Source organism: Podarcis muralis, chromosome Z, assembly GCF_964188315.1.
Source record: "Podarcis muralis chromosome Z, rPodMur119.hap1.1, whole genome shotgun sequence".
Lineage (NCBI taxonomy): Eukaryota > Metazoa > Chordata > Lepidosauria > Squamata > Lacertidae > Podarcis > Podarcis muralis.
Window position 1 is genome coordinate 20,915,953 of NC_135673.1, and position 144,179 is coordinate 21,060,131.

At 43.9% G+C, this 144,179-nt stretch overlaps 2 protein-coding genes and 1 long non-coding RNA gene across 9 annotated transcripts; 2 read left to right on the forward strand and 1 right to left on the reverse strand.

Annotated features, from left to right (window-relative positions):
* The first annotated feature begins 633 nt into the window (after positions 1-633).
* LOC114589158 (adrenodoxin-like) lies at positions 634-10,560 on the forward strand. Its single transcript, XM_028715300.2, has 4 exons — positions 634-860; positions 2,256-2,380; positions 4,956-5,085; positions 7,322-10,560. Exons 1-4 carry the CDS (start codon positions 685-687, stop codon positions 7,440-7,442), a joined length of 552 nt encoding a protein of 183 aa, XP_028571133.2. The 5' UTR covers positions 634-684; the 3' UTR covers positions 7,443-10,560.
* A 2,146-nt stretch (positions 10,561-12,706) lies between these two features.
* LOC114588919 (rho GTPase-activating protein 20-like) lies at positions 12,707-93,724 on the reverse strand. Of its 4 annotated transcripts, none has more exons than XM_077922721.1 (15): positions 93,468-93,724; positions 47,337-47,419; positions 41,640-41,810; positions 39,254-39,403; positions 36,060-36,101; positions 34,605-34,689; positions 34,365-34,442; positions 32,426-32,492; positions 26,174-26,362; positions 24,804-24,979; positions 23,234-23,395; positions 21,837-21,946; positions 20,472-20,661; positions 18,262-18,379; positions 12,707-17,314 (listed from the first exon to the last, which is right to left on the reverse strand). In XM_077922721.1, the coding sequence occupies exons 1-15, from the start codon at positions 93,555-93,557 to the stop codon at positions 15,699-15,701; spliced, it is 3,327 nt and encodes a 1,108-aa protein (XP_077778847.1). In that variant the 5' UTR covers positions 93,558-93,724; the 3' UTR covers positions 12,707-15,698. The 4 variants fall into 4 exon arrangements, with proteins under 4 accessions (XP_077778847.1, XP_077778846.1, XP_077778849.1 ...); XM_077922720.1 differs by having other exon boundaries at positions 41,640-41,813; XM_077922723.1 differs by lacking the exon at positions 93,468-93,724 and adding an exon at positions 90,298-90,520 and having other exon boundaries at positions 41,640-41,813.
* LOC144326231 (uncharacterized) lies at positions 76,936-93,497 on the forward strand. Of its 4 annotated transcripts, none has more exons than XR_013391440.1 (5): positions 76,936-77,222; positions 77,670-77,779; positions 84,657-85,387; positions 86,944-88,983; positions 92,338-93,497. It is a non-coding gene; the product is annotated as an uncharacterized LOC144326231 (long non-coding RNA). The 4 variants fall into 4 exon arrangements; XR_013391439.1 differs by having other exon boundaries at positions 84,657-84,695; positions 85,239-88,983; XR_013391437.1 differs by having other exon boundaries at positions 84,657-88,983.
* Positions 93,725-144,179: the final 50,455 nt, after the last annotated feature.

Consider the following 144,179-nt stretch of genomic DNA (forward strand, 5'->3'; position numbering starts at 1 on the left):
AGTCCAGGAGAAGGGCTGGCTCCCCCCCCCCCTTATTTCTAAGGCAGCAGCAAGGGAGAGATTGATACCCTGCATGCACATGTGCCCAAATTTCATTCACAGCTACAACCAGTGATCTAAAATGGGATCAGGGATTTCCCTGGCCTCAAGGCAGACATCCCTCACAGTAACCCCACGTCCCTGAGATTGTAGCAAATAAACAGGTCACCATTTGTCTTGGGGACGCAGCAGTTAGGTGAAGGTTTGCAGTGGTGCCCCAAGGAGACCAGGACAGCAGGCAGCTCCTGCCCCTCCTTACATCCTCTGCTTACCCCAAAATGCCGTGGCCATTGCATATGATGGATCAGCCTTACTATGTAAGAGGGGGAGGGGAACCCCTGGCTCAAAATTAAGCAAAGTGAGCTTTCCCCGACAGGCAGCGTTCGTGCTGATGCAGTTTCCAATAAGTCAGAACAAATGAGGGATGCAAGTCTCATCACGGCTGACACAAGCCTACGCATGTGACCACATTTGCAACCCATGTCTTGTGCAACCACAGTTCCCCACTCCCCCCGTGGGATGGGCTGGAACAACGGTGCCCCCTCTCTCCCTCCCTCCCAGGGAGGCTGTCCCAACCCCTTCCCATCTGCACTTATATCAGCACTGCAGTCCTTGAAAGACTAGGAGACATCAAGATTTGTCAGCATGATGTCTCGGAGCATCTCTGGGTTCCTCCGCCTTGGGCTGTCTCAAGCACACAGGGCCAGAGCCCAGGTTATCTTTGTGACAACTGTTTGCAGTCCGGCACTGGCTGGCCTTCACCTGGGGAGATGCTTCAGTACCAGCCACAGGCTTCAATATGTCCCCGCGGGGGGCACAGGGTAAGTCAGGATCTTAACTAAATTCTTTGCTTCCGTAGATCCCATTGGAGGAAGGGGGTGTGGATGCTAATCTCACTGAATTCAACAGGACTTACTTCTGAGCAGACACATATAGGACTGCACCGTTAAGCCACCTTTCTAGGTCTTTATGATGGAGTGCCTTTGCTCCAGCTGTGAGGAGGTTGTAGCAAGATGCATAAATGACAATTTATTTGAATACAGCTATGTATGGAGCCTGGGAAAGAACAGATCCTTCCATTGGAACAACCTCACCTCTCTACTGCTCATCTTATCTTTTCTTTTCTTTTCTTTTCTTTTCTTTTCTTTTCTAAAAAACAAATCAACAAAACTCTCCCGCCTTTCTCCCATATTGGATTCATGGTACCCATACATTCAAACTGAAAAACAGTATTAGATAGATGATTGATTGATAGATAGATAGATAGATAGATGATAGATAGATGATAGATTCCATACGTTCCACTAAAGAATTATTGACTGTTCTATCACTCTAAGAATCATACCTCGGGAACGGGAATAAGGGTCTCCTAACAACTCTCAGCATTCTTAACAAACTGCAACCCCTAGAAGCCTTTGGGGGAGTCATGACTGCTTAAAATGGCATGTTGAATGCCTCTAATCTTTCTGCACAGATTGCCAGTCTTTAACCCTTCACACTTCTCTACCGTTACCTCAGGCCTGCACACTTGTGATGCAACAGGCCACGTGCAGCCTGTGTGACAGCCCACCCATGGTTTGAGAAATCTCCCTGCTTGGGACATCCTGAACTGAGAGGGGGAGATGGTCAAGGACCCAGCAGGACAAAACACCTGGCAGCTGCATTTGGCCTGGCAGGTTAAAACTCGCCTGGGCCTGAATCCTCTCTTGCTGCCCCTTAGGCCACAGTCATACCACATTTAAAGCATGACGATACCACTTTAAACACCCATGGCTTCCCTCAAAGAATCCTAGTTTGTTAAGGGTGCTGAGAGTTGTGAGGAGGTCCCCTATTCCTCGCCCAGAGCTACAATTCTCAGAGCTCCCTTGGAAGAGGTCTCCAACAAGCCATTTATAGGTGGGGATATTATTATTATTATTATTATTATTATTATTATTATTATTATTATTATCATTATCATTATCATCATCATCATCATTATTGGCTGCATCAGTATTGGATGTGAAATTGTTTTCATCTAGGTAATTGCTTTGCATGTGCTTTTATTGTACTGTGAAATCCCTTTGAGATGCTTCATAGGAAGCAAATGAAAACAAGACTTAATTACCGCCACCACCGTCACCGTTGGAAGCATTTACTGCAACAATGATAATATTGATCTTCTCATGTCTGGAAGCATCCTAACTTTATTGAATGTGTGCTTCCCCCTCCCACAGATCTACTGAGAAAGTGAAGTTAAATTTTATTAACCGGGATGGAGATAAATTCTCAGTCACCGCTAAAGAAGGAGAAAGCTTGCTGGAGGTGGTGATGAATCAAAACATCGACATCGATGGCTTTGGTAAGTGATGTGACCCGTTCTCTTTCTTTAGCCTTAAGTCGTTTTCCGCACCTCATGTGCACTCCCATCACCGATTTGCTAAGTGGTAACACATGGCGCTAGTAATGAGCCAGATCCATCCTGTCATTTCTTATGAAATGCTATATTCTGACGCATTTCTCCCAAAACCACCTTAGATCCAAATTGAGAAAAAGAACAGCCTAACTGTGTTTTAAGGCAGTAACATGTATACAGCTCCAGTTACTGTTTTTATTAATTTATTTCATAAAATGTGTAAAAACAACAACACAGCACCTTCAAGTCATTTAGAAAAAGGAGAAAGCCATAAAACATAAGTAAAACAGGTAAAGGCAACAATTTAAATCATTAAAAAAAACAACATCAGCAATAAACAAAAATCAGATTAGAATACACATCAATGCTCTAGATATATAAGTAGTCTTGTCCAAACAAAAATGTCACACCAAAAAGAGCACAGCAAACGTGCTTGCCTGATATCAAGTTGCAGGGAGTTCCAAAGTGTATTTGGCAGGAGCTAGATACTAGTCAGGAGAAGCAATCTAGTTGTTGTTGTTATCATCATCAATTTTATTTATTTATACCCTGCCTTTCCCCCTGAACCAGGATTAAAAGCAGCTCACAAAGATTAAAGCAAAGTAATTAACCTATAATATAATCATAAATGATGCAAAAACAAATATATTACAGTGTAGATAGGTAACAACAGCACAGCACGATTTAAAGGCCATTTCCTTAAAAGCAGTCAGTTGCTAACAGCATGCTGGAATCAAACACTATTTACTCTTCACAGCAGTCTTCTATAAATAAACTCAGTCCCCACTTTTCAGGCAAGCAGTCCATGCGTCAGGCTTTCAAAATGAGCCCCACAAATGGACGCCTCTCTTCTTACACTTTTCTCTCTTACCTTCCTGCTCTACCCCCACATGGTTTGGGTGAGTGGGAGACTCTTGTATTGTATGGCTCTAGCCAGATGGAACTCTGTTCTGGCCCCTCTCAAGTGTGTACCATTGCCATTCTAAGAGAACAAGGGAGGCGTTCGTGGTGAACGCAGGCACCTCTCTTTCTGGAAGGAAACAGCACTGGTTCAGAGGGTCCAAGTGCCATGCAACGACCGACTTTCTTTTACTTCCTTTTGATTCAGACCTGAAACCCCTAATTGGACACCTCTGTGGCCATCACACATGCATACACCACACACACACACACACACACACACACACACACCCCGATACCCACACACCATACCAGTGTGTCCAACTTATTTATTCAGATAAATGAATAAAAATAATTGCACGAGCAAAACCCACAAAGCTACCCCACTAGGTCAAAGATTCCCACTTTCTCTCAAACACTATATGTGCCAATGCAAGTCTGTGTTATGTGGTCTTCCTTAGAGGCAGCAGGAGCCAGTGGTGGCACAGGGCTCAGGGTGTTGGACCAGGGCCTAGGAAAGGCCAAAGTTCAAGTCCCCACTCAGGCACAAAGCTCACTTGGATAGCTCAGTTGGTTAGAACGTGGTACTGATAATGCCAAGGTTGCAGGTTTGATCCATGCATGGAACAAGTGGGGGTTGGACTGGATGATTCCAGCTCTACAATTCTTTGATTTTATGACTTTGGGCCAGTCACTGCCTCTCTGCCTGACCTACCACACAGGGTTGTTGTGCGGATTAAGTGAGGAAGGGAAAGAACCATGTATGCCACTTTGAGCTCCTGGAGAGAAGGGTGATATATAAATGCAATAACAAATAAATGAAATACAAATCTGTTGCTTTCTCTGCCGGGGTGTAAGGAAGAAGAAAATGATGTGTTGTAATAAGGCAGATCCAGCAGGTGGCAGCAAAAGCAGGTGCAAGTGATGTACAGCCTACAAACTCTTCTTTTTCAGCAACCTCAGGGAGGGAGGGAGGGAGGGGGGCTATCCATTGATGATTTTAGCCAACAAACCTTATGGGATGCAGTAGCAACCCTCAGCAATTGCACTTCAACTACAGTAATTTAGGGTTGGGGACACTGTTTGTGCACATTGTAATCTCCGACTGGTGACAGATTTCAGGGGTTCCAGCATTTACTCAGGGTTCTGTTTCTTTGGAATCAGGGTCAGCAGAGATAGTGGTTTCTTTAGAATATCAGACCCACCAAGTGTCCCTATTTTCCAGGGACCTCCCTGATTTACAGAAAGGCATCTCGGTTTATGATTTGATCCCAGAATGTCCCGCTTTTCCTTAGGACGTCCCTATTTTCACTGGAGAAATGTTGGAGGATATGGAGTTATGTGACCCCCGAGCCATCTGAAGGCAGTCTTGTATAGGGAAGTTTTTTAAATGTTTTATTATGCTTTTATATATGTTGGAAGATGCCCAGAGTGGCTGGGGCAACCCATAAAGATGTGTGGGGTATAAATAGTAAAATTATTGTTATGGAATGGGATGTCCCTATTTTCATCGGAGAAATGTTGGAGAGTATGTGATATATGTGTGCAACACTGTAGATTCTTGCAGCAGATGACTAAGACAAGTATGTAGCATTGATGCTGATTCCTTTCCCCCCCGAAGGGGCATGTGAGGGGGCCTTGGCTTGCTCCACTTGCCACCTCATCTTTGAGGGCAGCACATTTCAACAACTGGACCCCATCAGTGACGAAGAGATAGATATGCTGGACCTGGCATACGGACTTACTGAGACGTAAGTATCCATACCCTGTTTCTAGACACTGCATATTTGCATGCTGAATTGAACTGTGCAGGATCAAAACTCAAGATGGGGGCAGAATTCTGCATCCTCAGAATCTTAGTTCTAGCCTTTTAAAAAGCAACATGGAAATTCCTGTTGCCCCTTTGATTTCCTTTTAGTGCCAGGTGAAATTTTAGAAGTGGTTCCTCTCCGGGGAATATGGCAGTAAGAATACCTTTATAGCTTGTGGAACCACTGGAAGCAAAATTGCTTATGAAAAATGAGGAAGGAGAGGCAGAGAAACAGGGGGGATGACCTTGGTGTTTCTTCCAACTCTACAGTTCTGTGATTCTATGAAGGTGGTAGTGAGGTTTACTGCCATGTAGGTGCACCAGTGGCATCATTATGGCGCTCCTGCCAGTGTGTTTGCACAGTGCTGCCCCCTCCCCCATCTCAATCCTCCTACTTAGAAACAGTGATCCAGCTCCCAGGATGCCATTCTGGCAGCTCTGTTCCATCTGGTGACCTGGTTCTGGCACAAGCAACAATCACAGAATTGCTGGAAGGTATCCTGAGGATAATCTAATCTAGGGTTGCCATACATCTAGAATTTCCCGGACATAGCTGAGATTTGGCCCTTGCAGTCAGCATCTGGGATTTCAAATAGTTGAAATGTCCGGAAAAATCCAGACATATGGCAACCTATGTCAGAAGTGAAGATTTCTGGCAAAGTTACTTTAAAATAGCTCAAAACATCTTCTATGGCAGAAAAAAAGATGAAAGAAAGAAAGAAAGAAAGAAAGAAAGAAAGAAAGAAAGAAAGAAAGAAAGAAGCAGCTCAACAACTTTGCCCACCCCCCAAAAGCGCAACAATTTTTTAGTCCGGATTTTCACTTTTTGAAATATGGCAACCCTAATCTAATCCAGCCCCTTGCATTGCAGGAATATGCAGCTGTCCCACACAGGGATTGAACCTGCAACTTTGGCATTATCAGTTCCATGCTCTAACCAAGTGAGCTAGAGATTAAGTGGTGAGATTAATGATCAGTTGAAGCTTGAGTAAATAAGCAGGTTTTCACCTGGCCCTGAAATGAAACCAAGGTTGGCACTAGGTGCATCTCAGAAGAGAGGGCATTGCACCTGCAGGGTGCCACTGTGATGAAGGCTGTGTCTCTGGTCACCAGCCTCCTTATCTCGCATGGCAGGGAACCTACAGCAAAGCTTCCAAAGATGACCTCAGTGAAGAGTGGCAGCTTGCTGCAGTAGTATGGGTTCATGTCATTTGATTCTAGTGTGTGTGTGTGTGTGTGTGTGTGTGTGTGTGTGTGTGTGTGTGAGAGAGAGAGAGAGAGAGAGAGAGAGAGAGAGAGAGACATACATAGATACATACCTAGCACATGTGACCCTACCCAGTGTCTTTGACTGGAAAAGCTGAAGAGGTTTTTTCTTACCGGTACTTGTTTCCAAATAGAGGAAAAAGCATAGGACTATCAATAACTGTAACTGTAATTTGGTTACATTGTTCAACAACAATTGAGACAAATTTCATAGCTAAAAGGTAAAGGTAAAGGGACCCCTGACCATTAGGTCCAGTTGCAGACTCTGGGGCTGCGGCGCTCATCTCTCTTTATTGGCTGAGGGAGCCGGCGTACAGCTTCTGGGTCATGTGGCCAGCATGACCAAGCACTTCTGGCGAACCAGAGCAGCGCACGGAAATGCCATTTACCTTCCTGCCGGAGTGGTACCTATTTATCTACTTGCACTTTGATGTGCTTTCAAACTGCTAGGTTGGCAGGAGCTGGGACCGAGCAACAGGAGCTCACCCCGTCGCGAGGATTTGAACCGCCGACCTTCTGATCGGCAAGTCCTAGGCTCTGTGGTTTAATCCACAGTGCCACCTGCGTCCCATTTCCACAGCTACACATACACAAAAGCTTGCTTTCATTTGCCAAGTGTATTTTTTGTCATTTTCATACTGCAAACTACCCCATGATCCTCGGATGAAGGGCAGCATATAAATTCAATAAATAAAGAATAAATAAAAGCAGCACAGCGTTGTTAAAAGCCCTTTCCTTTAAAATAAGTCTGTTCCCTAAGGCCTTTTGGAATAAAGCAGCCTTCAGCTGTCAGGCAGAAGCACAGTGGGGAGGAGCTGCTTCCTTAGGAAGTGAGTTCCGAAGCCAGGGAGCCAAGAAAGCACACACAACAAAACCAAGAGATGTCTGGGTCTGTTTTTGTCCTTTATAAGGTCTCGTCTAGGCTGCCAGGTGCGCGTGAAGAATTGGATGGATGGCCTCACGGTCCAGGTCCCCACAGATGTGTCAGACATCAGGAGAGAACTGGAAGTGGAGAAGCAAACCAAGCAATAATAGCTGACACAGTGTTCTCCTGAATGCTCTTCCTACAATGCAATCATTTCAGGCTTCATGTTTCTTGATCATTTTGCTGTTGCTTGCTTTTCCTTGTGACTTCTTGAGATGCCTTCTGTATTTAAAACCTGCCATGTGTACTGAAGTTCGATATTTGGCATGACATATGTGAAAACTGCATAGCATGCCCTTGATACTTAAAAGATAGTTCTGGGGTCCTTATGCCTCTGAACCTCATTTTGCTGGTCTGTAATACATATGACGGTTAAATGGAAGCAACTTTTTGTTAAAAATGCTGGTGATTCTTACTGTGAGCAATGCGGGGAACTGCCAAACTTTATCAGCTAAGGTGTACTATAATACGCCAGTTCACAGCAGCCTTCACTCTTTGACTAATCACAGAAACCCTGCATCTGTTGCAGGAGGGACCAATAGATTGTTTCACTCAAAACCAACGTATATAAATATAATTTTAAAAGCTGGTGAGCTTTAGAAACCTTTCTGCTTCTTGTATCTATGATTAGTCCTCCTCTTTAATAACTGTTTGTTTCTTCATTGTGTGATTTTCATAGTATAGTTAATATGTTTTAGTTTGTTGTTCGATGCATTTTCTGTTTATGGTTGGCCACCTTGCGCAATTTTCTTTTGGGAAGGTGGGATATAAATATTCTTAATAAGTAAACATCAAAATGCGGGTTTGACTGTGAAAATTATTATTTCACTACAAAGACCAACAGCTTTTTATTATTTGCTTGTTTGATTAGATATTCATATTTTATTGATATGCTTTTCTGATAGGATTCCGTATCAACAAAATATAAACAAAAATGTTACAATAAAGAAAAATCTTTGAAATACAAAAAAATTATTTTTTTTAGATTTTAGATATCAAAGAATAAACCAAACAACAACATAAAACAATTCTATCCTCTCCTTCCGAGGTTCCTTTATCCTCTCTTTCCCCTGCATTTTCTAAGTTTAGCTTATCTATCACAACAACTTTTATATACTTTATTTATTTCTTACTCTGCTGGAAGTCTTGCCATCCTGCTCGGTAAATTGTTTGCTTATAATACATTTCCATATATTCTGTAAAAAAGATCCAGTCCTCTTTATATATTTAGTCATTTTGGTTTCTTATTCTAGTAGTCATCCCTGCTAGCTCTGCATATTCTAACACTTTAATGTGTCATTCTTCTATCATTGGTACTTTATCTGTTTTCCATTTTTGCATTAATAGTACACGGGCAGCCGTTGTTGCACATAGAAACAGATTTCCCTCTTTTTTGGAGACTTCTGTTGTTATTAACCCTAAGAGCAATGCTTCTGGATTTTTGGGAAAGGATTTTTAAAATGGTTTTTTTCATTCAGTATAAATCATTTTCCAATAATTTTTAGTTATGCTGCACAATCACTACCTAGCAGTGATAATTGCATTCTACTCCGAATTTGCAGAGCTTTTTGTATTTCCTTCCAAACCCATACATAGTTATCACTAAATGATATTATGATTATTCACCATTAACCATATTTCCCAGGTATTTTACTTTCTTTTCACTCTTTATATAATTTCGTTGGCTCACTCTTATACCCCTTATTTTTTTTATTCCTTATATTTTGTGTCAATACCTCCAAAATCAAAATAAACAATAATAGGGACAATGGACACCCTTGTCTAGTTCCTTTCATGACTCTACCTCTCAGAAATAATGTTATTTACAATAATATTTGCTCGTTGTTCAGTACATATTGCTTCTATAGACTTTAAAAATGTTTTCCCCAAATCCATTTCCCTCAGAACTCTCTTCATAAATAGCCAAGATACGTTGTCAAATGCTTTCTCCACGTCCAAAAATATCAATGCTGCTTGTTTTTCATTATGCACTTCTAGGTATTCTATTATGCTTATTATATTTTTAACATTAACTTTTATCTGTCTGCTGGGGAGAAAGCCTGCTTGGTCCTTATGTATTATATCACTCATACATAGTTCTTTTAAGTCTATTTGCTGACACTGATAATTTATAATCGCAGTTTAGTAGTGAGATCGGACGAAATCTTTTGGGATTTGTCATGTCGTCATCTTGTTTTGGTAGAAAGGTGATATAAGCCTCATTCCAAGTCTCTGGAGCTTGTCCTGTTTCTAGCACTTTGGACAGCTATGGACAGCTAACTTGTTCTGGAATTTTTTGTAGTAGTCCACCATCTGGCCCTGGGGCTTTACCCAATTTTCCCTGACTTATCACCTGATGTAATTCCAATTTCAAATAATTGAAACTGGCCTATTTAGTTGCTCTATACTTTCTCTTGAAGTGTTGCCCAGCTTACTTCCCTCTATATACCGTAGTTCTCTATTTGTTTGAGATCTTATTTTTCTTTCTTACACAAATCTGTGTAAAACCTTACAAATGCCCGTCTTATTTCTTTTGGGTCATTGATTACTCTTGGTCTACTCTCTTTGTTAAATTGCCAAGCCAGCAACTTTCCCGGTTTATTTGCAAATTCAAAGTTATTTTGTTTTATAATCTTAAGACCACCAGCCTTTTATTATTTGTTTGCTTGCTTAATCATATATTTTACTACATTTACATTTTATCTGTCCTAAATCTTCCCACATTCAGCTTTATTGGCTGTTCCGAAGTTCTGGTGTTATGAGAGATGGAGAAGAACAACTCTCTCTCTCCACTTTCTCCAAGCCATGCACTGTTTTATAAACATAATGCCATCTGTCATAGATGCTTTAGTTGAGATTCCTGCATTGCAGGGGGTTGGACTAGATGACCCTTGGAGGTCCCTTTCAACTCTTTGATTCTGTCATGTCGCCTCTCACTCACCTTTTCTCTAAACTAAAAACCTTTATTCACGTTTTGTCTAAACTAAACTAAAACGTCCCAAAATTGATTTGTGTAATGGCGTTATGATATTGGTAGCTTTATTTTCAATTCCTTTCCGAATGGAATTTGCCTTTTTCACGAACACCATGCACTGCATCGACATCTTCATCAAGCTCTCTGCAATGACCCCAAATTATTACTCCGTCATCTTCAGTTTAGTCCCATGAACATGTATATGAAATTAAGATTTTTCTTCTTTGCATTGAATTCTATTTGCTATTTTACTGCGTATTCATTCAGTTCCTTTTTTAACCAGGGCTTTGGATTTCGACTGTGGCCTTTCGGCATGGGTGGGATATTTTAATGCAGTTTATGCACGTTTGCATCTGTATGTGCTTGTTTTCTGTTTATTGTGACTCATCTCAAGTTGCTGTGGCAAAAAAGAAACCAATACATTTAATAAGTAATAATGCTATCGATTTGGGAGGACCTCCCCAAACCCTAGAAATTATTGAATGGTAGGATTTTAATTGGGATATGGATAAAAGTACAAGCTGCAGAGCTGCGCCAGACATGGAATACCTGGGCTGGTTTATGTAAACCAGTCTGGCTGGCCCAGTGAAGAACAAATCTGTTAACATGACAAAAGGTGTTGATGGGCCATTTGAGAGTAATCCTTTGGCCTGGGGAGACAGATGTTGCCAAGGTGTGTGTTTGAAGGGACAGGAAAAGAAAGTTTTTGAGGAAGAAAACACTTCGGGAAGAAGAAGGAAGAGAAAAGACCGGGATCCATCTTGGGCAGGTTGGCTGAAGGCTGGCTGAGAGAGATGCCTTTGGACTCCAGGGCTGCAATGCTGTGGAAGACAAGGGAACAAGCCCCTCTTGAGATGACAATGCAGTAAGATCTGGACTCCCTCCATGCAGCCTGAAGGTGTAAATACGTAACTAAACCATATTTTTTAAAGCTATGACAGTCTCCATCGTGTCTCAAGTCTCCAAAGAACCACAGACCCTGGCTGAGTGCCCAGAACCCCATGGGCTCTTTCTACCGCTCAGCAGAGAAAGGGGGTGGCACCCAACTTTTGTAATCTTGATTTTTAAACCCTTTTTTTTTGGTGGGGGAGGGCACAGGGCACCACTGACCTCAGGATCTAAAGAATTGGGGAATGGAACAATGCGACAAGCACAGGATTCTTGCAAAGCCCCATGAGGACTTTGAAAACCCCGAATATGAGTGGTGTATTAAGCATCTGGAGCAAATCTAGTTTTCGCCTCCTGGACATGATCCCTCCACCACTTTTAGTAAACATGTGAGAATACGGCTCCCTAAATTATTTGTTGTTCTTTAATAATATGACAACAGTTTGATGGTTCATGTGCAGCTGGGAGGGGCAGGGGACATTCGGACCCTGCCAAAACTCCTTCTTTGGGCTGAAGTCAGGATGACTTTTGAGCCAGTTTGATATCTTTCTAGATTCTTGGAATACATATTTAAAAATTTCCTTCCAAAGAAAACTTAACTTTTCATTCTGTTTACTCCTATCTTGAAAACGGGGATTTGGAACATTTAGATAAGGAGATTCTTTCCCACTGTCGAGAATCTTCACTGCCCTCTTCAATACTGTGAATTGCTTCTGAAACATTTTAATGGCTCAAGAGCCTGTTAAATATTAAGAACAACCCAGGAAAAATATATATGATATCCCACATGTAATCAGGAAACCAAAGGTGGTGGTGGTGGGGATGCACTTGTTTGAACAGTGCAAAACACCCTAGGAACAGCTATATGTGGAATAATATAATTGTAGAGGTGGAAGGGACCCCAAAGGGCCAAGTTTGTAGATGTATGTTAGCAGTCAAGCATACAAAAGAGGTTTCGCATGGAGAGGTATTGCAGTGGTGATTGGTGAACTATAAAAGGGAGTCAGGCAGTGCTCCAGCCAAAGAGAGCCACTCTGAAGTCTTGATTTCAATGGGGAAGAGTTAAGTGTGTTCTGATCTGTCCATGAAATCAGCAAGTGTTAATATGGTCTGGATTGTTGGGTTGCCTGCACCCAGACCACCCTGCCCACACACTTGAGATCTGCATCGAAGGCCCTCTTGGTGTGCCCACCCCCTAGGACAGTGCGGTGAGTGGCCTTTTCCCTATAGCTTTGGAATGCCATCCCTGTAGACCAGTGGTTCCAAAGTGGAGGGTGCCACCCCGTGCAGGGCGGTGGGAATCGCTATGGGGGACACTAAGAGGCAAGGGGGTAGCATAGGTCGTTGTTACCCCTGCACCTCTTTAGACCTCCAGCCTTCCTAACTGCAAAAACATGAAGTGAGTAGGATTCTTTCTACCGCAACAATTCCTCTGTGGTCTCTAACAAATAAAATGTGTGTTAAAAGCCAGCAACCTTTAGTAAGCAGTGGACAAAAACGAGTAGGCAGTTTCGACAAATAAAGCTGTGCTTCTTTTATTAAATATTTTACAACCATAGCTTAGAAATCTAGAAGGAAACAATCTCTTTATCAGCTTTTATGTGCAAGAGAAATTGACAACAAAGAGCTTAAACTTGTACTCACAGAACAAACAAGCACAACGGGACACGACACGAACAACAGCAACATTATTTTTTTTAAATGATCACGTATCAGCAGGAAAAATCTATTTCTTCCAGTTTAAAGATAAGGACAGTGATTTCCACTGACTAAGGGAAGAGAGATCTTCTACTTACTTTTAGGTTCAATGAAAAATGCTCAAGAGCAGACCACAGACACAATTAAAGCTTCTTAAACCGGTAGTTAAAGCGAATAAACACTTTGTTTAAAAAAGTGGCCCAGCTTTCTTTTCTACATGTCCCACTCGGAAAACCTTCTATAACGTTTGAACAAAACCTTGCTTCAAAAAATCTCTATCACATACTCTTTCTGTCCCCTAAGCAAGGATGGCTCTGTTCTTTCGCAGAAAGATGTGGTTCAGCTAGCAGTTGATGTATTCCTTGGTGGCCAGATCTGCTGTCCCTGTGGATGAGCCAGCACTGGCAGCCGGCCAGACAGCATTTTCCAATGTGCACACAGGATCACATGATTTCACTTTGGGGTAGCCATCCATGCACTTCCCTTGGCAATGCTTGGGCTCAGACTATTCTTTTGTTTTCCCCTCCTGAAATCAGTGCAGGCTGCTCTTTGCACCAGGGTCAGCGCTGCCCACAGCACAGTATGCCTAGTTTTTAAAAAACGCCCTAAGATATTGCCAGACCTATTTGCCACCTGTTAAAATTTCATTTCAGATTGCCCTTCCTCTGTTCCTTCTGCCCATTTTACTCTACATGCAAACTTCCTTCTATGCTGGACTATGTGTAAATACAACCAAATCAGTTTTGATCTATATAGCTTTCCTTGGCTCAGAAGGAGCCCAATACTTTAAAGAACACCTTCCTCTCACACATGCCTGCCAAGATCCTGAGGTCAGCATAAGAGCCCCTTCTCTGTGTACCCCACCAGCAGCTGTCCAGAGAGCAGCTGTCCAGAAAACAGGCCTTTTCAGTAGGCCTATCTATGGAAATCTCTCCCTAGGGAGACACACCTGGCACTGACATCAGGGGTGTAGCAAAGGGGGTGCGGTAGGTGCGGTCTGCTCTGGGTGTCCCCACTGAGGGGGGTGACAAAATGGTGGGCGGCACTCACTGCAGGGCCTGCAGAGTGCCCAGGCCACGCGTCTCTCCTGGGAGTGACGCCATGGCCTGAGCACCTGCAGCCTCCGTGCTGCCCCAAACAGTCTGCCTGCTACCTCCTCCTCAGCTGTAGGGTGGCTGAGTGGGAGGAGATACTCCTTGGAGGCCCCACGGTGTCCCTGTGGCCAGCTGGCTCCGCCCCTGTGGATGACTGGCTCCGCCCCTGGGCGCAGTGCACACATGTCGCCCTAGGAGCCTGATCGGCTTGCTCCACCACTGACTGACATTGATATTTTTTGCCTCCAGGCAAAGATGTTCCTTTCCCCCCAGTTATCTGGGAGGCACCCCCTTCTTTGGTGGCTTTTTTCTTGTGGTCAGACCTATGTTGGAGGGAAAGGGATTGTTTTCATGGTCTGATTACCTTGTATTGTGTATCTGTTTTAAACTATTAGTACTGCATATTATTTTTGTTGCTGTTAGTTGTAAGACATTTTAAGACCTTTGTGCAAAATGACTAGTAAGTTCAAATAAATAATAATAACAACAACGACCAGTAACTTTGATGCATCAAAACACAGCTGGGGAGGGAGGGACCTTGAGACAGGACCTCATGAAGTAGCCAGAGTTGTAGAAAGTTGTAAATGACCCCAGCGTCCCTTATAAAGAAATCCACCGAAGAAATTTTCAAGTTGGCGGTGCTGACAAGGGGAGATTTGGAGGTTACCATATTTTTCTGTGTATATGATTAGGTTTTCTTCCTTTAAAATAATGTCACAAATTAGGGAGCATCTTATACATGGATACATCTCCCCCCATTTTCTTAAATCTGAGTCCTCCAAAATAGTCCTCTTATACATGGGGGTGTCTTACAGACGGAAAAATACGGTAAGTGAAAACCCTGTGGATGAAAGGAGGGCTATTCGGAGACATTTCTCCATTCTTTCAAAAGAACATTGCAAGAAAGAAAGAATGTTCACATGAAGCACATGAGTCAAGGCAAGATGAAATGGGGATGGCATAAGTATGATCAACAAGCCACACAAAGCCTGCCAAGCCTGGGATACCTTGAGAGCTTCAGTAGGTCTTCCCTAAGAAGAAAGCAGCCAGCTGACCAAACCAAACTTAGCAGACCAGTAGCTTTCTTGCTTTGTCCCATACTTGGCCACATCACATAACTATTTCCACACGGCCTTGGGCGTCATGCCCAAGTTAAACACACAAACAATGAGAATTCAGAAATGAAGGGGGGGGGGGGATGAAATGAAATGTTTTTCTTTCGAGTTTCACCTAACAAAGTGATGAAAAGCAAAACAAAAAACAGCCAGGATTTCTTTTTGTTGTACTTTTTTTTCAATGTAATTGAAAGGGTCTCCTCAGCGTCCTTGTAGGCTTGCCATGACGTTTGCATGGAGCTGAAACAACAACAACAAAAATCCTTTTGAGTGACTCTGCTCCTGTCTGCTCACCCCTCTGTGCAAACTGGCATCTTCAGCAGAAAGCAGCAGGATGAAGCTTTGCATGTGTGGAGTACGGCTTCATGTTAGCAGCCATCTGTTCCCGTCTTTTCTTCTGGGCAGGGAAAACACACACACACACAGAGGCCAAGGGAAAAGCTACAAATGACCACACTGACAGCCACTTGACACCAGCCCATGAAAACGAATAGCTTCACATCTCAGCTAAGCATTTTAGAGGCACTTTCACAGGACTATCCTCCCTATGCGGAAAGAAAGCACAAAAATGCGCAAGGTGCAGGTGCTCTGCTCCTAGACAATGGTTTCTTCTGGAAACATTCGACCGCTGTGCTTCTTGGGCGGGGCGCTGGGGCGGGGCTGGCTTCTAAGCCACTCTGCCCTGTTCCGCAGAAGCTCACTCTCCACCGATTCTGCTCTCATCATGCAGTATTCCTTAGAGCTTTCCTGGTTGAAGTACTCCCGGACGGTGTTGCGGATGGAGGTCGGGAGAAAGACGCGGAGGTTTTGGCCGAATGTGTTCCGCTGGACCCTGGTGTGCCACCCTTCCTGCTCAGCTGGGTCCCCTGGGACTTCCACGAGGGGAACACTTTCAGGGATCTCCACCTGGGGTGACTGGCTCACTGACTCATGGTGGTATCTCCTTGAGGCAGACTGGAGGACCAAAGGAGTGTTTTGCCCGTAGAACACTGTCTGCGGAATATGAATTTTCATGCTCTGCAGATTCTTGGCTGTCTCCTCCTTGTTTTGCCCTACAGGAGATGCTGTTGGATAGCTCGTTTTAGGTGCCATGAATACGGTTATCTTGGTGCGCTTCAGGCTTTCTTGGCCGTGATGCAAAGTTTTGGGACGACTAATCTCAATGTGCTTCACAGATTTCTCCCTTTGCACTTGCGGTGCTGGCAGAGAAGCGCTCTTGGTATTAGGGAAATGACCTCTGAAGTCTGACTTCACAGGAGTGCGTCCGAACATCTCAGCAGCTCCTGCCTCTTTCCTCTCTTCATCCCAGTTGTCCTCGCGAAACGGGCTACCTACGGGTATGTAGACCCTCGATGACACTCTGCTGCTGCAGCTTGGCTCTTGGTCATCCACCTGTCTCCCGCAGCAAGCGCCCACATTGCAAGGGCCCAGTGGCAATGGGGAGGTCAAGGGCTTGTGCCACTCCTTCAAGGATCTCTCTGCCATCTTAGGGGACAAGCTGTGGTGCTTGGTAGACGTCTCAAATGTGAATGACGGGGTGGAGGCTTCAGTGGGGCTGAAGGTAGATGACTCGGAGCAGTACGAGAAAGCGCTCTCCAAGGAGCTCAGCGAGGAGGCAGATGTGGTGGTTGATGAAAGGCTGGAGAAGCTAGACGTGTTAGACAGGCACGACTTCAGAGGGTCAAGCTTCTTGGGCATGCTGGTGCTTGGGTAGGCCCCCCAGAAACTCTGCTTTCCTTTGCTCGGACCAGGGTTCAGCCCTTCATCTATGATCTTCTGGCTCTCCATCTGCAGTTGCTGGAGCCTGCGGACGTAATCACTGTGGCTGTGCATGATGGTGGCATCACAACTGGATTGCCGGGCCACTGGCTCGTGGTCCTCAACAGAAAGTTGAGAGCTCAGGCAAACGCTGGGCTCCGAAGAGCACCGATTCCTTGAGGGCCCCAGTGAGCAGACTGGGCAGTGTGAGCAAAAGGATCCCTGCTCTCTCAGGAAGTCGCAGCTGTTGGAACAGGCGTGCCCAGCTTTGCTCTGATAGCAGGCAGTGATCTCGCTAAACAAATCCCAGTCCTCTTGATCCTCATTGAGCATCAGCCCATCAAATGGGCTGAAGAGGCCCTCACCGCCTGCTTCCCGCACATAATGCTGATTTGCCCTTCCTTGGTAGGAGGGAACACTTTCCATCTCATCTGAGGAATCATTGAGCTGGCCTGTGGGGATAAGAGGAAGCCACATCAAGATAAATGTGCATCTGCTGTGCTCCTCAGAAATGCAAAGTGTGTGTGTGTGTGTGTGTGTGGTTTTTATTTCCAGCGCCAAAACACAAGTGTCAAAATGCCAGCCCTATTTTAACCCCATTTATTTGGATTTCAACCCCATTTTAATTTGGATTTGAGGAAAATTCAGTAAAGTAAACCTGTTGCCAACAACCCATTTATAATATCTCAGCTGTTCACAGTATTAAGAGCCCATCTGGGAGCACCTAATAACACAAAAAACAGTCCTGTTGGATCAGGCCAAATGACCCATCCAGTCCAGCATCCTGTTCTTACAGCGGCCAGCAGATGGGAAACCCACAAGCAGAAAAGCCCTCTCCCCACACCTTGTGGTTTCCAGCAACTGGTATTCAGAAGCATTTACTGCCTCCGGCTGTGGCAGCAGAGCACAGCCATCATGGCAGGTTGCCATCGATAACCTTGTCCTCCATGAATCCCCCTTCCTTAGGTCCACTGAAATCAATGGGACAAGTTAGTTTTTTTGGGGAGGTGGGGATTAATGGGAAAATCAGCTCTGCCACAGCTTGGTGCCCTTCTCCTTCTCTCTCTTTTCTCCACCAATCTAGATGGCTTTTAAAAAGGATTTGACAAAGTCGTGGAGGAGAGAGCCATCAATGGCTACTAGCCACAATGGCTATATTCTGCCTCTACAGTGCCTCAGGTCCTGCTTGCTGGTTTCCCACAGGCACCTGGCTGGCCACTGTGAGAACAGGTTGCTGGAGTGACTGGAGGAATCCTGTGGGCATAGCCAGTCAGGTGATTCTTTCTACTTTGAAATCCCCGGCCCCTTTCTATTCCATTCTGGGATGTAATCCATCATTAGCATCCTGAGAAGGCGGGGATATTAAATGAACAGATATGTATCTCAGCCATGGTCTTACCTAGGAAGGCACCCGCACTCTTGGACTTCTCTTTCTCTGACTGTTGGAACAGTGTAGCAATGTCTCCTCCAAAAATTTCAGCTGAATTTTCAATCAGGAACTGTACCAGCCTGGCCACCTGTATGAAAGGGAGCAGTTGCCAAGGTAATATCTATTACTCTATGATTCTATTAAGTGGAGGACACCAGCTCTGGATGCTGTTCATGTGGCTAATTCCAACAACATGGTACTTGTCTGTTAGTTATTATGTATAATTATTCCAGTCTCTATTCCACTGTGCGATTAAGAGCTGAAGCACACAATCAGCAAACAAACCCATTTTGTCTCTGTGCAGGGGAAATTTGCATTAGATGTGAATAGAGGAGCAGCAGGGCTGGCCTGAGACATTTTGGTGTCTAAGGGCTTGTCCACATTTTCGCTTGTCCTGTGCCTGGAAAACACAGCCCCAAGTGGTTTTTCGTTTGTCCTGCCACTTCCCCTTGGAAAACCCACTGCTTACTGCCAAATCAGAACAATCATCAATCTGCAGAAATGCTTTTTGACGTTTGTTCTGATTCAGCGGTAAGGAGCAGGTTTTCCTGGGGGAAAGTGGCAGGACAAGTGGAAGTGTGGATGAGCCAGGAGACAAAGGACAAGACTGCTTTGCTTGGTGGAACTGGCACTGTTACAGGTGCCACGTAATACCCACTCTGCATTGGTAAGAACTCAAATCTTTTAGTGTGGCAGCACCCGCACTTTGGAACTCCCTGCCTATTGGCATCAGGCAGGTGCCTTCACTGTTCTGTTTTCAGCACCTGCTAAAATCTTTCTTGTTTAGACAAGCTTAGACATTTAGAAAGCGGATGTGAGTTTTAATCTGCTTTTGGTCTATTGTAATTTTAACTTCCTGAAAGTTTTAAATTGTTGATGCCACTTTTCTTATTGATAATTTTATTGATTTATCTTTTCTTTGTAACCTGTTCTGAGGTTTTCATTTTTTTAAATAATCAAGTGCTGTATAAATTATATGAATAAGATATACGAATGAGACCAGCAGTGAATCTTATACATTAACACTGGGACCGTGACATTGTGCCCGAGGGCATGAGGCTTGCTTAGGGCATGCAGCAGGACAAGATCTGTTCTATATCCAGCTCTGCCCTTTTACACTCACCCAAACCCACTTAGTTTTATTTATTTCATAAAATTTATATACTGCTTGATCGTCAAAAACCTCAAAGCGGTTTACTGAAAGAATAAACAGTAAGATTATTAGTAAAACAATCAACTAAAAACACATCAGCATTCTAAATATTTGGGTAAAGGTAAAGGTACCCCTGACCGTTAGGTCCAGTCACAGGTGACTCTGGGGTTGTGTGCTCATCTTGCTCTATAGGCCAAGGGAGCCAGCGTCTGTCCGCAGACAGCTTCCGGGTCATGGGGCCAGCATGACTAAGCCGCTTCTGGTGAACCAGAACAGCACACAGAAACGCTGTTTACCTTCCTGCTGGAACCTTACCTTCCGATTGGCAAGCCCTAGGCTCTGTGGTTTAGACCACAGAGCCACCCGCATCCCAAATATCTGGGTAGGCTTGCCTAAATGAAAATGTTTTTAGCAGGCACCAAAAAGAGTGCAGTGAAGGCGCCTGACTGATGTCAATAGGCAGAGAGTTCTGAAGTGCAGGTGCTACCACATTAAAAGATTGAGTTCTTACAAATGTGGAACAAGTATTATGTAGCACCTGTAACAGAGCCGGTTCCGCAGATTGAAGTGGTCAAAGTGGGCATGTATGGGGTGGTCTCACAGGTAAACTGATCCTAAGCACCTTTATATACAGTAACACCTTGAACCTGGCCCTGCAGCAAATCAACAATCAGTGTGCATCTCTGAGCAGAGATGTTATATGCTGACAAGATATCACTCCTGTCAGCAATTGTGCTACAGCATTCTGCAAAGGGAAGTCCCACATAGAGTGCATTGCAGTAATCCAGTTTTGAAGTAACCAGTGCATGAGCTACTGTGGTCAGTACTGTCATACCATATCACAAATATCCTCTGGACATGATGACCAAAGCAATTTGGGCCAGGGTTAGCATCATGCAACTGCTAGCTCTGTGTTCCAGCTCTGAGAAGAGGGACTACAAACTTAACAAGGATTTGGGAAGTCTAATCAGAGTTCAGAGTGTCTGAGCCAAAGGGAAAAGCCAACAAAAGCAGAGAAGGCTGTTACCTTCTTTGTGGATTTGCTTTCCTCCTCAGGACCTGTTGGGCTGGGAAGCCACAGCATGTTGGGGGCGATGCAGAGGGCCAAGTTGTAGGCATTCATTTGATTCTCTGTCGAATTTTGCGCAATGTGATGTAAAACTCCAAATAGGTGTCTGAGCAAAATGAGGTTTGCTTCTGGGAGCTGATTCACTAAGCTGCAAAAAAAGGAAGAGAAACGAGAATGAAGAACATCAGCTCAGACCACAAGCAAAAAGGGTGAATAGGCTCCCTGGAGGAGGGTCCACATCTGATGGGATTTTCGTGGCATAGTAACTACTACTCTGCACAGCCAAAACATACCCTAAATGTACTTGTGCCTCAAATTTGCACATCAACTGAGAAAGGAAAAGCAAGCATTCAACATTTGCAGGAAATTTTGCTACTTTAATTTTGAATGCAACATTAGAAATCTTAACAAGGATTATTATTTTTTTAATCCTTTGGACATGCTGCTTGGGTTTGATTTTGGCAACTGCACGTCGGACTAAAGTTTTATCATTTCCCCCGAGAAAGTGTAAGTATCCAGTCCAGGGCAGCTGGCAGCACAACTGAGAAGCAGGGTTCCTGCAAATGATACCTTATCTCAGCTGAATCCATAGCAGGACTTGAGCCTTGAATGCTTCTGCATTTCTAATTCTACCCCAAATTATGAGCCTGTTATTATGCTCATGTATAAAGCCCATGGAAAGCCATCAACTGCTGAATGAAGAGCAGCTGGCATAAATCGGAAGAGTGGCTTCCAACCTGTGTTCCAGGAAATATTGGAAGCTTGCTTGTTGATAGATCACATTTCCAAATCTGCCTTTCCTCGACTGCACTCAAGAGTGGTAGGCAAGGCTCTTCCCTTGCAATTCCATCCTCACAACCACTCTGTGAGTTTATGAACACAGGAAGGCGCCATGTGGCTCAGTATTGCCTACAGTGGCTGGCAGTGGCCCTCCAGGGATTCAGGCAGAGGTTTTTCCCATCGTTTCCTTCTCTCCCTCCCCGATCCTCTTAAGTGGAGAAACCATGGATTGAATCTTGGATCTTCTGCTGGCAAACCTTGTGGTCTCTTGCTGAGCCCTTCCCTTAAAGTCAGGCTAAGAGAAATTAGCCAGGGTCCACATATGTCCCGTCCCCCCCACTACATGGATCAAGTAATTTTCCATCCCCTTGCCATTTTGAGGAGGGGGCATGCTTGAAATTCTCCTTAAAATAAGAGCATCTTACTAGAATGGCACTATTTTTTCTAAAGGATCCCACATAGCAGTTGGAATGGGAGACTGAGTAGTAGTAGATATTCATTACCCAGGGTTATCAAAGCAAACAGACTGCCCCAGTAGCAAACCTTTTGAGTGCTTCAATCTTATGTGCTCGGCTTTCCTTATCCATGGCTTCCATCCACAGCCCGTGCATGTCTGAGGATAGAACACTGTCAGGTATATTGCGTAGGAAATCCTATATTAAATACAGACATGCAGAGTGATTTGGTTAGTCATGCAGAGAGCAATTGAGTCGATTTTGAGATTTATTCTACAATGAAGCACAAAAGCCCTGATTTTGTGAGTGTGTGTCAAAAACCACACAGTTTAAGGTAGGGGTGGGAAAAGTCTATTTATCCCTCACCATATGGCCCAAATCTGATAGGCTAGGGCTTCCCAAAGTTGGGTCTCCAGATGTTAACCACAACTCCCATCATTATTAGCTAGGACAGGCATGGCCAAACTTGGTCCTCCAGATGTTTTGAGACTACAATTCCCATCATCCCTGACCACTGGTCCTGTTAGCTAGGGATGACGGGAGTTGTAGTCCCAAAACAGCTGGAGGGCCAAGTCTGGCCATGCCAGAGCTAGGAGGACCAGTGGTCTGGGATGGTGGGAATTGTAGTCCAAAACAGTTGGAGACTCAAGTTTGGGAAACCCTGTGATAGGCAGATGTGGACACCCACCAGTCAACCACCTAGCACCACAATGACACCAGGTGACCGCTGGAATGTTTTGCAATGGGCTTCAAAGCCCTGACAAGTATTTGCTCATTCAATCCCCGCAGGTGCTGCCAACCAGCTGACCGGCAGTGTCTGGAATCCCCTTTCGGCATGAGCACAAAATGGACCCTGTGCACTTCAGTCTGATGGCATTGTGCACAGTGCTGTGCACAGTGCTGTGCATATTGCTCAATGCTGCTCTACCACACTTGGTTTCATTTTCCAGGGCTTCTCAGAATCCACCTGTAAGAAGCCCAGAACACCACAATACTAGAAACCTCACTGTTTGCAAGAAAACCTATTGGGCAAAATTAACATCATCAGTATCTCCATGAAGCACAGTTTGCACTATCATGGGAGCAAGGAGGGTCAATTTTTTTACTAATCACCATGAAGAATGACATGTTGAATGCCTCTAATCTTTCTGCACAGATTGCCAGTCCTTAACCCTTCACACCTCTACTGTTATCTAAATTAGTTGACATGCCTGGATGTTAGTATGGGATGACTCAAAACTGCTGTTGCCCATAGGCTGAGAGGGTTATATGACACCACTTGCCATCAATTCTGAATTAAAGGCCCTCCCTTTAGTTGAAATTCCTGAATTGCAGGGGGTTGGACTTGATGGCCATTGGGGTCCTTTACAACTCTTGATTCTATGATTCCCCCACAATACACCTTAAGCCACTGCAGCAGATCCTTGTTAGTCAGCACAGCAAAACTTAAGGTCTTTAAAGTACTACCAATATGGTCCAACTTACTGTAATAACTCCAGCTGCCACAAAGACAGATTCACCATCCACTTGGACATCATCTCCAGAGTTGAGTTTTTCTTTCAGTTCCTTGCAAGTCTTGGCATTAGCTGAGCGCCTGAAGATGCCCCTTGTGGTGGGGCCCTCATGGTACAGGAGTTGCAGGATATCCTGGGGTTGTGTGGAAGTGAACAATGTCAGTTATATGATCACTAAGGGCGATTATTATAATTTGCATTTTAGACAATCAGGTTAAGCTCTCATTCATGACAGAGGGAATATTCGTGTTGTTGCTGTTAATTACCCATCCTTCACCAGCAGGTCCCAGGGCAGGTTGCAATTTAAAATTCAGTACAGTGGAACCTCGGTTTTCGAATGTAATCCGTTCCGGAAGACTGTTCAGCCTCTGAAACGTTTGAAAACCGAGGTGCAAAAGGCAGTCTGCAATTTCAGCGGAGAAAACTGAAAAAACTTCAGCAGAAGCTGTTCGACTTCCAAGGTGTGTTTGAAAACAGAAGCAATTACTTCCTGGTTTTCAGTGTTCAAAAACCAAAACGTTCAGCTTCCGAGATGCTCAAAAAACCGACGTTCCACTGTACAGTGGTACCTCGATTTTTGAACGTAATCAGTTGCGGAAGACCGTTCGAATTCTGAAATGTTCAAAAACTGAAAACTCAGTAGCCATCAACTAGGCCGCAGGATCTTGCACTCAGCGGAAGCTGCATGGCATGTTCGACTTCCGAGGCGTGTTTGGAAACCGAAGCATTTACTTCCGGTTTACAGTATTTGAAAACCGAACTGTTTGTCAACAGAGATGTTCGAAAACTGAGGTACCACTGTATTATAAACAGTTATAGAGTCACAGATATGAAAGGGGTCCTAAGGGTCCTCTAGTCCAACTCCCTTTGTATTTGATTTTCTTCAGTAATGTTTATCCTGGGTTATTTTATTTGATGTTTTAATGTGTTGTAAACTGCTTTGAGATTTTTTTTCTTAGAAATATAAAGCAGTATAGAAATGAAATTGTTGTTGTTGTTGTTGTTGTTGTTACTAACAACCATAATAAACCACTCTGGGAATTGTCACTATGTGAGGGGAACATAGGTCTCTTAATAAGCACTGTTCTGTAGTATTAGACCAGGATCTGGTTCAAATCCCCACATGGCTATGAAACCTACTCACAGTGTGACCTTGAGCCAGTTGCTGCCTCTGTCAGCCTAACCATCCTCACAGTTGATGTGGGGATTAAATGAGGAAGGGGAGAGCCATGTATGCCACCTTGAGCTCTTTGCAGAAAAAGGTGGGGCATAAATGCAAACAACAACAACAAACTCTAAGCGCCAACCACCACCACCTCTAAGCGCCCTTAACAAACTACAGGTACGAGGATGCTTTGGGGGAAAGCCATGACTGTTTGAAATGGTATGATACTGCTTTAAATGTATAGTGCAGACAGGGCCCAAGCCACCTTCACTGCCTTCTTCCCATGCATCTAAATATGCACTGACACAGTGAACAAAAGAGTAAAGAAGCTATTCTGCAGAGGCACCCAAACAACATCCCTGGGTCCCCATCTTACCATAATTGGCTTGGGGAGGTTTCCATCAGGACACAATGATTCCAGGGACAGGCCAAAAAGCTTCCTCGAGGTGGTCGGAGACTGTGATACTGGGCTGCCAGTTGGGGTGCTGGTGCTTCGGCGGAGTGCCCAATCGATCAAAGATTTCTTCCTCTTGGTGTGCTTCTGTACCTTTTCTGAAAGCACAAATGCACCTCAGGTTTCAGGGTGTTCCCTTTCTAAGGCAAGGTTGATGAGGTACAAACTGGGTACCAGGCAGGCAATTCGGAGCAATTAAGAAGTGAGACTGCTGATCTTCCATGAACTTCCAAATGTCCTCTCCTTCCCCTGCTGTCCATCCTGGCTGAGAAAGCCTTTTCTCCTTGCCCATAATATCTGAGAGGTATTGCTTTCTAATAAAGCAGAATGATGGGCAGCTATTAGAAACGAGGCAGGGAGGTCTCTAAGATCCTTATGCAGAGAGATGGAACTGTTTTGTGAACTACTGGAATGCATTATATAGAAATGAGGGACTAGAAAGATATTCGCTTGCGGGAGGGGTGTTCAGTCCTCCCACCCCCAAAACAGCAGCAACACATTTCGCTGATTGAATCTTCTAGTTCCTGAAGCAGTTATTAGCCTCCACTAGGGAAGGAGGACAAACTGCCAACCTCTGCCTTCCCCCTTTATCCTTTTCCTGCTCCTCAACTGTCTCCATTAACAATATTTGGTGATTTGATAAACCAATATGGTGTTTAATAACATTTGACAATTTTATTGCCTTAATAAAATATAATAATAATAATAATAAAGTTTATTCATATCCCGCCCTCCCCAGCCGAAGCCGGGCTCTGGGCGGCTAATAACAATAAAACAGTACAAAAGTACAGCATAAACAACACTCTAAAATCATTCATTATAAAATTAATTAATTCAAGTCACTGGCAACCATTGGGCCAGAGCTCTGCGAAGATTGCTGAGGGAGGGAGTCAGGCTGTGCCCTGGCCAAAGGCCTGGTGGAACAGCTCTGTCTTGCAGGCCCTGCGGAAAGATGTCAAGTCCCGCAGGGCCCTGGTCTCTTGTGACAGAGTGTTCCACCAGATCGGAGCCACAGCCGAAAAAGCCTTGGCTCTAGTTGAGGCCAGCCTAACTTCTCTGTGGCCTGGGACCTTCAAGATGTTTTTATTTGAAGACCGTAAGTTTCTCTGTGGGGCATACCAGGAGATAAACAAACATTTGCCCAGAGTTCAAACAGTTGCATCTGAATTTACTGGATTCCTAATTAGTGAGAAAATTCATGTTGGTACTAAATTTGTACCCACAATTAAAACAGTAGGTCACAAGCTGAGATCCCTGAAGGTCTTGCCAGTAATTTGGGACTATTTTCTTACCTCTCTGCAGCTGCTCTGGAGCCTGGTGTCTGAGTTTCAGGATGAACTGGCATTGCCTATCCCTGGGGAGCTGGTCCAGGATGGAATTTCCATAATAATCAGTGAACGGCATTCTGTTGTCCGTATCTTGTGGCTGGTGCATGGAGTCTTCAAGGCAGCTGAGAATAATGCTGAAGGGTTGCTCATGGCCTGTTGCAACGACAAGAGGTGTTAGCTTCTGAAAACAGTCAAGGCGCTAGCCCTGACCATGCTTAAACCAGCTGGACTTACGAAATTAAATGCATTGAAAGAACTTGCCTGTCACAACAAGGGATGGAAAGACCTTTCTACAGTGGTACCTCGGGTTACATACGCTTCAGGTTACAGACTCTGCTAACCCAGAAATAGTACCTTGGGTTAAGAACTTTGCTTCAGGATGAGAATATCGTGCTCTAGCGGTGCGGCGGCAGCAGGAAGCCCCATTAGCTAAAGTGGTGCTTCAGGTTAAGAACAGTTTCAGGTTAAGAACGGACCTCCGGAACGAATTAAGTCCTTAACCCGAGGTACCACTGTATTTCAGAACTCTCAGTTTCTCGTTTTTATAATCTTAAACTTAATTCTCTGAATATCTGCAGCAATTTGCAATTAAAAAAAAGTCCTTACAAAAATTATTTAGCATTTTAATGCAGATTTCCCCTAATACATGCATTTTTGTATGCAGTTTTAGGTACACATTTCTTGCGAGCAACTTCTAGCATGTTGTATGATATTTTCACCATATATTCCATTTCTATGCATGCTCTCTCCTAATACAGTGGTTCCGGTTTTGTGAACATTTTTCAGAAGCTGAATGTCTGACGCAGCTTACGTGGCTTCTGACTGAGTGCAGGAAGCTCCTGCAGCCAATTGGAAGCCGCGCCTTGGTTTTCGAACAGTTCCGGGAGCCAAACGGACTCCCAGAATGGATTAAGTTCAACAACCAAGGTACCAATGTATATGCATTTTTGTAAACACAGTTTGGTTGGAAAACCGCACCTCAAAATTTGGACATGTACAGATTTCTAAGGAAGGTCCCATGCTTTCGTTCCCATATTGTTTAGGAAAGTGAGAATTTGACAATTTCCCTTCAAATGAGAACAAAGGGCTTATTATGTGTTATAAGAATTTTAAGGTCTTAGATATATAATAAATGTTCATAAATGTACCAAGCAAAGACATACATAAATATATAAACCACATGTCTGCAGCAGCACAGAAATACAGCCCTGAAATCATTTTGACTCCCAAACTGACCAAATGTTTCTCTGCAAGGAGGGTGAGGGTGAAGGAACCTTCCCATAGTCTTGGGAATTAAGTGATTACCATCTCAAAAAAATGGCCAGACTGCCACAGATAAGGCGTTATCAGATAACCTGGCAGACAGGAGATAAACAAAGCACTCAGAATTCTGTTGTAGACCGCCTTTTCTATGAAGTAGGTATGATGTATCTGGGGGGTGGTCTTGGTCTACACCCCTTCTGTGATGTATACATGATGTTTCTGGTTGTGGTCTTGAGCTCCAGGGCAGGGAATTTCATAATGTCTATATAAGCGGAGGCACACCTTTGTTCTTGGTCCTCCTCCACTCTCCTGTGTGTGAAGGGAGCACCCTGTTGCAACAGCATTAATAAAGATCAGGCTTACTAGCTGCTTTGCTTCTCAATATTCTCTGGTCGGCCTCTGTTATTTTCTCCTACCAATGGAGAACCTACAAAGGACTCTATAAGGGGTCTTGTGTACCCCATAAGGGAACAAGACCAGATTTTATTTACAACATATGCACACTTTTCTTTTATCCCCCTCTTTCCAGGTACAGGTCTGTGCTTAAAAGCTCCATGTCCAAACATTGGGGGCTTTTTGCCCTGGAGTTTCCCCCCCATCCCTCACTCTTTAGTGCTCATTCAGAGGAATCAGGTTTTCTGCAGATTGCCATTTGCTCCAATTCATATTTAAAGAGCAGATTTTCACTGGGAACACTCCAGGGCAAAAAGAAGGGCACTCAGACACAGAGCCTAGAAAGAGTAGATGAAAGATAAGTGTGGATAAGCCCTGAATCTAATTTATCCTCCAGTCCCTAGTCAAGACTCAGATCCACAGTGGGTCACTGACTGGCCTGGGGGTGTCAGTTGGAGAAGAATCCTGTGCCCACCAACCACATCTAGCCAAAGGAAGAAACTGTGGAAATATCCTTCACACCAGACATGGGATCATCCCTTACCTGTAAAGGAAGTAATACAGCATGGCAGGTCTATTCCTCACACTAGACTTTGATCTAATTTTCATTGGTGAAATTTTGTGGGGTGGGGGGATCCCCTGTGGGCTACAGAGTAGGATATAAACAAACAAACCTTAAGCCCATCACAGATGTGACATGGTTAGCCATCCAAAGGAAAGGGAATCTGAAGGAGGAGGAGGGTGGAAGGGGGCTCTGACCCCAAATCTGCTGAGCCTGCTTTAAAAGGCTTTGACATCTCCCACAGCCCAAGAGAAGCAACAGTGAAAGGGTTTTGGCTCCTCTGAAAGAAGTTAACTGAAAAGTCTCAAGGAAAAGGCTGCTCTTGTCAACATTCCCAAACAGCCTTCATCAAAAGTTCTGCTCTCATTTTAGTCCCATTTTGACCAGAAAGCCCAACCCTAAATACGATACTGTCATTATGTCACATGTAATAATAGAAATTGTTATGAAACACTATGGGAAAAAGTTGAAAAGACATGCCCTACACTCTCAGCCAAAGTAAATACTCTGTGTAATGTTATTTGTACATCTAAACTTGCATCATTTTCTGATATGTGCCAATGGCAAAAAAATCCAAAACACTTTTTGCCTTCATAGGGCATTTTTTTATTATTATTATTATTATTATTATTATTATTATTATTATTGAATAATTTAAAGGAAAATATTGTGTTGATCTTAATTTCCTGCTGCCTATTTCTGAAATCCCTCCCTGTTACCAGTCATTTAGCCTCAGTTCAAACCCAAGCATTTATTTAGGCTCCTTAAAGGCAGCACAAAGCTGTTTAGGAGCTAAATGGATTCATTTATTCTTTTACCAAGAAAAACAGCAACATCTGAATAGACAGTGCACTATGTATAGAATGTTCCATTGTATCTATTTCAGAAATCCATTGAACGAGGATACAATGTTTAACACAATGAAGCAGAAGCTGCCAGCCATGTGTGAAGTAGCCGTGACAAATTCTATGCTAGGGATCATTAGGAAACAAATTGAAAATAAAACTGCCTGCATCACAACACCGTTATACAAACTGATAGCGTGAGCACATTTGGATTACAGTGTCTTTAGTTCTGGTTGCCTCCCCTCAAAAGGGTATCACAGAGTTGGAAAAGGTTCAGAATAGGGCAACCAAAATGATTGAAGGGATGTAGCAACTATCCTATGAAAAAGGTTGCAGCATTCGGGACTTTAAATTAAAAAGTCAAGAAAAGGCAAGTAAGAAGCGACATGATAGAAGTTTATAAAATGAGGCATGGAATGGAGAAAATGGATAGAGAAAAGCCCTCCTTCTCTCATAACATTAGAACTTGTGGATGTCCATTGAAGCAGAAAGTTGGAAGATAAAGTTGACGGATAAAGAGGACATTTTCACGCAGCGCAGAGTTAAACTATGGAACTCACTCCCACTGGAGGCAGTGATGGCCAACAACTTAGATGGTTTTAAAAGAAGATCAGCCAAATTCATAGGAGGAGATGGCTATCAATGACTACTGGTCATCATGGCTATGCTCTCTCTGTGTGGTTGGAAGCAGCAAATGCTTTTGAGTACCACATACTGGAAACCGAAAGAGGGGAGGGAGCTGTTGTGCTTGGGTCCTGCCAATGTGAGATTAGGATGCTGGACAAGATGGGCCATTGGTCTGATCCAGCAGGCTCTTATGTCCTTACAAACTCCATCTGAATTAACTACCAGCCTATCGTACTTGAAATAATATCCTGAAATATCAGCTGGAATTCTTTAACAGGAGAAATAAACAAGCTGAAGATTCCACGCTCATAATGGGAAGATGGATGTTTGCTTATTTAAACAGGAGTAGTTGATTAAGGGAAACAACATTTTTCCTCCCACAGCATCTCTGAAGGCATTGTTTTCCTTGCAAGTTTGAATTTCATAGCTCTTGTCTAAGTTGGTGTGGGAAGCATGGTGTTAAAGATTTGGGTTGGGTGGGCTAAACCCTAGAAATTAATAAATGGTAGGATTTTGATTATTTGGGATGTGAAGGGAGAAATACAAGCTGCAAAGGAATTTCTGAACTAGCCAATGCAAAACAACCTGGCCAAGCTAGGGCTATTAAAAACAATACAACACTGTTGAGGGCCATTGGCAGTACAAGAAAACTGACCTTCCCCTTGCTCTGACGTGTGAACAGAGTCTGGGATTTGGAAGGTTGTCAGCGTAACTGGGTGTGAGGTGACAGGAAAAGAGGGTTGTTTAGCAAGGTTTGCTGGGAAGTAGAAGGGGAGAGAAGAAAGACTGGGATCCATCTTGGGCAGGTTGGCTGAAGGCTGGCTGGGAGAGATGCCTTGCACTTCAGGGCTGCACTGCTGTGGGAGACAAGTTCTGCTTCAGATGACCATGCCATAAGTTCTGGACTCCCTCCATACAGACTGAAGGTGTAAATAGGTGAATAAACCATTTTTCTCAAAGCTATTACAGTCTCTGCCATGTCTCAATTTTCCAAAGGACCACAGACCCTGGGTGAGAGCCTGGAACCCCCTGGAGTCTTGTAGAAAGTGGGGGGTGGCACCTAACCTTTATAACCATATGATGTTTGGGTTGCTTTAGGCAGAAGGCTTGAATCTGATTCTTCTTTCACTCAGGGCTTGTCCATACTTCTGTTTGTCCTGGATTCCCTTCTACTTGTCCCATGGTTTCTGGGCATGGGTCCAAGAGGTTCTTCGTTCACCCTGCCATTTCCCTGGAAAACCTGATGTTTACCACTGAATCCGAACTCATGTCAATCTGCAGAAAACCCTGATGGACTTTTACTCCGACTCAGTGGTAAACAGCAGGTTTTCCCAGGGAAAGCAGCAGGGCAAACGCACAGAAAGCCTGGGACAAATGGAAGTGTGGGAGAGCCTTCATTCAGAAAGGGTCTGGTTCTCCCTGATGTGGCAAACCTGTATTTGGCTGTAGTCCTTTAGACTGCAAGTGGGAGATCACATGGTGTAATGATGATACAGAACAATTCCTGCCACTTCCCAGAGGAAGAGTTGGTGGTGGTGGTGATTCCTTACTGGGGGCAGGACAGAGGCAGTAGTGTATGGAGGTAACAGGAGGGTAGGTCCTGAACCAGTGGTTCAAGTTACAATAAAGGACATTCCAAACAGTTACACTACAGGACATTCTGACTTTTCTGCCAGTAAGAGCTGTTTGGAAGTGGAACAGACTCTCCTTTGAAAGTGGTGGGCTCTCCTTCCTTGACCGTTTCGAAGCAGAGGTTGGATGGCCATCTGTCATGTATGATTTTGCACGTTCTTAGACAGGAAGGCAAACATGGCACAGGTGTTGCAGTTCACTGTTTGTGTCTCTTAGTCATACATATGCTGTGAGATGGAATTCAGGCTTCCCCCTCAAACTCCTCCACTAAATGCCCTCACAAACACCCCTGTTTATACAAGTCCTGGCCATAAGAGCTTCACCTGCTGTATTTTGGTTTGGGTCCAACCCTCTGGAGCTGCAGAAAACAAGCCTGCTCCATCTTCCATGTGACAGCTCTTCAGATATTTGAAAAGGGGTATCATATCACCTCTCCATCTTCTCTTCTCTAGGCTGAACATACCCAGCTCCCTCAACTGTTCCTCATAAGGCTTAGATTCCAGAACCTCGATCATCTTGGTTGCCCTTCTCTGCACATGTTCCAGCTTATAAACATCCTTCTTAAATTGTGGTGCCCAGAATTAGACACGGTATTCCAAGTGTGGTCTGACCAAGGCAAAACAGAGCGGGACTATTACTTCCCTTGATCTGGACACTCAACTTCTGCTGATGTAACCTAGAATTGAATTAGGGTTGTTGTGTTTTGTTTTTTTGCTGCTGCATTACACTGCCTCACAGAGTGCAATGTCCTGGATGATAAAAGGAACAACAATTTCACTCCACAGAAATGAAAGGGTAAGATGCCACTCACATCAGAAGGACTTACAAATATTCATTTTGACATTAATTAATACTGAATTATCTATGTTCACTCAAGAAAGCAAGAGCTCTTACCGATAAGTGGGTAAGCATTATTGTCCCTTCCTGGTATTACCCAAAGGAGATAGTCTCTTGGCCGGCCCTGTGGATTGAAAAACAGAAAGAAATGAGGTGGCAGAATGAAGGACTGGAGAAGCTGGGAAAAGGGGATGCAAAACAACAGAAGGGGATACCAGGCAATGAAGCCCAGGCAGCAGGTGGTGAAGGGAGGATCAGGAAATGCAGGGCTGCAAACCTGATGGAATACAACAGAGTGACCAGCATGTCTGACATTCAGAGGAAGCGGAACAGTACAGCTGAGGAAAGGGGAAGGCAGTCAGACAGAAAGAAGTCAAAGCTGAAACTTTACAGGAGCCTCCCCCAATCTAGTGCCCTCCAGATGTTTTGGACTACAACTCCCATCAGCCCCAACCAGCACAGCCATGCATCTGGACAGCAGCGGCTTACATAAGAAGAGCCTGCTGGAGCAGGCAAATGGCCCATCTAGTACCATCTTCTTCTCACAGTGGCCAACCAGATGCATCAGTGGGGAGGCCTGCAAGAGGAACCCAAGAGCAAGAGGACTCTCCCCTCCTGTAGTTTCAAGCAACTGGTACTCAGAAGCGTTACGGCCTCTGACAGTGGAGGCAGAGCACAACCATCATGGCTAGCAGGCAGCGGTAGCCTCCTCCTCCTTCTCCACAAATTTGTCTAATGCTCTTTTAAAGCCATCTAGGTTGGAAATGGATGCAATATCCACACAAAAGACTTGAAAAGCATGTGAGTCAGGCCAATGAACATGTCTTGAGTCTTTATATACATGGCACATTTTAGTACACCACAGTCTAATTATAAACTAGTATATTTTGCCTAGGTGGCAAGGGATGAGGCCAGTGGCTTTCAAACTCTTCTTTTCTCAAGGAACCCCTGTACATTATAGAGGGATTCTGGGACATGCTCCAGAGCAAAAGGTTTGACCATGAGTTACAGCCACTTGCTCTGTATGAACTGAGAATTCACCCTTGTGCCTCCCAGACTGCCTTCCTTAGCAGTGGCAAAGTTTAGGTGTGATTTGGAAAGCAGGGGGACGCGGGTGGCGCTGTGGGTAAAAGCCTCAGCGCCTAGGGCTTGCTGATCGAAAGGTCGCGGTTCGAATCCCCGTGGCGGGGTGCGCTCCCGCTGCTCGGTCCCAGTGCCTGCCAACCTAGCAGTTCGAAAGCACCCCCGGGTGCAAGTAGATAAATAGGGACCGCTTACCAGCGGGAAGGTAAACGGCGTTCCGTGTGCTGCGCTGGCTCGCCAGATGCAGCTTCGTCACGCTGGCCACGTGACCCGGAAGTGTCTCCGGACAGCGCTGGCCCCTGGCCTCTTAAGTGAGATGGGCGCACAACCCCAGAGTCTGTCAAGACTGGCCCGTACGGGCAGGGGTACCTTTACCTTTACCTTTTTAACTGACATTACCAATTGTCTCATGGAGGAATGCTTGCAAAGCCACAGAAATCAATGGCTTTGTCTAGAACTTGCAACACTCATGTCTTATACTAAGGGGTGAAACCCAAGCATTCATGTGAATATGTTGGTCATAAAAGAACCAATCTGTATTTTACAGCCCTACAGTTGACATAATTATGTATTTATTTAAATCATGCATATTCACTTTTAGTGCTTATTTTCCACTCCTTCTCAGAACCCAGTATACCCCCCAAAAATAAAATGCATACACAGTAAGTCTAGATAAATAATATCCTGTTCATTAATACCTCCTTAATTTTTTTTAAATGTAGAATGCAAAAGCATGTGGCCCGGATCCCTTCTCCAGTCTATTTGCTTCTTGGGCATGAGTGGATCCCTTGCCTCAATTTCACTTAGGAAAGCTCAAGTGACTTCATCTTCCCACCCCCCGCCTCACACCTAGTAAAAATAATAATACAGTACTGCTGAGCCATTTCTAAAAGGAAATAAATTTTGCACTTACAGGAAGTCCCAGCTTCTCAGTGGTCCTCTTGATGACATGCTCTGCTGTTTCTACATTGGAGACGATTATTGCAGTGCTCTTGACACAAAGAATAAAAAACACATTTAGGTTCTGCTCAGGTAACATAGAGCCTTAAAACCACTGTAGATTGAAAATCAAGACTAAGCACTGCCACATACGGCGGTACTGAAGAACAGAACCAACCTAATAGGCCAGGCTATTTTTCCCACTGTTACTCACAGAGGAGCTGTGGTCACCGTCCATCAACAAAATCTGCATGGGTATGCTTTTGGGATACTCAGCCTGCTTCACTTCATTGATGTGCCTGTAATTCATAAATTTACCATTAAGAAAATAAACCACAAGGTGTATAGTTACTGGGGCATGCAGAGAAAGGCACTAAAAACACTGCTACTGACCATTTTGGGGAGACTAACGTTTTTGGGGTGGGGTTGATTTCACTCAAGGATCTCCATGCCATTTAAGTCCTGTGCACACTCAGTAGCTCCCTTCAGAGGTTCTAACACAGGGGAGGAGAACCTCAAGCCCCGAGGACCCCGCTCAGCCCACGACACCTCTCCTCAGGTTGTACCCCTCAGAGCAGTCCTGCATCAAGAACATTTACCTGGGGCCGTGATAATGCTTTACACATGTGTGGGTATGTGGCTATGTTCAAGACCTCTGATTTCTGTTTGCCAGGAATGTAATCTACTGCACAAAGGTAAAGCCCCACCCACTTTCATCTCTGGCCACGCCCAGCCCTGGCATGCAGCTACCCACACAGCAGGAGTGTAGCTTTCAGGCTGAAAATGGTTCCTGATTCCTGTTTTAATGGATGCATGTTAGTCTAGGGTGCTGCCTGTCACTGCAATGTCACCCTTCCCATGTGTTTCCTATGTGGCAGTAGCTAAAAAGATGTCCTCCTAATATTGTGGAACTACAACTCCCATCTTCCCCGGGGGCTGATGAGCCTGCTTTGCAGGCTGCATGACGTTGGCTATCCTTGTGAATGAACACCTGAATAGTGGCTAAATGGGATCAAAGTAGAACACTGATAAAGTATAAGACAGTACTCTCTGAGGCACATTATAGACCCAACACATTCCCTCCTCCCTCTTCCAGTTGGTCTGTCTGTCTATCTATCTATCTATCTATCTATCTATCTATCTATCTATCTATCTATCATCTAAACTTGTGTACCCAATTCTTCAGTCAAAAAGGTTCCCACAGCAGCTTACATTCAAAACAGCCTGCAGGCTTACAACCTAAAGACCTAAAAGCATGACATACAAGGAAAAAGGGATGGGGAGGGAAGAAGAAAATTAAATTTCAAACTCAGTATTGATTTCTAAACAGTTGGGACAGTTCAGGGGCAGGAGGTGCCTGATGGATCTGGGCTTTTGGCAAAGTTGATAGAATGAGCCTTCTGCTTCCCATTTCTCCCACTGAGTCAGCCTGAGGGAATGGCAGTTGCCCTCAGGTGCCAAGCTGAGGGGAGATGAGGCCTGATGAGGCTGGCCTGCCACAATGGAACTGATGGAGGTAGCCCTGCTTCTAGCCTGCTTTTGTGGGGAGCAGGCAGCAACCATGGCAAGGGCCACTAGATGCCACAGGCAGGCCACCATGGCACAATGCCACTCCTACCTTTACGCCACGTGGCATCCTTGCTGCAGACAAAAAGAATGCAACTCTTACCACAGCAGTGTTGACATCCACCTGTCCTTCACTTCAGGCGATCTGAAAATGAGTAGTAAACACAATGGTAAGAAAGCATCAAAAGTCCTCTGGCTGCAACAGGGGTGGAGAACAACTGTGGCCTCGGGGGCCAACTGTGGCCCTTGGGACTCTCTCTATGCTATTCCCCCTCCAGAGGCCCCACCCCTTGCCAGGCCCTGCTCCTCAAGTGCTTTTGCGTGGGTGAACTGTGATAATGTCTCAGAGGTTGAGATGTGTGTGCCTAAGAACATGAGAAAAGTCTGCTAGATTAGGCCAATGGTCCATCTAGTCCATCATTCTCTTCTCACAGTGGCCCTCCAGTTCCCTGTGGGGGACAAGCAGACAGGATTTGAGAACAATAGCACTCTCCCCCTCCTGTGGTTTCCATGACAGCATAAGAAGAGCCTGCTGGATCAGGCCAAAGGGGGCCCATCTAGGCCTGCATCCTACTCTCACAGTGACCAACCAGGTGCTCATTGTGGGAAACCCTTGAGCAAAACCCAAGCAGAGGAGCACTCAAGTTCTTCCTGAAGTTTCCAGCAACTGGTTTTCAGAAGCATTACTTCCTCCAACCATGGAAGCAGAGCTTGGCCATCATGGCTAGCAGTCACTGATGAATAGAAACCTCCTCCATAGAAATCTCTTTCTTGTCTGGCTGGATTGTAGCCTTCCATATGAAGGGTAAAAGTCACATTCATTGCTCCATCCACTTTTGCCTCTAGCCCTGCCTGCCAGTGGCATGTGGCCCCCAGAAGATGATCCAGAGAATAATGTGGCTCTCAGGCTGGGGAAGTTTCCCCCCTTTCTTTGTTACCACTGCCATAGATGATATACAGAACTATAAATCACTGTCCCTTCTGACAAAGGCCCAGTACAAAAGCACAGCCCCTTCCTGTTCTATTTTAGTAAAATAATTTTCTTGTGCTGCTGAGCTCAATTTCCTGGCGAAGCGAAGCAAGGCTCTGATAAGGGGGCGGAGAGCAAGTGCCTTGTTCTGACGTTTGAAGCAAACATCTTTTTCATGTTGGGCTACGGCCTCTAATTAATATCTTGCTTTGTCTGCTTTCCTTGCCTTGCAATTCTTAGAAACTATTTCCCTGCAATGACATGAGACATGCAGAACCTGTACCAAGGTTTGCCCAAACATATATTGGCTGTAAAAAGCAAATGCCAAGAGTCGTCATTCTTCTAGTCAGGTATCCTGCAATGCGCGGCAGAGCAGAGACTCCCCAATAGCCTGAATGGCCAATAGGAAATTATTTCCTGGATGAGATGAGGAAAGAAATTTTACATTTTTAGCTTCAATCAGGAAGATATTGAGGGGGGCGTAGGGCAAATGTCAGCCAACCTTGTTTGCTGAAGCAGGAATAAAGGGCTGATCCACACCATATATTTAATGCATATATTTAAACATGACCCTCACCAAATACCATGGGAACGGTAGTTCTTAACTGTGTGTAGCTATGAGTGGGAAAACTACAACTCCCATGAGTCTTTGGGGGAAGCCATTGGCTTTAAATATATGGTGTGGATGTGATGGAATAGTGACTTAATGAATTAAAGGCACTGTATTTTTTCGCTCCATAAGACGCACCTCACCATAAGACGCACCTAGTTTTTAGAGGGGGAATGCAAGAAAAAAAATATTCTTTAAAGGGAGTGCTGAGCAGAGCCTCCCACCTGCATTCGCTCCATAACACACACACACATTTCCCCTTACTTTTTAGGAGGGAAAAAGTGCGTCTTATGGAGCGAAAAATATGGTATTTATTTTCTACATTAAGAACATTAGAGCCATGAAGCTGGATCAGGCCAATGGCCCATTTATAGTCCAGCATCCTGTTCTCTTAGCAGCCAGATGCCTGTGGGAAACCAGCAAGCAGGACATGAGCACAAGAGCAACTCTCCACTCCTGTGTTTCCAGCAACTGGTATTCAGAGCCATACTGCCTCTGACCCTGGAGGAACAGCACAGCCATTGTGAGTAGTGCCTTTGTTTGTCAAATCCTCTATGAAGGTGTCTAAACCCCTTTTAAAGCCATCAAAGTTGGTGGCAATCACTCCATCTTGTGGTAACAAATCCCATAGTATAGCTATGTGAAGAATTAGTATGTAAAGGAGGGAATGTTGTCTATTTTCAGATAACAGACACTCTCAGCTGGGTGCAGCTTTCCCCCATCAACACCCAACAGAAGGTGTAGTCAAACCACATCTGGAGGGATACAGGCTGGGGGGGGGGGAATTACAGAGCATGTATACTCTGTGCATTTCTGTTATGAAATTAGCCATGAAATGGACAAATAGGCACAATCATTTCAAAGGTCAAATGGCTACAGGAATCGCATCACAAAGGGGAAAAGAGAAAGAAAGAGCAAGTATGACCCCCAAATATTTTACAAATGAGAAATCATAAATTGACACATAAAGTTGTCTAGAGGGACTAAAAAGCATGAAATGTTGGTTTGATTGATTGGGTCAGATTGGTCTGATTTTGTAACGTGTGAGAATAAGAAAACTAAGGATGCAATGCAGCTATCTCAGGATGCTACTCTGAGGTACTCAGCATTGCTTATTGATGCTGTAACAGTAAGAATCATAGTAAGAATGGTTATCTTTATACTGTGCTTTGAAGACAGTAATCCTTGTGTGATTTTTGATGTGTCCAGAACTGAATTTTATTTGTATTTTAAGTCATGTTCATGGTATGTTCCAAAGGATGTAAATGAATGAATGAATGAATGGTTGAATTTTGAGATTTCTCCTCATGCAGGAAATCTCAAACATTTCAAAGGAAGCTAAACTACCATTCAATCCTTAATGAATCTCCATGTTAATAATACTGGTTCAAACTGATGTTGTTAACTCTTTACTCCTGTTGCTGTTGCCATCGTAGTTTTGCCATTGACAGCTTTTGACCTGTCTCAAATTACTGCTTATACATTCTGTTGTTTAAAATTATCATAAGCTACAGATAATTTTTTGTGGGAGATAATTTTTGTAAATAAATTAGCCAAACAAAGTAAGAAAGATTGGGAAACATTCTTAGTGAGTGAGGGGTGGTGGAGGTCAGCTTCTACATACCTGTGTTGTCATCAGATGTTGTTTAAGGAAAATGTGAGGTGATTTTTTTGGGGGGAGGGGGCATAGATGATGAATTCTGAGAGAAGGTGTTACCTATAAGTGACAACAAAGTTGGTGGTGGGCCAGCCAATCACAAAGGAGGTCTCAGGGGTGAATCTTTTCTCCGACACTTCACTGAGGCAGCTGCCTGTCCACACCTTACTCAGGTGCACCTGCTTCTTCACTTTCAAGTTGGAGGTTGACCTAGATCCAAAGCCAGAGACAGGTTATGTTAAGAATGCTGGCAAGAGGAAGACGGCATGTGGTGCCCATGTCTTCTTCTGCATCCTCACCATAGACCTCCCCACCATTTATCTTCACTTCTCCTGAATTATGACCACTGTTGAACCACCCATAAGGGGAGAGAGAAAAATTTGATTGAATTTGCCTTAAAGGTAAACCTTCCTGATTCACTCTTCCCAAAACAATATGTGACAAAAAACACACCCATCCTACAAAATTCTTGACACAACTTCCCCATGGAAATATCTGGAGAGGCTTATTTGATTAGAGATTTTAAAATGCATCACAGATTTGTTCTAATTGCTGGTTCCAACTGCTGACACACTTTCCCCCCAAGAAATGACAGACTTGCTGCTATTGTTGTTGCTTACTGTTGTTATTTTTTAAATTACATGTGAAAAAGCAATACAATATATATTCTTTTAAAAACAGAATGCAGTTAAAAAAAGAAGAATTACACTTCTCTGAACTTTGTGCTGCAATTTCTCCGATCAAATAAGGTACACAAAAACTCACATTTTAATGGAAAATGTGGACAAATGCATACGTTAGTGAAAACAACATTTAAAAGTGCATTACAATAGGGGGGTTGTTAATAAAAATATGCATTACTAGGGCAAAAATGCATACAAGTTGTGTATACTGTATTAGGAAAATTATACATTAAAATACAGACAAAGTTTTATGAGGGCTTTTAAAAGCAGCAACTCGGAAACTGATGTGCAAATGCAGAGAGACCTGAACTTGAAGACTGGATAAATGAGAGATGAAGAGAAACTGAAACTGGCAGGTTCATTCATCCCGACACACATTCACCAGTGAAGTCACACTCCTTGTTAGCAGGTTGGACCCACAGATTTATGAATGGGAATGGTGGTTGTTGGGGTCAGGAATCAGGGGCCAGAAATTTCCTCCTTATGAGAGAAAAGACTCCAATGGAGCAGTCAATTCCCAAATCTACACAGGAGGCAGTGAAAGCTGTTTTCTTCCAGCATAATTTTAAAGAATGTATTATGTTTTAAATTGTTGCTTTTTAATAGTGTACGATCTGTTCATTCTTGTAAATTTTCTGTTTTATTTTACCATATCGTGACATTCTTTGAGCACAATTTTTTCGTAGAATGGTGAGATATAAATTACTGTAACAAATAAAACAAATGATAAAATAATCACAATTATTTGTTCTGTTGCACACCAGTAAAACCTTGCATAGGGAGAGACTGATGTTTTCCAAGTCTCCCCAATTCTGTTGGGGTCTGGCATTTCATAAAAGAGTCATTAGCCTTGTTGTTATTTTACTTAGCAGTAACAAAACCAATCTGGCAAAATATTGCACAATTTCTTTAATTCTGCTTCTCCCTCCTGCTCAACCCTATGCCCCTCATGTTCTAATTTCATAAGAATATTTGCTGCATTTTTAACTTGTTTTATGAAGAAATCAGAAAGTCAGGACTTGACTATTTATTTATTCTGATTTATAGCACATTTCTATCCTGCTGGTCCATTTCAGAAAATGGCCAGTTTTTAATAATAATAATAATAATAATAATAATAATAATAATAATAATACCCTAAAAGATGAAGAAAAAGAACTTTAGAAACTTGGGGTGTTCCATATGAGGACTTCATTAATTCTGCAAACAGGTCGTTTAGATATCATAAGCAGATTGCTGGCATTAAAAAAAAATACTTGTCAGATTTTCCATGTGCAGGGTAAATCCTGATTCAATAGAGGGAAAATACAGGCAGGTATTCTGGTGCCAATAAAGTTATGTGGATGTAGCAAAAAAATTTTTTTGCATGGGTGAGATGTGCCCATCCCACAATCATCAACAAACAGCTGGAAACACCCGTTTTCCAAATATGATTTGCTCAAGCTCACCACTGCCCTCCTCCCCTGATGATAAGCTAAGCAAGCTCTTGCACCAGACTGGTGCCCTCCAGATGCTGTTTGACTCCAACTCCCAGCAGTCCCAGCAGCCAGCATGGCAAACAGTGAGAGGAGCTGTAGTCCACCAACATCTGGAGGTGCAACAATGGCTAGCTTAATTCTGAGAATGGAGAGAGAGGCCACATATGGACCACACTCAAGAAGGTTCCATTAGCAAGTACAGACACCTGGGCAAGTAACCTTTGCAAGGTACTCCTAAGAAATACCCACTTCATTAACAGCCTTGTAGATCAAATCTGCACTTACTTGAACTTGGCAACAACCAACATATTGCTGAAGAGGAACAAACATCTCTCTTGCGTCTGTAAGCCTGCAGTTAGCTGTACTTGTTCCTCCAAAATGAAAACAGAATTTGGATTACCGAAAGCCCCGGCTGGTAATCCATTGTCTGAATGGACGGGATGACAAGTTACTTCCCTGCTGAAAAAGAGAAATTATCTAATGAGTTGTGATGGGGGAGTGGAGTCAATGCCGATGAAGGTGGCCCCTTAAATCCTTAGCTCAGGCAAACACCAGAAACAACCCCTCTCACCCAACGGATCCTGCACATATGTTTTGGATATAAATCTCTTCTTCGTGCTTTGTGTATGCCAGTGAATCTGAATCAACACAAAAAATAAAATCAGACAATCTTCCTGGTTTCTTCAAACCACATGACCGATATAAGAAAAGGTAGGCCAGCTGCAAAAACACAATCAGGCCATTATCAACTTGGCAGAAGATTCAATTAGTGTGGGAGACCAGGGATGCAGTGGCAGCCCCTGTCTCTGGGACATGGGTGTAGTAAGGGGGGCAGCTGTCCCACCCCCCCAAATCAAGTACAGTGGTACCTCGGGATGCGAACGGGATCCGTTCCGGAGCCCCGTTCGCATCCCAAACGGAACGTGAGACATGATGACGCGTCCGCGCGTGTCGTGTTTCGCCGCTACCGTGCATGCACGTGATGTCATTTTGAATATTTGCGCATGCGCAAGCAGCGAAAACCGGAAGTAAAGTGCTCCGTTACTTCCGGGTTGCCGCGGAGCGCAACTCAAACACGCTCAATCCGAAGCACATTCAATTTGAGGTATGACTGTAAATAAATAAAAATACTTAACTAACTGACCTAACGGGAACCTGCGCAAGCAACGCTGACACAAAACCCCACATATATTAAGTAAAATAGAAATATCGCCACCTGACCCCCCCCCCACTCATCTCCCCACCCCCTTTTCACCCTATTGTCTCAACAAATGAAACTGATCTGTTAAAAAATGTTACTGGGGTAGGGGGGGGGAGAGAGAGCCACTGCACATACTTTTGTAAACCAAGAAAATCTTTAATAAAAATACATTTTTTAAAAAAGAACGCATTGAATCTGCTTTTCATGTCAAGACCAATTTCCTTGACCAAATCTGCATTCTCCAATAAAGTATTCACCATAGCTGTCAACTTTTCCCCTTTCTTGTGAGGAATCCTATTTGGAAGAAGGGAATTACCCTTAAAAAAGGGAAAAGTTGACAGCTATGGTATTCACCCTCACACTGATGTCTGCTAGCTGCTCATCCATGGGGGTCATTAGTTCTTACAAAGTTTCTCAGACAATGATCTTTGTGGATGACAGCTGAGAGGTGAATTCATCCCAGAGGTTGGGTGTAGTCAGGATTTATTATTTTTGGGGGCAGGCTTTTTGTTGGGGGCAGAACCAAGTTATCCCCAGTGCAATGGGTCAGTTTGTTAGGTCAGTTAGTTTTTTTAAAAAATGTATCTTTATTAAAGATTTTCTTGGGGGGGAAAGGTGAGTGGGGGTGGGGTGGGGTGGCAATTTGTTACAAGCTTGAGGGAGCTGAAAACAGAGTGAGATGCATAAATCTTCGCTTGCATCCTGATTATGGTCCATAGCCTTATGCATTCACTTTAAGTCGTCAGCCTCCAATATAAGGTCTAATATAAAAGTTCTAAACTGCTCAATAATAAAAAAAGGTCAAATCATCAAGTTCCACATGATCACTTCAAATAGATATTAGTTTGTAAAACAGGAAAATGTTACTGACACTGCCTAATTATTTTATACCAAATTGGTTGATTAAGAAAGACTCACCATCACCCATACAGGGCTGATACACAAAATTAGTGCTTTCTGGAGTCTAAGCATCCACTTCAGACCCAACCTGACCAGATCCACCCAGGGTCCTACTGGAGCTTGGTTCATTTACTCTTAGCACTCCTTTATCTACCTGAAAACCTCCTGCTCCTTTAAATGAACCTGCCCCTCCTTCCTACCCCTGGACCTCCCTCCCAGAATACTGTATCTGCATGACACCTTCCTCTTTTCTTTCTCAGGGCTGCTCCCCAGCATATAATGAAAGCAAATCCTTTGTTCAAGTGTTACGCAAGAGTGAGAGAGAAGCTTTTCTCTATCCACTTTCTCTATGCCATGCATAATTTTACAAACTTCTATCATTTTGCCTCTTACTCGCTTCCTCCCCCCAAACTAATTATTTCCAAATCAGAATCCAACACCAACATCTATTAACGCTTTGAACCAGCAATTGTGCAAGTTTTGTAGATGTGGCCAAAATCTATCTAATCTTGTTCTTTAAAAAATGCAATGCAAGGGAACTAATAATACGCGAACCTACAAATCACCAGTGATGTTGTGACAAATTCCCAGGGTCAGGCCAACCCAGGAAATGTTAAGTGCCCCCTCTTTGCCCTCTGCCTAGTCTGCAAAAAGACATTCTTCCCTGCATCCAAATAAAGCCAAGAATGTGTTTCTCCCATTTGAGTCGCTTGCAGAAAATGGAGAAAGCTGGAAGAAGGAAAGGCCTTCTCAGTGGCAGCCAGTGCAAGAATTCCTCTCAGATAAAAACCATGCTGGAAGCTGCACAAATCATTTCCCCAAAGCAGAGGGGTTATAGTATGGTGCTAAATGAAAAATAGTGTTCCCATAAAAGCTTGCTTGGTTCGAAGTGTAAATCATTAAAGTTTTTTTATCTTGGCTTTAAAGAAAATATTTATTTCAATTAAATAAACTGGCAGGAAATGTTATTTGTGAGGGCATCTTTGGAACAGGAATAACAGAGAGCATGGCTTTCTAGAATCCATCATCTCATTGCTGGTGGGGGTGAGGGAGTCTCCAAACTCTGTGATAACTTATTCCCTATTAAAGAGACAGCTGTTTGGGCTTGCTGTTCTTTTGAAAAGTCCAGAAGGCTCAGGCACAAATTCCCCTCATGCAATGAGGAGCAGGACCTTAGCTAGGCCCCCCCCCCCCGCCGAAAGAAGGCATGCAAGGCACCATCCAACTGTCTTATGGACACCATTCTGGATTTGTGTAGGGATTTCCTTAGCCTTTTCTTCTCCTGAAGATGACCCTCAAGGCAGGGGAGGTTTAGGATCAGAGTTTTCCTTCTCCTGGATGGGCTCTCTTCCCAGGTTGACAAGTCCCATCAGCCCCTCACTTCCCTCTACAGCACATGCAGAAACTGCCTTCTTGGCCACTGGACCCACTATTAGTCTCGTCCACTCAGTCCATCCGGAACCAGTCTTCACATGCATGAGAAGTCCCTAACCTTCAGATGGTTTGATTTACATAAGTATAAGTCCTTCAAATTGGGTCCGGAAAACAAGTGGCAACCAGTGAAGTTTTTTTTTTTACAATGGATATGCTTAGTCTGCCACTCCCATAAGCACTCTGGGCTGCTGAATTTTGCAGTAGCTGCAATTTCTGGACTGTCTTCTAAGGCAGGCCCAAGTAGATTGGATTTCAGTAGACTAACTTGAAGGTCTTCTACCCAGGAAAGCCAACAATGTCATCTAGGCCTCAAGTAACAATGATAGTTGTTCCTTCCAAATTATTTTCTCATCCATTCTGTTACATATGGGGAAGGGGTGGGGGTGTTTAGTGTTCCATTTTGTGCAAAGCAAAGTTTGGAATAAATTTACAAATTTGCCATCCACTAGAAATCTGTGCTTCTTACTTCTGAAATTTTGGAAATAACATTAATGACTAAATGGACCTATAAAATAAGATCACAAAGCAGTACAGTGCAACCTCGGCTTAAGAACTGTTTACGAACTATTCAGTATAAGAACTCCGCAAAACCAGAAGTAGTGTTCCGGTTAACGAACTTTACCTCGGTCTAAGAACGGAAGCTGAACGGTGGAAGGATACCGGCAGCGGGAGGCTTCATTAGGGAAAGTGTGTCTCGGTTTAAGAATGGCTTTGGTTTAAGAACGGACTTCTGGAACGGATTAAGTTCACAAACCAAGGTACCACTGCATTTGGCAGGACAGATTTATCAAGAGACGGGCAGCGTTCATTCAGTTTTGCAATGGGAAAGTTATGGATAATATTTCTCCATATACTTAGAACAGCCTTGCAATAAACCATGGTGATCACTCTAGATTTTTCAACAGAAGCAGCAAGAGAGAGGAAGTGATTCATGTTTCTAGGAATCATCTGAAGGGAACAGAAGCACACCCTGACCCACATCAAGAGAACTTTGCACCCTCGGAGGAAATGCCCACCTCCGCTTTTCCAGGGAGACCTAGAAGTTGCCTTCAGGAGAGGAAGAGCAACGCACTTTTGTTTCCTCTCTCACTGCTTCTTCTGTGGAATGTCCAGCATCGCCAACAAGTCTCTTCTAGAAAACGGCCTTTGCTAAGCCAAATTGAATGTAATTTGGTGCAGGAAAGAGGAAACCTGGAAGGATGGGGGAGGTCAGGGCGACCTCCACAGTGGCCCTATGGGAACTAGGGCTCTTTTGTTTTCACTCCTGTGAATTAATGGGGTGGGGGCAGAGAAAAAACTAATCAGCAGTTAAATGTCCAGTGCCCTTAAGATTGCACGTGGTCAAATGACTGTAACAGATTTTTTAAACAAAAAAAAAAAAAAAATTGAGCTGCAGTATACCTGGAAAGCCACAGGGTCTGCAACCCTGGCACACAGCCTCTGTGAATAAATCTAGGTGAAATTGCAGAGATTTGGAGGTGAGGCCAGTAGGCACAATCCAGACCTCACTTTCCTATGTGATCAGTTGCCTTGGATCTGCCTAAAATTTGCCAGTTTACTTATGCGATTGCACTACCTATTTATGCTCTCTTGTTCGCTTTGACCTGAGGAACTGGTACTGAATTACTGCTGTGTGCGGCTTCCCCTGCACTTGATCTGGAAGCTGAAGTTAGTGCAGAATGCTGCAGCACAGTTGCTGACAAGAGGAAGATGGTATGTGCTGGCTGCCAATCTGCTGCTGGGCCAAGTTCAAGCTGTTGCCCTTAACAGCTTGAACTTGTAGTATACAGTACAATGCCCTTTACAACTGGAGGTGAGTTTATCTGCCAGATTGCCTTACCCCATTTACACACACTTGATCTGCAGCACTGGATCCTGTTACAGGTGCCACATCACACCATTTGTAAGAACTCAAGCATTTCGTGTGGCAGTACCTACCCTATGGAACTCCCTGCCTGTTTATATCACTTTCGCTGTACTCTTTTTTAAGCACCTGTTAAAAACATTTTTGTTCAGGCAAACCTATCAATGTGCTTTGATCTGTTTATAGCTTATCCGTAAGTTTAATTATTTTTTGAAAAGTTTTGAATAGCTGTTTTTAACAGATTTTCTTAATATGTTTATTGTTTTGTTCTCTTTGCAAACCACTTTCAAGCTTGTTTCTTTTTTAAATGTCAGGGGGTATATAAATCTTTCAAGTGGCACCCCCCGCTAAAAAAAGATAATAGAATGCTGGACATTTGGACTGGGAGAATATTGGTAATTTCAGTCCCCATCACTCTAGGCCAGCCACTGCCAATCTAGTGCCCTCAATATGCTTTGGACAACTCCCCTCAGCTCTACCCAGTATGGTCATGTGACGCTAAGGCTTGGCAAAGGCTGATCTAGGCAATAAAACCCAAGCATGTGCACATACTAAGGAGGGATTGCAAATGAAAGTTGCTGACCCGGAGTGATGCTTAGACATGCTGAGTGCCTTGCTGAGTGCAGCAGGCGTTGAGCGCTTCCGCTGTCCAAGAGGCTTCATTTTCTGTAAGGAAAAAAAGAAAAGGCAGATTAGGTAAGTATGCCACCAATTCACTAGTTTCCACATGCTTAAAGCTGAACTACGCTGGCAGCAAAAAGGATGTTAAACTATGGAACTCACTGCCACAGGAGGAAGTGGTTGCTACCAACTTGAAGGTCTTTAAAAAGATTGGGCATAGTCGTGGAAGATAAAGACTGCCAATGGCTGCTAGCCACGATGTCATGCTCTGCCTCCAGGATTGGAGGCAGTAATGCTTCTGAATAAGTTGCAGGGAACCATGGGGTGGGGGTGGGGGAGTGCTCTTGTGTTCAGGTCCTGCTTGTAGTTTGGGGCACCTGGATGAACAGGATGCTGGATTAGATGAGCCATTGGCCTGATCCAGCAGGGCTCTTCTTATGTTCAAATTTCCCATATGGAGAGGCCTGATCCATCTCTAGTCATGTGCAACAGCTTTGCCCTGCCCCAAGTCAACTTGATCCAGACAGTTTGTGGAACTTAAATAAGGACTTCCATATAGATGTGTGGTGACACTTTAGATAAGAGTTGCCTTGGTGTCTGAAGCATCCTATTTCTGCAAACGTATGTGTATGTGCAGAAAAGCATCCACAGCCACGTAGAACGTTCTCTTCTTCTGCTTGCTTCTCAAAGGCTCAAGGGCTCATCCATACCTTTGTTTGACCCATATTTTGACCCTATCATGCACTGATTAATCCCCCTATTACAAGACCTTTTCTCGATGTTCTGTGGCTGTGCTTTGCAAATAATCAAATTTTAGCCACTGAATTGGGTCTTATTAGAAGCGCAGACAACCTGAGGGATTTTGCCAAGCTTAAATTCGGTGGCTAAGATTGGATTTTTGCAAGGCGCAGCTGCGGAACAAGAAGAAAAAGCTTACAGTCCCAGGGGAATTAATCAATATGCAAAAAAATCAAAATACAATTTAAGCAATAGTTGTGGCTGTGCCATAGATAGGGTGTTTATATCATGTCATTTATACCTTTGGGGAAAATAAATAGCACAGCTTTTCTCCTGTTGCAAAGAGCCAGTGTGGTGGACCTAATTCCAATTGTGAGCATTATGGGGTAAATGGTTAAAGCCTTCCCTCTGCACACGGTGGTCTAAATCTCCCTCCCTCATTAATTTTCAAAAACAAACAAACAATAATTATCATGCAACAGTTAACAGTGTGAATAATGCCATGTGCAATTTGGTCTTTAGAAAAGTCTTTCCCCCAATGAGTCTGGAAATGAACTGGAATGGTGGTTGGCCCAGAGTGTTTAAGGACCTTGGGCCCAGCCACCCCTACCCTTGTGCCACCTGACATTTCAGAATAGAGCTCTTTTCAGCACACATGTAAGTTACAGGGAAGATGTTCCTGCCCCACAATCATTATGGGTGAGAGTTTCCATGACCTATGCACATTATTTCAAGTCTGGTTGCATCACAGATGGCACATAAGGACATCGTGACATGGGCAGTTAATTTCAGATGCTTTCCTAATAATCCAAGACATAAAAAACCTACCTTTTCCAGAGTCAAGTTTATCTGGCAGAAGGATCAACTGCTGGGTATAGGGAATTGACACATGCTCCCTAGGGCTGATGGGAGCTGTGGTCCAAAATATTAGGAGCTGGGGGTGTGTCAGTGTTACGCAAATTCTAAGGTGAACACATAGCAGACGCACACTCCACAGAAAAGCAATCCTTCACGCTTCAGAAATTAGGAAATATTCTTTAAAAACGAGGGGGGGAGCAGGGGCGTAGGAAGGGGGGGCGGGCCACCCTAGGTGCCATCATAGAGGGAGGTAACAAATTATCAAGGAACAATTACTGCCCTACCAGGATGATTCATAAAAAACTTTTTTTTTGAAAATGCCTGCTCCAAAGGTCTTAGAATCATAGAATCATAGAGTTGGAAGAGACCACAAGGGCCATCGAGTCCAACCCTCTGCCAAGCAGGAAACACCATCAGAGCACTCCTGGCATATGGTTGTCAAGCCTCTGCTTAAAGACCTCCAAAGAAGGAGACTCCACCACACTCCTTGGCAGCAGTCTTATCTTACTACACTAGGGATTATATAGCTATATATGAAATTTCATGCATATCAGTTAATATCTTGACCCTCCTCCACGAAAATAGCTGTTTACTTGGCTGTTTTCCTATGTCCTGAAGGCTGAAATTTCAATTCAGTCGAGCAGGGTCAAGATATTAAGTGATATGCATGAAATTTCAGATACAGCTATATAACCCCTAGTTTAGTAAGATAAGACCTTTGGAGCAGGCATTTCCCAAAAAGTTTTTTATGAACTGCCCTACTGCCCTACCCTCCGCTAGGCTTTCCGGGTCCTGGAAAATCGGCCTATGTGAAGAAAATGAGACTAGGCCGAATAGATTAGGCCTTGCCTTGCCTTGCCTTGGCCCCACCCCCTACCTGCAGCTGATTGGCCAGCTGGGTTGGAGGCGGGGCAAAGGCAAGGCAAGGCCAATTCTATTTGGCCTGTCTCATTTTCTTCACATAGGCTGACTTTCTGGGCTGCTGGGGAAGCCTGCCAAGGCCGCTGCCTGGCCTGCACACCCCCTTTGGGCCCCAATCCCCATCTGAAAAGCATCTGCTGCCCCCAAAAGTGGAGCGCACGGGACAATGGCAGCACTGCCGCCTCATTTTGTCTGCACGTGGTGCCGGGAGGAGCAGCTCAGCGCCGCCCTGGGCACTCAGCAGGCCAGCCTCCCCTTTTCCTCAGCCTCCCCTGGATGAAGGTAGGATCCCCACCCTCTCAGCCACATACCCCAGTCTTACCTACATGAAGCTAACACCCCCCAAAAGCAGTTGTGTAATTAAAAGAAGGTGGGGGAAATCAGCAAAAGCAATTCTGTGGCTAATTGAACAATTCCTTTAAATAGGGTCTATTAATGAAGTTCACACTTTTGACATCTAGTCTGATGCTTTTGCAGAAAAATATTCCTAGACACAAGATTTTTATTTTTAAAGCCCTTTCAGTCTGCCATCTCGAGGCTAAGTACAGCAAACTGTACATTCCCACCCCTCTCCCCAAGGCTGGATTATTTATTTCTGTGTGCTTGTGTATCTGTGCCTTCCTTGTATTTATTAGGGACTATTCTCTTGCCTTTCCTTTGATATCTATGCTACTGATTACTTCTGCCGTTTTAATTTTAGAGAAAGTGTACTACAGTGGTACCTCGCAAGACGAATGCCTCGCAAGACAAAAAACTCGCTAGACGAAAGGGTTTTTTGTTTTTTGAGCTGCTTTGCAAGACGATTTTCCCTATGGGCTTGCTTCGCAAGACGGAGACGTCTTGCAAGTTTGTTTCCTTTTTCTTAACACCATTAATACAGTTGTGACTTCACTTCGAGGAGCAACTCATAGAACGCGGTGTGGTAGCCTTTTTTGAGGTTTTTAAAGACTTCGGTGATTTTTGAAGCTTTTCCAAAACTTTCCCGACACCGTGCTTCGCAAGACGAAAATAATCGCAAGACGACAAAACTCGTGGAATGAATTAATTTCGTCTTGCGAGGCACCACTGTATAGAACAACAGTGATAACAATACACTGAAGACAAGCAAATATTTTGAGGAGGGTGGTCCCAGAGCCCTAGTGCCACCATCCCAAAGAGGATAAAATGGGCAGACTTTGGTACTCTTTTGTCCTCCCGTCCCCCAATGTCTTTCTCTTTATCTGAGCTGGCTCCCAGCCTGTTACGTTACATGCGGGGAAACCCGTGTGGGGTTCCTCTCTGTGTAAAGTCTTCAAGCTGTTCCTGCGCATGCCTGACAAATCTGCCCCATTGTCAAAATTTATCTCCCCCCCCCCACCTCCAGTCTCCGTTGTTGTCTTGGCTGAGGGGAAAAACAGAAGATGGGTGGCCATTGGTCAGGGATGGCCTAGCTGAGATTCCTGCATTGCCTCAGGGGTTTCACTAGATGACCCTCAGGGGTCCCTTCCAATTCTACACTTCTCTGGTGCAGGCTTGTGCAGAGTTTTAGGTACAAGTTGGATGCAAGGGGTGCTTAGGATTGCAGCCCATCTTATGCGCCGTCGGCTCGGGAATAAGTCCCACTGATCATGCTGAGACTAGATTGCTGCTGTGCAGTCCTGTTTTTTAAACTAATGTTTTCCCTTTCAGATAATACAGAGCATGGTGAAATCACAATAAATAAAACCTCCCTTTCAGTAGTTTCCAGCACTACTACAGGTTCCACATAAATACCTGTACTGCATTGTTTACTGTGACAGCACCTGCACTTTGGAACTCCCCGCCTATTGCAACAAAGCACATGCCTCTGCGAGACTCTTTTCGGGCACCTGCTAAAAGCATTCTTCTTCAGGCAAGCACACCTAGATGCTTAGGAAGTTGAAGTAATTTTAATCTTAATATTTTAGCTCTTGTATGTTTTAAAGTAGGATTGTTAATTTTTCTTGATTTTACAGCTGTGGTGGTTTTTTGTTTTGGTAAACCACTTTGCAGGTTTTTTAAGATAAATTTTATTAAATAAAGAAACAATAAATATAAATAAAATAACACAAGCCAAAATGCAGTCCATCCTGTAGATTTAAGTATCTGTACATAGTCGCCTACTTGTTATCAGAGGCCCAGAATCCACATTCCTTTGTAAGAAAATAAGAAATGTTAAACCATTTTTGCAGGCCAAAAAAATAAAATAAAAAAATTAAAATAAATAAAATTCAATGGGGGGGTGACAAGAAATTTTCCGCACCGAGTACCACCTGACCTTCCTACGCCTCTGGGGGGAGGACACTTCATTTGAGTTCACAGAGCGATTTTCTCTGAAGCAGAAAGGAGTATCTTGGAAAAACCTTTCACAATATCCTTCAAAAACCTGCAAATCCTGTAAATAGATAGATTTCTCACATTAATGGGCTACCCACTCCGCAAAAACCTGGCTGGCAAGTATCTGCTAAAAGCAGAGCAGGCCTGTCAAAAGAGCATCTTCTGTGTATGAATAAAGGTAGGTTCGTGGCAATGGATTCAAGAACTAAGGTATTTGCCATTTCAAAATAATGGGCCAGACTGGCCAGGAAAAGGCAATCATCAAGCATTATCAGGTATCTTGACAGTCAGGAGACAAGTCATACTCTCAAATTTCTGTTGTAGATTACGGTACCTCTTTCTATGATGCTTGTTTGATGCTTACAAGCGGTGGGGTTGGGCAATTTCTAAAGTCTTTAAAAGTTGTTAAACATTTTTGTTTTGGTTCCTCACCTCCTTGCAAGGGGGAGGGGGAACTCTGCTGCAACAGAAAATGAAGATCTGCCTTACTTTCTTCAACTTGTTCCTGCCCTCACTCATTCTTCTCTGATTGATAGTGAACTTAGGAGATACAGGGTCCCTTAAAGGGGGAGTTGGTCTGTAAAAGCCAAACCCCAAATTTTCTTATACCATCAACTTGGCAAAAGCTGCTCTAGTCTATTCAGGTAATATATAACAGAGGTCCTAATTCAATGGTCTTATTCCACCTCTGGCCTGGTGCTTTTGGGTCCTGTTTTCAGCTTACAAAAAAGAAAAAGAAAATTAAATTAAATGGTTAACTGTCAGGAATTCAGAACAATGTTCTTCTGCCTTCAGTAGCACGAAAACCCACAGAATAAACTTTAAATGGGGGGGGGGGTGGCGGCAGGGGAGAACAATCCAAGAGCTGGAAGAAAAACAAACAAATGGGATGCTGGAGCTTTGCCAAAAGGTAGATCAAGCCAGACAAATCTGATTTCTTTATTTAATGAAAAAAGGATCAGTGTGAACTTTAGCAAGCAGTTTATTTATTAACGGGTCATTTATCCCATCATCCTTTTGAGAACCAGACTGTGGCATATGATAGTGATTCCCACTGCAATCTTATAATTACTTTAGAGCGGAAGCATGCCCTTCGTCCAAGGATCACAGGGCAGTTTACAATATAAAAACACAAAAATACATACCACAATAACAAAAATTACCCCCCATCCCACCACACACAGATAGCTTAAAAGGACATTGATTGTTTAATTAGCCAAAGGCCTAGTTATAAAGGAAAGCTTCTGCCTGGCACCTAAATATATGTAATGAAGGCACCGGGCAAGCGGCCTTGGGGAGAGCACTCCACAAATGGGGAGCCACCACAGAAAAGGTCCATTCTTGTGTTGCCACTCTTCAGACCTCTGGTGGAGGAGGCACATGAAGAAATGCCTCAGATGATTATCACAAGGTCTGCGTTGGTTCGTATGGGGACAGGCGATCCTCTCAATGGTGGATCATAGAAAGGAGTTTCTCAGCATATGCATTTGATAACAACCAAACTGCACATGGATCCTGTTTTAAAAGCACTACAGGCTATGTGAGGAAACTCTTCTGACTCCTTTCATGCCCTTCCCATGAAATACAACTCTCTGCAAAAAATAAAAAATAAAAAAAATCCTTTTGTTTTGCATGACATCATTCCACCAGGAGCAGGAGGATTATAGCACAGGCAAAACAAGCCAACTCTGTTCTAGCTCAGGCCATTCAGTGAGGCAAGATTAAGACCAGGTCAGGGCCACAGGACTACTTTTTTAAAAGAGTTCCCAGGAAATAGAATTGGGAGGGGTGCAACTAGACCATAAGCATGTAAATAGCATATTCTTACTCCAGCAGTCTTCCCAGAGAAAATATGTATAGCATTCTACCATCTGCCACTCTACGGACTGTTACACACCACCTAAAGACTGTGGTGTGTTTTATTTACACACATATAGGTATAGGTAAAGGACCCCTGGATGGTTAAGTCCAGTCAAAGTTGGGGTTGCGGCGCTTTCATCTCACTTTCAGGCCTAGGGAGCTGGTGTTTGTCCACAGACAGCTTTCTGGGTCATGTGGCCAGCATGATTAAATCGCTTCTAGTGTAACAGAACAGTGTGAAGGAAACCAGAGCGCACAGAAATGCTGTTTACCTTTCCGCTACAGCGGTACCTATTTATCTACTTGCACTGGCATGCTTTCGAACAGCTAGGTAGGCAGGAGATGGGACAGAGCAACTGGAGCTCACTCCGTTATGCAGATTTGAACCGCCGACCTTCTGATCAGCAAGCCCAAGATGCTTAGTGGTTTGGCCACACCTCCACCCGCATCCTTTTACACACATATACAACCTGAGCCTAACATGGAGGGGCTCAGAGCATTAACATCCCAACAGATCTTGCTTCTCCACTGGTTGCAGCTATGGATTCAGCACAGAGTAAGCAGGTCTCTGGCTCCCAGCTCGTCTCTCACACACCACACTGGCTCTTGTTCTACTTAACAGCTAAGTGAAGGAGTGGAGGAAAGGCCCATCCATTAGCATGGAGGGCCGCATCAGCAGGTTGCAGCTCTTGCAATCCAGCTAATTTTTGGGGTTGTTGATTAGGACACTTAAGTGGCCAGCTAAGGTCATGGTCTTAAAAAGAAAACAGTCTGACTTACTGCAGCAACCTCATCTATTAAATTATAACCCATACTAGGTATAGGACCTAGAGAATTGGAAGGGACTGACCCCCTCACCCACAAACTCATAACATCACAGATGTTTTCCCATTTTGTAATAATTTCTGATGAAAAGTGGTATATAAATACTGAAATTAATAACATAACACAATGGACTCATGAAGTGCATTTCCAGATTTAGTTTTTTTTTAAAAAAATCCAATCAATATTAAGTCACAAAAAAACAGTAAAAACTATTAAGTGCCAAAATATGTAGCACGAAAAAAACTAAAAGTGGGTTAATCTTTAATGAAATCTGGAGGAGGAGGCCACCATTCAAAGAGCAGAGAGACTCCCATGCAGTCAATGGGAGTTCAGGACACAGCAAAGGCTTGTTCTTTTGATTTCAGTGGGAAACCAGGCATTTCTTCTGTGACAAACTCCCTCAGTGAGTTTAGCTGTGACTCCTACATTGCAGGGGGGTTGGACTAGATGACCCTTGGGGTCCCTTCCAATTCTACAATTCTATTATTCTAAGATGGAAGCTGGGCAACATGACCCAATCTGATGTTTTTTAACCTTGGTTACTCCCTCCCTCTGATACCTGAGAATTCAAGGATTATCTATATGACATACGCAGATCAACAACAAGGACTCCTGATATCTTATTCCCTGAACTAGGTACAAATTAAAGCTGAAGGAGAATGGGGGGGGGGATTATAAACAAACACGCAATGAGGGATAAAGCTTGAAGGTTTCACTATTAAAGGAAGAGTATTAATTTTCTGTCAGGTGGTGTTTCAGGTTTAAACGAGAACTGCCTATTGCTTCCTTTTTCCATCCTCACTACCTTTCTCCTCCCTCCCTAATTGGCTAAGGGTCTCCAGTAGGATGTCCCAATGGTCTGCAATCTCCTCCATATGATTCTGACCTGCACTGGGTACTGCACCCAAGAACTGGAAGGAACTCCGGACATCATGCAGACTAACGCTCCCAACCCATAATGTTTTCTACCTTCAGGCAGGTTGGGGGTTTTCATGCAAAGTATGCACTTAGGTTCTAGTTATGTATGCATTTCATTTTCTGCCCAGGCTTTGGATTCCCGCTCTAGTGCTTAACTATAAACGACGTCCCAGTGATTGCTGCAGAGCAGCACTGGGCTCCCATCCTGTCCTCGCCTATTTGGGCTATATTTGCAGAGCATCCATTCTGGCTCTTTACTGGCACCGTGGGGAGGTCCTGCCTTATGCCATAAATCATCACCATAATAAACGAGATCTGAAATACTGCTGCTAGTGTGGAACATGACCTAGAAAGTCTGCTGTCCACCTGGAAAGCATTTGTCTTTGTCTCCTAAAAATGTTCTGTCCCTCTGGCAGGTGACCGGGTCAAGCAAACCTTACAGGTTCTGCAATGTGCATCAATTCCCCCTCATTTCATCACAACTCCCACCCCTGAACAGGGGCAAGAGTGATTGCTCTGCTCTCCCAGTGCACATTCCTGGGGCTTCTCGCAGAGACCCAGCTCACTCTCCCGCTCGATTTGCTCCGTGGTCATGGCGACAGATCCACATTTACTCAAACACACTTTGAAAGTGCTTGAAAACTTGCAACACGCCACACCGTGTTTGTGCATTACTCATCCTAAAGCTGCCAATTCCTGCCTTGTGTTTCTTGGCAAGGGGGAAACTTGAGAGTCTAATAGTCTCATTCCAAACCCATGTATGGCCTGCTGCTATCAATGTGGCCTGCTGAAATGGGCCAGGATTCCTTCCGAGCTGTGATCTTGGCATGGTCTCCTGTGTTATTATCCAGACAATTAACTTAAGACAGAGCACAAGAACACCCCAACACACCTGCCCTGCTCAGTACAGTGAACGCTTTCCTTCTGACATTAAAAGGGACAGAACAGACGTCAAGCAAGAAAACTTGTGCAGAAAGCCTGGACTTCATTAGCACATTCTTGGTTAGTACAGGAACTCTTAGAAAAGCAAGCAATGCTTGATGGCAGAGCAGATCCTGCATATAAAAGGTTCCTGGTCTAGTCAATGGCAACTACAATTTAAAATAGCTTGCAGGAGTATAAACTGGATTGAATCAAAGGTCCATCTTATCTAGAATTTAGTTTTCACAGTTGCCAACCAGATGCCTCTGGGAAGCCCACAAGCAAGTCATGAGTGCAATGGTACTCTCTCATTCAGGGTCAACAGTAACTGGTATGCCGATGCATATTGGAGGCAATATAGCCATCATGGCTATTGGCTACTGATAGCCTTATCCTCCAAGATCTTGTCTAATCTTCATTTAAAGCCATCTGAGTTGGTAGTCATCACTAGGAAGTTCCATATTATATAAGAGAGAGAGAGAGAGAGAGAGAACCTTTCCCTATCCATTTTCTCCAAGCATATCTCTATCATGTCTCCCCATCCTCAGGATTTTTCTGAACTGAATAATTCCAAATATTATAACCTTTCCTTGAAAGGCATTTGCCCTGGAGGCCCCCATTGGGGCAGGTGAGAGTGCAAACCAGTAACAAACCAAGAGATGTGTACGTGTGAAAATTGACTAAGAAGAATAAGTGGGACCGGCACAGGATCTGTTGACCACAAGAGTTGTGGCCTAAAGTCTGTCTGACGTTTAGCCCCACATGCCTCCTGCAGCATCCAGCGGGAATTATAAATCTATGGTATAAATGCATTTGAGATACCGTGAAGAGTTCTGGTTGTCTCACCTCAAAAAGGATATTGTAGAGCTGGAAAAATATCAATCAAAATGATCAAGGGGAGGGGAGGCAACCTAAGGCCCAGGGGCCAGATGCAGCCTAATTGCCGTCTCAGTCTGGCCTGTGGATGGTCCGGGAATCAGCGTGTTTTTACATGAGTTTTCACATGTCCTTTTATTTAAAATGCATCTCTGGGTTATTTGTGGGGCATAGGAATTTGTTCATATATTTTTTTCAAAATATAGTCTGGCCCACCACATGGTCTGAGGGACGGTGGACCGGCCCACGGCTGAAAAAGATTGCTGACCCCTGATCAAAGGCAACTCTCCTATGAAGAAAAATGGCAGAGTTTGGTACCCTTTAACTTAGAGAGAAGGCAAATAAGAGGTGACATGATATTTCTGTTTATTAAATTTGTATACCGCCCTGTGTCCACAGATTCAAAATAAAAACACAAAATTATAAAATTATGCAAGGTAATTTTATGGAAAACGTGGAGAAAGAAAAGTTTTTCTCCCAGTCCATGGCACTTGAAATTGCATACAGCCAATGAAGATGAACATTGGATGATTTGGGATGAAGAAAGCACTTCTCCACACAGCGCATTATTAAAGTATGGAACTTATTCCCATATGAGGCAGTGATAGCCACTGACCTAGAAGGCTTTAAAAGAGGATTAAGCAATTTCATGGAGAAGGCTTTTAATGGCTCCCGGCCATGATGGCTATGCTGCAAAGCTTCTGAATAACAGTTGCCGGAAATCACTGGGGGTAGTGGGCTTTTGTGCTCAGATTCTGCTTTTGGGCTCTCCACAGGTACCTGGTTAGCCACTGTGAGAACCAGATGCTGTCTTGGTAGGCCATTGGCCTGATCCAGCAAACTCTTCTCATGTTCTTATGCAGACCCAGGTGAGACCCCTGGTAATCTGAAATAGCTGCTGCCAATGCAGGAAAGCCAAGCAGGATGGCAGCCAGCTCTGTTAGAGGGGCTCTCCACTCCTCCCATCCCCAGACCCAATACCATTGCACAGGCTCATCCCTGCTCCTACTAGCTATGGCGGCGGATGTGCCGCCACACAAGTCAGCCAATGGCTTTGGGTGACTTTTTCTCCACTTTCTCCAGCTTTTTGTAGTGAAGTAAACAGAACTGTGCGCAGCATTCCACATTTGATTGCATCACAGATGCGCATAAGGGCATTGTGACATGGGCAGTTAAAGTTTCAGACTCTTTCCTAATGATCCAGAGCATTTTTAAAAAATCACCTTTTCCACAGTCAAAATTATCTGGCAGCATGTGGTCATGTTTATACAAAGAGCAACGGGGACTGCAGTGTTTTTTTTAAAAAAACAAAATGAGAAAAATATGCTCAGAAGCATACAGAAGGAGAGGGACACTCAGGCCGCATTCACACCATTATTATTACAGTGGTACCTCGGGTTAAGTACTTAATTCGTTCCGGAGGTCCGTTCTTAACCTGAAACTGTACTTAACCTGAAGCATCACTTTAGCTAATGGGGCCTCCTGTTGCTGCCGCGCTGCCGGAGCACGATTTCTGTTCTCATCCTGAAGCAAAGTTCTTAACCTGAGGTAATATTTCTGGGTTAGCGGAGTCTGTAACCTGAAGCGCCTGTAACCTGAAGCGTATGTAACCCGAGGTACCACTGTATTATTATTATTATTATTATTATTATTATTATTTGCCCTTTATGCTAAGGTCCCAGGGTGGCTTACAGCATTAAAAGCAACTATTTAAATATGGTTTAGGAAAGAAATACGGCTCTCCTAAATTACATGTTAGTTTAATATACTTATGTAGAACTCTATTTACCATTATTGTGTAGGCATCTCTCTGATGACCTTCTGTGCTCTTGTTTTGGGGAAATAAAATAAAACATATTACAATTTAAGGCACTATGATACCACTTTAAACCGTCATGGCTTCCCCCAAAGTATTCTGGGAGCTGCAGCTTGCAAAGGGTGCTGAGAGTTGCTAGGAGGAACCCCACCCCCCATCTCCTTTCAGATCTACAATTACTAGAGTGCAATTCAATCCTTCCCAACAGGGGGCACTGTGAATTGTTACTCTGTGATGGGAATAAAGGGTCTCCTAACACCTCTCAGCACCCTTAACAAGCTGCAACTCCCAGGATTCTCAGGGGGAAGCCATGATGACTATTTGAAGTAGCATCAAAGTACTTTAAAAGTATAGTGTGAATGTGGCGTCAGTGCAGGAAAAGCACAGCTTTCTCCTGATTCCAGCTGCCCTCTGCCAAAGTGGCTTCCTCTGTTATAAAAGAGTTCCCAGATTCTCGTTTCATACGTTTTCCATGTGTAGGTTGGTTGTGTGCAGGTAGGGGGCACAGGTAGGGGATGAGCCCCAAATCTCCTGACGCCTTTAAAGACCAACTAATTTATTAAGGAAGAAGCTTTCATGGAATCTGCGTTATTTTTAAAGTGTCATCAAGTTATTGGGTGTGTCGCCCCCCCCCCCGCCAATGTAATTTATAGCTAAGCTATCAGATAATCTCCCTTCTCAAAAACATGCCCACAGCATTGCATTGTGGGGTTGTGTTCTTGTTTTCTATCAGTGTGCAGCAGGTCACTGCAACCCTGTGCAAGGAAATGATTTATTTATTTTTTTATGGAGAACAGATAAAACCTTGGGAGGCCAATTGGGAGAGGGGGAAGCTGTCCACAAAATGAGGTTCATATAACTTATTTCCAAACACCAACAGCTGCTTCCTGCTCCTGCTCCCTCACTTCCACATCATACCCTTCCAGGGTCAATCACTTAGTGTAAATATGGATCCGGGACTCCAAGCTGCCCAAAGTCACAGAAATACTAGAGGTCTCATTTGCTACTGTGGATTCTGGTGGCTTTTGAAAAATGTGCTTTCCCCTTTCAAAAAACTACAATTTCCAGCACCCTTAACAAACTATATTATCCATCATTCTCATGTGCTTTAAATTTATGGGGTGGATCTGCCCTCTGATATAGCTATATTATAGCCATTGAATTTCTATTCTATTCTATTCTATTCTATTCTATTCTATTCTATTCTATTCTATTCTATTCTATTCTATTCTATTCTATTCCAGAAGATGAATCTCAAGGGGTGTCCAGTGTACTGTCTATTCCTGTTGTGTTGGCTGAGCTTCAGTTAGTAAGGTTTGAGGATATGGACAAGGTGCTTGGATCGGTCAGGATGACGAGGTGCTCTGTACACTTGCCCCTCTTGGCTGATAAAAACTAGGAGGGAGGGGACAGCTGGCTGGGCCAGAGGGGTGATTAATGCCTCCTTGCGAGAGGGGGTGGCAGACTGACAGTGGTAAAATAACGTGAGAATCACCTTCAAATACAGTGATACCTTGGTTCCCAAACGGCTTAGTTGCCGAACAAATCGGCTCCTAAATGCCGCAAACCCGGAAGTGTTAAGGTTTGCAAACGTTTTTCGAAAGCCGAACGTCTGACGCGGCTTCCGCGGCTTCCGCTTGAGTGCAGGAAACTCCTGCAGCCAATCAGAATCCGTACCTTGGTTTTCGAACGGTTTCAGGAGTCAAATGGATTCCTGGAACGGATTAAGTTCAAGAACCAAGGTACCACTGTATCTGATGGGTTGAACAATGGAAAATGGAGGGAGCTTGTTTTCTGCTGATCCTGAAGGAAAGACCCAAACCGATGGATCCAAATGACAAGAAAGGAGCTTCAAACCAAACATCAGGAAGAACCTTCTGATAGTAAAAGCTGTTTGACAATGGAAAAGACTCCCTGGGAAGGTGGTGGACTCTCCTTCATTGCAGGCTTTTAAGTAGAGTTTGGATGGCCATCTGTCATGGATTATTTAGTTGTGATTTCTGCATTGTGGGGGGTTGTACTAGATGACCCTACAATCCTATGATTCTATGAATGCACACTACGGTAAAAGGAGACTGCTGACGATTACTTAGAAAATTGTGGCAGTACACAAAACATTCTGGCAAGAAGCCAAGAAGCCAAATGTAAAAGGTAATTCCTGGGTGCCAGGATCCAAGTTTGGGGCAAGTACTCTTTGGTGAGAGAGCCCCAGCAGAAATTTAAAATCACAAAATATGCAGCAAAAGCATGCAAATACGTATAGACTAAAATATACCTTTGAGAGTACCAAAATTTCCCTTTTCCCCTGGCATAGAAAAAGGCCAGACGTTTGGTAAATTAAAAATGGCTAGCTTGCAAACTATTCAAAGTTCAGATTCATATGCTCCAGAAAGTATGCTCCAGAAAGTTGCACAGGCAGGAAAATTCGGCTTAGTTTCAAAGTGGTGAAAGTTCCTAAGTTACTGGTATAAGAGTTACTTGTGAGAGCCATGCGACTAAGTTGGAGCAAGCAACTTGGCTTCTGCACACACTGAGTTCATTAGATAGCCTTAGGGGACCAAATAATTGATTCTAGTCCCTCCCAAGCTAGATAATCTAGCTAAGCCCAGCAGTACAGTTTGCTCTATGGTTTTAACCCCTTAATGTTTTAATTAATTTATGCTTCTTGGTTACACGAGGCTGGTTATCCCACACTTTAAAGGGCATCAGTAAGGAAAGGACAGCAGGAGGAGGCTGTACCGCCTGGGAAAGGCAGGAGCCCTGGCTTAATGTGAACTTAAAGCTAAGGAGATTGGTTGTAAATATTTGGACTAATGCGCCTTCACTTGATATTTTTACTATTTCCCCACCCCCTCATCCTGAGAGAGCATCTTAATCTGAGCTCAAAAGTTTTTGCAAAGATTTTGGGCCTGAAGGTACTAAATCACATCTGAAGGACGCTTTTTGAAAGGAACAAGCTGCCTCTTTCCTTCCAAGAAATGGAAGATGATTCATTTATTTTAAAATGTCCTCAAAACGAGGACATGCGGGAGGGGCGGAACACATATCTGCCAAAAGCAGTTTGTTGTTTTACCACACACACACACACTTTTCTGGGAGATGGCACCAAGGGATGAGTTTGGCTCTCTTGCTGTCCTGCAAATTATTTATGCCAGCAAGGTTATTCATAAGATTTCTGGAAGGGGAATACACACACATATACACAGCTTAAAACATGACCTCAAAAGGGCAAAGTCCTCAGATTAAAGCCGCAGGAAACTGTCTGTGTTTGCTCAGCAAAACTGAGGAGAGGATCTCCCAGGGACCACCTCCTAACAGGAGGATCATAATGCTAAGGGATGACAGACCATTTAGATAACATTCCCTCCAACATTCCTCAGACGAAATTAAGGACATTTCTCACACCCCTCCCAACTGACCCTTCTCAACCCCATATTTTTGTCCATCACCACCAAGCATTTCCTATCAGAAGAAGGGTAAGTGCTGCTGCAACCACTGCGCCAACAGGACACAACACACACAGAGGCGGAGCTAGCTGCTCAGGCACCCAGGGCGGCGCACATGCTGTGCACCTGGGGGTGGGACCATGGGGGTGGGGCAAGCATCCCAGGTTACGAGCCGCCCAGGGTGTATATGGAGTGAGCTGCCCATGGCGGGCTGCTTCCTGGGCGGTGGCGGGGAGGGAGCCACGCCGCTTTGCCAGCAGCCTTCCTCTCCTCTTCCTTTTGACAGTTCAGGGGAGGCTACCCCCCCACCAGGAAGCAGCCCGGGAGCAGGGGGCAACGGTGCGCCATCCTCCCGCGTCTCCCAAGCCTCCCCCAAGCTGTCAAAATGAAGGGGGAAGGCTGCCTACAAGGTGGTGCAGCTCCGCCCCTTCCCTGACAGCTCAGGTTAGGCTTGGGAGTTGCGGGCAGGCGGTGTGCCAAATGTCACCCCCCCTCAGTGATGACACCCGGGGCCAACTCGAGAGCGTGCTCTCCATGCAGTTAGTGGTTAAAAACAAACAAACACCAACAAAAAGGGGGCGGGTTTTAAGGTCCTATTAGATTCAGCAGGGCTTACTCTCAGGTAAGTGCAGTTAGGGCTGCAGCCTTGTGACCCAAGTTTTGGGTCCTTTATAAATTCAGGATGTCACTGCTTTACACCCCCCCCCCATGAAAACGTCAGCTTTGTACTTACCGTATTTTTCGCCCTATAGGACGCACTGTCCCATAAGGCGCACCTAGTTTTTCTGGGGGGAAATAAAGGGGGGAAAATTATTTTCCCCCCAGGCGCGGGGCTGGGGCGGGGGAGGCCCGAGCTTCCCCCGACCCCAGCCCCCAAACAGGCAGCTCTCTGCAAGCCGTGGGAGCCCAGCGCTGGCTCCCGCTGCTTGCGGAGAGGTCCGCGAAGCCTGGACGCACTGATCTCAGCGCGCACAGGCTTCAGCATGCAGGCAACTCTCCGCAAGCAGCGGCAGCGCTCCCGCTTCTTGCGGAGAGGTCCGCGAAGCCTGGAGAGCGAGAGGGGTCGGTGCGCACTGACCCCTCTCGCTCTCTAGGCTTCAGCGAAAGCCTGCATTCGTCCCATAGGACGCACCCAGATTTCCCCTTCATTTCTGGAGGGGAAAAAGTGTGTCCTATAGGGCGAAAAATACGGTATACACAACTTGGCCGGGAACTGCATTCTCTGTGTCTTTATCAATTTATTTAAAGAACAACAAACTGGTGATTGCTTTAACTTTTTGATATGTGGTGATTTGAATCATGAGGATGCATTAGAAGAACTGCTGAGTCTTGAATGAGTCTTGCTTTGGAATTGAGGACTTCATTAGATTTTCTTCTGCCTTTTCATTTTATTTTGTCCTAAGGGCTTGTTAGAGATAATGTGTAAGTGTGGTGTCAGCTCCCTAAAGAAAAAGGTCGACAACTCTGGGAAACAGGGGGGCGGGGGAGCGCCGGATATGCTTAAGACGGCCCTGATGGCTCCTATCAGCCTCGAGAGCCAGCATGGCCAAACATGAGAAATTATGGGAGCTGGAGTCCAACCACATCTTGAACGCCACATGTTTCTCATCCTTGCCTTCATGAGACTGCTCACAAAGAATGCTTCGCTCTGGCATCTGCTACCTGAGGCTGCTGCCTCACTCTGCCATTGGTAGTGCTGGCCGTGCTGCTGCTGCTGAGGTATTAACCCTGCCACAGTTCCTGTTAAACGGTAATAAAGTTGTGGTCCTTGTTAATCCGGAGGCCTGCCCAGATGTTTAGAAAGTCGATTTGAATTTTAATCTGTTTTTAACCTCCTGCTACTTTAATTTTTTGAAAGTTGTTGATTTTCTTATATAACAAGAGGAAGAAATCAATAAAAATGTTTTTTAAAGTCTTTAAATTGATTTAGCTTTTCTACTTGATAATTTTAGCATTTTAGAAAACTGCTTTAGGGTTTTTTTTACAATCAAGCCAAGTATGAATATTTATTTATTTATTTATTTATTTATTATTTGCACTGGCTGCTGCAGAGCTCTGTGTAGAGCACTTTCAGAGACAGCTACAATTAGTCATGATGATACTGTGGTTTGATAATTTCCTTATTAATTTTATTGCTTTTTATTATTTGTTTTATTGCTTGCTTTTGTCAACCCTTCTACTACTGTTTTTATTATCATCACACAGTATCTTCATTCTTCTATTGTGCAAATATGATTTTGTTGCATAGCTTTGAGCCTGGCTACAGAAATTCAAATGCCTTAGCCCCTAAGCAATGAAAGTTTCAAGTGATATGGGGTTTCCAGATTTTTAAAGGGCAGAATTCAGGCTTGGTACTTCAGGAGCAGCACCACAAGCTACCTCAGCAGTTTAAACCTATCAGAGGAACAAAGCCAATCCTATGTCCTCAAGGGATAAACAGGCAGGTGGCATAAAACAATGAGTCTAGAATATTTAATATCCTAAGCCACTCTAGATTTACAAAAGAGGGAGTAAAGGAGAGGTGTCAGCAAGTAACCAGTCCAAAATGAAATGCAGAAAATGACTATATTTTTAAAGTTCCCTAATGAATGGCTGGCAGAAGATGCACGCCTGGATCATTTATTGAAGGGCTGATGGGATGTTACTTACTTAATTAATTAGATTTGCTGCCTTTCAATCCAGAAGGATCTCCAATACCACTTATATTTAAAATAAATCAAGTACCATTACATGGCAGCGGGTGGTGGGGAGGAATACTTCTCTTTCTACCTCATTCAATCTACAGCATTTGCTCTGGGGTGGTGCATTTTCACAAAATCAGTTTCTGTGGCTGTTTTCCTGAGCTTCCACCCCACTGCATCTCAGAGTGCTTACAGCTCCATTCTCCAGGACAGCAGATTGCTTCACTACCCAAGGGCAGGCATGGAAGAGTCCTGTGCAACTGCCCTTGTTTCAGGTGATTTTTCTGGCAACAAAAGACAGGATCTGTGAGTTGTTGGCTGGAAGCTAAGAGCATCTGAACAGCTCTGAGTGGGGCAAAAACCCATAGCCAGCAACCCCAGGGTTTTCAGACAAAAATCAGGTGCTTAATAGGTATTTGGGGGGGGGGGGGCTTTTGAGAGATCCACATGCTCTGTTCTATAAGATTTTCTTTGAGCTGATTTGTTTAGTCTCTTTTCTGATTGGGTTGAATTCGAATAATGAGGCAGAGTTTTATTTATGAGAGGCAGTGTCCCATAGTGGTTAGAGTGGCGGACTAGGACCTGGGAGAGACCAGGGTTAAAATTCCCACTTGGCCATGAAGCTCACTGGGTGTGGCCAGTCCCTGCCTCTCAGTCTAACCTACCTCAAAAGACTGTTGTGTGGATTAAATGACAAGGAAGGGCATGTATGCCACCTTGAGCTCCTTGGAGAAAAAGGTGAGATATAAATGCAATAAATAAATTATTGCACATACCCTCTTCATGATAATTTTAAACTGGGTTAACTTTTCAATGTTGCAGTACAATGCTTAAGGGAAGTTGAGGGGAAATGCTGCATCCAGGTTGTTCCGTCTATTAAAATAGAAGGTCTTCCCATCTTAATTTGTTAGGATATGGACTTCTAGCACAAAGGAATCACAAACCCAAAGGAAACTTACTTTTACTGTACACACTTTGCTTACACTCCAGACCAGTCCTGCCACACAGTTCATCATTCAGTCATTCATACCCTTTCACTAACATTGGCTCAGCCAATTCCTCAAATAGAAATCTCCAACTGTGAGATGCACAGGAATGTATAATACAATACAGCTCTGTGGTCCCCTTATCACCACCAAGGCAAACTTTTACTGATGGTAGAGCTCAAGAACGGCCTGCTGGATCAGGCCAGTAGCCATCTCGTTCAGCATCCTGTTTTCGGTGGCCAAACAAACGCCTGTGGGAAACCAGCAAGCAGAAATCTCCCCTGCTGTGTTTTCCAGAAACTGGTATTTGTAAGCACTGCTGCCTCCCAATGTCAAGGCACAGCATAACCTCCATCATGACAAGAGGATTCATCAAATCCTCTCCCCCACCCCCACCCTTTTGGACATCAGTCGTACAAGAAATCTTCAAAATAACAAAGCAGGTTGTTATGTACTGAGCTGAATCCTAGAAAAATAGGATCCAGAATGCAGCAGTCTGATTGGTCCGCAGGAGCCACCCAATCCAGCTCCTGGATGAAGTGAATCAGCAACCTGATTGGCCTGCAGGAGCAGCCCGGAATTAGCCAATCACACGGGACCCATTGTGTAAATAATGTATACAGTGGTACCTCTGGTTGCGAACAGGATCCGTTCTGGAGGCCTGTTCTCAACATGAAAAGCCCGCAACCTGAAGTGCCATATCTGCTCAGGTGCGCGGCGTGATTTGGCACTTGTGCGCATGCGCGAAGCGGGATTTAGCACATGTGCGAGCGGTGAAACCCGGAAGTAACCCTTTCTGGTACTTCTGGGATGCTGCGGGACGCAACCTGAAAAAACGTAACACGAAGCAAACGTAACATGAGGTATGACTGTATATAGCTAGACGTTTTGGGGAAAGTTTCATTCATTGCTACTATGACCTGAATAAAGAGCATGAAATTCACACTTGACTCCAAGTATATTTCACAGGTATTAGAAGCCATTCCAGAACTGGCCCTATTAAATATGTTCCAAGACAACAAACGCACACTCGTATTACAAAGAACTCATATGCCACTTACTCTCCTTTGCACCATTCATACCTTCATTTCCAGTTTGGGAGGCACTCTGGCCTATATCAAATTAATATCTACTTAGAATAGACCCACTGAAATTAATGGTCCTTAGCTAATTATGTTTATCAATTTCAATGAGTCTGCTCTAAATATGACTAACACTGAATATACCCCTCCGTGTATGCCCAGGGGTTTCCTGTCCTTGTATCACACCGGCAACTTCATGGCCACCTCTTTTCTTTTGGCAAGGAATTCTGAGCATGCTCAGAGGCTGCCTGTTTTGGCAACGTACATGGCTAATTACTGTCTGCAGTGTCTGTTTTACTGAAAGGCACTCGTTACGGTATGCACAGAGTCTCCGTGCCGTGGCACCAAGCAGGCAAGAAACAGTTTTATTTATTGAATGAAGTCTGCAAAGTAAATCACTTCTGGCTTCAGATATACCAGCTCCCTGTTTTACCAAGTAACTCTGCTGAATCATTACGGTTTCTTAAAGGGCAACACACAGAATGGGCACAACTCAAACCTGACGAACTACCACCATAAACAGCCATATGCTATGCTTCTTGGTTGGAAAAATTTATTGTGAATGCTACATTAAACTGATGAAAGCTTCAGGATTTTGATAAACTGGAGGAATTACTTAAAAAAACAAAACAAGAAAGCTACGGCAAACATCAGTCCCGTTCCAATTATGTTCAAGTGCATAGGAGAAAGAGTGAACAGTTTCCTCCACTCCTTTAAAATAGCAAAACATTACTTTTTTTTATTTTATTTATTTATTTATTTATTTACAGTATTCATATACTGTACTGCTTTTTAGGTGGATCTCACAAAATGTTAGTGAAACCTATGTGAAATATCATACACAGTGGAATACTATTCCTACTGCATGCCCATGAGATACTAATGCCATTTCATGTCAGATATTAGATATTGCCAAATCCTAAATGCTAGTGCACACCAATTATCAAGTATTAGCAGCTACTATAGCAGGGGTTGGCAACCTAAGGCCCATGGGCCACAAGTGACCCACAGGGGTCGTTTAACCAGCCCCCAATCTGCCCCCAAACCAGGCCGCCCACTTGGCGAGTCCCTGCGGGCTGCACTAAACCAGTGCAGCATGGCGTGGGGACTCACTTCCGCACTGCCCAAAATCGTGTCTGCGCAGATGCAGACGCCGAAAATCGTGTGTGTGCAGACGCTGAGTTCGGAAATCGCGTCTGTGCAGACGCAGATGCTGGAAATCACGCAATCCAGCCCACAGAGGGATCTTCGCTGGAGTGAACAGGCCCAGGTGAGGTAAACCTTGCCAACCCCTGTACTATAGCATGCCACCCACCAGACACCACCAGATACTTTGCATACCACCTATTAACTACTGCAAAATAGCTGTTATCAAATGTCAGCTGTCATACTCTTTTTCCTAGATAACCACAGGATATCACACATGAATGACTCAGACAATATTTAAGAAACATTCAAGCATCCAGCAAATTTCTGTAAAATATTCACCATCAAAATTCCAATTTTAAGCTGTTATTATGTCACTTTCCAATTAATGAGTAGCTACCAGTTGTTGTTGTCTATTGTATTTTAAATTATGTTTACTGTATGCATAGCTGTCAACTTTTCCCTTTACTTGCGAGGAATCCTATTCAGAATAAGGGAATTTCCCTTAAAAAAAGGAAAACATTGACAGTAATGACTATGTGAAAAAGCAATAAAATATATTTTTAAAAAGTTCACAGAGGAACGTTATTTGGATATATTTTGGAGTCTATTTGTTTCAGCTCCATAAATTGGCTGTGAACATAGGGCTTCTTTCATTTTATGATTTGCAATTATAATATGGCCAAAGAAGACCTAACATTTCAACAAGTGATGCAATCCCACTCACCTGGAAGTCAGCCCTGCTGAATGCAGTGGGGCCTGCTTCTGAGTGAACGTGCACAGGGTTATTGGGCTAACCTTTAAATAGGCAGCAAAGCCTCCATTTGGTAATTTTTTAAAGTGGAAGAGAAGCAACTACTGTTAATGTCAGGAGAATGTTTGTGACTGTGTGTGTGTGTGCAAGCACGAGGGGGGGGGTAGTATAAAAAGCTTAAGGTAAAATGGGTTTCTGTCTATAAAGATTCGTCTCCAGGCCAAGGTAAATTATGAAGTGAGCCATTTTTTTTTAAAGAAAGCAAACAAACATTTCATTGGACTGATATTTGGCAAAAGGAGCATTTTTGTGCAGGCGCCAACCTTGAGGGCTGGAAGAATGTAGCACATTCCTCGGGGTCTTTTAAGATTGAGAGCAGGGCTGTTTTCTTACTCTTAGCACAACCCTTCTCAAAGGCGACCATTTTAAAGGCCAGAAAAGAGTTGGGTGCACCCACAGGAGTATTTGATGCGATGGTGCAGAGGAGCCACACCGCTAAGGGGCTCCCTTCTACCTTAAGGTGACTGCAGGGAAAACTCTGCCAGAACCCACGTGTATTGGGGTGGGAGGAGTGTGGCACCCTGCCAGAAGAGGTGGAGCCTTGTGGGTCTTTCCCTGGGCCCACATCAACTCTCCCCTGAAATTGCAGGTGATTGGCAAGGATGCTCTGGGGTCAGACTAATGGTCTCTCTAGTCCTGCATCCTATTTTCTGCCCACAGCCCAAGCCAGACATGAAGGTGGCAAGCCTCCTTTCCTGTGGCTCTCTTGCAGCTGATATACTCTGCTTTTTTTCTGGGGGGATGCAGGGGTACCCTATCCCTAAACATTTTGTGAATCTTTGTACTTTTGTCCATTTACTGTATTATTTTTCCTGATTTGAACCCTAAAATAGTGATTTTCTTGACTCAAGATTGGCTGCAGGACACTCTGGCAGCCAACCATGGAAGCTGTGCCAGATGTTCGGCCTCCAAAAATCATTCAAAAACCAGAACAATCACTTACAGGTTTTCGATAGTTCGGGAGCCAAAACGTCTGAGTTTACCCTTAAACATTTTTTAAGAAAAAAGCACTGGATATACTACCTTAAAAGAATATGGGTCACATCTACACTGTGATGTTTAATGTGGTATATAATTTAATTTAACCCCCTTAAACAATCAGGGCTCACATCCCCACAGAATTCTGGGAGCTGTAGCTTGTTCAGGGTACTGAGAGCTGTTAGGAGGCCTCTGTTCCTCTCCCAGGGCTACAATTGTCAGGGATCTCAGGAAAGGAGAGATTTGTCAAACTATGCTGAAAACTGTAGGCGCCTGCTAACATCTCTCAGCACCCTGAACAAATTACAGCTCTCAGAATTATTTGGAGGAAGCCACGATTGTGGATGGAATGGAAGTGATGTATGGAAGTGAGAGCTGGACCATAAAGAAGGCTGATTGCCGAAGAATTGATGCTTTTGAATTATGGTGCTGGAGAAGACTCTTGAGAGTCCCATGGACTGCAAGAAGATCAAACGTATCCATTCTTAAGGAAATCAGCCCTGAGTGCTCACTGGAAGGACAGATCGTGAAGCTGAGGCTCCAGTACTTTGGCCACCTCATGAGAAGAGAAGACTCCCTGGAAAAGACCCTGATGCTGGGAAAGATGGAGGGCACAAGGAGAAGGGGGCGACAGAGGACGAGATGGTTGGATAGTGTTTTCGAGGTTACCAGCATGAGTCTGACCAAACTGCGGGAAGTAGTGGAGGACAGAGGTGCCTGGCGTGCTCTGGTCCATGGGGTCACGAAGAGTCGGACACGACTAAACGACTAAACAACAACAACAACAACAACAACGATTGTGGAACAATAACATTTTAAATGCATAGTGTGAACTTGGCCATGAAGTTTCGTTCTATGTATTTATAAGCCACCTTTCTTCAAAGGCATCCAAGGTGGTCACAAATTTTAAAATAAAGATGGCAACCGTTTTGCACGAGGGCTTCTGTTCCTGGCCCCCGTGCATGGCGTGTATAAGCCCACCTTGCCCATTCCACTCCCAACCCCCATTCTGCCCTTTTCCAGGTCCAAAAGGACCCACACTTTGGAGGTTGCACATCAGTTGGACTCATGCAAAATGGTCGCCATCTGTACTGAAAGGAACACACATCAATTGTCTATTTCCTTACATTTATATCCTACCTTTCTTCCACTATGTAAATACCCAGCCACTGAACAGCAAGGTAGTACCCACTTGGACATTCAGAACAGCAGCCTGAGAGTCACCTGTTGGGCCTATTTTCCAGGGAACATCCCTGATTTAGAGAAGCCATCCCGGTTTCTGATTTGATTCTGAAATGTCCCGCTTTTCCTTAGGACGTCCTTAGGATGTTGGCGAGAATGGAGCTATCCAACCCCCCAAGCTGTCTGAACGCATTCCTGTATAGGGAAGGGGTATTTATGTTTAATGTTTTATCATGTTTTTATATATGTTGGAAGCTGCTCAGAGTGGCTGGGGCAACCCAATAAGATGTGTGCGGTATAAATAGTAAAATTATTGTTATGGAATGGATGTCCCTATTTTCATCTGAGAAATGTTGGAGGATATGTACTAAGTGCCCCTTCTGGCGCTGATGCCATGAGTCCCTGGCTCCCTTGCTTAAGCCTAGAGCTTTATTTTCAGCCAGAACTTAGTTATGGCCCCTTCTAAGAGAATGAGGCAAACATTCATAGTGAGTTCCAGCATCTCTTTTTCTAGAAAAATAGCACTGCTTATTTTATGTATTTATTTACTGAATTTATATACCTTATGCCATATTATAGCAAACCATCATTTGCAGACATTTCCTATTCCACAAATGTGTCATTTCTCTCTCCATAGCCATCCATAAAGTGATTTATGTTCTATTGGGGAAAAAATCTTTCTTTCGTGTGTCCTCCTGGATTAATGGGCAGCCAAGCCTGTTTGATAACTGGCAGCATAAAGCGTACACACACCCCCCCTTAGGGGTGTGCAAGAGTCCCAAAATTTGCCTTGTATCAGCTTCCAAGTTGCTTTCTTGCTCTCTCTACTCAACCCATATTGTTGTTGTTTTATTTGTTTGTTTGTTTATATCCAACCTTTTCCCCAGACTGGGACTCAAAGTGCTTTGCACACATTAAAATAACACAGATAAGATACAGAAAGCTGAAAACATACAAAAAGTATTAAAAAAGTAATTAAAACAATACCAAAAAATCGTATTGAAATACAGATAATAAAGCCCTATTAAAAACCCTTTCCTTAAAAACCAGCCAGTTCCTAAAGGCCTGCTGAAACAAAACAGTATTCACCTGCTGGCGAACCCTCAAGGTGAACCCTGAGCTATTCTGCATACTGCATGAAGCGAAACTTGAACTTTTCTCTTTCTTGTATAAACTGGGTGAAATTTATAGGCACAGCAGCCATATTGCAGGTAAATAGGTCCCCACAAATAGGGATTTGTTTTGTGAGAAGAAAAAAAGGAAAGATTGACTTTCCTCCACAATCCTCCATCTCCTGCTCTTTGCTACCTTAAAATCGCGAAGAACTGTCCAATTGGTCTGCATTATTGCTTGCTTGCACATTTTGCTTAGAACATTTCAGCTTTTCCTTTGGCCTTTTACCTTCCAGGGCTTGTGACCTCTGTCAGTCTTGCAGGCCTCCAAGAGTCCCCAGAACACAAAGTTTTGCAAAACGTAGGGCTCTGAAGAGCATTACAGGGTTTATAATTTTAATATTTTTTAAAAAAATATCTGCTGCTAGGCTTTAGCAAAACAGAGCTCCTGCTGGCATGTTTGCATCATGTTGCCCCTCTACACTGCCCCACCCCTGCAGAAATTGACTTCTTTGGCTCACACAACAGATCTTTGGACCAATGCGTCCAAAATGTTTTGAAAAGAGGTAGCCATTTAAACCAATCCTTTCAGACAGCAGAGGCAGTTACTTCAGCAATACAGCAATTCCTGGCAATACAGCAATTCCACCAACAAGCTAACAATATCACAGTATAGGAAGTTCATTCTTCATAACTGATTGATTTTCTAGCCATGGCCAATAAACAGTATATCTGCGAAATAATAGGCACTTTAGTACTCATGCATCCAAGTACATACATTGTCCTCATCGAAATGCTCTCCCATAAGTCTCTCTTTCTCATTTATTCTAAATTTACCATTTCTCAAAAAAGGTTTGTCCATTAGATATTCTGTAGAGGTAAGTATGATTTTGCATGGATACTGCAAACAAACAAACAAACAAACAAACAAACAAACAAACAAGCAAACAACCTTACATGCTTCAGTGCAACTGTGGGCTTATCCACAGTTACTTTTTGCCCCACACTTTCCAGGCATGGTCCATGCTTTAAAGCTCTATGTCCAAGTGCTCTCTTTTTTTACCTGTGAAATCCCACTCTTTAAAGCTCCATTGGAGCAAGGAGCAATCCCCAGAAAACCCCAATTGATGTTTGTTGCACTTTAGCTTTAAAGAGTGAGTTTTCGGACTACTTGACCTTGAAGATCCCTTTCGACTCTACAATTCTGATTCTTCAGCTGTAGATTCCTGCAATTCTTTTAAAATTTGTCTCCTTGTTAAACTCAGCCTGCTCTCTTCCTCAGTTTGATTACACCCATATCATACTTTTAAAGCATGATTACACTGCTTTTAACAGTCACGGAGAACCAGAGAGGTACAGTTCCCTGCACCCTTAACAAACTACAACTTCCAGCATTTTTCATGACTGTTACAGTGACATAATAGTACCTTATATCTATGGTGTGGATAGGATGCACGTGAGTCTTTCTCACTACGAGGATGTTTTCTGCTCTTTCTTTGCATTCAGATGACTTCCTAAGTTAGGGATAGAAGTCCAGCTCAGCTTGCGTTTTAATGTGAACCTTTCTAACTCACACACATACATGCACTACAGATCTCCTTCAAAATTTAGCACTTCTATACATTTTGTGTTGCAGTTTTCCAATCCCCCGCCCCAAAATATGTACAAAACGCACATATCGGGGGACAGTGTGCTTACAAATGCATAGATGTGTTGCAATAGCATATCAAGAAAATATGCTACATTAGGTAGAACTGCTTGCAAAAATGTATATATTGGGATAAAGTGCTCCCTAAATGCTGATAATTTCTTGTGAAGACTTTTAAAAATCTGACAAACTGAAATTAAGATTTGGAAAACGGGTAAGTAAAATTGCCTATCTGTATTTAAGACTCAAGGGACGCGGGTGGCGCTGTGGGTAAAACCTCAGCGCCTAGGACTTGCCGATCGCATGGTCGGCGGTTCGAATCCCCGCGGCGGGGTGCGCTCCCGTCGTTCGGTCCCAGCGCCTGCCAACCTAGCAGTTCGAAAGCACCCCCGGGTGCAAGTAGATAAATAGGGACCGCTTATCAGCGGGAAGGTAAACGGCGTTCCGTGTGCTGCGCTGGCTCGCCAGATGCAGCTTGTCACGCTGGCCACGTGACCCGGAAGTGTCTGCGGACAGCGCTGGCTCCCGGCCTCTAGAGTGAGATGAGCGCACAACCCTAGAGTCTGTCAAGACTGGCCCGTACAGGCAGGGGTACCTTTACCTTTACCTATTTAAGACTCATATTTTTCTTTAGCTTCTTTTGGGGGGGGGACTCTCTTGTAAGTGAACTCAAACACTCATCCCCCATCTAATGCCAAATGTTTCACAACTTGAGAACCAAACACCAAGGGTTTTTATCCATACTGTACTTACCTTTTGCCCTGCACTTTCCAGGCACAGTCCACGCTTCCATGTTCTGGGTATGCGTGGGCCTTTCTTTGTCCTGCTGTTTAGGACTGAATCACAGCAAACATCAATTTGCATTTTCTGCGGACTTCTGCTTGCTCCGATTGAGCTTTAAAGAGCAGGTTTTCACAAAGAGAAAAAATTCTTTACGTAGTGCTAGCAGTGCAGACACTACTTGCAAAACATCAGTAATTCATTCTTTAAAGAGGTGTTCATTATACTATGGGAATTTGATGCTTTAAGTAGAACCATAGAATCTTATAATCAATTGTAGAGTTGGTTGGAAGGGGCCATAAGGATCATCTAGTCCAACACCCTGCAGGCAGAAATATGCAACTGTCCCATATAGGGATCAAACCTGGGCATTATCAGCACCATGCTTTAACCAGCTGAGCTAACTTGATTTTTATTTTTTTTACAAGACAAGGAAAGCAAAGAATCAATGAGTTTGAACAAGAATGGGAACTAGTTAAGAATTATTCTTAAAGCAAGGGATCTGTTGTACAACCAATCTTCTATACATACAATATGACTAATTTAATAAGCCCTAACTACTATTATGATTGGACATGGGTGGCGCTGTGGGTTAAACCACAGAGCCTAGGGCTTGCTGAACAGAAGGTTGGCGGTTTGAATCCCCGCGACGGGGTGAGCTCCCGTTGCTCGGTCCCTGCTCCTGCCAACCTAGCAGTTCGAAAGCATGTCAAAGTGCAAGTAGATAAATAGGTACCGCTCTGGCGGGAAGGTAAGCAGCGTTTCCGTGCATTGCTCTGGTTCGCCAGAAGCGGCTTAGTCATGCTGGCCACATGACCCAGAAGCTGTATGCCGGCTCCCTCGGCCAATAAAGTCTGCGACTGGACCTAATGGTCAGGGGTCGCTTTACCTTTACCTTTACTATTATGATTATACTGAGCATGAATAGTCCCAATATTTGTACGTTATTGATGGTCGGTCTGTGTATCCATTCATGCTTATTGGACTTTTCCAGGATTCAGTACACATGAGAGTTTTGCATTTGTCCCCCTTTTTGCGTAATAAAAATTAAAAACCTGAGCTGGAGTTGCGCTTTAAATATCACCTCTACTGGACGACCGCCTGCAGATCCCAGATGCCTGTAGTGCTGGTGCATCTCAGCTTGGGAGATACGGTCAAAGTTGTAGATTTGGCAACAATTTTCATGCTGATTAAATCGTTTCATTTGCAGCTTGGCAGTGGAAAATAGCTTTCAGCCAGGCAACTTTCTACATCTGGTTTTCATTAGAGTGGAACATTAATCCCTTTATGCTTTAAAAGCATCACACAACGGGCACAGCCTCTGATTTGCTAAATAGCATTTGAAGAGGTGGCTGGTGGAAAAAGTGGACTAATGGGGCACTTACAGCAAACATGCCTTGAAAAGCAGCCTCTGATGACTCACCTCCCTGCCGAAACAGGGACTGGAGAGCAATCTGCCACCAGAGCCTTTGCAGGGCAGAAGGGAAGGAAGAGGTTCCATTCATATTGGGACCCGTGTCTGAAGTCCCAGAGTTTTTGGGTGCAGGGCACCCATAATTTATGGAATTAGTAAAAGTTAGAATTAATCAAGGTTTGATTTACTGTACCAAACACTGCTGGGTTAAGTTTTCCCGACAACGAGAGCCAGCCCAGCTTGACATAGCTTGCCAGGGATAAGCCATTAAGAAACAAAGGCTGAAATGGCCAGTCATTAACCCATCAATAGAAGAAATCAACAAGACAAGAACTCTGCCTTGCACAGAGAGGGAGGTTGCCAAGGTTACAGAGAGCAATGATGTCAGCGGAAGGGGAAGCCGCATTTGGCAAGGGTTTCTGGGAAGAAGGGGGTTGCAGGAGCCATGTGGACTGACTGGAGCAGGCTGTTTCAAAGAGACACAGAGGTCTAATGATGTGCACCTGCAGGAAGTATGCCCCTCTTGAGATGTGCATGCTCTGGAATTCTCCACAGTAGGCTTGAATGCATATATGTGTCAGTAAAAACACATATCTTAAAGACAATACAGTCTCTGCTGTGCCTGATTTCCAAATGAAACACAACTCCTGTGTGGGCCCCTGGAACGCCCTGAAATCTTGTCACCGCGAGGCAGAGATTGTGGGTGGTACATGACAATATTAACCAATATACTTTCTTTATGCCCCCTCCTAAGAACACACAGAAATACTATGTAAAAGAGACTGCTTTCTTTCCTTCTTTCCTTCCTTCCTGCCTGCCTGCCTTCCTTCCTTGTGCCCATGTCCCAATATGGAAAAGTTTAAATTTTAGGGTTTTTTGAGTTCTTAAATGTGATACTTTGCAAGCATTGTCATGATACTATGCATTTATCATAGTGTATGGTTTCTTTTATATTGCAGCCTGCTTCGAGAGACAAATGTTGATGCTGCCGCCTGGAAACAAATAACACGGAACCCGGAGCAACTGGGGGAAGCTGTTTTTAATGAGAACCGGGCAATGGTGAGTCAAGGTAAGCCTGGGGGGGGGGGGGCGCTGGGGGCATGGAAAAGGGATTCCTCCCTATTTACACTACAGTGTAAAGCTTTGAGGAACATTCTGCTTTACTATTAACTCGGCTGCAGGCTCACATATCCCCCCCCCCCTTGGGGCTGGCCCATGCACGAGACAAAGTGAGGTGACCACCTCAGGTGGCAGGATCTACAGGGGCACCTGGTCCTGCCTCTAAGGAATGCAATGTCCCCTGCTGCCGCTGCACGGCCAGCAATGGCTGTGGTGCACTCCTTGGAGGCTGGATCTGCCAGTGTGATTCAGCGTGGGCCCCTTCCCCCACCACGCCATACTTTGATTCACACTTCAGCCAAAAGGTAAGGTTGATCTGATTCCCTGCCTTGTTCCCAATGTTTATCTTTATTCCTCCCTTATTCCCGATGTAGTTCTTCACTCCTCGCTTGTTCCCTGGTGGGAGGGCGCCATTTTGTGGTTCACCTCAGGTGCCCACATGTATTGCGCTGGCTCTGCCTGCCTTGAATGCAGAAGGCATTCAGTTCCCTTTTGGTAGGTCTGGGAGAGCCTCCTGCTTGAAACCCTGGAGAGCCGCTGCCCATCAGTATCGACAATACTGGTAGATAGATCAGTGTAAGGCAGATTCCTGTGTAGCTATGGACCACCAACTGGCACCAGGTGCAAAACAGTGGCCTTGCTGTGTGGGTATACACACCAGAAACCTAAGGAGCACATGCACAGCCCAGGAAATTTGTGACCAGTGCCAGAACTAAGTTCTCAAGTCATTTCACACAGACAGACACCCAGTCCATGTTCACACCATACATTTGAAGCATTATCATGCCACTTTAAACTGTCATGGTTGCCACCAAAGAATCCTAGGAAGTGAAGTTTGTTAAGGGTGCCTAGAGACTCCTCCCCTATTCCTCTCACAGAGCTACAATTCCCAGAGTCCCCTGAGGAGAGGGATTATTAAAGCACTCTGGGAACTGCAGTTCTAGGAGGGGAATGGGGGAGTTTTCTAACCACACTCAGCACCCTTATCATACTGCAGTGCCCAGAATTCACTGTGGGGAAGCCATAGCTGTTTAAAGTTGCAGCTTAGTTCTTTATCCTGTGCCTGTAGTGTTGACTCATTAATTGTGCACTTGAAGTGGATTTATGCTGAACCCTCCACACACCTACCCACTTTGTTTATTCATTTAGACCATTTCTAGATGGTGGATGGAGCATCCTCAAACTGCCCATAGCTAAATGAGACTTTACTTCTATTGATGCAGCATAGAATTGCATGCGGGTGGCGCTGTGGATGTGGGTGGCGCTGTGGGTTAAACCACAGAGCCTAGGGCTTGCCGATCAGAAGGTTGGCGGTTCGAATCCCTGTGATGGAGTGAGCTCCCGTTGCTCAGTCCCTGCTCCTGCCAACCTATCAGTTTGAAAGCACGTCAAAGTGCAAGTAGATAAATAGGTACTGCTCCGGCGGGAAGGTAAACGGCGTTTCTGTGTGCTGCTCTGGTTCGCCAGAAGCGGCTTAGTCATGCTGGCCACATGACCTGGAAGCTGTACGCCGGCTCCCTCGGCCAATAAAGCGAGATGAGCGCCGCAACCCCAGAGTCGGCCACGACTGGACCTAATGGTCAGGGGTCCTTTTACCTTTACCTAGAATTGCATTAGCTTTTTTTGGCTGGTGCACCACACTGCTGGCCCATGTGAAGCTTGAGGACTGCTAAGACTCCTAGATCCTTTTCACATGGACTGCTACAAAAGCCAGGCATCCCACATCCTATATTTGTGCATCTGGTTGTTCCTGCCTCAGTGCGGAACCTGACATTTGTCTCTGTTGAGATTCATTTTGTTCATTGTGGCTCAGTTTCCAGTCTGCTAAGGTCAGTCCCCAGGAAATTACCTAAGATTTTAAAACAAGCAACCTTTCTCTAGTCTAAAGGAAAAGAAAACATGCTAATTGCCTCCCACTCTCTTTAATGCTTTTGCCCATCTTGCCTCTTTTCTTCCTTTGAAAACACAAGCAACAGCTCTAAAAACAGGACAGCTCCCTCTCTCCTCTTCCAAACACACTCACTTCAATGGAAAACACACACACACAATAAGTTATATGGGGGGTGTGGTGTGAGGAATCCTGGTGCTCTTTTGTTTTGTGTTTTGTTTTGCATTTTGTGTCTTGGTAGTGCTGCAAGCTTAAACCCACCCTGCCTGATTTTTGGAGGGAGTAATTATTTTGGGCATTCAGTTTTGGAAAAATTTCCACCCATTTTTGTCAACACTATTGGTCTGTTTATTTCCTATCAGTCTGTTTATTTCCTACAAAGGTTTTAAAGAGGAAGGTTGTTGCAGGATTGAAAATGTACATGAAGTAGACTATCTGTGGAAGGACCGTAGTTCAGTGGTAAAGCAACTGCTCTGCAAGCAGAAGGTCACAGGTTCCGTTCCCAATGGCCTCTCCAGGTAGGGCTGGGAGAGCACCCTGCTTGAAACCCTGTAAAGAGCTGCTGCTGGTCAGTGTAGACAATACTGAGCTAGAGGAACCCAGTGATCTGACTCAATATAAGGCAGCACCCTATGTTCTTATACTTCCTATCTTCTAACTCCTTCCCTACCACCCAGCACTGCTTTCAGAGACATCCCATGCACCATCTCCTTGTTCCTGCTTCTCACCTCCACATCAGCCCATGGAATTCTGCCCCACTTCCTCCCAGCAAACCTTTAGATTTCAAAAAGGACATTTTTTCTTGTGACATCAGGCCCCCCATCATCTAGGCAACCTGCTAATTATCTTGTTTCTTTCCACTCCTCAGAGCAGGGGTGGGGGGAGAGGAATAGTTCTCTTGCATCCATATCCCAAATATTATCTAAACACAACTGTTTATTAGTTTATAGTATTCACTCTGGTACCCCAGCTACAACAGTATTCTTTGTGTAGGGATGCCATTTGCAACCACCAAAATTCAGGGGATTTGGCATCCAAATGAACACACCATGTGGCCAGAGTGGACAGCTCCTACCCCAGACTCCTAATACCCTAGTGTGCACCCTCCTGTTTACTCTATCTGGCACCCAGTGTGCTCCCAGTTCTGGCTTGGGAAGCAGTGTACACCTAACATTAGCCACAACCCATATCTAACCTGTTGTTTCTTCTGAAATTCTGCATTTTGATTTGTTTTCTCCCAAACCAGCTTCAATCAGAATTAAGAAATATAATGACCTAGCTGCATTTTAAGCTGCTGATGTTTGCACAACGTAGCTCTTTGTGTGTGTATGTGTGTGTGTGTGTGTGTGTGTGTGAGAGAGAGAGAGAGAGAGAGAGAGAGAGGGAGTGTCATCAAGTGAAATTGATTGACAATAAATTCATGGGAATGTGTATGTGTGTACTGCTTCAGTCAGTGCATTATTAACTCCTGAGGAAGGTGGTAGACTCTCCTTCCTTGGAGGTTTTTAAGCAGAGGCTGGATGGCCATTTATAATGGATGCTTCAGCTGAGATTCCTTGAGGTCCCTTCCAACTCTACAATTCTGTGATTCTATGTGGTAATGCACATGGGCCTAGTTAGGCGTGTGTGTGTGTGTGTGTGTGTGTGTGTGTGTGTGTGTTAGGTGATGTCAACTGATGACTCATAAAGGCAAGAGTTAAACAGAATACCTATGCTCAGAGACCCTAGAAAAATATTGAGCTCAGAATTTCATGCTACAGAAGCGGTGGGAATACGCCTAAAAACAGCATCCCATGCTATGTTCTCTCCCCTTTTCCCATAACTTGCAGGACCTAACAAGACTGCACCATTCCACCACCAGGATGCCTCAGGGATGTATAATAGTGAACACATTTGCACTGAGATCAGTGCTTCTCTCTAGGTGTAAAGACGTCTGAAGCCCTTCAACCCATGAACTAGAAATTTAACTTTTAGCATTGCCAGCTGTTTCTAATAACAGCACCCAGTTTGTATATAAATAAATAGCACCCCAGGCAGCTCCAGAGAACTACTGGCAGCCGACTGTAACGTTCCCCTTAAGGGAAACATTAAGTGGAAAAGCTCTTGTTTGTTGGCATACAATTTACAGGAAAGAGCCTTATTTAAAACATGCTGCATTCATTCTTTTAAAGCAGGAGACAGACAATAGTATTTTAAGTTGGCTAAAAGTGGGGTTAGGAGAGGCATCATTTTCTATGTTGTACAGATATACTTCCTTCCCATTACTGACTGGCACATGTGCTCAAAGAGGTTTGGCAGGTTTTTGAATCCATGCAAAACCTTTTCTGAGCAGAGGTGAAAGAAGGATGGATATCCACATATCAGAAGCAGCCACCGCTCTTTAAAACCACCTTCCACCTCTAGGGTGGCGGAAGCTGTTGTCTCGCTTCGAACTTAGAGCAGACTCTTCCAAAAGGTTGTGTGTCAAGACACAGGGTTTTTGCAGAAAGGGGATGTAAATGGATATTGCAAAAGGGTCATCGGCAACCGACTTGAAAAACAACCAACCAACACACTGGATTTTCTCCAGAAAGGGTAAATCCAGATTAAATGAAAAAGTACAGGCCAGTATTTTGGTGCTAATAACATCATATGTGGATTCTGCAAAAAGGCATTTCAGTTGTTGTTGCTGCTGCTGCTGCTGAATCCAGTTTATTAAAATTGCAAAGCTTTGATCAACTTAATGTCACAATCCCTATAAACTTTTTTCAACCGAGAAGCATGGCATCTGACTGCTTATGGTGGCAGCTGGACAGGTTTGAGGCATGTCTATTTTTTGTGTTGCCCTTTGAGAAACCACAATGACCCCAATGGAATTAATAGGTATAACAGGAGCAGATATATTGGAAGCCAGAAGTGCCTCCCAACCACCCCCTTTTTTTTGCACTCCTCGTTAAATAAATCAAACTGGGTCCCAGCCTGTCTAGTGCCAGGGCATGGAGATTCAGAGCATAGCAAAACTCAAGTACTGTATTTTTCGCCCTAGCTTCCCCCGACACCAGCCCCCAGAATGGGAGCCAGAGCGATGCCGAAGCCGCACCAGGCTCCGGAGGGTTACGTGGAGCTGCGCCAAGCCCGGGAGTGCAGGCAGCTCCCGAGGGTTGTGCGGAGCTTCCTGAAGCCTGGAGAGCGAGAGGGGTCGGTGCGCACCGACCCCTCTCACTCTCCAGGCTTCAGCGAAAGCCTGTATTCGCCCCATAGGACGCACATACATTTCCCCTTCATTTTTGGAGGGGAAAAAGTGTGTCCTATAGGGCGAAAAATACGGTACCTTGAAATGAAACACTGTAATTTGCCATGCATTGTGCCAGAGCAGATAGCCTTTGAGCATACTTAGAGTGCCCTGCCAAAAGAAAAGAGGTATGTAGTTGTAAAGTTTCCTGCATGATGCAAGGGAAGGAAACCACTGGACATACAGAGTGCTAACATAAACACAGTGTTATTAGTCTTCCGGTTTATCAATAAACGTATGGGGGTCAAGAGATTAAAAAAAGGTGTTGAGCGTTGAAAGGAGAGGGTGCAAAGGAACAAATGTACAATTTAGGCAAAGAGGATACACCTTCTGTAGGTACAAATGGCAGTAATTAAAAAAAATTCCCTGGTGGTCTAGTGGTTAGGATTCGGCACTCTTACCGCCACGGTCCGGGTTCAATTCCTGGTCAGGAAACATGTTTTGCAAGACCCTGCCTTAAAAATGAACTGGTTGCAGGTTTTGCCCAAATATATAAATGGCAATGATTTAACAATTGCTCGTGCTGCCTGCATAGGCTGTAGGTAAGGACACTTACAAAGCAATGGTTACAAAAACGCCTTTAGAAAACGCCAAACTGGGTGTGTATACACCACCTTGTGTGTGTATACTGGTGTGTGTATACACCACCTGAGGGAGAAAAGGGAGCAAGATGGAAGGCACCTTTGAGATGTGTGTCAGTACACAAGAGTTATGTGCTCACTGGTAAACCTTAAAAACCACCAAAATATACTATCACCACAAAATGGGGAGAGGGGAGAGAGATGCGAAGGAACTGAAAGCAGTGCTCTGTACAGAATTTGGAAATGGGAAGGGGGGCAGGAAGGAAAGATAAAAACTTTCTAAGGCACAGCTCCACTTCAGAAGCAAAATCTTCAGATAAAGTTGGAACTCCAAAATCTGGGAACAAATTCATGCACTGAAGGGAGTGGACTAGAAAACCATTTGGTCTCTTCCAACTCTACTCATCTATGAAATTCAGATGCAGAATTTTGGAAGCACCCCCCCCCCCGCCCTTCGGTAAGCCAATCACCCTTGACTTCCCATTTGCAACTTGGCACTAATAATACTGGTGTACCTTACAGGATTGTTGTAAGATGACGGGGATAATGTTAAGTGCTTTGGACATCTGAAAGCTACAGGCAAGTGCCAAGTAATGGCATTATTAAGAAGGAATTTGGGCAGGTACAGACATGAGAAAAGCCACACCCTGCTCTCTTCCTTTCCCTCTGGCTAGTTTGCATATGCACCTTGACAAAGGATTGCCAACTGACTGGGAAAAACTGGATTGGCCAGGTCTTGATAATCACTTGCCACCTGCTAATTTCTGTACAATGAATTGCTGCTGAAAAGCACTGGAGCAGAATGAAGAACTTAAGAAGTGCCTGTTGGATCAGGCCAATGGGCCATCTAGTCTTCCATATATCCAACAAATACAGATACCCAGGGCCCTTCTCCATGGTAGTGTGAAATTTGGCTTTTGGAATGGTTTTAAGTACTCTGCTTACCTGGTTTAAGGAGAGTATACTGCACTGTTTGTTTTGCTTTGTATTTCTATCTCTATTCTTGTGTTGATTTTTATTTTATTTTTTGCTTCAATAACACTAATACTACTAATAAGGACTAATTTTTATCTATTCCTACATTCAGTTTCCTTGGATGTCCACAAGTTCTAGAGTTATGAGACAGGTAGGAAAACTTTTCTCTAGCCAATTTTCACTATGCCTTGCATGATTTTGTAAACTTCTAGCCTGTCACCTCTTAGGTTCCCTCTGCTGTTCGGCTGGACACTTGGCCCAACCATTAGACCTATGAATTTAGCAAACAAGTGGCAAATTGCAGGTATGTCTGGGCCTGAGACCAGTCTGTAAAGAGATTCCTCATCCTTGCCCTAAAACTTCCAAGACCTCTTGGAGATCAGGCCTGCTTTATCTGCTACAACTGATTCAATATTCTAGCTGTAAAAGATGCAGGACCTAGCAGTTCCATGTGAAGGGGAGGCACGGATAAGATAACTGCAAGCTCAACCTGAAGCAGCCTGGACATAAAAACTATGGGAAATTGCAGTCAAACATAACTACGCATTAGTGCTAGTTAGTGTGTGAAGGGGTTAAGACTATAGAGCTGGATTCCTAGACTCAGCTAAGTGATGCCCCCTCTTCTCAAATGAGAGAGGAAGTGAAGCCTTTTCTTCCTGTTCTCTTTCTCTCCACATGATGTTAATGGCCAAAGAAGACGTGTCTAAGCAGGCCTAAGCAGGCTCCAAGCTTAGAGCACGTGTTTGAAGCAACCTTTCTGTATATTCTATCCAAGAGTATTCTGCCTGAGTTTTCCTTGCTGCTGTCTGGATACATGAATGAATCTGACCTTTAGAACGTTTTGTAAGTAACACATTTGAAACTTACTTCAGTGTTATGACCAGTTCAGTGCTAAGAGGGGTAGGAAAGAGGGAAGCTCTGGATACAGCTAAGTGGTATAAAAGGGTACAGTAACTTATATCCCCACATTATAATGCTGCTTGACTTTTGTGAGTTCAAAATCTGCTATTGGGGAATTTCTTCTGCTGGAGAGTGAGTTTAGCCTCATATTTTGAATCTAAGCACCCAGCTCATTCTCTTGCTATTCACCCTACACACATGGATCACAGGGATTCATGTTTCCTTCCCACAGAAGCTGTGAAGGATTGATGTGCTTTTACCTTTACTGTTATTCCTTTCAGGAGGAGGAGGGAATTTCTTTCATCCAAGCTGGTGTTCTTCAGCTTTCCTGTCCCCAGGTGTTGTTGGCCTAATACTCCCATCATTCCCAGCCTCCTCAGCCAGGGATGGTGGGAGTTGCAGTCCAACTAGGGACCCAAGGCTGAAAGGACTGTTCTAAAGTGTTAGGCATTTGCTGCATCCTAAATGTCCTAAATGAGGGATGCGGGTGGCACTGTGGGGTTAAACCACAGAGCCTAGGACTTGCCAATCAGAAGGTCGGTGGTTCGAATCCCCACAGCGGTGTGAGCTCCCCTTGCTTGGTCCCTGCTCCTGCCAACCTAGCAGTTCGAAAGCACGAATTGCAAGTAGATAAATAGGTACTGCTCCGGCAGGAAGGTAAACGGCGTTTCCGTGCGCTGCTCCAGTTCGCCAGAAGTGGCTTAGTCATGCTGGCCACATGACCCGGAAGCTGTACGCTGGCTCCCTCGGCCTATAGAGCGAGATGAGCGCCGCAACCCCAGAGTTGGCCACGACTGGACCTAATGGTCAGGGGTCCCTTTACCTTTACCTTAAATGTCTGAGAGGAAACCACCCACATGCCCACCATGGCTATGTTCTCCTGAAGGTGGTTGGCCCTGTGTCTGGGCAGAGCAACTCCAGACATTAGTCCACTTTCACACCATCAAATTCCCTTTCACTAAGAAAAATCAGGGTAAAGCAGATCAATCTGGCTTTCCATGCACTGGGAATGTTTTGTATGCAGGGGCATCCAATGGTTTGAATCCCCTTCCCCAGATGTGCCACAGCTCAGATAAAAACTGACCCAGTGGACACATGCAGTATACTCCCATTGTTTGTTTGGGAAGTGTTGTAAACATAGCCACAGTCCACACCTATCCTGTATCTGTCACGCTGTTTCTTACGAAATACTGCATTTTGTTTGATGTGTGTTGCCCACCCCCGCCCAGCTTCTGAATGAATAAAAAGAACAACCTAGCTGCATTTGAAGCTGGTTCTACATTCCTGCCATGTTAGAGCCAAAATATTTTTTTTTAAAAAAAGTTTACCAGCACTGATTTTAAAAAAATAAATAAAGGAAGGACTCTGAGCACGTGCAGTTTTGCATTTTTAAGTCACTGAGATCACAGCACCATCATGACTAAAGGAACAAAATGGGACATGCTTCCTTATGCTTTCAATACATTTCTTTGGGACTAATAATCAACATTTTGTTGTAGAAAAGAAGACCAGTGTGGTTTCCAATTAGAAATGATAAAATGAGCACCGATAACCATGCACACAGCCAGGTATCTGCCCCGTGGCTATAAAACGTTTTAAAGAAAAGATAAGTGAAAAGGAAGGATGCTACAGTGGTAAGTATCAGCCTGGTGTCTTCAACTCCCAGGCATGCCCACACCAGTAGGACTGCCGTATGCCAGGATTTTCTTGGACATTACCATGATTTCAGAGGTGGAATGAATGTCCAGGAGGAATTTCCTAAAGGTGGTGCTTTGTTCTGGATCTTAGGCAAGTAAAAAACAACAACTGAACAACAAAAACCTCAACAATTTTGGGGTTTCCCTAAAAAAAAAAGCTCAGCAACCATGTGTGCTGCATCACCTGCCACGCTCATTTTGGGGGCCCAGGGCTGCAGGGCCCTGGACTTCTGTCCTTTGATCCAGTCCTACATACACCATAGCTATAGGGCACAGGCCCATTCTTCCTGACGATGCGTTTTTCTGTGTTTTTACTCCAGCTGTTTGACAACAGAGGTGGTGCCACTAGCCTCCTTTGCTTGCTCCCCCCCCCACCCCCTGAAACTGCAACTTGTCTCCTTGAAATGATGTTACATTTCCTGACACCAGGGGTGTATTCAGATGCAGGAAATACTGTGGTAGTTTTCTAACATTCCTTTCACGCTGCAGTACTCTACTGTTGTGTTATGGAAGTGCTGCTTTTTTACTGATCTGCTGGCACGTGGTGATTAATTTAATTCACACCAGTGGGTGTGGTGTGGCACAACACTGCACTATATCACTGGGCAACGCCCCTACCCCTATTTCTGCACATACTTGCTTCTGTTTCCCCATGATTCCCCCCCATGAAAGCAGCAGGAAAGGACTGCATGCCAGATTAGAGCCTGACATTTTATCACATTACCCTTCACCATTTTCTCGGTCAATGAGGTTGCAAATATCACCCCCCCCCAAAGCAATTAATACAAAAATCAGTCCTAAACTTCCACTATATTCTGCTAGGTTTCCAGAATCATCAGGGATGGTGGGAGTTGGGAGTCAAACAACATTTGGCTCTAAAGTTTTACATACACTGTTTATTAAATTTCAGGTCTTTGTTGATCAGTCTGTTAATGACCCACCTTGCAATGTAGTTTGGTCTTGTAATAGACCAAGCTCCTTCTTTTTCTTAAGCCATTAAGAAGTCATTCTGAAAATCCATGAGCAGAGCCACACACTCAGGACCTTCTCCCTATTGAACTACTTACCAAAGTAACATGATAGGGAGAAGAAGGCAAGATGCAGCCAGCAATCATAGGCTTGCACTGAAACTGACCAGTTGCAGCCTAGATGCACTTTTATATTGCTTTTTATATTGCTTTTTATATTGTAATCTTAGGTTATGAACCAGTCTGAGATCTATAGATAAAGGGTAGTATACAAATTTAAATAATTTGGAAAGTGAAATGGCATAGACTGCTGTGTGAATGCAGCTCATGTCACTCCGTGGATATTCCAGGGGTTGGCAGGGAAACGGCAGCTGCAAGGCAGGGGAAAGTGGCCCAGGAGATATGGTGCTATTTAGTCCGGCATTCACATGGCATAGCTTCTGTAGTGTGCCACAGATGCGCCTCTTTACTCTTGGATGCATGAGATATCTTTCATAGGGGCTCACCCTATTCTTCTGATTGCAAATAAAATAAATATTTGCCACCACCCACCAGCAACCATTTACCAAGAGGAAAGGAGTGCAGGGTGTTATTGTTACACAGCTTAGGCCCAAGCTATTTGAAATACGTTATTCCCTTATAGGAACCTGCCTGGGTTCCCTTCTCTCAGTCCCACCACCCTCACAGGCACACTTCATGGGGGCCCAGGACCTCAGAGACTTCTCAGTGATGGCTGCACCAAGAAACTTTGGAACTCCCTCCCTAGAGAAGCTAGACTGGCTCCCTCCTTGCTGGCCTTCTGCTGGCAGGTGAAGTCCTTCTTTTGAGAACTGGCTGCTTTTAATGAAAGGGCTGTCACCACACTGGTTTTATGGTAATTATCTGTATGTTTGTAATAAGATTGTGTATGCATATATAGTTTTAATTCTATCAATGTTTACTTGTTTTTTGATTACAGTGGTACCTCAGGTTAAGTACTTAATTCGTTCCGGAGGTCCGTACTTAACCTGAAACTGTTCTTAACCTGAAGCACCACTTTAGCTAGTGGGAACTCCTGCTGCTGCCGCGCCGCTGGAGCACGATTTCTGTTCTCATCCTGAAGCAAAGTTCTTAACCTGAAGCACTATTTCTGGGTTAGCGGAGTGTGTAACCTGAAGCGTATGTAACCTGAAGCATATGTAACCCCAGGTACCACTGTATTGTTCCCCCCCTATTTTTAGTGGTTCTTGTTTTTATCTGTTAGTCACCCTGAACCCTGTCAGGGCAAAAGGTGGGGTCTAAATAAATGACTATGATAATGATAGTAATAACATTCGCCCCACCATGCTGAATTCCACACCTTTCTGAAAAATCACCAAAATGACCCCCCACCTGAGACTGGGCTGCAAAAATGAAGCAACAGAGATGGGGATTTTGTAACTACCCTAGTGTAAATCCTACTGGGTGGGGGGACGGGACGGGACGGGATGGACCTTTCATATCCGCACTGGTATGCAGGAATGGACTCGAAGGGAGCAATAATATTCAGAGTAAGGATCATAGAATTGTAGAGTTGGAAGGGACCCTGAGGATCATCTAGTCCAACCCTCTGCAATGCAGGAATATGCAGCTGTCCCATACAGAGATCGAACCTGCAACCTTGGTGTTATCAGCATCGTGCTCTAACCAACTGAGCTATCCAAGCTAACGTCAAGCTATTTAGAAGTAGCTCCCCTTTCACACAAGGCTTAAACATTTCTGAATCTTCTCACTTTGGCATGACAAGAAAAGAAGGAAGGGCAGCCAACCTTGTGCTGTGGACAGACTGGGGGCACCTGGGGAAAGGAGAAAACCCCAAGTGGGCAGCACTGTGTATCCACTGACCAGTGTGGTTCCCAAACTTTTTCGGACCACTGTCCCCTGAAATCATCACCAGTGCCCCCTACCCTGTCAAAGCATTATTTAGAATAGGGCTTTGCATGACCCACTAAGGAGGATGCTAACACAGTAAAATTCAGAAGAGTAACAATTAATTGCTCCCTTATTCAAAAAATAAACCTATGTAAAAATAAGCATGTGCTCTGTAGCTTAGAAAAAAATATAAATGGCAAAGAAAATTGCATAAAAGTCTTTTTTACATATTCTTACTAACAAAAACATAAGGGTGAAGCAAATTTGCAGCACAAAATATTAATATATAACAACTTACCAAATATGCAAAAACCTTCACCTGAATAGGGATGGAATGTCCTAGTCTGACACTCTGACCACTGCACCACTCTGGCTAGTAAGACTAAAGAAATAAATGCCTGCAGCTGGAAGAGCTGGAGAGTGACAGGGACAGTCACTGGGAAGGGAAATGTCTTTGCATGGTAGTGTATGGCAGTGGTCCCCAAAGTGGGTGGTACCGCCCCCTGGAGGACAGTGGGAGGACCTACGGGAGAGCTAAGAGTCAAGGGGGCAGCGGGGGGGGGGGGGGGTTGGAGATGAGCCCCTCTGAGAGCATTTATTGCTTATTTACAATATACCAAGTTGGATTCTGGCACAAAACACCTTCCTCACTTTGTATTAAGGTTTTGCTGCTCATATCAATTTCAAATCTATTTCCTTTGGTCACATTTGTTTGTATTGATGATTCTGAGTTGTTACAAGGTAGCCAATTATTGGTGAGCTATTGATTTTTTTATAAATTAGTTACCATACATCTGTGGTAGGTGACACTCCATCCCCATTCTGCTACAATGCTCACTGGGTGACCAGGGTTGTTGACATACAGTGGCTATGGACAGTCATGTATGCCACTTATTATTATTATTATTAAAAAACACACACTTTTATTCAAAAGTTACACTTCAGCTTTGACCACTGCCATAATCCTACAGAAAAATTACTCCAATCCGCAATCCCTCATCACTGTCATGTTGGCTCACCAAATACCCTCAATAGGGACCCAATTACTGATCTGGTATACTAGACATTTTTCAATCAATATATCACTTCCACAGACACCTCTGTAATGATTATGGCATTAAAATATCCCATTCCCAATAAAAGAGAAAAAGGGAGATTGAATTGTGTCAAAGGTATCTTTTTGGAGATGCCTTTGATTATTCACCAGTGATATGTGAGGCATTCTGATAGAGCAATGTTCCAGATGTTATTAACCCCAACCACTATTGGTATATTAGAGGTTTCCTTCCATATTGGGCAATAACTAGCCTAGCTTCAGGAAGGAAATTAATTCTTTAGATTTAAGGGTAGAATTTGGGGTCAAATCCAGTGATACGCCTGGCAAGTGCCGAATTAGAGGAGACATAGATTGTTTAGTGATTTTGGAGGTCAGATAAAAGGCTTTCCCCCAAAAGGCATGAACCACAGTACACTCCCACACAAAAATAGGAACCTCGTTCTCCACAACCTTGGGGGCTGGTCATGGCCTCTCAGTCTAACCCACCTCACAATATTGTTGTGGGGATTTAAATGATGAGGAAAACCACGTATGCCACCTTGAGCTCCTCAGAGGAAAGGTGAGGGATTTTATAGCATCTAAAATAGCATCAGGTAATGGGATAATTTCTCCTGCAAGTATACCTGTTGTTCCTCACCACCACCACCACCTGTACAGCATTCAGTTCTATAACATTAGCAGACAAAACAGCATCACAACAGTATAACAACAGTATAAAAAACAGCAGCCTTGGTTGACAGAAATTCACCTCACCGTGAAATTTGGCCACCTCTACAAGTGGAGGGCAGCAGCTGGCATAGGTCTACCTAAACTTTGGAGGGCTCATGCTTCAAGCATCAAGTAAGCTGGTCTGGAGCAACTGAGCAGCTTCTTTGCCAGGCATTTCCTACCCAGTGGGTATAAGCTGTCCACTTACTCATCACTCCAGGAGAGGAAATGCATCACCCTGTGCTAATTTATATTTATACTGCAAATGATTACTATAATTTAAACAGAAATGCATATATCCATCTCTGCTTAGTCTGCTGCCAAGGTCCTAACTGTTGGTGTACAACTTGCTCTCGCTTCTTAGGGTTTTCTGCTGTTAAACCGGACAGCTCATCAAATACAGTACTCTCTTCTGGGAATGTAGGACACATGGCCACCCTAAGTAGATGTCCCCTTGAAACATTTGAATGAAGAATTCAAGTAGAATAAAGTCATGGTTTTAACTATCCAGGTTAGCAACAAAACTCCCAACAGCTTTACATGAAATGCCTCTTTATGCTTTGCAATTTTCAGGTGTCTACTTAAACAGAAGAAAGGAAGAAGAGCTCTTCTGGATCAGACAAGTGGCCCATCTAGTGTAGCATCCAGTGGCCAACCAGATGCCTGTGGGAAACCAGCAAGCAGCACCTGAACACAAGAGCCCACTCCCCTCCTGTAGTCTCCAGCAACTGGTATTCAGAAGAATTACTGCTTCTGACCAGAGCATGGCCACCATGTAGCTACTGATAGTCTTAGACAGTCTTCAGAATGTGAACTGTCAGTGTGACTGACAGGTGCTTTAAAATATGCATATTAGACAGTTACACTTTTCCAGAAGTAGAGAACTGGCTGTGGGTTGGATATAAATCTGGGTTTAGATTGCCCAGGGAATGTGTGAAATGGCCCTGAAATGTCAAGCCATGAATCAGTCTGTGATTATATTATTCAGTCTTGGTAAACCACAAACATATTTATGGAATTCTGCCTAATGGGTGTGCTGAGCAAATATTGTCTAACGGATAAGAGCCTGCTGGATTGGACCAATGGCCCATCTAGTCCAGCGTTCTGTTCTCACAGGGGCCTACCAGATGCCCCAGTGGGATGCTCAAGGGCAACTTTTGCCCCTGTGGTTTACAGCAACTGGTATTCAGAAGCACTGCCTGTCTGTTTTAGCATGTGCATGATATATGGCATGCACAAGAACAGCACACAGAGAACCGTTGTATAAGCATGTACTCTGCACACAGAGATGTGTTGGCTGCCGAGAGGAAAGTGTGTTGGACAGGTCTAGTGGTTACACACTGTCTAGCTAAGCATGGAAAGTTTATCCCGGTGCGGGGAAATACATATGGTTGGAGGAAGCAGCTGCGGGTTCAGCAGATTCTGTGGTACGATCAAGTAAAAGAAAATAAGCAAGGATTCAAGAGCGGCTCATCAGGGGAAGCTGGCGGAGAAATGAGCACACGAGCAATAAATAGAAGGGAAGGGGAAGAAAAACAAATTGGAAAAAGTGAAACGTCCAGGAAGGAATGTGGGGACAAGCCGTTCCAGCCCGGACAGAGAGGTAACTTCTCTAGACACATGGAACAGCCAGCCTAGCTGTACCTCTCTGTACACAGACTCTCTGCACCTTCAGCCTCCTTTCACACCATTCAAGTACTTGCCTTGCTCCACTCCTGGGTGGGAGGACAGGCTCCCAAATTCTGCTCACTCTGCCCCTGTGGTGACAAGCTGGCTTTCTGCTGGGGAGTCATCCTGAGGAGGACCGGTGGTCAGCCAGGGCTGCTGCTGCTGCTGTTGCTGCAGGCACATTCACCCACCATCAGCAGAAGGCTGGAGAAGCCCTGCCGTGGTCCAGATGGACTCTGTATATCCTTGGGCAAAGCTGCTGACGCGCTTGGACGTCCAGGCCCAGAGCTAGAGGCTGAGCGACTGGAGCAAGTTAGCATTGCCTGCCTGCTTTTCCTCATCAGCCAAGAGAGGAAAGGGGGGGGGGGGAGTTTGCACAAACCAAGTAGCTCCTCCTCGTGCTGCCTAAATATGGACATTTGCTCATATGCTGTGCTCCATCCTGGAAGCAGTAACTGCTAAGCAGCTGCCTTCACTGGATGAAGTGAGCATTAAGAGAGAGCTGGAAGGAGGCAGAAACAGTCACCTTAGCAGGACCATCCTTTTGATGAAGGCTTCCAGGCGCTGAAATGAACAATGTCAGGGAGATCCAGACTCGGGAGCAATGCCATCTTTTTAGGAGGGTCAAGGAAGACCCAGGAGGTGCCAAGAAGGATTACAAAGGGTACTGGAGTCCCTGCACCATTTTGTGATGATTTTGCTTATTTTTTTGTTTTTTTAAAAACCCTTTTAAAATTACCCTACTAGGCCCTGTCCTGCTTAAAAGCAGTATTGCTGGAACTCCCTGCCTATTGATAATCCGGCAGGCACCTTGACTGTATTCTTTTTGGCACCTGTTGAAAACACTTTTTGTTTAGACAAGCCTACCCAGATGGGGTCCCTTTACCCTTTACCTTTCTACCCAGATGTTTAGAAAGCTGATGTGAGTTTCAACCTGTTTTCAGTCTATTGTTATTTCAATTTTTGAATCATAGAATGGTAGAGTAGGAAGAAACCTTGAGGGTCATCTAGTCCAAATTTTCTCAACCTTTTTTGAGCTGTGGCCCCCTTCTGAACTTTTTTCCTTCCTGTGGCCCCCCCTTCCTACCTATACAAAGGTAGTTATTAAGAAAGGCAGTTTTGTTTGTAAATGGAACATGCTTTACTTACAATTTTTATAATTTATAGAAAAGACAATTACGTAAAAACTTATACTTTTAAGTATTTCTCTACCTTGTTCTTGAGGACCAGAAACAAGCTTTTTTATATCCGGTTCTATCTCTGTGAGGGATAACCGAAGATCATCTCTGTCCATTGAGGCGATTCCGCATTAGGCCGAGCAAATAATTCACACTACTGAAACCTGATTCTACCAAATACAAAGTAGGAAATGCCATGAAAAACAATTTCGCTTTATCCCAAAGTGGGAGGGAGAAGGAAATGGAAGCAACGTTACTGTAGGGGGGGTGTGGCGATCCATCCACTGGGAACTATGGTCACTTCTCGGTTCACTCCACTTCTCTGCTTTCTATAGTAGTACCTCAGGTTAATAACTTAATTCGTTCCGGAGGTCCGTTCTTAACCTGAAACTGTTCTTAACCTGAAGCACCACTTTAGCTAATTGGGCCTCCTGCTGCCGCCACGCTGCCGGAGCACGATTTCTATTCTCATCCTGAAGCAAAGTTCTTAACCCGAGGTACTATTTCTGGGTTTGCGGAGTCTGTAACCTGAAGCGTATGTAACCTGAAGTGTATGTAACCCGAGGTACCACTGTATTTGCTTTACTTCTCTGGTTGTTTGTTGTTTGTTTTTCTTTTCTCGGCCACGTCTCTGTTTTCTTCACTTCTCGCCTCCCTCTGTGGCCCCCTAGTCTCGTGCCGTGGCTCCCCAGTTACGTGATTTTCACCTGTGCCCCCCTTGGAATATCCTGGGGGCCCCAGGTGACCCCCCCAACACCCCAGTTGAGAAACACTGATTTGGCCAATCCCCTACAACGCACACCGGACCCTGCTTAGCTTTGCCAATGTGCTAGCAATTTTTTACTGCACCACTAGGAGGAGGAAAGTCTTAAAACTATTGTTGCTAATTCTCCTTGTCAATTATTTTAGACAGCAGTTTTTAGACAGCTGTGAGAGCTTTCATTTTTTTAAAAACAACAACCAAGCAGTGTATAAATTTTACAACATAAATAAATAAAAAACCTTATCAGTTTGAAATTAAATTGGATCAGGAGTCAAACTGCACCTCTGCCATGTGGCTTGAGGCTTGCCTTTTTCAGCCTCAGTTTCCCATCTGCAACATAATGATACTGACCTGCCTAACACGGTTGTTGTTACATGACATGTTTTGTTTATTCTAAATGACTATGTAAAACCTGAACAAGAAGGGGGGAAAACAGGCTATGCCCACAGAGCTGCTCTCTCACCTCTACTAGCAAGCATTATAATTATTAGTTAGGTGTTTGTGCCACCATTCCTTAATGAGTCCAGGGCAGAGTCCAAGGCCTTCGCCTTCCTCAGGAACTGCTGCCCTCATGTGGTGAGCCACATAAATGCAGCAGCTCAGTAAAGAATGGTCCAGATCTGGGCTTGACTGCCCACCCAGGTTAGCCATTGGCTTTCCCTGGGCCCTAAGGGGTTTAAAGGGCTTGCAGGTGATTTTTGCTTCAGTAATGAGGTCCAGCTGGGTTCCAAGGTGGCATGGGTTTCCCTTGCTTGCTGAGCCTGACTCCTGGTTGTCCTTATTTATGTCGTAAAATTGATTAAGGGAATTGGGTATATTTAGCCTGGATATGAGGGACACAGGGTGGCGCTGTGGTCTAAGCCACAGAGCCTAGGGCTTGCCAATCAGAAGGTCGGCGGTTCGAATCCCTGCAACGGGGTGAGCTCCCGTTGCTCGGTCCCTGCTCCTGCCAACCTAGCAGTTCGAAAGCACATCACAGTGCACATAGATAAATAGGTACTGCTCCGGCGGGAAGGTAAACGGTGTTTCCGTGTGCTGCTCTGGTTCGCCAGAAGCGGCTTAGTCATGCTGGCCACATGACCTGGAAGCTGTACGCCGGCTCCCTTGGCCAATAAAGCGAGATGAGCACCGCAACCCCAGAGTCGGCCACGACTGGACCTAATGGTCAGGGGTCCCTTTACCCTTTACCTTTACCTAGCCTGGATATGAGGACACTGAGAGGAGATATGATAGCCATCTTCAAATATCTGAAGGGCTGTCACATGGAAGATGGAGCAAACCTGTTTTCTCCTGCTCGGGAGTGTAGGATTCGAACCAATGGCTTCAAGTTACAAGAAAGGAGATTCTGACTAAACAGGAAGAACTTTTTGACAGTAAGAGCTGTTTGACAGTGGAACAGACTTACTTGGAAGGCGGTGAACTCTCCTTCGTTGGAGGTTTTTTTGGATGTCCACCTGTCATGGGTGCTGTAGTTAAGATGTCTGCACTGAAGGGGGTTAGACTTGATGATCCTCTGCAGAGTTGGAAGGGACACCCTAGGGTCTAGTCCAACCCCCTGCAATCCAGGAATCACAGTTTAAGAATTCCTGTCAGGTGGCCATCCAACCTTGGTTTAAAAACCTCCAATAAAGGAGAGTCCACCATCTTCTAAACTCACCTCCATTCCATTGTTGTCAGAAAGTTCTTCCTAATGTTTCCTGTAATTTGAATTGGTTTGGTTCTTTCACTGTGGGAGCTTATAAGGGCACAGAACCATGGGCGTAGCCAGGATTTGTGTTCTGGGGTGGTGGAGGGCAGGACACCCACTTGCCATCAACCCCTGTCAGGCTCTCTAGCAGATTCGGAATGAAATGCCTCAACAACAGTTTTAAATTATTTTTTTGCCCCCAAGTGCTCAGAAAAATCCAGTCAAAATCGTCAATCATTTGAAAACTAGGAAATTAAATAAAACAATTAGCACCAGGGAGTACCTTTCATGTGGTTAACGGGTATATTTTGCGAAATTACAAGGAACATGTATTTTTTATGTTGCTTTAAAAAAACAAAACTAAAACAAGTTTTCTTGGATTTGCTGAAAACCTTTTCAGCACTTCTTTCTCAAATTCCTCCTTTTTTCCCAATGCAGTTTTTTCAGTGCATACTCAGTAACCAAAGCCCATTGAGACACTCCCCTGTCATCGTTGTCACTAGCCATGTCTTTACTTTCTGTAAGGCACTGAATGACAGCTCTATGGTACAAGTGGTGCGCATGGCTGAGCACATGGGCATAGCCAACATTTATGTTTGGGGTGTGGGGGGCAGGACCTCAGTTAAGATTTTGTATTGATTTACTTGATGAGGGGGGGAAGCTGCCCCTCCCTGACTCCTTAGACATACCCATGGCTGAGCAAGAGAGATGAGCAGAGGCTTTTTGTGGTAGGGCAAAAGAGTTTCACTTACTTTACTAGGTCTGCTATGTTCATCCTTCTTAAATGCTCTTTGCTGAGTCTCTTCTCCCACATGGTCTATCATACTCCAGCTTTGGAGCTGAAGTTGGGGCAGCACTGAAAGCACTCACTCAACTGAGGTTCTGCTCCCCCCCCCCCCAGCAGAAGCCTGCCCCGCGTAATGAAATCACGTATTTCTACCCGTGATTTCTCCCAAAAACCCCTCTAACAAAAATCCTATGCCTGTGGGCAGCTGCCCTGCCCCCCTGGCTACACCCATGAGTGGATCCTCAGAGTTTACAAGACCTATGGGCTCACCCTCCTCTCACCTGACTCCAAGCTGTTTGATGGGCAGGAATCACTACCGGGCAAAGAAGGATTCCCATTTCCCACTGAAGCTGCTGGGATTTGGATAAAGCCTTGAAGATTGTCAAAAATCCCCCAAGGTTCAAGAGGTTTGCAAAGCCACAAGCGCTCGCTTTCCGCCATCCTTCCTGCCAACACCGCCCCCCGCCCACCCTCCTCCCCGCGATTGCTTTCGCCGCGGCACATTTCAGGCATTAGGAAAGCAACCTGGTCTTCATTAAAGGAACGAAGTCTCCTCCAGCAACTTCAGCCAAGTCGTTCCCTGACAGTATACTTTCCAGATAAACTCAAGATGTGAAAGCAGAATTGGATGGGGGCAGAGGAAAATAATAAATCTTACCACTGATAAAGAAGAAGCACGGGGGGGGGGGGGGGAGGCAGCAGGAAGACCAGAAAAACTAACGCGAGTGTTATATGGAAGCAAAAAAGTTGGTTGTCCCAACTCCCTGCTTCTCTCCCTCCCGAAAAGAGTCTCCACATGTTCTCAGACTGCTTTAACCACCAGTCCCTCTTCCCGGAGAACTTTGGGGACTGAAGCTCTGGGAACTGAGGAATAGCAGTCTCCTAACAACTCAGAAACATTTATATACTACCCATCCTATTTAGGATTTCAGAGGCATGAACAGCTAATTATATTCCAGTACAAACACAAGAATAAAACTAATAAAAACCCTTAATACAAATAAAATTACAATATGCTAAATTTCCCTAAATGGGGTTGCCTTTGCCGACAGACTATTCTTTACAAATTGTTTGCAAACAGTGGTGGGTTCAAACCACAGGGGAAGCAGATAATTAGGAGTGCAGTTCCTGAGTGGGAAATTCACAGCAATATTTCCTGATTTAAATCCCCTTTTCATACAGTGAGAGAAGAAGCAAGGTTTTAAGGTGGACATACCTTGAGGTGCAGCATTTTGGAGAGTGGGTTCCTATAGGAGTTGCTCTGTGAAGAATCTGCTTCCAGTTCTTTGGATCTGTCTGGCTTCCTCGGGGGGCTCTTTGGTGTATATCTGTAAGCAAAGGAAGCACACCTCTCAGTAATTTGGATATTAATCTTAATCATCTGGATTGCTGGTCTTCAAGGGTTTTTGCAAAATGCTGTCCTTGAAAAGATTTCTCACAAACTAAAAGCATCTAAAGGGTAGAGCTTGAATGACTCCCCCCCCCCCCAATATGGTTTTATTTGTTACACAAATATTGAGGCAGGTGGTCACTCAGGGCTCATCCATACTTCTGCTTGTTTCATGCCTAGAAAGCACGGTTCTGGCAGATTCCCCCTTGCCCTGTTCCTCTCCTAGGGAAAACTTGCTCTTTAACTTTAATCTCGAGTGCTAAAGGTTGGGTTTCCCAGGGGAAAGTGACAGTATTTGTGCCACCAGCATATGCAAATGCCTGACTCAATTTAAGACTATATAGAACCTTTATTCTCAATAACGATGGCACTCACAAGTGGATAATACTTTAATAAATATTTATTATTCCTAAAAGGGAATTGCTTTGAAGCTGCTCTAGATCCTTGTATTTTTGTCCTTCCTGGCTGAGAAGCTATACAGATTGAATTTTAAAATCTTTGTTTTCTTACATTTTGTTATGTTTGCACTTTTAAACAATTTAATATTTTTTTAAAAAGAAAGAAAGAAAACACATACTGCAACTGGGGCTGCTTCCTAAAGCTTAGGCTTCAAATCTCAAACTGGGGTGATGAAAGAGTTGCAGGGGAACTTAATGGGGTCCTTGGAACCTTAAAACCCCACATTGGCAAAGACAGATGTGGGGACTGCTGAGCTAGGAAGCCCAATGTTCTTGTGGGGTGTTAGGTAGCATCACCCAGCCATATCGGCACAGGTTTAATTTCCAGCATGGCACTGGCAGCTGCAAGTATCTCAGACTGTTATGTAAATATGTGGGGCAGGGAGGAAGGAGGGAGACCGAGGGTAAAACATTCTCTTTAGTTGAGTGCAGAAGTGACATTCAAACCCCGGTCTTTGTGGCTCATTATGGCTCACAGTCTGATCCCCCCCCCCCCCCGATTCCACAAAGTATCTTTTTGTAGATTCTTTTTCTTTTCCCTGACCCATAAGATTGGACTCTGTTTTAAATTGTTTGAATTACCCCAAAGGTATGCTTTTATTGGTTTCAACATGCTTTCATACTTACTGCTTTGCTGATCTTCTGCTGTATTTCTGCTTTAATGATATTGTTTATTGCTTTTACCTTGTACACTGAAAAGTCTAAGCAGCTTATAAAATCATTTAAAATAAAATACATGGATGAAAGTTCACATTGAAGGATCAACACCTTACTAGACCCAGCAGGCATATTTTGAAAAGCATAACTTTTCAAAACCTAGAGATCCTAATAAATTTATCAGGGATGGGTAGGGGTGGGAATTCTCAGTGATAGCATTAGTTTTTAGTTTTTTTACAGCTATATAGGTGAGACAGGCACAAGACAAGCACAAAAAGTTGGCAACTTAGACAAGAAGGAGCCAAATGTTTTCCCCCACTTACTGTGTCTCCAGCTGGTCCTGCCTTGATTTCTCCTCTGCCTCCTTCTCCTGATGGGTCTCTACCCTCCCTGCCTGCTTCCCCATAAGAACTACCTCTTTCCCCTCAGCCACTATTTACTTTTGTGACATTTGCCTGCCAACTTCTATGGGTTTCATCTATTCATTAATATTCTTTCACACATCACATTTGTGCACACCCATTAGCCTCAACCACAGTCAAAACCTCTCTCACACACAAGCATATACCAAGCAATATCTGTGAAGAACTTCAACAGAATTATTCCCTCATCTTTCTCCATCCATTCACAAATGTGCCCTGTCTCCAACCCACAAATACTCACCAGCTCCTAAAGACAAAACCAGCCTGCTCCAGCCTTACAGAATGGGAATTCCACCACCTTCCACCCACCAACACCTGCCAACTTTCACAAGGTCCGCAGCTAGACACCAACCTGCTTCTGACACTGGGTATCAGCCCCCTTCAAGCTGAGGTCCCTCTCAGCAAGTGAACTTGCCTTATTATTGCTCCACAGCATCCCACTGCCAGATAATCATCTCTGTCCATCTTCAAATTCACCTCCTGCAGGTGGAATAAAGCTGGGCAATGCTGCATGTCACAGCTGCTGCCCTCTGTGCTCTCTTGAGGGAACAAGATAAGGCCCACCTTTATAGCCACTTATATATCCGCCATGTACTTTTGTGATGTCACAGGTACTCTGTAGCCAATGGAAACAGCTGGAGATGCATCACCATGGTCTCCTGAAACCCCACAATTGTGGGTGCCCCTCAGCAGGGATTTGTTTGTGTCCTTGTCTATTAAAAAATATTTATAGACTCCCCTTCACCGGTACTGATAACTAGGGATGGCCATGCCATAAAACTGCTGCAGGGGACCTTTTCCACCTGTAGGGGACCCCCTCGCCCTTCTAAGGTTAGCATGGAGGGGGGAGAGTCAGAAGCGGGGGGGGGGGGGACTGGACGTCTCTCCAATTACTGAGAACAGTGAGCATGCAAAGACACGAAAAGAAGCTAAACAGAGGAGAAGGCTAAAATACTAGTTGCACATTGAAACAAAACAAACACCTTAAAAGAACACGTCTCCCGATCACTCTTTCATCCGAAGGAGGTAAACAGGATCGTATTGCCCCTAGAACAACCAGCAGTCTGAGTGAGCAGGGAGTAAAGGCTGCTTGCAGCTGTGGGCTGAAGAGCTAATGCCTGCCTCCTGCCTCCGTGCGCTTCCCTTTGTCTTGTGAGGGAGCAAATGTACAATGAGGGTGTCCTTCCTTTTTTATTTGGATTTTTGAATTTATATTTCTTTTATAATGCATACAGAAGGAAACAAAAGTCCAGTGACGTACATGTTATGTACATAATTTCAACACAGATAAAATCTCAAGAGAGAAAAAGAAGAAAAGTCAGGGAACCAAATAGAAATCCAATTATTTATTATTCAGAGGAAAGAGGTTGTAATAGAAGGGCGATGAGGGAAAGAAAGAAACTTGTAAGACTGTTGAGATAATGAATACTCTTTTGGATCAACCAGAGTATATACATGGTATAATTCAGAGCTGCAGTCTCACACCTTTTGTAGAGTTGGGGTGGCAGGTAACTACCGTATTTTTCGCTCTGTAAGACGCACCAGACCACAAGACACACCTAGTTTTTGGAGGAGGAAAACAAGAAAAAAAATATTCTGAATCTGAGAAGCCAGAACAGCAAGAGCGATCTCTGTGCAGTGAAAGCAGAAATCCCTCTTGCTGTTCTGGCTTCTGGGATAGCTGCGCAGCCTGCATTCGCTCCATAAGACGCACACACATTTCCCCTTACTTTTTAGGACGGAAAAAGTGAGTCTTATAGAGCAAAAAATACGGTATATATTTAGGTACTCCCCCCCCCCATTCCTCTATAACCAGGCTTTGACCTTTAACTGTTTGTGGATTTTTTTTTAGAAGTGGGCAGGATGTTTTAAATGTATCCCCCCCCCCGGGGGCTCACAAACTCCCACTTGTTACACATCTAGAAAGCATAGGTCTGAGTGGTTTCCCCCTTGCCCCACTCCTTTCCAATGGAAAAATCATTCTTTAGTGATAGATCGGAAAAAATGGCAATCCAGGGAAAGAAAACCTAAATTGCCATTTGCTCTAATTGAGCACTAAAGAGCTGTTTTCCCAGTCGTGAAGCAGTTGAACAAGAGGAAGTGTGGGTAAGTCCTTGGTTTTAATGTACACATGGGCTTATCCACAGTTGCTTTCCCCCCCAATCAAGCAGTGCATAAATTTGATGAAAAAAATCCTGCAGTAAGGAAATTAGGGACATCTGGGAAATGCCTTTAGGCCCATCTTCCCAGAGCATCCATAGATTCCCCATAACTGATTTTGAAATTTGGGCATCTCTTCAACAGTCACACCCTCTTGGTCCTTGTAATGATGAGCAGGTCAGAGGAGCGGAACTCGAAACAGCTTTATTAATGAACTGAGTGCAACAAGCCTTCCCTTTATTTTCTACCTCACTTTGCCCTGCCTCCTGCTTCTTTGACTGCCTGTGCCCAGAGCCATAGCTAGGTGATCTTGCACCCCTGGCAGAACCGTCCAGATTGCGCCCCCTAGCCACGGACAAATTAGCTCTTCTTTCTGCCTCTCCTCCAACCCACCCCCCTGCCACCCGTTCAATTCACCCTCTATTTAAAACCTTTTCTTATGAGGCAATAATCAATATTTTTCTTTATAGACATATTTATGGACATATTTTAAGCTGATTTTGTACCCCCCTTGCCTGCGCCCCTGGCGGGGGCCCACCTCACCACCCCCTAGCTATGGCCCAGCCTATCCCTACTGTTGTATGCTCAGCTATGGGCAAAAATACATGCTATCTTTTGAGGGTCTACTTTTTCATCCATTCTTGTACCTTGCATGGTGAAGTCCTGCTTAAACCTTTCCATGGTTATGCTGCCTTGCCACCCAGGGCTCGTCCACACTTCCACTAGGGAGTGCCTAGGAAGCACAACTCTGAGCTGTTCCCTGCTTGTCCCATGCTTTCTAGGTATTGCCTTTGTCCCACCAATTTCCCCCAGGAAACCTTGGCTTTGGTGCTAAATTGGTGATTGCCATTTGTTCCAATTTAGCACCAAAGAGAGGGTTTCCTGCATGGCAAATAGGAATGTGAATGAGCCCTGAGTTTCATCTCCCCCAGGGCCATGGGCCATTCCATCTTTCATAGCCTTCTCACCTTGCTTCCTTTGTTGACTCCATTTCTGGTGCATTGTTTGATGAGCAGGTCAGAGGAATTGAATCAGACATAATTTTAATTTCTGTCTCTCTGTCTCGCAACGCGGCACAACTCTTTTCTATGCTTCTCCTCCTCTTCTTCACTTCCTCAGTGCCTCGCTCGCCCCCCCCCCCCCCAACTTGGGCGCACAGAGCACTCAGCAGAAGAGCACCGTGGGCTCTTCTGCTGCAGGCAGCTCTGTGCTAGTTCAGGGCGAGCGCTGATCGAGGAAGCAAGTCAGAAAGCTCTCTGGCTTGCACCTCGGTTTAAATAGCCCCCTCCCCCCCGCCAGTGGATTGGCTGGCTGGAACTTTGACGTGGCCAGGACCTCCAGTGCTGCTCGCTGCCATGGCGTCCACCATGTTGCCTCGCCAGTGGCGTAGCGTGGGGGGTGCAGGGGGGGCCGGCCACACCGGGCGCAACATCTGGGGTTAGGGCAAATCCACAGGTTAGGGGGCGCAAATCCACGGGTTAGGGGGCGCAAATGACTTGCCTTGCCCCGGGTGCTGACAACCCACGCTACGCCACTGTGCCTCGCCAGAAGTCCCCAGGCATAAATCTGGGGACATTAATTAAAAACCGGGGACATTCCGGGGACAGATTTTGTCCGGGGATAGATTGGTGAATCCAGGGACTGTCCCAGGGAACCGGGGATGTCTGGTAGCCCTATGTTAAGAACATCTGAAGAGTCTGATGAAACAGGCCAACGATGGCACATCTAGTCCTTTATCCTGTTCTCACTCCTGTGGCCAACAAGATGCATGTGGGAAACAGGCAAGCAGAGCCTGAGTACAAGAGCAACTCTGTCCTCCTGTGGCAACTGTCATAATGGACAGCCTGATGAAGCTGTCGGCCCAGTGCACGGCAGCTGTGCAAAAGGGCATATTCTGCTCATCCAAATTAAACCATCAAAGTCGTCACCAACAGAAGTAGAATTTTTGTGGAACCTGTCATCCATGAGGCTTGTGCCATGTATGCAAGACGTCAGCTTGACTACACAACTGGTAAGAACCATTTAAGAAGGAACCCAACGGCTGGCTATTTGAGTCAAAAACTCCAGATAGGGTACAAGGAAGGATCTGAATATACAGGATGGGGGAATTGGGTTGAATAAGCATTTTCAAAGACTGTGGTTGGGTGAAGAGATGCTGGAACAAATGGGTAGCAGGTGGTGGTTAGGGAGAGGATGAAACAGTCAAGATGACATCTATTTGTGTGTGTATGTTCTGGTGGAAAGCTCTCATAGACTCCTTGTCCTGCAATGTATTACACATATTGTTGAACAGATCTAAAAGGGGAGGGTAAAAGAGAGGAGAGGCAATGGAAGGGGGACTAGTTACCATTCTAACCCCCCCTTTTTTATGGCTGCATCTCATTAATGATTGTTAGCATGGAATCTGAGGATGATAGTTATTCTGGTGATAAACCATGGAGAGTAAGTTTGAGGTTGTGTACTATTGAAGAATATACCATGCTAGGGGGGAGGGAAACATGGCAAAGACCCACGGATATTTTAGATGATAGAAAACCCTGGTAATGTCATCCAGATGTTACATTCATCTCATTGTGGGTGTAGACAGGATGTGCTTCCTTGGGCTTATAGCCTGAAGCTGCTAAGTAATTGTGGGTGTGGGCATCATAAAATCCTCAAGAACTTAGCCGAGATACACAATATATGAACTTCTCAGCATCTGACAGCACCAGTGGAACTAAAGTGATGTAATGTGGTGCCCTGGGCACATTTTGAACAGGGTGCAAAACAAGCATCCAAGATAATGTGTTGTGTAGGCAGTAAAAATATTGTTAGATTTTCTAACATTTTCCTTTCCAGTATAAAATAATTAAGCATATTTTCCAGATACTTTTGAAGCATTAAGACTACAAAACCCATGTTGCTGTGTGCAGCCTGCAGCAAAATATGAATGTGCAAGTATTTATGCAGCCTTAAGGTTACAGTATTATTAACATTACACATCCTGGGGCAACCCAGACAGGCGAAGTACTACTACTACTAGAATCGTAGAATTGTAGAGTTGGAAGGGACGAGGATCATGTAGTTCAACCTCCTGCAGTGCTGCAATGTCAGCTAAAGTATCCATAACAGATGGCCATCCAACCTCTGCTTATAAACCTCCAACGAAGGAGACCCCAACCACCTTCCAAGGGAGTCTGTCCCAAACAGCTCTTACCGTCAGAAAGTTCTTCCTGGTGCTTAGAATCTTCTTGTAACTTGAAGCCATTGGTTCAGGTCTTTCCTTCTGGAGCCAGAGAAAACAAGCTTGCTCCATCTTCTATGAGATAGTCCTTCAGATATTTGAAGATGGCTATCAATTCTCCTCTCAGTCTCTTCTTATCCATACTAAACATACCCAATTCCCTCAACAACAACTCCTCATAAGGCTTGCTTTCCAGACCCTCGATAATCTTGACTGCCCTCTTATGCACACATTCCAGCTTGTCAATATCCTCCTTAAATGAGGGAGCCCAGACCAAGGCAAAAGAGAGCAGCAATATGACTTCCGTTGATTGGGACACTATACTTCTATTGATGAAGCCTAGAATAGCATTAGCTTTCTTTGCTGCTGCATCAGGTCCTAGGGCAGGTTACAACAATTAAAAATTTTAAACAGTTCATGCATTGCATGTTTCACTACAAACAGAGAGGCTTACCTGATGTAAGCAAGTGTTATTATTGGAAGAATGAGAGCACAGGTGATATAAAATATCTCTCAGATCAGCCATAGCCAGCCTCTGTAAATCCTTTGATCCACTCTCTTCCCTGGCAACCACGTTGCAACCAGTCTGAACCAGGACTCAACACTGTGATCTGTAAACAAGTTTGGACTAGAGGTCGTTTTCGTAGTGTTGCAGGGTTTGTTTTGTTTCTAAAGTACTGGCTGCACGAATTGAACTAGAAAATATATTACGTTCTGATGGACCTAGAAATAAACTGTTTCCAGCAACATTTTGATGTGGAATGAGAGAACAATGTTTTAATATGCCTTTGCTGCAGAATTGAATTAATATTGCTGCATGCCCTCCCACCCCCTTTTGAGTGCTAAGAGACTCCAGGGGTGCTGTGCTATGACCTATGGCTCCATTTCCTTGGAATGAAAGTGAATGGAGATTGTGAGGTCATTAGTATTTGTGATTTTATTTACATACATATAAAACCTGAACATAGAACGAAGGGCTCACATCATTAACACTCAAGCAGATATTTCTTCCCCATTTGGTTTCCATGGAAGCCCCAAGCCACAGCTTTGGGTCCAGCCCAGAGCAAGAGGAGCCTCTGTATTTCCAGTTTCCAACAGTAGCCCCAAATTCTCTCACACACTCCTTAGTTTATTGTTCTCCATCCTAGGTTGATGTAGTTCCAACCAGGTGAGGTGCGTAAATGCCCACCCATTTGTTTCTCTTCGGACAGCTAGACATTGGCAGTACTTAACTGGCCAGCCCAGGCCAGTACCTTAACAAACGCAGTGATCTGGCTGGTTCAACAGGTTTCCTGTTATACTGTCTACCCTCATAGGTACAGAATCACAGGGTTGGAAAGGGCCCCATGGGCATTGTCTAGACTGACCCTCTTCCCAAACCTACAACAATATTATTGCTTTTTTATCATAATTTTTATTGAGTTTTCCATATTTCATTTCAGTTCAATACACATACAGTGGTGCCTCACAAGACGAAATTAATTCGTTCCATGAGTTTTTTCGTCTAGTGAATTTTTCGTCTTGCGAATCACGGTTTCCCATAGAAATGCATTGAAAATCAATTAATGCGTTCCTATAGTCAAAAAAAGTCCAAACAAAGCCAAATTTGGTACAACAAGAGTTTATTAAGTGCTCTTTAAAGTCACACATACTGTAAAGAGCATTTCAAAAACTGAAGGAACAATAAATTAAGTTTCTAAACATGACAGAAAAACATTTAAAAATCAACAAAGTGTACAGTACATTTTCTAAGACTCTGGGGGACAACTCGAAGAAGGTTCCTCTTCCACTCTTTGCTTCTTGCTGAAGAACCTGTCCATGGTCTGCTGCTTCATCCGCCTTTTCAGCACCTCCCTGAAAGGCGACATGACCCTCGTATCAAAAGTGTTCACAAGGTCATGTGCCACGTGCTTGTCAGGGTGGTGCCGCTGTGCAAAAGCCTGCACATCCTTCCACTTCAGGCAAATGTCCCTCAGTTCTTTGGAGGACAGCCGTTCCTCAGTTGCTTCCTCCTCTTCCAGCGAGGCCTGCTCCTGCGCAGCCTCTGCCTGCAGTTCGACCAGCTCCTGGGTGGTCAGCTCGTGGTCGTGCTCCTCCACCAGCTCACTGATGTCCTCCTCTGTGACCTCGAGGCCCATGGTCCTCCCCAAGGCAACAATGTCCTGCACCACTGTTGACTCTGGTGCATCAGAGTCACTTGGTGCCACACAGTCTGGCCACAGGCTGCGCCAAGCGCAATTCAAATTTCTCTGGCTGATCCCGTTCCAGGCCGTGGTGATCATCTTCAAGCAGGTGACGATGTCGAAGTGGTCCTTCCAGAATTCCCGCAGGGTGATGGTGGTGCAATCAGTCACCTCGAAGCATTGCCTGAAAAGCTCCCCCAGCCCCTCCCCAACTGTTGCAAACCCCTCCCCAACTGTTCCCCCAGCCCCTCCCCAACTGTTGCAAACCCCTCCCCAACTGTTCCCCCAGCCACCCACCACACAGAAATTCAAATCCAGATTTTTTTTAAAAAAACAGCAGAGTGGGCCAATGGTCACAGAAAATCATAAAAATGCAGGAAAAAAACCACAAGCTTCCAGATTCTTGCAAACCCCTCCACAACTGTTCCCCCAGCCACCCAGCACACAGAAATTCAAATCCAGAATTTTTTTAAAAAACAGCAGAGTGGCCCAATGATCACAGAAAATCATAAAAATGCAGAAAAAAACACACAAGCTTCCAGATTCTTGCAAACCCCTCCCCAACACCAAGTCCTTGAATTCCAAACACCCCAACCCAAAATCCATAACCACCCAAAAAAGTTTTAAAAGCTTAACTTACCAAATGGCTGCAAAAGAAGTTTTGGAAAAGCTTCAAAAATCACCAAAGTCTTTAAAAACCTCAAAAAAGGCTACTATGTACACTGCGTTCTATGAGTTGCTCCTCGAAGTCAAGTCGCAACTGTATTAACGGTGTTAAGAAAAAGGAAACAAACTTGCAAGACGTTTTCGTCTTGCGAAGCAAGCCCATAGGGAAATTCGTCTTGCAAAGCAGCTCAAAAACGGAAAACCCTTTCGTCTAGCGAGTTTTCTGTTTTGTGAGGCATTCGTCTTGCGGGGCACCACTGTATTCACAACTTATATTATTTGCTCAAAAGGAGCATTGACTTCCTTCCCTCCCTCTTTCTGACATCCCTATGACATTAACATATCTATCGCATTTCCATAATCACTTCTATATCATATATTAACATTAAGAAATCACACTCTCAACAATATTATTGCTTTTTAATAATTTTTTATTGAAATTTCTCAAATAAGAAATACATAATAACAAACACAACATACAAAACAAAACTTTACTGTGAACTTAGTAAAGTTCTTGTTGATGCACCAAACTAATAAACAAACCAGAGGACACAATGATTTGGAGACACAGCAACCTGGAACATTGAATTCCAAATCTAATTTGTAGATTTTTACATTAAAGGTCAGAAGCGTTTAGGTATTATATTAGTCCTTAACAGACTAGGAACATCTGGAAGGACGATTCTTCGCTGTTGACGCAAATCAAATTCAATAGACGGAGGCCAATATTCTTAAAGAATTTGTTTTGCTCTTGCTATGATTAATACAACAATGCTTCTTAATGCTATATTTTCTACATGTATAGAAGGAACAGGGCAGGGTAAGATGCCCTTGGAAAGTAATAGAGCGAAGAATACAAGAGTTCTTGGGATCCAGGCTCAATTCCGCTTACATCCCTGAGTCATAGCCATTCTCTTGTTTGCAAATGAGAAACCATGCAATGTCATCAAATATTTCATTGTTGATGATGTCTTTGCTGCTAAACATCCTCCGCTGTCATTGTATGGCCTCTAGGCAGCGAAGCCAGGCCGCGGTGACCTTCCATCCTTAAGACACTTATATCTTATTGATTTCACTCTCCTATTTAAACCACTACCCCAAGGCACCTGCAATGTACGGAACATGGTTTCCAAAGCAATACTGGAGAGCTGGGGGGGGGGGGCGCCTCCCCGCTCCCATGAAAGACTGTTTTCTTCAAATGAACATTTCTCTGCCTGCAAGCGGTGCACACCTGCCCCATCTCCCGCTCTCTTAGCTTCTTTTCTTTTCTATGTTTGACTCAAGTAATAGAGATGTGGCTGCCCTGACATTTTGACAACATCGTGACTTTATAAATGAAAGATTCCACCGTCTTTTTGATTGGTTTTGATTTAGCTTCTTTATGCTTCGTTCCCCATCTGCAGAACTCAGTGAAGTGCCCTTCTGAGGGCGGACTATTATTTTATCTGTTCTGAATCTCCCAACATTCAGCTTCATTGGATGTCCAAAAGTTCTAGTGTTATGAAAAAAGTTCTAGTGTTATGAAACCAGCACCATTTCTCTATCCACTTTCTCCATGCCATGCATAATTGTAAAAACTTCCATAATGTTGCCTCTTACTTGCCTCTTCTCTAAACTAAAAAGTCCCAAATGCTGCAACTTTTCATCACAGGGCAAGAGCTCCACTCCTTGATAACTTTGGTAGCTCTTTTCTAAACCTCTTCCATCTCTACAACAGCCTTTTTGACGCAAGGCAACTAGGACCATACACAGTTTTCAAATGCCTTCACAGCATTGATTTGTATAATAGCATTATGATATTAGTAGTTCAATTTGCAGTTCTCTTCCCAATGACCCCTGGCATGGAATCTTTTTTTTTAAAAAAATAACCATCTAATTTGGTGGCCATCATTGTCTCCTGTAGAACCAAGTTCCACAGTCTTAACTCGCCTTTTCAGTCTGCCTTTTGATACTTGAGGTGTATATTATTAGGATCCACCTTACTTTTGTGGTGGGAAGTTGTTATAAAACTGTTCTTAATATTGTGTTTTAATGTTGTAACCTACCCTGAAACCTTAGGGTGAAGGGTGGATAAATAAAAACAACAACCACAACTACAGTAACTCCATGCTGCATGAAGAAGGGTTTTTTTTTTTGGGGGGGGGGGGGTAATCTGTCCTGAATCTGCCAACTTTAAACCTTAATGGAGGCGCACAAATTCTAATGTTATGAGAGAGGGAGGCAAATTTTCCTCTGTTGACTTTCTCCATACCATGCATGATTTTGTAAACTTCTATCCTTTCCCCTCTGAAATTCCCCCTGCTGTTTGGCCAGCCACTAGTCCTGCGAGTTGAGCAAACAAATGGCCAATGTCTGGACCTGAGACCAAGATGTGGATAACCGGACAAAGAAAGCAAGCCCAGCCTATGGTCCAGTCCCCAGAAAATGTGGTTTACCTTCCTCTCTCAAAGCAGAGTTATGTGGACCGGAAAGAGCTGAAAATAGTATGCCTGCCATTCACCTTTTGTGCTAAATTGACTCTCCCCTGGGGATGCTACCAGATTTGATGTCCGCTTGGAAGAAGTCAGTTTTTCCTAAAAGGGGAGGCAGGAACAATTTTGCAGTGACTGATCCAGGCAAAGCATAGCACACAAACTGAGTTGGTGGCCAAGGTTTCCTGGCAGGCTACTTTGTGACTGAAGGGCCCTTCCTTTTGGATCAGTGACTGTCCTCTGAAGTATTTACAAACAGTACAGAAGGCAAAGGAACTGTTAATATGCTCTTAGTATCCCTGATTCATTGTGGCTCCTGTGCTGGAATTGGGTGTAATAGCCACCTTTGTGGATCCTGGTAGTGTCACACAGCCATGCGTTTCCTATTTGTTTCCTTCTTTTGACAGAAGTCAGATATATATATATATATTAATTATGGGTGGTATCAACAATATCTGGACATTTTCTGGGGTCAAAATTTGGGAGGGTGTTACCCACCCTTTCAAAAATGGCAAAAAATTCTACATGAAAGAAGCGTTGTTTGTTTGTTGAGTTTGTACCCGGTTCTTCAGCCAAAAAAGCTCCCAGAGTGGTTCACAAACAATCAAAACAAGAAAAGTATCTTTCCACAGGCTTACCATATTTTTTTAAAATGACACACAAGGGCAAAGACACAGAGAGGGAAGAGGAAAAACAAAAACCCAGGTAGATTTCTAAACAGCTGTTCTTAGAATGACCAGCAGGAGGAGGTGCCTGGTGGAGCAGGGTCTTTGGCAAAGGTGATGGAGGTAGCTTCCTGCTTCCCACCTCTCCCGCTGAGGTCTCAGTTCCTCTTGTTCTGCTGCTTTCCCCCAGGGAAAGCCACTCTTTAGCACTCAGTTGGAGCAAACAGCAATTGTGTTTTCCAGAGACTGAGGTTTGCTCCGATTTAGAGCTAAAAAGTGGGTTTTCCCTGGGAAAGAAGAGAGACAAGGGGAAGTGTGGATAAGCCCCCAGGCAGCCTGAGGGAATGGCTTTCCCTCAAGTGCCATTTGAGGGGAGAGGAAGCCTGGTGGGGTTGACCTGCCACAGTAGAGCCGATGGAGGGAGCCCTGCTTCGCTTTTCTCCCGCTGCTGGAATGTAAATGTTAAATGAAAATGTATTTTTACCTCTTGGCAACCTTAGGCTTGGCCAGGCAGTATGGTGTAGTGGGAGTAGGTCCAGGAAGAGGTAGGTTCCCTCAGCCATGAAACTCTTTTAGGTAACGTTGTGTCAGCTGTTCTCAGCCAGCCTACCTCACAGGGTTGTTGTGAGAGAAAAAATGAAGTGTGTGTGTTGGGGGGGGGGGAACCATGTTTGCTGCCTGAACCTCCTTGGAATAAGGGCAGGATATAAATGTAGTAAAACAAAAACGAGTCAAAATCAGCCTAGCAAATTGTGAAAGCGTGGAGCTGCGCCAAGAGAGGGAAGGGGGGTAGTGGAATCAAACCAGCACAAACTGGCCCCTCCTCCTTGCTCACTTCACTGCAGCTGCCTGCCACCAAGTGGATATCTTTATTTTTCTCCCAGTGCTTCCACTAAACAGCCTTTCAGCCTTCTGAAATTTAATTGGATTCAAGTGATAGGAAAGGAGATTCTGACTAAAAATCAGGAGGATCTTCAGGAATCAGGAAGACTGTTTGACAGTGGAACGGGCAACAAACCAACAAAGAAAAGGATTAACAAACCGTCGAAAAGCCATTGAAAACTCATCTTTCTGGTACGTAAGTGCAACCACACAACACACACTTTCCACACACATAAAGCCGGGAGAATTCTCACCCACCCACAGCATCTTGTTTTGAGTTGCTGCCTTTCCTTTCACAAACACCATCATTCCTTTTGCTCTCAAATTATTATTTTCTCTTCGCTACATGGGCTGAAATCCATGCAGGCATCCCCACCCCCTCCTCTCAACACACACTCCTCCCTCGCTTCTCTCTCGCCGGGCCATTTCCAGTTATTGTCCATGCAGCCGCCAGAACCGCCCGAAACACCCTCTTATTTGCTGCAACAATCTACACCAAAATGCTCAGCTTTCATTTCATCCGTTTGTTTATTTTGAAGCTCTGTTTCATTTAAAATGCATAAAACCATACAGTAAAACCATATTTAAAAGGTTAAAACCAGACATCAGTTATGGAAAGACGCATTCATAATTGCCTGCACAGGCCAGACAAAATAGAAAAATCTTCAGCAGGCGTTTAAAAGTTGGCACGGAAGGCACCTGTTGAAGCCTTTGCATGGTAGCTGCAGGAGCTGCATCGAGGAACAGAGCCTGAGGCAGAGGAATGCCTGAAGCGCTTGGTTCCCTTTGAATCCAACAATCTCCTGTTGAATAATGCCTTGCTCTCCTGACAACACCCCTCCTCTCCCCATGTCTTGAAGAGCACACGGCCAAAAGGGATAGCAGATAAATTCAGTTTGGGTCACACTTTTATGAAACCTTACCTAACTTTGGTTTTATATTTATATCCTGCCAGTTTCCCAGTTCTGTGGCTTACACAGATCAAACAGAACAAGCCAGAAACATTGAGACAACCGTCATTAAATACTATTAAACACTAATAGAATTAAAATAGTATTTTTTTTAAATCCATTAAAAACACAGACAATAACTTAAAAAAAATAAAAACAAACAAAAAACGATCCCTTTCATTAGAATCAGTCAGTTTCCAAAGGCTTGTTTGGAAAGTCTTCACCTGCTGGTGGAAGGACAGCAAGGAGGGAACCAGTTTGGCTTCTTTAGGGAGGGAGCTCCAGAGTCTGGGAGCAGCCACCACCAAGAAGGCCCTGTCCTGCATCCCCAGCAAGTGTGAGGGCGGCGGGACCGAAAGAATAGCCTCCTCAGCGTCTGGGCAGGTTCGTTTGAGGGAATGCAATATTTCAGAGAGCCTGGGTTTAAGCAATATAGGATTTTACATCTGTGACGATCTTTAAGAGTGGTGTTTGGTCACAGTTTTCAGGATAGATGAGGATGAATCTGTCGTTGCCAAGTCCTTCATCACTGATAGTTAACTTACTTTTGCATTCCCTATAAGAAGCAAGCACACCTCTTCAAACTGCCTCAACAGTCCCCTCTCAATGGCTAACTATACAAACAACACTAAGGTCATTTGTCAAAACGGTTGCAATCCCCACCCCGCAGGCATCTGCGCTCAAAGCACTGAGGCTGGGGAGTGAATTGAGCTGAGGGGTATGATGTTATTTATTATTATTAATTTGCTGCATTTATATCCAGTCTTTTTTCTCCAAGGAGTTCATGGTTCTCCCCCTCCTCATTTAATCCCCACAAGAACCCTGTGAGATAGGTAAGAGTGAGAGGCAGTGACTGGCCCCCAAGGTCTTTCCCAGGTCCTAGTCCTGTTACACTACACTAGTTGGGGCAAGGACTGATCCATGAGTGACTTATATGCAAGTAGCACGTAAACAGGACAGATGCTTAATGCAAACAGATGATGAAGGTATTGCAGCCACTCCCTCCAGTTAAGTAAACGGGGAAACTCTTTCAGAGAGGTCCACATATGTATTACAGTTACACTGCCCGCAGCAGACTTTCCTCTGCCTACATCAAGCTGTCAGACAGGTTTTTTTAAAGGGCAGCATCCTCTTTCTTTCTGCCCATGTGTTGCTGGTTAACATTTGACATGCCAAAGAACATCTTCTGAGCACATGCTTTTCCCCCGCTGCAGAAAGGAACAGTTGGTTTCAATTAGAGGAGTGAAAGGGAAATGTTGTTATAATGGCATCAGCCTCCACTTGTCAGCATGATAGTCAATGGGACAAAAGCGCATGGTTTCTGTTTTGTTTTGTCCTATGAAATACATTTATCGTAATGTCTGAAGGCACTGAGCTTTTTAACTTTAAAAAAACAACCCTGTAATAAGCACGCATTGGAGAGGATGCTTGCAGAAATGATACTGTGGTCATGGAAGCCACAGTTTCTTGCACACCCAGAGGAGGAGGAGGGGCTAAGATACACTCCTGAAGGCTCAGTAAGGAGGAAGCAATCCATGTATTGTTTAAACCAGACCACAACTCCCATCAGCATACAGCTGTGCTGGTTGAAGCTAATGGGATATGCATACAGTTCAACTTTTTCAGATCAAAGCTGGGACACGCGTCTTCCAGAACATGCTCCCAGGCACGTCACGTGATCCGCATTGCAATCTTGTCCTGGGTGGGGGGTGGGGAGAGCATTTTTCAGGGTAAGATCATGGCACGTGAGATCACAGCACCCAAAATGGCCACAGTGACCTCTTGTAAAAAAAAGGGACGTCCCGTTTCCCCCCTGGGGCACTTGGCAGGTACGGACTCGTAGCACAAAACAACTGGAGGGCACCAGGTCAGTGGAGCCTGGTTTAAATATATACTGGGGGAAGAGAGCCAATTGTGCTGTAGCAATTAAAGTGTCAGACTAACCTGGGAGAGACCAGGATGCAAATTCACACTCAGCCATGAAGCTCATTGACTGACCCTGGTCCACTCAATGCTTCTTGGTCTCCTCCTACCTTACATGGGTGTTGTAGGAATTAATTGAGGAGGGGAAGAACCATGTATGCCACCTTGAGCAACTTGGTGGAAAAGCTGTCATAGAAATGCAATGAATGAATGAATTAGTAAGTAAGTAAACTATCTATAGTGTTGTTAAACAAAATCACTCTGAAGAAGAAAGTTGCACATCTTTCCCCAGCTTTGGTCCAAACAGAGCTTTGGCAAGAACCTCCCATATCCCTTGACTCAGAGGGGGTGGCATTTGAAAACCCCTGTAAATTTTCGTTCCTGAGTCACGATCTCAGTGCACGCAGTGACTTCAAAGTATGTGACAAATCCATGTGCTGAGCCAGGGACAGCGGCTTTGCTCACACTTGGAGAAAAAAAACACATTTCAGCATTGGGGAGGCAGAAGCTCTCGTTCTCCGATGTAGGTCAAAGTGTGCACATGTGGCCTTAACAGAGCAGCAGCAGCAGTAGTGACAGGGATTCCACGACCCTCTTTCCTTCCCCCTTTCCTAGGACTTTTCCTTTATGCGTCGCATGACGGAAACAGTGATAGTGTACACAATATCATGGGGAGAAGGGCTCAGGAAATGTCCTTACTTTAAAGGTATGCAGCATGGTGACAAACCCGCTTTCTTCACTCCCAGGAATCATCAGGCTGGGTTTCCTGAGTCTCTGGAATTCAACATCCTGCTTGCTATGCCTATGTTGGACTCCCCCCCCCCTCTCCCCCAGCCAGGAAAACAATTGGGAGAATATGTCCCAAAGGCCTAAGAATCTGATCACTGGGTGAATTGGTGTATTTGTGTGTGTCTAAAGAATGCATTAAAGGTGTTTCAAATAGTTACTGGAAGTGCCAAGAACATGAAGGGACATTTTATTATGCTTGGTGGATATGAAAAAAGGCTTACAAATATTGGTTACAAATACATATGTTGATACAGCAGATTCTAAAGGCTAATATGCAATTGAAGACAGAACTTTGTTTTTTTAAGGGTTAATGGATATATAACCAGAAAACAAAACTATGGAAGATTGTGCCAATATATTATTTCAATGGCAAGATTGAATGCATCTTTTCCATGTAAGATGGAAAAATACAGCCCAGTCTGCTATGGAGGAATCACTGATAAAATCATTGGACTTGGCTGAGATGGCAAAGTTAATGCCTTTAATTAGATAAAAATCATTATTGACATTTATTAAAGATTGGAAACTTCTTATGGACTTTTTGTGTGACAAAGAAAATGAACATGAAATATCTAGATTTGAAGATTGAAAAAATACTGGCTTATAGAAAATAGATGGTTGTTAATTAGTGGCATAGGAGCAAACTCCTGGGGCTGTGGGGGCTTCGTCCCCCCCAATAAAATATTTGAGGTTCCCCATGTGTGAAATGCCCTTTTCTAGTAACGTGTGTCTGTGCCCACTATTGCAGACCTCCAAGTGTCCCTATTTTCCAGAGTCATCCCTGATTTAGAGAAGCCGTCCCAGTTTCTGATTGGATCCTGGAATGTCCCGCTTTTCCTTAGGATGTCCCTATTTTCACTGGAGAAATGTTGGAGGGTATGGAGTTATTCGACTCCCGAGCTGTCTCTGAAGGCAATTCTGTATAGGGTAGTTTTTTAAAAAAACGTTTAATGCTTTATTATGTTTTCATATATGTTGGAAGCTGCCCAGAGTGGCAGTAAAATTATCATTAGGGAATGTGAGGTCCCTATTTTCATCGGAGAAAGGTTGGAGGGTATGTTGTTAATTTTCAGGAGGAATTTGGTGGCTGAGAAATGCTGTTTCTCAGCAACCACAAGATCCTTGCGTGGAAGAATAATAATAATGATAAAAACTTTTTAAGAGCCTTTTCAAATGTAATTGCTTTTAGATATTTTCAGCTGCACTTGTCTTTAGCTAAATTTTGTATCTGTTTGCAGCCCTGTACTCCTTCAGGAGGAAGGGCAGGATAGGAATAAAAAACAGACAGATTCTCAGCCCTACCTGGAGATGCTGGGGATTGAACCGGGGACCTTCTGCATGTAACCCACTTAGCACCACCTGAACAAAAATGGACATGAGCTAAAATGGTGCCTCCATCCCAATCAGTGGCACCGGCCATATCGAGTCTAAGTAAGGGCAGAATTTGGCCGGAATGTTGATATTTCCTGGATCAGAAGCTATAGTAAGCAGCATTCCTCAAATGCAGAATCAAAATCCTTTCCAAAGCTTGTTTTTCTTGGCCCAAGTGATTTAAACCTTCCAAACCACATAGAAACTCCTCCCTTGGCCTGCTTGTAAAAAATAATTATCAACAATATATGAGCATAATGTAACTGCTGTTAAAAATAAACCCAAACAGTAGAATGTCAGCAGAGAAAATGTCTCTGTGACAGAGTTTTCCTCTTCCCACTGCAATATAGGTTAGGAGATGGTTGAAGAAGGTTGATTCCTGCTGGAGGGGGCAGATTAGAGGTGGGTGGGTGTGGATGGGTGAGGGGGAGAGGAATTACTGTTGTTCGGATTTCCATATGTGTAGAGCAACAACTTTCATTGTGTTGATGCAGCCTAGAATAGCATTAGCTTTTTTTGCTGCTGCATTACACTGTTCTCATGTCTGGTCTACTAAGACCCCTAGATCATTTTCACATATACTCTGGAAAGCCAGGTGTCCCCCATCTTACATTGGTGCAGCTGGTTATTCCTGCCAAAGTGTAGAAACCTACATTTGTCCCTATTGATTATATAACATTTCCCCTTCGTTTTCAAGATAATATTCATGGTCTGCAAAACTATAACCGAGAAAGCCAAATGTTTGCAGCAGAAAAGCACCCTTTTAGCAGAAAGTTCCATGACAGGATGAGTCTCTTTTCCTCGACTACTGCCTGCCATGCAACATCCTAAGAAAGGGATCAGTGGAAGGAATAAATAACAACAAGGAGGGAGGCAGCCAGAACATCTGTCAGCCAAATGGCATCTTGAGGGTGACGCCCAAACTTCCAGACGGCACTCTTGGCCTCCAACCAGAGAATGAGTGAATGTGGACCAGGGCCTGGCAGCCAGCCAAAATGGAGCTTCAAAAAAGGCAGCTATGGAGAAAGTGGGTTTTCTGTGGAAAGTTCCATCCAATCCTGCCTGCTTTCTTGCTTGTCTCAAACGGGTGTCACTGGATGCGAAAGCAGAGTGGCTATTCTGGGATGGTCGAAATGGAATAGAAAATATTCTGAGTCCTCCACTGCCACAAAACTTGTCTGAACTATACTTGCAGAAGAGCTTCCCAGGGCTCCTTTGAGAGGGTGGGTGGAAAAGAAAGATGATGGTGATGGTGATGATTATGATTAGAATCTGGCATGACTTCCAGTAGCAACAGTGTGGTGTAGTGGTTAGCGTATTGGACAGGTGCTTGGGAGAACAATCTCTCTCTCTCTCTCTCCCCCTCCCCCTCCCCCCTCTCCCTCCCTCCCTCCCCCTCTCTCTCCCTCTCCCACTCTCTCGCTCTCATTTCTTTCTACATATATTAAATTTGATTCAAGCCTCCTTCTGAGCCATGATTGAAAATTAGAAAATGCTGTATACGGATCTATTCTTAGAGCAATAGTTCATGTTCTGATGAGCTTCCACTAGGCTTCAGAATGGGAAGAATTTAATTTGTCCACTGCCTCCAATCTCTGTGAACAATTGTGTAGGTTACATAAAGGTAGAACTCTCTTCTTCTTCTTCTTCTTCTTCTTCTTCTTCTTCTTCTTCTTCTTCTTGAATTGATTTTAGAATGTATTTCAATTAATTGATTGTGATTTTATGTAAACTGTGTTATTTTCACTGTTAGCCGCTCTGAGCCCAGCTTCGGCTGGGGAGGGCGGGATATAACTATTATTATTATTATTATTATTATTATTATTATTATTATTATTATTATTTCTTCTTCTTCTTCTTCTTCTTCTTCTTCTTCTTCTTCTTCTTCTTCTTCTTCTTCTTCTTCTTCTTCTTCTAAAAAACCCTCTGAAGTGAAGTGCTCCTTGCCTTAATAAACTGAGGCTCTGCCTGAAAGTGGGCAAGAAAATGGTGTTTTTAAAATTGGTTTCTCCTCTCTATAATTGACCCAACAAGACTCATACTTTGAGTGATCTGAAAATCCAAGTTATTAGAGCCCAGGATCTACCTTAATGAACAGTTACAAAAACACAGATAAAAGAGATAAAATCAGTTGATAAATCTTTCCCAAAGAACCTATGCTCTCTTTAATAGCCTAGTCAAGCAGAGAAGAGCCAGAGTGTAGAAATTCACTGAGGCAAATACAGTGGTACCTCGGGTTACATACGCTTCAGGTTACATACGCTTCAGGTTACAGACTCCGCTAACCCAGAAATAGTGCTTCAGGTTAAGAACTTTGCTTCAGGATGAGAACAGAAATCGTGCTCTGGCGGCGCAGCAGCAGGAGTCCCCATTAGCTAAAGTGGTGCTTCAGGTTAAGAACAGTTTCAGGTTAAGTACAGACCTCCGGAACGAATTAAGTACTTAACCCGAGGTACCACTGTATCAAATCTTTAGAACATCTTCTTGAGTCCACTGGTATTTTACTATGTTTTGCTGGAACGTCCCAAATATATTTGGAGTTTGCTGGAACAACTCAGTTCAGGATCCATTGCCATCCAGTGTGGTGGTGGTGCATTGGAGTTAATAGAGGCTCAATAAGCTCACACCAAGAAGCTCATGAACAGCTGCACATTTTGTCCACTGTGTGGAGGTGCACACTTAATGTTTTATGGCAATATCGTGAGCAATAGCAAGCAAAACCACTAGGGTTATGTTATGACAAATAAAACTCCACAGGAGGTAATCATAGTCAAGACTCCTAAGATAACAAATGCCCCCTTACAAAATTATCTTCTAAATATACCCCAGTGAAGCCTCTTCTGTCCAGCAATGCCGCCACACCAAGAGAGGTGAGCGGACTTTTGGCATATTCCAGAGTATGTAACTTACCAACCATATTGTGTTTTGGTCAAAACGCAATATGTTTGGTTACAGTTTTCAGGATAGATGAGGATGAACCTGCCGTTGCCAAGTCCTTCATCACTGATAGTTAACTTACTTTTGCATTCCCTATAAGAAGCAAGCACACCTCTTCAAACTGCCTCAACAGACCCCTCTCAATGGCTAACTATACAAACAACACTAAGGTCATTTGTCAAAACGGTTGCAATCCCCACCCCGCAGGCATCTGCGCTCAAAGCACTGAGGCTGGGGAGTGAGTTGAGCTGAGGGATACGATGTTATTTATTATTATTTATTTGCTGCATTTATATCCAGTCTTTTTTCTCCAAGGAGTTCATGGTTTGTTTCCTTGTATATCATAATATATTACTTGATTAATTTTTAGGGAATGCACACAACTGACAAAGTGGTCAGCTTCACCTGTAGACTGGCAGTTTTAAGGGAAAAGGTTTGTGGGAATGATCAGTTAAATTCTGCCTGGTTTAAATAATTATCAAATAATTATTTTAACTGTGTAATGTATTTTATTTTGTCTTATGCATCTTGGTTTTTTTGTAACTACACAAATAAATAATATTTGTATACCTAATCTATGGCTGTTGAAGTTATAGAGAGACAACCCAACAGTATTAATGAAGGCAGGCTACAATATATTTTGCTTTTTCTATAAGGGCAAATAAAAGTTCAGCTGGATCAAACCAAAGGCCTCTCTTGCTCAGCATTGCATTTCAAAGTTGATCAGGGGGCCTAAATTTGGACTTTTTGTAGGGTTGTCATGTGTCTGGAATTTCCTGGACATATACAAAAATTAGAAAAAATGTCCGGGAAAATGCAGACATATGGCAACCCATGTTGGCAGTGTTGTTTTTGGCAATTTCCTTCAAAAACTTTTATTCCAATTTATTTTATTTTCTGCGAATTTGGCCAAAAAACCCATCAACTTTGGCCAAAAAACTCATCAACTCTGGCCAATAAAAGCTCAACAACTTTCCTGTCCAGATTTTCACTGTTTGGCAACCTTTTTGCAATAAGGAAAGTGTTGGAGAAATGTGCAGGGAAGCATGGGATGGCACTTGCTTGACACGAGGGATGGGGAAGAAATTCAGTTCCGTTCATACTTAAAGGTGTGCTTACCTAATTTGCACTTTCTGAATCAACATGCAAACCAAAACAAAAATGTCCCTCTGGTGATTTCCGGCTGAAAAAAAGCCTTGTTATGCCCTGTGTGAAGAAGTATTTTCTTTTATCTGTCCTGAACCTTCCAACATACTGCTTCATTGACTGCCCATGAATTGTAGTGTTTATGAGACAGGGAGGAAAACTCTTCCCCAGCCACTTCTTTATGTTATGCATAATTCTATAAACTGCCAGAAAGGGCCCACCATGCATGCAGGGATCTGCAGATGAAATGAAATCATGACTGTGCAGAACTCCGTATCATGTTGGAAGCTCCTGCAGGTGCACCACTTTCCACGATGAGGGTCCCCTTTCATACATTCCACTGAATGCTGAGGTGAGAAGCATGGCTACCTTCATGCCACTATGGGGTTGTGGGCTGCTGACATTGGGCTCATCCACGCTTCCATTTGTTCTGTGCCTAGAAAGGATGGGTTTGAGTGGTTTTCCACTGCTCCTCTGCTTTCTAGGCATGGGCCCAAGTGGTTTTGTCCTATTTCCATTTATTGATTTAGATTTAGCATGGAAAACCATTGTGAAATCTCTCCATAAGTGCCTGTTTTGCAGAAGCTGCCCCAGAACATGGCCTGCACAGTCCTTGATGCCACTAGCCAAAGACCAAACCTAAATAGGTGGTGGTGGTGGGGGGGGGGGTTCAGCTTTTGTTTTGTGCATGAGTTTTTTTGGGCACTGTTGTAAATAAAACCAAAAAGCCCTTCTATTTTATTTTCAGACTTTCTCCTGGGAACTGTTCAATTACAAAGAATGTTCCCAGGCAACTGAGCTGGTGCTACCGATTATGGAAAAGGAGAAGCCCGCCTTAGATAGCTCGTCACTGGACACAAATGACCTGAAGCACAGCAAAGGGAGAGCGAGTGGCTTCCCAGGAAGACAAGTTTCCCTGACTATCTTCTCTGTGGCTTCTTTCTTTCTTTCTTTCTTTCTTTCTTTCTTTCTTTCTTTCTTTCTTTCTTTCACAGTGAGAAAAAGAGGGGAAATGCCACACCCACTTTTGCTTCTATGCCTAAAGGTGCAGCGCCCCCTAGTGTTTGGAAGATTTAGCTTTCCTTGCCACCTTTCTGTACGAGGGTTTTCTAAAAAGCTATTGGAGCAAAAGCAACCTTTAAAAAAGAGTAGCTCAAATGTAATAGTTTCTGATGCTTAAAAATGCTGACCTGTATAAACTGCAGAAAAACCAGGTTTGACACAAGATTATCAACTGATAAGTCAGCTACTATAGAAGAATTTAACTTGCATTATTAAGTCATACACGATGGATGACAAGGACGAACCCATGCCTTGTGGGTCCATTAAATCTCCTGTGTCTGGGTGTTCTTCCCTGCCCTGAGATCTTTTGATTAAGGGCAGTATATAAATTGAATAAACAACAATAATAATATACAGCTGTGGTCCAACAATTTTTTTCTTGGTAAATTCAGAGTTACCCACTGCTCAGAAAATCCAGAAAGAAATCTGTTTCTCTTCTAAAACTTTTTTCATACCATTCCTGAACACATTTCTCTGGATTTTCAGGTGTGGACAGTCCCCATTAGCCTGTTTCATCTTTCTTGCTCCATGAGAAACTCCTACTTTCTCATTTCTGTTCCTTTTTTCCCTTCCTTTTTTGTTGTTGTTAAAAATCTCCCATGTGTTCGGAGCTTTCGCGGAAAACCCCTATTAAATAACTTCCGGGAGGTGAATTTAATTTGCACACCAGAGGTTTCTTATTGTAGTGCTTATTTCTGGTAGATTAGTGGGCACTCAAGCAAAGCCTAGGGAAACAGGACACTGTATTTCTAGAGAGGCATTAAAATGCAGAAGACTATGTCCTAGAGCAGGGGTAGGCAACCTAAGGCCTGGGGGCCGGTTGCAGCCCAATCACCTTCTCAATCCAGCCCGTGGACGGTCCGGGAATCAGCATGTTTTTACATGAGTAGAATGTGTCCTTTTATTTAAAATGCATCTCTGGGTTATTTGTGGGGCATAGGAATTCGTTCATCCCCCCCCAAAAAAAATACAGTCCGGCCCCCCACAAGGTCTGAGGGACGGTGGACTGGCCCATGGCTGAAAAAGGTTGCTGACCCCTGGCCTAGAGCAACCACAGTGGTGTGTGTGGCAGCAATGGTCTGATTCATAAATAAGGTGCATTTTCCACTTGTCCTTTCCTTGAGGCAAGCATCAGCTGGAAAAATGCTTTAATATCTTATTAAAAAGAAGAAGAAAGTGGGGGAAAGGATGATGGGCTAGATGGGCCATAGGCCTGATGCAGAAGGTTCTGTATGTTCTTCTGTTCTTACCACTAGGAGGGAACAACTGGCTTTAGGGTCCAGAAGTTGTGAATTCTGATATCAAATATTCAGAGACTTCAAATATTACCGGTAATCACCGCACATTTGATACTGCTATTTGTTAGCTGATGATGTTGTTGTTTAGTCGTTTAGTCGTGTCCGACTCTTCGTGACCCCATGGACCAGAGCACGCCAGGCACCTCTGTCCTCCACTACCTCCCGCAGTTTGGTCAAACTCATGCTGGTAACCTCGAAAACACTATCCAACCATCTCGTCCTCTGTCGCCCCCTTCTCCTTGTGCCCTCCATGTTTCCCAGCATCAGTGTCTTCTCCAGGGAGTCTTCTCTTCTCATGAGGTGGCCAAAGTACTGGAGCCTCAGCTTCACGATCTGTCCTTCCAGTGAGCACTCAGGGCTGATTTCCTTAAGAATGGATGCGTTTGATCTTCTTGCAGTCCATGGGACTCTCAAGAGTCTCCTCCAGCACCATAATTCAAAAGAATCAATTCTTCGGCGATCAGCCTTCTTTATGGTCCAGCTCTCACTTCCATACATCACTACTGGGAAAACCATGGCTTTAACTATACGGACCTTTGTTGGCAAGGTGACGTCTCTACTTCTCAAGATGCTGTCTAGGCCTGTCATTGCCCTTATCCCAAGAAGCAGGCATCTTTTAATTTCGTGGCTGCTGTCACCATCTGCAGTGATCATGGAGCCCAAGAAAGTAAAATCTCTCACTGCCTCCATTTCTTCCCCTTCTATTTGCCAGGAGGTGATGGGACCAGTGGCCATCGATATTTAATACTAATATTTGATAGTTAGTGCTAAGGCAGTATTTGGTGGCTGGCACACACAAATATCCTGCATCAGATAATTGTATGCAATAGCATTTGGTATTTGACAGGCTGACTATTTGAGAGCTTCCTCATTTTAAACAATCAGTAGATGCCAACAAGTCTAAGTAATGCATTAAAATTTCCAAGTAAAAACTCACATTCAAAAATTAGCATTTGGATTTCCTGTTTAAAACTTTGAGTAATAACCAAGAAGGAAACTTCAGAACATGCTCTGCTGGTGAGGTGAAGGGCAATTAGAAGAAGAAGAATAAGTTAAACACATTAGCTTCTGTTATTTTTGTTTTTTGGGAAATTTTCTGTTATTTTTGTATTTTGGAAATTATGCTGTTATTCTTGTATTTTGCTGCTTATTTTTGTATTTTGAAAATTTAAAAATGCAAACTATCTGCAAATCTCAAATATTTCTGAATATTTGTTTCTGCTTGAGTAACCTATGTAATCCTGGGTCCTGCTCAGGCGGACATGGAGTATCCATAATTCTGACCAAGTCAGATGGCACATTTGAATAAGTAGATAGCTCTATTGGCCATATGAATCAAGGGAAGTCATATAAGTCTTTAAACAGTTGTTGAGGGCATGGTGTGGTGCTTCCAGTTCGTTGAGGTGTTGTTTTTCTTTTTTCTTCTTTTTTCTTTTCTTATATAGATAAGTAATAAAACACCCTGCCCTAACCCAGCAGATGGTGTTTAGTCAATTCATGCAAAATAATGTCCAAGAAACTTAAGTTCTTATCCCAGTTTACCATTTGTATAGAAGGCAATAAACAATTTGTGTTTATAATGTGAGAGGAGTCCTCTGTTTTCATTTTTAGCTCTGTACATTATAAAGCTGTACCACTCGGTTGCAAAGGTGTCATTGTGCTTCAAGCCTTGTGCCAATTTTATTTTATTGGTCAATTTTCCACATGTGCTATTTGCTGCACTTTATTGTACCCATCAGTCAGACAAGCACCCTTCAAGTTCTTCCTCTACCTTGTCGTAATGAGCTGTAAGATAGTATTATCTTCCATGAAATGACTGAGCATAGCCAGAGCTGGATATTTTGAGATGTTTTGTCTAGTAATTGCAATTATTTGAACAAATGCTTCCTTCCAGACCTGAGCCACTCTCCCACATGTCCGCCCCCTGTGTTAATTACAGCTTCACATTTTGCAACCTCTTCAACTGTTTGGTGCCCAAGTGGAGCGACGATGGGCTTCTGGTCAATTTTGTTGCTGCTTATGGAGGGTGGGGGCATAGAGGGGGAGGCATTAGTGAGGCCAGTGTGATACAGACATACGGGGAAAGCAAATCCGGTGTTTCTGTTGGTACATCTGCACCATACCAACCTCCCCACTGGCTCACCCCTCCCAGTAAACAACAACAACATTACAAACTTGAGGTCTGGTGAGGGACACTTGCCTTACCATGCTACCGTAACTTTAAAACTGATGCCTAGATGCTGAGGAGGGCCAATAAATGTGCTGAATTTTGGCAAGATGGAGGCCCTGTGTGTGAATGGTTCTCGAGTGCAAGAGATAGGTCAATTACCTGTTCTGGACAGGGCTGAAGGATTTGGTATATAGCCTAGCTATGCTCCTTGATCCATCTTTGTCACCAGTGGCCCAAGTAGCCTCAGTGGCTTGCCGTGTTTTCTAACAGCTTCAGTTGATATACCAGCTTTTGGCAAGGATAGCTTGGCCACTGTGATTCACGTACTGGTAATCTTGGGGTTAGATTATGACAGCACATTCTCTGTGGGGCTGACTTGGAAGCTGAAACTAAGGCAGAATGCCATAACTAGGCTGCTGTTAGGAGTAACCTGCTGCCAGCATGTAACATCACTGTTGAGTGATCTTTGCTAGCTGCTAATTAGCAACCAGGCCAAGCTTAAGTTTTTACTGTTAACGTATGAAGCCTATAATCACCCTAGCAATGTTCACCTGAGATACCACCTTTTCTCATAACATCCTGCTTGAACCTTTGTAGGTCATCAAGTGATACCCTCTTGTGAGTATCACATGCCGCTGAAGTTCATTCAACAAGCACCTGGGACAGTAGCCCCAGTGCTTGGAGGTTCATGTTTGGTTTTTTTAAAGAAACTAGTTCTATGTTCAAGTTCCGCCTGTCCAAAAAGGAACTGCTTCTAGTTGAAGTTTGTACTTTTGCAAAACAAAACTGTTCCATTTACGTTCATCCAAACGAACATTTTTAGTTCACAATAAGTTGCTAAAAAATTATTTACTGAAATATACGATTCAAAAGTGAAATGGGGTCATACACAGGTTGTAAGAAGCCTGACAGACAGAATGTCAACAGGTGAAGCTTTCTCCATTATTGCATTCCATAGCAGCAAAAGCTCACTCTCTTTAATTTCTGCCTGCCACACAGCTGTTAAAGACAAAGCATCATTCACTTTGTTCTTAGACCCTATCCTTCTCACTGAAAGTGGCTCTGTTGGAAGGGAACTCTCTCCCTCTGATGTCATAGCAACAGTGATCAAGTGAGTAAGTGTCGTTAACAACAACAGCACCTCCATATCTGCCTAACAAGCCTTAGAAAATTGCCTCAACATTTTGCTTTCTAACTTTATAGATAAGAGTCCATGGCTGCTGCTGGAGGATGAACTAGAAATTATTCAGTTTTTTACCCCAAAATGAACTTAAGGCACCTTTAGTTCACCAGTAATTATGGGAATTACTTTCAACTGTAGTTCAGATATTTTTTAAATGCTTCACTGAACTTTATTCAACCAAAGAAGTTTGTTCTATGCAATGGGTAGCACTCGCTCTTTGAATACACTCCCTCTGGAAATTTAGATGGTGCCAAAAATTTGTCATTTTAGGCACCTCAATACTTTTTTATTCAGGCAGGCATTGTTGAATATTGTCCCTGTTGGCTGTACAGGTGGATTTATATTTGTATTTTGTATTTATTTCTTTTTTGCACACTGCCATGGTGTTTATCAATTTGTGGGGTCGATTCACGAAGCCTACAGAAATAAATAATTAAATAGAAGATGTGTTTCCTTAAGAGGGCATAAAAATGTGTCCCCATAGCCTGAGCTAGGCACAGCCCTGGCCCCTTCCTGGCCCCCTCCCTCTCCGATTCTGCAGCAGCTGAAAAGCATAGTGAGCTATTGAGGAAGAACCTCCATTGCCACAGCGGATAGAAGCTGATGCAAAGCCCCAACTGTCAAGTCTTGAGCAAGACGGTCCACCCAGGAGGAGCTGAAAGCCCAGCGGTCAGTCACTTCCCCCTGGCAATGACTCTGCAAGCAGAGGGAACAGTGTCGAAATGTTGTCTTGGTTAGGGAAGACAAGTGGTGGCAGATAAATGACACATCCGCTGCCTCTTCACAGGCAAGAGGGATAAACACACAAATCTATAGGGCTGGCCTGTGACAGATACTTTAGGAGCTTCAGGAGGGGCTGATAAGCTGGCCTTTGCTTGTCACCAGCCCCCTAAAAACTTTCTGTGGCTACAGGTCTGCTTCATGTTGCGCACACACCCTATAACAGGGGTGGGAAAACTCAGGCCTAGGGGACCATATGCATCCCTCCAGGCCTCTCAATCTGGCCCCAGAATTACCTCTGGGGCCATGCCCTTCCCTAGGATTCATGCGTTACCACTCCTGCTCCATGCTCTTCTCAAGTGCTTTTGCTTGGCTAGAATATGTGCTTGAAAAAATGATAGATTACTTGTTTACTGCGCTCTGGTAGCTTTCAGGTTGGATAATTGTTAATGGACTAGATAACTCAGAAACTCCCAGCTGGTCCAAAATGCAACAGCTTGATTACTGGCTGAGGTTGTATTTAGAACTCATAAGACCCCCTGTTCTAAAAGAGCTGCATTGGCTAACTGTTCATTTCCATGAGCAATTCAAGATTTCTTGCGTTAGTGTTCAAAGCCCTAAAAGACTCAGGCCCCAGTTATCTGAAAGGACTCCTCATCCCCTACAGGCCCTCCTGAGTGTTAAGATCAGAATAGGGGCCCTTCCACTAATTCTACCTCCCTGTTTTCTTTTTGTGGGGGTGGGGAGTTGTCCTGGGAGAGGGCCTTCTCTGTGGCAGCCCCTATATCGTGGAATTCCCTCCCCACAGAGATGCGTCTGGCTTCAGAAATGCCAGACGCCAGATATGTGTGTTTTAGGGCCCAACCTATTCCTGTGATTGAAATATAACTCTTTTTACATTTTAATTGTTGTGACTTGCCCTGGGAACTACTGATGAAAGGCAGTGGTAATTCTAGTAGTAACTCTAATACGAATACCTTTTGTTTGCTTGGATGAAGCCTCTGACTTTTGTGTGGCCAGAATACACTTGAGAGTGAAATCCATCGATCTGCTCCCTCACTTTCACCCCTGGCCCTGCCCAGCACTGGCATGTGGACTCCAGAATGTTGCCCACAAGGGAATGTGGCCCTCAGGCTGAAAAGGTTCCCCACACTTGGGTTACATGGAAACCACTTTCATATAGGAAGCAGCGTGAAGCAATGGTTAGATTTATAGACAGTGTGGTGTGGTGGTTAGAGTGTCAGTTTAGGACCTGTGAGAGACCAGGGTTCAAATCCCCACTCAGCCATGAAGCTGACAGGGTGTGACCTTTGAGCAGCCACTGTTTCTCAGCCTAATCCACCTCACAGGATTGTTGTGGGAATTCGGGGGGGGGGGGAGTAATGTATGCCACCTTGAGCTCCTTGGAGAAAAAGATAGGATATAAGTGTGATAAATAAAAAACAAAACAAAACATACCTTGGTCAAGATATATGAGGGCTACAGCCAACAACTTGGCCCTGTCACTACACATAAGCCAACATAAGAGTGATCTACCTGTTTGGGACACGTGAATAACAACAATCTGAGCAGGATAGTTCTGGAGAGAATAAATGTATGTGGTGTTTGGTTTGGTTTGGTTCCAATTGCCCCTGGTGGTTTCCACTCAGGAGGGGAATTAAAATCCCCTATGCCCTACCACTTACCACCATGGTTAAAGTGTCTCTATGTATATGAGACCTCTTAGATCAAATCCTCTCATTGATATCAATAGTGGAATAAGCAAAGTGCCTTCAGACATGAGGAATATTGCGTTAGATTGCCTGATTATCATGCTAGCACTTCTGTCTTGTTTGCTTTCACACTGCTGTACCTGTTGCTTTATGGAACTGTGGCATTTTGACCAATATGCCGCCATGTCATGCTAAATTTCATCCACACCAGTGGGCATGGTGTGGCACAACAACAAAGGCCATGTCATAACTTCCCCACTCTATCCGGACCTGCCCGCTTCTGTTCCCCCATTATTCTCCCCTGAAAATATCAGGGAAGAACTACATGCTGGTGTATTGCCCCAAATTCCAGCTCTACTCCTGTGATTTTCTGGGTTAAGAGGGCTGCAAATGTATTTTTTTCTGGACCAAAACGGAAATGAGTGCTAAAGCTGTCTTTAGTTTTCTAGAAATGCATTCTACATCATGTGACTGTTCAAATATAATGTGGAAATCAGCAGTTATGGAAATGAAATGAAATGCTGCATGAATAAAGCCTATGTGCAAAGAGCTGTTTTTTTGTTTGTTTTTCTTCAGAATTTGTGGGTGAGTAGACTAAGCTGTGTGATGACCACAGAGAAGCAATCTTTTTTTAAAAAAATTTTTTATTCAAAATTATAACAAGACATATTATCCAAAAACATATCATCCTTGTCCCCCCCCATTCCCCCCCCCACAAAACCCACCCACCCCCACCCCACCCCCCAACTTCCCTCAGTTCCAGTCTTTGGTTTCTCTAAGAATGCTGTTTTCTGCATGTTACAAAGTTGTATAGATCCTCAAACTATTTAGCTGATTATTATCAATAAAATGTTTGTGAATGTTTATTCAAAACCTGCCAAGGAGTCCAGTTCGCTTTGTTGCGTCTTCAGATACTTTGTATTTTTTTTTTTTTTTTTATAAATATTTTTTATTGCTTTGTTTTCCAAGGTCAAAATACATCATGAATAATCCAACAAAAGCTGTTTTACAGAAAGAAAAAAGAGAACAGACAAAAACAGAAGAAAAATTCATTTTTCCAAATCTTTTTTCATTATCCTCTGGACTTCCCCACCTCCTCCGTCCCTGTGTTTTTTACAATAAAGTTAAATAGCAAATTATTACCTTGTTTCGTGTGTTTTTATATTTACATCTAATTAATTACTTTAAAAATTAAACTTTTCTCAATCATAACTCAGTCACAATCATGTCCAAATTTCAATATTGAAGCATGTTTTTCTCAGAACTTAGCAAATTCTCAACATTCAAATATCTTATAATGTTTTTGTAGATAGTCTTTAAATTTTCTCCAATCCTCTTCCACTGCCTCTTCTCCCAGGTCTCGAATTCTGCCGGTCATTTCAGCCAGTTCCATATAGTCCATCAGTTGCGTATGCCACTCTTCCAGTGTGGGTAACTCCTGTGCCTTCCAGTATTTGGCTAAGAGGATTCTTGCTGCTGTAGTTGCATATAAAAAGAAAGTTCTGTCTTTCTTTAACACTCTCTGGTCCACAATGCCCAGGAGAAAGGCCTCTGGTTTCTTCTGAAAGGTATACCTAAATACCTTTTTCAATTCGTTATAAATCATTTCCCAGAAAGCCCTCACCCTCGGGCATGTCCACCAGAGGTGAAAGAACGTTCCTTCAGCCTCTTTGCATTTCCAACATTTATTATCAGACAAATGGTATATCTTTGCGAGTTTGACTGGGGTCATGTACCACCTGTACATCATTTTCATAATGTTTTCTTTTAAGGCACTACATGCCGTAAATTTCATACCGGTGGTCCATAACCTTTCCCAGTCTTCAAACATAATGTTGTATCCAATATCTTGTGCCCATTTTATCATGGCTGATTTAACTAACTCATCTTGAGTGTTCCATTTAAGCAACAAGTTGTACATTCTTGAAAGCACTTTCGTCTTAGGTTCAAGTAGTTCTGACTCTAGTTTTGATTTTTCCACCTGGAAGCCAATTTTTTTTATCATTTTTAAAGATCTCTAGAATTTGGGCATAATGAAACCAGTCTCGCACCTTTCCTTTCAATTTTTCAAAACTCTGCAGCCTCCAAGTGTCACCTACTCTTTCTATTATTTCGCAATATTTTGCCCAGCCACCCCCCATATTGAGTATTTTTATGGCCTTAGCCTCCATCGGTGATAGCCACCTCGGGGTCTTGTTTTCGAATAAGTCCTTGTATTTAATCCAGACATTAAACAGAGATTTCCTTACAATATGGTTTTTAAATAGCTTGTGAAGCTTTACCTTGTCGTACCACAAATATGCATGCCACCCAAAAGCATTGTTAAACCCTTCCAGATCTAGGACATCAGTGTTTTCTAACAGAAACCAGTCTTTCATCCAGCAGAAGGATGCAGCTTCATAATACAGCCTTAGGTCCGGCAGGGCAAATCCCCCTCTTTCCTTTGCATCAGTTAATATTTTAAATTTTATTCGGGGCTTTTTGCCCTGCCAGACAAACTTCATAATGTCCCTCTGCCACTTTCCAAAACATTCCACTCTGTCCACGATCTGGAGGGCCTGAAACAAAAACAGCATTCTTGGCAATACATTCATCTTAACTGCTGCAATTCTTCCCAACAAGGAAAGTTTCAATCTTGACCAAGTATCTAAATCTTTTTTAATTTCAGACCAACACTTTTCATAATTGTCTTTGAACAAATTCAAATTTTTCCCAGTCAGATTAACCCCCAGGTATTTCACTTTTTTAACCACATTTAATTCAGTTTCCTTCTGAAACCCATCTATTTCTGAAGGTGTCAAGTTTTTTGCCAAAACCTTGGTTTTTTGTTTATTTAACTTGAATCCCGCCACCCGACCAAACTCAAATATTAATTCCAAGGCTCTTTTTGTGCTAGACACTGGCTCCTGTAATGTCAGTACCAAATCGTCCGCGAAAGCCTTCAATTTATATTGTTTTCCTCCGACCTGTATTCCTTCTACCTGCTGGTCCCTTCTAATCAAATTTGAATTTGATTTGATTCAGATACTTTGTAAAGGGTTCCCATTCATCCTTAAAGTCACAGTTATCCTTGTCCTGTAGCTTATATGTCAGTTTTGCCAGTTCTGCATAGTCCATCAATTTTTCTTGCCATGATTCTTTAGTTGGGGTTTCTTCAGTCTTCCATCCTTGTGCTACCAGAACTCTCGCGACCGTTGTCGCATACATGAAGATGTTTTTCAACTTTTGGGGCAAGTCTTTCCCTACAATCCCCAACAAAAATGCCTCGGGTTTTTTAACAAATGTTAAATGGAACATTTTCTTCAAATTGTTGTATATCATTTCCCAAAATTTTTTAATTACCTTACAATCCCACCACATATGATAAAATGTCCCCTCCTTTTCCTTACACTTCCAACATATATTTGAACTAGTTTTGTACATTTTCCCTAACTGCACTGGTGTTGTGTACCATCTGTACATCTTCTTCATGTAAGACCACAGAGAAGCAATCAACCACAGTGAAGCAAAAGAACAAGGTTGGGCTAGGCGAAGAAGGGCACAGTGTATCCTTTCCTTTTGGAAGTGCATCAAATTTAGAGTGGGAAATTGCAGTCAAACATAACTATGCATAAGTGCGAGTTATTACATGAAGGGGTTAAGACCAGAGAGCTCTGTTCCTAGGCTCAGCTAGGTCATGTACCTTTACCTCCATGAGGTAGGAAGTAAAGCATTTTCTATTCCTGTCTCTCACTCTTCTCGCCATGTTACCCACCAGGACAGATGTGTCTGAACTTGCTAAAAAACCCCAACATACCTCCCAACCAAACAACCATTTCCCCCAAAACTCATTTAAAAAGAAAATAAAATAAAATTGGGTGAGGACTTGGTGGGCCCCGAGTGGGTGTCTACTGGTGTTACTGGTGCCATGTTGGGGTGCCACTTACAGTTTATGTGAGAATTTGGGGGAGGTTATTATAGGATGGGTGCTCCCATAAATGAGTACAAGGGGCTGTTTTTTTACAGCATGCAGATTACCGTATTTTTCACTGCATAAGATGCACCTGACCACAGTGGCGTAGCGTGGGGGGTGCAGGGGGGGCCGGCCGCACCGGGCGCAACATCTGGGGTTAGGGCAAATCCACAGGTTAGGGGGCGCAAATCCACGGGTTAGGGGGCGCAAATTACTTGCCTTGCCCCGGGTGCTGAAAACCCACGCTACGCCCCTGCCTGACCATAAGACACACCTATTTTGTAGAGGGGGAATGCAAGAAAAAAAATATTCTTTAAAGGGAGCACTGAGCAGAGCCTGTATGCACCCCAGGCTTTGCTCAGCTCTCCCTTTCACGAGCCGCGTGGAGCGTGTGTGCGGCGCTTGCAGGCTTTTCCCCGAGGAGGGAGAAGCCTCCAAGAGCTGTGCAGCGATCCCTCTTGCTGTTCTGGCTTCTGGGATAGCTGTGCAGCCTGCATTCACTCCATAAGACGCATGCACATTTCCACTTACTTTTTAGGAGGGAAAAAGTGTGTCTTATAGAGCGAAAACTACAGTATGTTGTTGCCATCTCCACCTTCAATCCATATGTACTGTGGGGCAGGCGATTCACATGGTTGGATATTTTTTTTAAAAAAATGTTGCCAACTACCTCTTTGTGATGTTTAAATGACCCGTTTACAAAATTAAACCCCTGGGCACTCTAAGTGGAAGGAACTATGTACAATTGTGATGTTGTGTTTAGTGAAGGATGCTTTGAAGGCCGTCCAGAGGCTGGAACTCTTCATAACCAAGGTCTGTAACAGTTAGTTGGGGTTTTCTTATCACACCCGTCTCATATGAGAAGCAGCTAAGACTTCACAGTTCCTTTTTTTCAGGGGGGAAAAGAAGACGCTTAGAACTTTAAATAAAGATGACAAACACATAATCATCAAGCAGCAGCAATATCCTCCACTCATTACATTTTTAAAGAAGAAAAATGAATCTTCAGTGTCGGCTGAAGTCTGAAAACAAAACGTGAGGAGATAGGAGGCCCCAAGACACTTGCAGGTTTATTATATCTGCACATTCACAGAAGACGAGGCTATTAATGGCTACTAGTCATGACGGAGCGTATGCTCTACCTTCATGGTTGGAGGCATAAATGCTTATGGAGATCAGCTTCTGGGAAACACAGGAGGGCAAAATGTTCTTGTGCTTGAGTCCGGCTTGCAGGTTCCCCACAGGAATCTTTTTGGCCACTGTGAAAACAATATGCTGGATTAGATGGGCCAGATCTAGCAGGACTCTTCTTAAGTTACTTTTTATTTAAAAATTTTAAATTCATTTTTAAGATATATAAACAATTACAAATGCAACATCCAGAAAATGTAAGTCCTCCCCACTTCCCCAGTGTGGAACTAGTTTTATACACAATACGGTATCCATTATGTTCCAATTTCTGACGTAGATGTACAAAATCATTAAACAAATGCGCCGTTCCAGTGCATTTCTGGAGGGCAGAAGCTGTGTTCAATTGATTGTACAAGGTGAATAAAGTCAGAGGATGTTGCATAAAATCAATGCTCTTGTTCCCTTTCAGTGTTCTTGTTGCAAAGTGGTAAGTTTGTCCATAGGTATTATGTCCCAAATCTGGGTTTCAAGGAGGTCCACATCAAGGCACTTCCAATGATTTAGTGATTACTACATTTGCAGCAGTTAACAAGTGTTAAATTAAATCCTTATTTATTAAATTGCAAAATTCTAAAGTTTGTTAATTACCGTATTTTTTGCTCTATAAGACTCACTTTTTCCCTCCTAAAAAGTAAGGGGAAATGTGTGTGCGTCTTATGGAGCGAATGCAGGCTGCACAGCTATCCCAGAAGCCAGAACAGCAAGAGGGATTGCTGCTTTCGCTGCGCAGCGATCCCTTTTGCTGTTCTGGCTTCTGAGATTCAGAATATTTTTTTTTCTTGTTTTCCTCCTCCAAAAACGTCTTGTGGTCTGGTGCGTCTTATAGAGCGAAAAATGCGGTAATCAGTACCAATTTCAGGTCCCAGTAAGATATTTTGTTTCAAAATCAGATTGATCAAATGTTGTACAGTACTCCATTACATCACAACACAATTTCCAGCTGCTGTTGGAGACGGAGTAAGTGCAGAATGTTGGAGGAACACAGGAACTCACTTTGTAACATTTAGTTCTCTGTCTTTCTTTCCCTCCACACTGAACACCCTAAGGAATTGCTAGAAGATGCCCAGAGTATTGGTGGTGTTATGAAGCCCAACAAATTGCCATGTTTGTTTTTAATTTGGCAGAAACTTAAATCCTGGTCCATTTTCAGTCATCAACCTTCCTTCACATCAGGGGCTCTTATCTTTGTCCACCATCTAAAATTGTGCAAGTGTACAAGCATGCAAATTCACTACTTATTGTAAGGAGGAAGAGCATTTGTTTGTTTGTTAAATTTCTATACTGCCCTTCATCTGAGGATCCCAAAGTAATTTATAAAAACACAGAAATACATACCATAGTAACAAACAAAAACAATAAACCCCCCACAGAAAGTTTAAAAGGCCATAGATTGTTTAATTAGCTAAAGGCCTGGAGCCTCCCTAAGGAGAGCATTCCACAAACGGGGAGCCACTGCAGAGAAGGCCCTGTTCTTGTGTTGCCACCCTCTGGACATCTCGTGGAAGAGGCACACAAAGAAGGGCGTCAGAGGATGATCACGGGGTCCAGATAGGTTCATATGGAGAAAGATGGTCCTTGGGGTATTGTGGTCCTGAGCAAAATCCCTGACCACTGGCCACACTAACTAGGCTTGATAAGAGTTGGAATCCAGTGACATCTGCAAAATTTCAGATATTTAGTAAAATGCACTCAAAAATGTGCATGTGCATGCCAACTTCTTTTTAAATTGCAAAGTGATTGGAGGGCTTTCATTGGGAATAGGGGGGTGTTTCTAACAACTCTCAGTGGCATAAAAGTGCTTTAGATCAGTGGTTCCCAGCCTTTTTGGTATGACAACCTACTAGTCCAAATTCACTTCATATAGGGACACATTCATTTATTGTCACTTGAATTTTGGACCTAAGGCCTTTTCTGCTGCCAGCAACCAGAGAGCAATTCACAAGTGTTAACATCCTTCCTTGGAGGCTTTTAAGCAGAGGCTGGATGGCCATCTGTCATGTAGGATCTAGCTGAGATTTCTGGATTGCATGGGGTTGGACTAGATGATCCTTGGGACCCCTTACAGGTCTACAATTCTATGATCCTGTGATTCTATATACAGTGGTACCTTGGGTTACATACGCTTCAGGTTACATACGCTTCAGGTTACAGACTCCGCTAACCCAGAAATATTACCTCGGATTAAGAACTTTGCTTCAGGATGAGAACAGAAATAATGCTCAGGTGGCGTGGCGGCAGCAGGAGGCCCCATTAGCTAAAGTGGTGCTTCAGGTTAAGAACAGACCTCCAGAACGTATTAAGTACTTAACCTGAGGTACCACTGTAAGACTCGAATCTTTCCACCATTTCTACCACAAGTGTCAACACGGCATTATAACCCGCCAACCAAACATAAGTTTCTAAGAGGTATTCATCACACCCGTTGAATTGCAGGTAATCAAAGAGGGAGGACATCTTCAGTGTTTTTCAAAAAATTAAATGATGCATACTTTTGGGGTAGTATCTTCCTTCTGTGCAGTCTATTTTTAAATAAACATTATTTTTCTCCATTCCTCTTTCATTAAACACTTGAAATGAAAGAGGAAGACTACAGCAACCACATTCTCAGTGAATCTACTGCTTGTTAGCAATGGATGGGAATAGTTTGTAGGTGATGAGGCAAACCTTCATTGTGTGTGCGTGTGTGCGAGAGCACAAGGAGGGCCAATGTAATTATGCACCCACGCTAATTAAGTTCTGGTATAACCCATTGCAAGTTTGCTTTGGGCAGTGGGGAGAGCAGGACAACCTGTGCCTGGCTTTCAGCTGAATCATCAATTAACGACTAAGGAGAGAAGGAAAACTTCAGTTTTTTGGCATCTTCCTTTCCTCCATTAAAAATGAGTATGAGGGAGCCAGCTGAACATGCTTATTGAGTGCCACCATGATCCCTTAATGTTCAGGTAAGTTTTGAATGGCTGATGTTTTATTGTGTTTTTAATATTTTGTTGGGAGCCGCCCAAAGTGGCTGGGGCAACCCAGTCTGATGGGTGGCATATAAATAATAACATGATTATGATTATGGCGACGTTTTACTGTGTGATTTAGAACCTTCCCACTTCTAGCCCCCACCAGATGAGGAAGTCTATTGGAATTCAAACTTTAAGCAGAGAAGCTAAGCCTACATTCCATTTTCCACTGTTATGTCTCACTGCTCTAGAGCAGTGTTTCCCAACCTTGGGCCTCCAGCTGTTTTTGAACTACATATCCCATCATCCCTGGTCTTGCTAGCTAGGGATGATGGGAGTTGTAGTCCAAAAACAGCTGGAGGCCCAAGGTTGGGAAACACTGCTCTAGAGGGACAACACACTGAAGGATCTCTACCACCACACAGTTACAAGAGCTGTGGCACTTGAGCGAGTGTTTGAACTCGAAACATGCAATTGTCTTCTCAACCTTTCTCCTGAATTTCAATACGAATATTGCATTTTACATTATGGTTTTCGCCTTCTCTCTGAGAACATTTAAGAAGGAAGTTGAGTCAAGCTGATATTTGAACTTCAAACGTTGACTGAGTCCTGAATATGCATGGCAATTTTAATTCTAATACCCTGATATTCAGCTGTGATAGGGGTTTAACAAGCAAATTATATGTAATGCCAAATAAGCTAAGCCAAAGTCTAACTCAGCTGGTTAATGAACAAACGCTTAAAAGAATTTTTTTGTTTAACTCTCACCTGTTCTCACCAAAAGTGGATTTTGATGTGTATCAGCCACATCAGATAGGTTCACTGTCTCTTAGGCTTGTTGCTCTACAACATACACTGGCTCACATGTCTTTGCTGTCATTACATGGTGCTGGACACAGACCATGTGTCGCTTGTCATGTTGACTTCTATCTGCCAGATTCCTGAGTTTTGGCCCTTCCCCCAAGTCCTCACTGTTCCTTTGATCACATTCAATGCAAGTCCCATGGTGATGTTTCCATTGAGGTGATTAGCATGAGCATTACCAGCCATCAAGTTTTCTGGTGCTAGCCAATCATGCACACCAAACAGAGCATTGGTCATTCTGTCTTGACCAAATGCTTCTAGAAACCTAACCAAACCAAGCCAGAAATTCAAAGGGCAATTTTTTTGGAAGCGGGGGGGGGGGGCAATGGATTCACTGCCTAGGACCCACTCAACAGAACAAGCCACCTGAATGGCACTCAATGGAATGATAATGGTTTCAGGGTCATCACTGAAGCAACATGGCCTCCAACAAGGATCTCTTGGTATGCTGGGTGGGGGTTGCCCTGTGCAGATGGTACAGTGTGCTGCCAGCCGCTGGCCATGGCAAACTCTCTTGGGCCAGCTCCACAGTCTCCCCTAGCTCCAACCACTACCACCCTTTCATTTCTTAAGCCTTGCTTTAAATGGATTGCATCTCCCAACATTTTAGTTCGTACTCAAAGGGCTTATCCACAGTGACGTTTTGTTCTGCTCTTTCCAGGCACAGGTTTGCATTTTAAAGTTCTGCGTCCGAGTGCTCTTTCCCCCCCACCCCAGAACTTTCCCTGCAAAACCCACTCAGTTGGAGCAAACACCAGTTCGGGTTTTCTGCAGATTGATGTTTGCTCTGACTGAGTGCTAAGGAGTAGATTTTCGTAGGGAAAGCTCCAGAGCAAAAAAGAAAAGAAAAGGGTGGGTGTGCTCGAACACAGAGCTTTAAAGTGTGGACCGTGCCTGCAAAGGGCAAAGATAAGGTTAATGTGGATAAACCCTTAGCTGCAGGATGGAGAGGACATTACTTAGAAATGCAGTCCTAATTTGGTGTCAACTGGGAGCAGCTGGTGGTGTTTGCCACACAGCTAAAGACAAGAAGCTGCTTGCTTTTGCAGCAATATTTCTCAATGCTGACATGTTGTCACTTCACATCCAGATATTTCCTGTCATCTAACCTCAGCTTTATCTTCCCCATTTTCAGCTTCCTCTTGAAAAGAGGAGAGGCCCCTTCAAAACAAGCCTCTGTCCTTCCCGGAGCTGCATTTGCTCCTCTTCTGCTCTGCTGGAAGGGTGCTCCTCAGCAGGTGGAGTGGGCTCGTCTTACCCACTTTGCATGATCGCAGGGACAGGTAGAGTATGTCTGCATAGCTCTGCTCATTTGGGTGCTTCCAGAATGGGTGGGATGGTGTTTTTTTTTTACTGCAAAAACCTTTATATTGCAAACAGGTTTTTGAGAGAGATTGCAACAGATTTTTTTTAAAAAAATTGTATTCTCCCTAGAAAGTGTAGATCCAGATTAAAAGGGGTGGCAGAATACAAACTGGCATTTTGATGTCAATGACTGTGTGGGCACTGCAAACAAACAAGCAAACTTGCACACATGGGGACCTATGTTCTACCTCACCTTTCCAAGGCAGTAATGCTTCTGAATGCCAGGTTGCTGGAAAACACAGGAGGGGAGAGTGTTTTTGTGCTTGGGGAGTTCAGGCTTCCCATTGGGGCATCTGGTTGGCCACTGTGAGAACAGGATGATAGACACTGCGGATGTTCTTTGAATGTGCCAGGCACTGTAGAACATATCCTTTTCTACTGTCCATTGTACAACCAGCTATGTCCATTGTACAATGCATACTATCCCTTTTTTGGGTAGTCTAACATCATGGCACAATGAAAATATCAGATTCTATCTGTCTGATATTAACCCGGAAGTAACTGTGCAAGGGTGACTGAGTTTTTGTCAATAGTATCTCCTAGAGTGGTGAATGGCACTATTTAGCAGGAAGAAATCCCAATAAAAATCCTCGTCATTATATATGGTATTTTACCTGGCTGTTTATTTGTATATTTTTAAAAATTTTAGCCAAGATCTGTAAAGCTAAATCTCAAGTTGCTTGATTTATTCAATGGTGGCTATCTAGTCTTTTATATATTGTATGTGTTTGGATTATCAATGTATTTGGATGATTTTATGATTTCATTGTTTAAACTTATGCCAATAAAGGCTAATAAAGGCTAATAATAATAATAATAATAATAATAATAATTTTTATATATGGATGTTTTATGATGGCCTGGAAGCTCTATGCCGGCTCCCTCGGCCAATAAAGCGAGATGAGTGCCGCAACCCCAGAGTCGGTCACGACTGGACCTCATGGTCAGGGGTCCCCTTTACCTTTTTTATACTAATAAAGGTTTGGTGAAGTAAGTAAGCCTTAAACAGTATTGTTTTCTGAAAATTTCAGCTGCTACTTTTTGCACTGTAAAGGTACAGCTGCTGAGCTGATTGAAAAGTTGGCAGCCCTCTTCAGAGAGAGTAGTGCCTTCCAGACTACCAGCTGCTGGTGATCTTCACTAATTGTGCTAATAATTACCCAGTATTTAGCACTATTGTGTGCTTATTTTAAGGGGAGGTAAATGTACTGAGGGTAGATCACAGAGATAGACTATGAGAAACTTCGAACTGTCAAACACCCTATCAAAATGGTATTACTTTTAACAGTCTCCCTCCCCAGCTTGAACATGAGGGTACTTGTCGAGTGTATCTTTGTTCCCCTTTTCATTTATTTTGGAATTAAGATGGAAGCATGCTTAAATCAGGATTATTATTTATTTGTTGCATTTATATCCCACCTTTTCGTCCAAGGAGCTCAGAGGCAGTGACTGCCCAAGGTCACCCAGGGAGCCTTATGACTAAGTGGGGATTTAGAACCCTGGTCTCCCAGGTTCTAGTCTCACACTCACCACTCTGCCACACTGGCTGTAAGGATTAGTAATGCTAAACACATTTACTAATTCAGAGTAACTCATGGGATTTGTATCCAAATAGGTTAGGCCACAAACAACTCTTGCATTTTAAAAGAAATTGGTCCAAACTGAGGCATTTTCTCGCTTACTTTGTGTGTGTTTTTTTAATTTCAGAGACAGTAATGCATAAGTCCTGAATTCAAAATGCCAGGAAAACTAATGATTGTTTGATAGTTCCCCAGAAAGCGCCTCAGGCCAATCCTGGAATGGATTTTTCAAAAACAAACAAACCCATAGAACCATAGAGTTGGAAGGGACCACAAGGATCGTCCCTTGCAGTGCAGGAATCTTTTGCCCAACATCCTGCGAAATTACAAGTCTCATAGAATAATAGTATTGCAGCATTGGAAGGGACCCTGAGTGTCATCTAGTCTAACTCTCCTGCAATGCAAGAATATGCAGCTGAGCCATACAGGGATCGAACTTGCAGCCTTAGCATGATCAGCATCACACTCTAGCCAACTGAGCCATCCAGGCTCTACCGACTGAGCTACCCCAGCTCCAGTCTTAAAGGGGGATATTTCTTTCAGAAACAACCCCCAGCTTGTTCTAAGCATAGTATTGGATTGGTGATCATTTTTATTTGCCTTAAATAAAATACAAAATACAGATAGAAGTAGGAGAGATGTGTGTCTCTCTTCAGTTGCACAGCTGAGACACATAAAAGGGTTAGAAAGTGAGCACAATCCAACCAAAATCTGTTAGAATGATTAAACCCAATGGCTGCGGCTAACAAGTCAATTTGTTTCAATGGGTAAGACTAGGTTGGTTGCAACCTCAAGGCTTATAATTGCATGGGCTTATTTGTGTGTTGGACTTCAGCCTGGCAGACCAGGATCCAAATCCTCACTCATCCACATGAAGATGACTGAGCGACCATGGGCCACTCACTGTCTCTCAGCGTACCCTACCTTGCAGGGTTGTAGTGAGGATTAGATGCAGAGGTAGAACCATGTATACTGCCTGGAGCTCCTTAGGAATGGGGAAGGCCTGGATATATTTCAACAGGAGTAACCAGCAAACGTTTGTTGCTGGATCATGTATAGTATCTTTCAGTAGAAATGCATCAAGTTTTCAAGCTTCATAATACTCTTTATAAAGGGGGAGGGGAATCATGCAACACAGATTTGAAAAAAGAAGAAGAAATATTGCTGGCCTAACCATATAGATCATGTTTTAAAGCAGCCCAAAAGTAACTAGGCACAAAATCATGGCATTCTGCATCTGAAAACTAAAATACCGGTAGTCTCTGAAATAAGCCCCTGGTGGCTATGACATGATCCTCCCCAAACAATTCTAGAAAAAGAGGTGCTGGAATTCACCATGAACTTCTCCCTTGTTCTCTTAGAATGGCAGTCGCCAACCTGAGAGGTGCCAGAGCTGAGCCCCTGGGAGCTCCGGCTGAAAAAAAATCCCTTTGTAAATCCATTTAGTGCATTACACTGTTGCTCTCAGAGGCTACAGTTGTCAAACCACTTTATTTCACAGTACTTGTTAAAACCAGCAGTGTTCCAGTGACAAAATAATGCTTTCACGATTCAAGTGGACATTATCCAGCATGCAGGTTCAGTCCCCAGGAAGGGTAGGGAAAGGTCCCTGGTCTAAAACCCTGGAAAGAGCTACTGCCTTTGTGGACAATACTGGGCTACAGGACCAATGTCCTGACTCTGTACACGGCAGTTCGTAATGCTCCTAATTACATATCCATGTAAAGTGATGTGCGGTATGATCCACTGCATGCATACTCAGAAGTAACTCCCAGAGTATTCAGTAAGGCTTACTCACTAGCCAGCAGCCTAAATTGTCCTGGAAATGTCTGGCACTATTTCATGGTTAGGGACACGGGTGGCGCTGTGGGTTAAACCACAGAGCCTAGGGCTTGCCGATCAGAAGGTCGGCGGTTCGAATCCCCGCGATGGGGTGAGCTCCCATTGCTCGGTCCCTGCTCCTGCCAACCTAGCAGTTCAAAAGCACGTCAAAG

Bases quoted from the DNA above. Each gene is read 5' to 3' on its own strand.
- LOC114589158 (XM_028715300.2), top strand. From the start codon at position 685: ATGATGTCTCGGAGCATCTCTGGGTTCCTCCGCCTTGGGCTGTCTCAA. The intron at 2,381-4,955 runs GTAAGTGATGTG...TCCCCCCCGAAG, and splicing joins CATCGACATCGATGGCTTTG to GGGCATGTGAGGGGGCCTTG. The intron at 5,086-7,321 runs GTAAGTATCCAT...GTCCTTTATAAG, and splicing joins GCATACGGACTTACTGAGAC to GTCTCGTCTAGGCTGCCAGG.
- LOC114588919 (XM_077922720.1), bottom strand. From the start codon at position 93,557: ATGACTCCCCAGCAGAAAGCCAGCTTGTCACCACAGGGGCAGAGTGAG. The intron at 23,396-24,803 runs GTAAGATGGGGA...ACACAACCCCAG, and splicing joins ACCTCCCCAAGCCAATTATG to GATATCCTGCAACTCCTGTA. The intron at 20,662-21,836 runs GTTTGCTACTGG...CTTTTTTTGCAG, and splicing joins AAGATTGAAGCACTCAAAAG to CTTAGTGAATCAGCTCCCAG.